The sequence below is a fragment of the Panthera pardus genome, unplaced genomic scaffold (assembly GCF_024362965.1).
Source record: "Panthera pardus isolate Hobbes unplaced genomic scaffold, ASM2436296v1 HiC_scaffold_11, whole genome shotgun sequence".
In the NCBI taxonomy this organism is placed as follows: domain Eukaryota; kingdom Metazoa; phylum Chordata; class Mammalia; order Carnivora; family Felidae; genus Panthera; species Panthera pardus.
In genome coordinates this window covers 546,903-691,081 of record NW_026526666.1, presented here as the reverse complement: position 1 = coordinate 691,081, position 144,179 = coordinate 546,903, and the positions used below count along the sequence as shown (strand labels likewise).

At 41.6% G+C, this 144,179-nt stretch overlaps 1 protein-coding gene and 1 long non-coding RNA gene across 2 annotated transcripts; one reads left to right on the top strand and one right to left on the bottom strand.

The window, feature by feature from the left end:
* Positions 1-52,072: 52,072 nt before the first annotated feature.
* FLG (filaggrin) lies at positions 52,073-100,946 on the bottom strand. Its single transcript, XM_053889304.1, has 5 exons — positions 100,842-100,946; positions 98,118-98,276; positions 88,357-97,517; positions 57,661-57,808; positions 52,073-55,958 (listed from the first exon to the last, which is right to left on the bottom strand). The coding sequence occupies exons 2-5, from the start codon at positions 98,253-98,255 to the stop codon at positions 52,152-52,154; spliced, it is 13,254 nt and encodes a 4,417-aa protein (XP_053745279.1). The 5' UTR covers positions 98,256-98,276; positions 100,842-100,946; the 3' UTR covers positions 52,073-52,151.
* A 5,719-nt stretch (positions 100,947-106,665) lies between these two features.
* Positions 106,666-114,241, top strand: LOC128773015 (uncharacterized). Its single transcript, XR_008417199.1, has 2 exons — positions 106,666-112,233; positions 112,309-114,241. It is a non-coding gene; the product is annotated as an uncharacterized LOC128773015 (long non-coding RNA).
* Positions 114,242-144,179: the final 29,938 nt, after the last annotated feature.

Here is a 144,179-nt window from a genome sequence, read left to right as displayed (position 1 = left end):
CTTTAGCTCTCCCCCCACAGTGGGACCCACCCAGACAGCACCCCCTGTCCCTTGGCTCCCTCTTGTAATGCCTCACACCCGGCTGTGTGCCCCAACCAGACTCAGCTGTGTTACCACACCCCTTTGCCATGGGTGTTCTGCCTACTCATCCCCTTTAATCCCTAACCTCTTTATTGTGGTCACAAATGCTCCACGTGGCCCCAGAACCCTGCAGGGAAGAAATCATTAGTTTCTTGCAGCATCCAGAAACAGTAGCATTGCACTATTTGTTGAAAGGAGCAGAGGGGAGGGATTAGGGAGGAAAAGTGGCAGCAGAGGGATAGGCCCAGGCAGGATTTTGTCGTGACATGTTGCCCAGGCTGATCAGAGTCGGGAGGAGCCTGGCTTCCTATCTGAGCCTCTCACCTCCAAGCATCTGTGCAGAGTGCCAGCCTTCTCTTGCTAGTCTATAAGAGAAGAGGCTGGCAGTCCCCTCCGCAGGGTGTCCAGAGCCTGCCTCTGTCATGGGAGGTGGGCTGGTGAAGGTGAGTGCAGGGCATCCTCTGCTCTCTGGAAGGACCGAAGCCCCTGTACTGTGGGTGTCTCAGGTTCCATAGAACAGGGAGTTTCAAGTGCCCAGAGCCTTCCCGCTTTTGAAAAGGGAAAAATCAAGGTCCCTGGAGAGAGGATGTGCATTTTACAAGGTCACACAAGAAGTCAATAATTAGCTGTAGTTAGAACCCAAATGGTCAAACACAGGTGTATGGCACAGGGTCTTTCTTGTCTTGACACTACATTCCATTCTTCTCTCTGCTCACATTTACTAGTCCCCACACCAGGCAGGAAGAACCAGGGTCCGAGGGTCAGGCAGGTCTGTGTGGGAATCCCAGCTCTGCTCAGGCTTGCTCTCTCCCCCAGCACCTGGCACAGGGGAGGGTGAGGTCAGCACACTCTGCTTCCCTACCTAGGGGCCCAGCCATCATTTCCTCTCTGGAAACTTGCTGCACAGCAGAGGTCCTGACCTCCTTGAGCACGGTGCTCAGTATATGTAGGCCTCTGTTTACAGAATGTGTCAGGAGCTCAAGTACTTTATGGGTAGAGATTAATTACTGTCACGATTTATTCTACTGGCCACCCACAGTGGTGAGATGCTGGTCTGAACCATCCTATCTGAGAAGCAGTGGAGGGACTTTCTGAAACTAATAAGGTCTGTGCTATCAACTTAGTCTTGAGGATATGGACTGTGGGAAGTAGACCAGTTAAAAATTTTTTTTTATTGTTTATTATTTTTGAAAGAGAGAGAGACAGAGAACAAGCAGGGAAGGGGCAGAGAGAGAGAGGGAGACACAGAATTGGAAGCAAGCTCCACGCTCTGAGCTATCAGCACAGAACCTGATGCGGGGCTGGAACTCACGAACCATGAGATCATGACCTGAGCTGTAGTCGGCCGCCCAACTGACCGAACCACCCAGGCACCCCTGAAGTAGACTGTTTAGAGACTCTGTTCCACGCTATATTGTCACCTTTGCCACAACTTGGTTCTCCGCAGTGCATTCCCACAGCCACCTGGCATCCCCTGTCAGGCTCTCATCAGATGTAGCCTAGAGGGCCACACATCCTTTTTTTATATTATATTTTACTTTATTTTATTTATTTTAAAAATTTGTTTATTTTTGAGCAAGAGAGAGACAGCGTGAGTGGGGGAGGGGCAGAGAGAGAGACACACACACAGAATCTGAAACAGGCTCCAGGCTCCGGGCTGTCAGCACAGAGCCTGATATGGGGTTTGAACTCATGAGCCATGAGATCATAACATGAACCAAAAGTTGGATGCCCAACTGACTGAGTCACCCGTGTGCCCTGAGCCACATGTCCTGAAGAAGAGGAGGTGGTTGTTTTCCATGTGGAAGGATCACGAATGATGGATGGGGGAACAGAGGGAAGTGAGGGCAGATCATTGTCCATTCGTTCAGTGATGATTATGATTTTGAGAACCATCTCTTCAGTCCAGAAAGCAGGTAGGAAAGGTACATGGAATTCATTTACAGGCACATGCAAAGTAATACATTTAGGGAAAAGTACTTAGAGTGGGAAGTGCATGAACTGCACTGTAGGGGACGAAGGTCGACTTGGAGTCAGAGGAACTGACCCACATTCCTTGGTCTGTGAACAACCGGTTGTCTGGCACCAGTAAACTGGAAAGATTCCTTCTGAGAAGGGACAGATGCATGTGCTGGAGCCACGGTGTGCTGAGTGTGTTCTGACTCCGAGAGCTGCATGTACTGATTCAGATGTGACCTCGCCATGAGCTGTCTCTGCTTGGGTGCCCAGGCCCAGACACTGGATGAAGGGAGCTTTATGCCATTGGCAGCCTCTGCTTCATGTGGAGTCTTTTCTTTGAAAAGTAAGCTTTTGCTTGATTTTGTTATGAAACCCTGGCCCATGTCAATGTTCCTCTGCCTCAGTCTTCCCAGAATCCATGGAGTCTTGTCCAAAATGGCAGCCAGGATTTTTGTTCCAGGCTTATCTCAAGTCAACACCATTTCTTTGCCTATCACTCAAGCAGATGCCCATCTTTAGATTACGAACGTCCAAATGCTAGACTTTGTAATGTTACTTATTCCTTCCCATCAGAGTGTGGGATTGTAGTGAAGACAAAGTGCTTAGGACTCTGCTGGCGGGTGGTTGGCCCTCAAGAAACATTAGCTACTTTCGATATGATTTGTCTATCTGTAAAAAGCTCAGCATGATACTTGGCACATGATCAATTTAACGCCAGCCCAAACTGTCCACAGGGAGTGATGGGCTCTGAGCTGTCCACATGATGCAGGAAGGGGGTCCCGGGTTCCTGCGCTGTGTATTGAGAACTTACCGCAGCCTGTCACATGACATGTATTCCGCAGCCTGTCACAACCTTCTGTGCTGAGCCGGCCTCTGCACCCAGCTGTGCTAGGCTTGCCTCCCCTTCATCTGTGGCTTACTTGTCTCCGTGTCCCTTGCTTGTGGCACAGTGCCTGGCACAGGGCACTTCCTCAGGATGAATAAATTTAAAAGGAGACCCAAAGTACGGACACCACTGAAATGTGTGCTACAAACAAGCCAGGAACACTCACTCTCAGCCTCCCTGGCTCCAGAGCCAGACGGCCTGGGGTTGTATGCTGGCTCTGGTGCTTACGAGCTGGGTACACTTGGCAGTCACTGGCATGTAGTAGGCACTTAGTAAATGTAAGCTGCAATTATGTTTATCCTCATTATTATTAAGAATTTAATGGACCAGGGCCTGAAACAGCAAGTACAATTTTGGTCTCCACACTGTGAGAAACAATTGGAAAATTTCAAAAAAAGGTAACCAAGAGATGACGATAAAGAACCTCCTACCTCAAGGCCTCTGTCCTTGCTGTTCCACTGAGGTTCCCACTTCCTGGAATGCTCTTCCTCAGATAGCCATGTGGCTTAATTCCTCATTGTTTTAAGGACTCTGCTCAAATGTCCACTTACTGGAGAAGCCTTCCCAGACACCCTGTAGAAAATAGCAAGTGGTCACCTAACTTTCTGTTCCCTTACTCTGCTTTATTTTTCTTCTTAGCACTTATGACTACCACCTGCTTTGGTGCATATTTGCTCATTTCTTTTCTCTCTCTTTCCCTAGAAAGTAAGTACTTTATAGCCCCTGTGCCTACAACAGTGCCAGGCACATGGTGTGTGCTGTAAATGCCTGTTGATGTGATTGAATGGCAAAATTAAGTCTCTTCATTTACAGAGGATGACAGCAGCGAAGACATTAAATGGAAAATTGTAAGGACAAGAAGGGTATATATTATATGCATATGGCCATGTCTACAAACACCTAACATAAAATAAGGGGGTCCTCCTTCCTTTAAGGCTTGAGAAAGGCTTGTCTTTAAGACAAAGAGAAGAAGTCTTACTCCATATAATTGGCCAGCAGTTGGGGGAACTCCTTGCTCCAAGAAATGGTGCTACCTGAAAAATAAGAATCTATTCACAGCTTTCCAGCAGCACTAGGCACCGTCTCTGGCCATCTAGCACTGGGTTTCCACAGCTTTTTTGCATAAGACTCAGATGCCTTTGTTAGGGGCAGACTCTTGGACAAATACACACAGGGCTGCTTCCCAGCTGGCCATTTCAGATGATTCTGTGTACCAGGGTAACAAGAGAGAGAAGTAACAGGGCAAAGGATAAGTGCTGTTGAGAGCAAAGAGGAGGGAAGAGAGAGTGGGGAATGACAGATTGCATTTCCCCTGGGTCTTCGTGAGTGGGAGACACAGGGAAGGAACCCTGGAGGAAGTCACGTTGAGAAGTTTGGGAGACCACCATAAACCTTGTTCATTTATTGAACAGATGCTTACTAACAACCTGCTATACACCAGTCACTGTTCTAGACACTAGGGTTACAGAAGTGACACCCTGGCCTCCTACAGCTTTACATTCTAAGATGGGGAGACTCATGATAAACTAGTAAATAACTTCGCAGCTTGTCAGTTGGTGCCAAGCACTATGGAGAGGAAGAGGCAGGGGAGGCGACAGGGTGTTTTGGGACCGTGGAACAGAGGCAGTGACTGGTGGGGATTTGTGATCTGCTGGCTGGGGGAGCTGCTCTGAGAAGATGATGTTTGATAATGGCCTGAAGGAGGTGAAGCTTTCTGTCTGGTCCCAACCAGAGGCCCAGACAGCTCTCAGTGGCCTATTTACATTTGACTGTCTGCTTCTGAGTCGTTTCCTTCCTCCGTGTGCCTGTGTTTCCTTCCCTGGCCTGGGGAATCTAGTTTACTCAGTAAACACTAAGCACTGGGGACATACTGTGAACAAGACAGATAGGATCCATGGAACTTTCAGGCTGAAAAAGGAAACAAGTAAATAGTCACTCAGCAGTGTGAGGGCTGCTGCCTTGGGCATTTTCAGGATGTGGGGGCAGCGTGGAGAAGGGTGCCATCCTTTCTAGAAGGTCTCACACTAGGCCTCCCGGCTGAGATGGGAGTCTGAGCCCAAGTTTGTCTTTTCTTCACTTCCAGCCCTCTCTCCTTGCCTCCTTCCATTCCTTCCCTTCTCGAATGTCTCCTGAATTTCGAGTTCTTTCCCATCTCACATTTCTTGTTGTCTTAGGCATCATGACTGATTCTTCCTTGGCTTTTCTTCCAGTTAAGTGAACATAATAGCTGTTGCCGCCCATATGCTCACAAGAATGCAGGAGTGTTACAGGGGATTAATGGTATTTTAGGATTAAGGACACGATGGTAATTTAAATCTTTTAGCTCCTCCTAAATTAGGGGAGCTGGCCGACACAATGCATTGCTAAGCCTCACAGATTTCCCTATGGCAATGCTTCTGCTTCTCTGTGGGCCCCACACTGACTACTGTTTGGGAAATCTGGGCATGACTGCTTTGAGTATCAAGTATGTGTCTCTTGGACCCCACCCCTGACCCCCTTTTAGGGCCTTGTGACCACAGAACTCAGGTATATGGTGCCTGATGAACTTGCAAGGGATGTGGCAGGCGTGAGGGAGGGTTGGTGAAGGTCACCCACAGCTGCAGTGGGACATGGTGTAGACCGCTCTGTAGATCCTGTCCTCTGCAAAGCAGACCTCACTGATCAGGGATGGGGGCACGGGCACCAGGGCCCTTCCATCAGGGTCTCTGTCAGGGTCTCCATAATCTGACCTGACTCCTGTTTCCAACTTCATCTCCCTTCCAGAACCTCTGCTCTAGTTAACATGTCATCTTTGCTGAGCCCCAGACCCACCTCTACACCTTTGTCCAGGTGCTAAGTCCTCTGAAATGTTTCATTTACCTCTCACTTTCTTGAAAATCTGCCTCCCTCCATGAAACACCCCTTGATCCCCCTTTGATCTCTTCCTGAACTAAGCTTCTTGGCACACCTTATCTAGCACAGCACTTTGGTTCAGAGCAACATCTACCACCATAGAGGATCCTCAAAGTAGCACCAAGAGGCACTTCATGGCTCTAACCCAGTGGTTTTCAAACTGTGTTCCTTAGAACCTGTCAGGAGCTGAGGTGAGGGGCCGGGAGGAAGGACTCAGCTGCTTATGCCCATTCAACTAACTGCTTTTGTCTTTCAAACATCCTACGCTTTGTTTTAAGGAATGGATTCTGGACTCAGACAGCTTGAAAACTACAGCAGCAGATTTGATTTGTTTATAACGTGGACGTGGAGGTCCACAGTGTACAGAACGGCACACAGCTAGTCAGTGCTGGGATCAGACGTCACCTCCCTGTTACCAGAAGGCATTACTGGAGTTGTGGCATGCCCTGCCATATGGTCTAAAGTGAATTATAACTTCTCTGAAATCATCAAAGTCTTATATCTCCTTGCTCCCTGGCACAACGCCCTGCTCATAGATGCTCAACTAACATTGGCCACCATCTCCAACGGTGGTGATAACAGTGACATAGTGGACACATCCAGTGAGCCCCTGAGAGGCCCCTGGCTAGCTTCCCTGGCTCTGCCTGACCGGTGGTGTGCCTGTGGCAGTGGTTAGGCCTTAAGTCCAGGCAAGGCATCTCAGAGGGATCCCAGTTGCTCCCCAAACTGTGTTTTTGGTTATCAGTAAGGTTAACATGAACCAACTCTGCCTTCCTCATCATTCAGTGTTGGCCTTAAAGCTGTCTCACCAAGAAACATGGAGGCTCCCAAACACTGCTGGCAAACCCAGCTCCCAGGCTGTGTCTTTGCTTTCCTGCACGCACTCACCTCACCTCCGCCTCTGCTTCACTCATGTCCTGTAACACCCACCTCTGCACAGAGCCTGTTCTGGTTCCCAGGCTCCCAGTAGTCTTCCTTTCTCTGATAACAGTGCTTTTAGCTTTATTATCTTTATTGAAGTGTAATTCACAAATAAAATTGTAGTGTATGAGGGCGCCTGAGTGGCTTAGTCAGTTAAGTATCCAACTTCAACTCAGGTCGTGATCTCACAGTTTGTGGGTTCGAGCCCCACGTCCAACTCTGTGCTGACAGCTCAGAGCCTGGAGCCTGCTTCGAATTCTGTGTCTCCCTCTCTCTCTGCCCCTCCCCTGCTCGCACTGTCTCTGTCTCTCTCTCTCAAAAATAAATAAACATTAAAAAATATAAAAAATTGTAGTGTATGGTGTACATTGTGAAGATTTGATATACGTACCCATTGCAAGAAGATTCCTCATATCTAGTTCATTAACATACCCAACACCTCACGTAAGTACCTTTTTTTTCCTAAAGAAAATTTTGGGGGGGATCAACTTATAATTTATATATATCTACATATTTAAGTTTTTATTTTAATTCCAGTTAGTTAACATACAGTGTAATATTAGTTTCAGGTGTACAATATAGTAACTCAATACTTCTGTACAACACTCAGTGTTCATCACAAGTGCACTCCTTAATTCCCATCACTTATTTTACTCATCCTCCACCATGTCCCCTCAGGTAACCATCAGTTTGTTCTCTATAGTTTGTTTCTTGGTTTGTCTCTTTCTCTCTTTTACCCCCCTTTGCTCCTTTATTTTGTTTCTTAAATTATACATGAGTGAGGTCATATGGTATTTATCTTTCTTTGACTGACTTATTTCACTTAGCATTATACTCTCTAGCTCCATCCATGTTGTTGCAGATGGCAAGATCTCATTCTTTTTTATGGCTAAATATGTATCCCATATTGTTAATAATGGTGCTACAAACAGAGGGGTATGTGTATCCCTTTGAATTAGTGTTTTTGTATACTTTGGGTAAATACCCAATAGTGCAATTACTAGATCATAGGTTAGTTCTATTTTTAACTTTTTTTTTTGTTTGTTTTTGTTTTTGTTTTTTTTTACTTTTTTTAATTTATTTTATTTTATTTATTTTTTTTAATATATGAAATTTACTGTCAAATTGGTTTCCATACAACACCCGGTGCTCATCCCAAAAGGTGCCCTCCTCAATACCCATCACCCACCCTGCCCTCCCTCCCACCCCCCATCAACCCTCAGTTTGTTCTCAGTTTTTAACAGTCTCTTATGCTTTGGCTCTCTCCCACTCTAACCTCTTTTTTTTTTTTTTTTTCCTTCCCCTCCCTCATGGGTTTCTGTTACGTTTCTCAGGATCCACATAAGAGTGAAACCATATGGTATCTGTCTTTCTCTGTATGGCTTATTTCACTTAGCATCACACTCTCCAGTTCCATCCACGTTGCTACAAAAGGCCATATTTCATTTTTTCTCATTGCCACGTAGTATTCCATTGTGTATATAAACCACAATTTCTTTATCTATTCATCAGTTGATGGACATTTATCCCTTGATGGAATGTATCCCTTGGATAAATTCCTAGCAGTGCTATTGCTGGGTCATAGGGTAGGTCTATTTTTAATTTTCTGAGGAACCTCCACACTGCTTTCCAGAGCGGCTGCACCAATTTGCATTCCCCCCAACAGTGCAAGAGAGTTCCTGTTTCTCCACATCCTCTCCAGCATCTATAGTCTCCTGATTTCTTCATTTTGGCCACTCTGACTGGCGTGAGGTGGTATCTGAGTGTGGTTTTGATTTGTATTTCCCTGATAAGGAGCGACGTTGAACATCTTTTCACGTGCCTGTTGGCCATCCGGATGTCTTCTTTAGAGAAGTGTCTATTCATGTTTTCTGCCCATTTCTTCACTGGGTTATTTGTTTTTTGGGTGTGGAGTTTGATGAGCTCTTTATAGATTTTGGATACTACCTTTGTCCAATGTGTCATTTGCAAATATCTTTTCCCATTCCGTTGGTTGCCTTTTAGTTTTGTTGGTTGTTTCCTTTGCTGTGCAGAAGCTTTTTATCTTCATAAGGTCCCAGTAATTCACTTTTGCTTTTAATTCCCTTGCCTTTGGGGATGTGCTGAGTAAGAGATTGCTACGGCTGAGGTCAGAGAGGTCTTTTCCTGCTTTCTCCTCTAAGGTTTTGATGGTTTCCTGTCTCACATTCAGGTCCTTCATCCATTTTGAGTTTATTTTTGTGAATGGTGTGAGAAAGTGGTCTAGTTTCAACCTTCTGCATGTTGCTGTCCAGTTCTCCCAGCACCATTTGTTAAAGAGACTGTCTTTTTTCCATTGGATGTTCTTTCCTGCTTTGTCAAAGATGAGTTGGCCATACGTTTGTGGGTCTAGTTCTGGGGTTTCTATTCTATTCCATTGGTCTATGTGTCTGTTTTTATGCCAATACCATGCTGTCTTGATGATGACAGCTTTGTAGTAGAGGCTAACGTCTGGGATTGTGATGCCTCCTGCTTTGGTCTTCTTCTTCAAAATTACTTTGGCTATTCGGGGCCTTTTGTGGTTCCATATGAATTTTAGGATTGCTTGTTCTAGTTTCGAGAAGAATGCTGGTGCAATTTTGATTGGGATTGCATTGAATATGCAGATAGCTTTGGGTAGTATTGACATTTTGACAATATTTATTCTTCCAATCCATGAGCAGGGAATGTCTTTCCATTTCTTTAAATCTTCTTCAATTACCTTCATAAGCTTTCTATAGTTTTCAGCATACAGATCTTTTACATCTTTGGTTAGATTTATTCCTAGGTATTTTATGCTTCTTGGTGCAATTGTGAATGGGATCAGTTTCTTTATTTGTCTTTCTGTTGCTTCATTGTTAGTGTATAAGAATGCAACTGATTTCTGTACATTGATTTTGTATCCTGCAACTTTGCTGAATTCATGTATCAGTTCTAGCAGACTTTTGGTGGAGTCTGTCGGATTTTCCATATATAATATCATGTCATCTGCAAAAAGCGAAAGCTTGACTTCATCTTTGCCAATTTGGATGCCTTTGATTTCCTTTTGTTGTCTGATTGCTGATGCTAGCACTTCCAGCACTATGTTAAACAACAGCGGTGAGAGTGGGCATCCCTGTCGTGTTCCTGATCTCAGGGAAAAAGCTCTCAGTTTTTCCCCGTTGAGGATGATGTTAGCTGTGGGCTTTTCATAAATGGCTTTTATGATCTTTAAGTATGTTCCTTCTATCCCGACTTTCTCCAGGGTTTCTATTAAGAAAGGGTGCTGGATTTTGTCAAAGGCCTTTTCTGCATCGATTGACAGGATCATATGGTTCTTCTCTTTTTTTTTGTTAATGTGATGTATCACGTTGATCGATTTGCGAATGTTGAACCAGCCCTGCATCCCAGGAATGAATCCCACTTGATCATGGTGAATAATTCTTTTTATATGCTGTTGAATTCGATTTGCTAGTATCTTATTGAGAATTTTTGCATCCATATTCATCAGAGATATTGGCCTGTAGTTCTCTTTTTTTACTGGGTCTCTGTCTGGTTTAGGAATCAAAGTAATACTGGCTTCATAGAATGAGTCTGGAAGTTTTCCTTCCCTTTCTATTTCTTGGAATAGCTTGAGAAGGATAGGTATTATCTCTGCTTTAAATGTCTGGTAGAACTCCCCTGGGAAGCCATCTGGTCCTGGACTCTTATTTGTTGGGAGATTTTTGATAACCGATTCAATTTCTTCGCTGGTTATGGGTCTGTTCAAGCTTTCTATTTCCTCCTGATTGAGTTTTGGAAGAGTGTGGGTGTTTAGGAATTTGTCCATTTCTTCCAGGTTGCCAATTTGTTGGCATATAATTTTTCATAGTATTCCCTGATAATTGTTTGTATCTCTGAGGGATTGGTTGTAATCATTCCATTTTCATTCATGATTTTATCTATTTGGGTCATCTCCCTTTTCTTTTTGAGAAGCCTGGCTAGAGGTTTGTCAATTTTGTTTATTTTTTCAAAAAACCAACTCTTGGTTTCGTTGATCTGCTCTACAGTTTTTTTAGATTCTATATTGTTTATTTCTGCTCTGATCTTTATTATTTCTCTTCTTCTGCTGGGTTTAGGCTGCCTTTGCTGTTCTGCTTCTATTTCCTTTAGGTGTGTTGTTAGATTTTGTATTTGGGATTTTTCTTGTTTCTGGAGATAGGCCTGGATTGCAATGTATTTTCCTCTCAGGACTGCCTTCGCTGCGTCCCAAAGCGTTTGGATTGTTGTATTTTCATTTTCGTTTGTTTCCATATATTTTTTATTTTCTTCTCTACTTGCCTGGTTGACCCACTCATTCGTTAGTAGGGTGTTCTTTAACCTCCATGCTTTTGGAGGTTTTCCAGACATTTTCCTGTGGTTGATTTCAAGCTTCATAGCATTGTGGTCTGAAAGTATGCATGGTATAATTTCAATTCTTGTAAACTTATGAAGGGCTGTTTTGTGACCCAGTATATGATCTATCTTGGAGAATGTTCCATGTGCACTCGAGAAGAAAGTATATTCTGTTGCTTTGGGATGCAGAGTTCTAAATATATCTGTCAAGTCCATCTGATCCAATGTATCATTCAGGGCCCTTGTTTCTTTATTGACCGTGTGTCTAGATGATCTATCCATTTCTGTAAGTGGGGTGTTAAAGTCCCCTGCAATGACCACATTCTTATCAATAAGGTTGCTTATGTTTATGAGTAATTGTTTTATATATCTGGGGGCTCGGGTATTTGGCGCATAGACATTTATAATAGTTAGCTCTTCCTGGTGGATAGACCCTGTGATTATTATATAATGCCCTTCTTCATCTCTTGTTACAGCCTTTAATTTAAAGTCTAGTTTGTCTGATATAAGTATGGCTACACCAGCTTTCTTTTGGCTTCCAGTAGCATGATAAATAGTTCTCCATCCCCTCACTCTCAATCTAAAGGTGTCCTCAGATCTAAAATGAGTCTCTTGTAGACAGCAAATAGATGGGTCTTGTTTTTTTACCCATTCTGATACCCTATGTCTTTTGGTTGGCGCATTTAATCCATTTACATTCAGTGTTATTATAGAAAGATACGGGTTTAGAGTCATTGTGATGTCTGTATGTTTTATGCTTGTAGTGATGTCTCTGGTACTTTGTCTCACAGGATCCCCCTTAGGATCTCTTGTAGGGCTGGTTTCGTGGTGACAAATTCCTTCAGTTTTTGTTTGTTTGGGAAGACCTTTATCTCTCCTTCTATTCTAAATGACAGACTTGCTGGATAAAGGATTCTCGGCTGCATATTTTTTCTGTTTAGCACACTGAAGCTATCGTGCCAAGCCTTTCTGGCCTGCCAAGTTTCAAAGGAGAGATCAGTCACGAGTCTTATAGGTCTCCCTTTATATGTGAGGGCACGTTTATCCCTTGCTGCTTTCAGAATTTTCTCTTTATCCTTGTATTTTGCCAGTTTCACTATGATATGTCGTGCAGAAGATCGATTCAAGTTACGTCTGAAGGGAGTTCTCTGTGCCTCTTGGATTTCAATGCCTTTTTCCTTCCCCAGTTCAGGGAAGTTCTCAGCTATAATTTGTTCAAGTACCCCTTCAGCACCTTTCCCTCTCTCTTCCTCCTCTGGGATACCAATTATGCGTATATTATTTCTTTTTAGTGTATCACTTAGTTCTCTAATTTTCCCCTCATACTCCTGGATTTTTTTATCTCTCTTTCTTTCAGCTTCCTCTTTCTCCATAACTTTATCTTCTAGTTCACCTATTCTCTCCTCTGCCTCTTCAATCCGAGCCGTCGTGGTTTCCATTTTGTTTTGCATTTCGTTTAAAGCGTTTTTCAACTCCTCGTGACTGTTCCTTAGTCCCTTGATCTCTGTGGCAAGAGATTCTCTGCTGTCCTGTATACTGTTTTCAAGCCCAGTGATTAATTTTATGACTATTATTCTAAATTCACTTTCTGTTATATTATTTAAATCCTTTTTGATCAGTTCATTAGCTGTTGTTATTTCCTGGAGATTCTTCTGAGGGGAATTCTTCCGTTTGGTCATTTTGGATAGTCCCTGGAGTGGTGAGGACCTGCAGGGCACTTCCCCTGTGCTGTGGTGTATAACTGGAGTTGGTGGGCGGGGCCGCAGTCCGACCTGATGTCTGCCCCCAGCCCACTGCTGGGGCCACAGTCAGACTGGTGTGTGCCTTCTCTTCCCCTCTCCTAGGGGCGGGATTCACTGTGGGGTGGCGTGGCCTGTCTGGGCTACTTGCACACTGCCAGGCTTGTGTTGCTGGGGATCTGGCGTATTAGCTGGGGTGGGTAGGCAAGGTGCACGGGGGCAGGAGGGGCAGGCTTAGCTCGCTTCTCCTTAGGTGATCCACTTCAGGAGGGGCCCTGTGGCAGCGGGAGGGAGTCAGATCCGCTGCCGGAGGTTTGGCTCCGCAGAAGCACAGAGTTGGGTGTTTGCGCGGAGTGAGCAAGTTCCCTGGCAGGAACTCGTTCTCTTTGGGATTTTGGCTGGGGGATGGGCGGGGGAGATGGCGCTGGCGAGCGCATTTGTTCCCCGCCAAGCTGAGCTCTGCCGTCCAGGGGCTCAGCAGCTCTCCCTCCCTTTGTCCTCCAGCCTTCCGGCTTTCTGAGCAGAGCTGTTAACTTCTGACCTCCCAGACGCTAAGTCGCGCTTGCTGTCGGAACACAGTCCCTCCGGCCCCTCCACTTTTGCCAGCCAGACTCGGGGGCTCTGCTTGACCGGTGAGCCGCCCCTCCATCCCGGCTCCCTCCCGCCAGTCCATGGAGCGCGCACCGCCTCGCCGCCCTTCCTACCCTCTTCCGTGGGCCTCTCGTCTGCGCTTGGCTCCAGAGACTCCGTTCTGCTAATCCTCTGGCGGTTTTCTGGGTTCTTTAGGCAGGTGTAGGTGGAATCTAAGTGATCAGCAGGACGCGCGGTGAGCCCAGCGTCCTCCTACGCCGCCATCTTCCGGAACTCTATTTTTAACTTTTTGAGGAAACTCCACGCCATCTTCCACAGTGACTATAACAGTTTGCATTCCCACCAACAGTACAAAAGTGTTCCCCTTCCTCCGTATCCTTGCCAGCACTTGTTGTTTCTTGTGTTGTTGATTTTAGCCATTCTGATAGATGTGAGGTGATATCTCATTGTAGTTTGATTTGAATTTCCCTGATCATAAGTGATGATGAACATATTTTCATGTGTCTGTTGGGCATCTGTATGTCTTTGAAGAAATGTCTGTTCATGTCTTCTCCCCATTTTTAAATTGGATTATTTGTTTTTTAGATGTTGAGTTGTATCAGTTCTTTATATTTTGAATATTAACCCTTTTATCAGATATGTCATTTGCAAATATCTCCTCTCATTCTGCCTTTAGTAAGTTGCCTTTAGTATTGTTGATTGTTTCATTCTCTCTGCAGCTTTTTATTTTGATGTAGTCCCAATAGTTCATTTTTGCTTTTGTTTCCGCTGCCTCAGGAGACATATCTACAAAAAAGTTGCTATGGCCAATGTTAGAGAAATTACTCCCTCTGCTCTTTTATAGGGTTTTTATGGTTTCTGGTCTCACATTTAGGTCTTTAATCCTTTTACATTCTTACCTTTTTTGTGTGTGTGAGAGCATTTAAGTTCTAGCCTCTTAGCAAACCTTGATTATACAACACAATGTTATCAACTAGTACTTCCTATTTATTGAGCTCTTTGAGCTCTGTGCCAAGTGCTTTACAACCATTATCTCATTTGATGCTCACAACAAGCTTGTGAAATAGATAATATTATTACTCTCACTTTATAGATAGGAAAGTAGAGCTAAAAGAGGTCAAATAATTTGTCTGAGATCCTAGAAGTAGTAAATAGCAGTGGCAAGAACTGAACCCAGGCATTGGGACTTCAGAAACTAGGGGTTAATGTTGCAACCATGCTGAGCTTCTATTAGGTTTAGAAACAGTCATATTATGTATCATTTACTGGCTGATTCCTTCACCAAATACTTATTAGGCACCAACTCTATTCAAGAGACCTTACTTAACGCCGTTAAAAGTATGTATTAAAATTGTCTCATCCTAGGAGCTCCTGGATGGCTCAGTTGGTTAAGTGTCCAACTCTTGATCTCAGCTCAGGTCTTAATCTCAGGGTCATGAGTTCAAGCCTCGTGTTAGGGCACCCAGCATGGGTGTAGCCTACTTAAAAACAAAACAAAACAAACAACTGGACTGCAGGACACTTGAGGGAAGCTCCTATGTTTCCTATCTCTTTTTTGTCCCCTGCTTTTCTTGCCCACTCACTCAAATGGCTAACAGACTGCTGGGCACAGATGCTCACCCAGCTGGTTAACGTGATTACATGACAGCACCCATAGCCTGTGACACATGCCACAGATTCCCATATTGGAGGGGAGGTTAGAAGTGACCTGGTCCATTTTCCTGACTCCAAGCAGCCCTAACTACAACTATACCATTCAAGAAAATACAGTCATCAAATTTAGGGGTTGACAAACTATGGCTGTGGGCCAAATCATGCCTGCCGACTGTTTTTGTAAGGCCCACAAATCAAGGATGATTTTTATGTTTTTAACTGAGTGAAAAGAATGGAAAAAAGAACACCATTTTGTGATGCATAAAAATCATATGAAATTCAAATTTTAGTACCCATAAATTGTTTTATTGGAACACAGCCATGCTTATTTGTTGCATATTGTCTCTGGCACCTTCACATTGCTGCTGACTGTGCTGTTAATTGCAGGTGCAGTCGTGACTTGACAGTGTTTCAAGGGCAAGCTGATCATTGTACTGTAACAACTCCTTTCATTTTCTATTACCAGTCACACCCATCATGTCAAAAAAAAAAAAAAAAGAAGAGAAAAGTAGACTTCAAATGTCCTTCTTTTAAGGCACAGTGGAACATAGTCTGTTGTCCTTCTCATCATGGAATTAGAGGACAAAGCATTACGTTTATTATGCAGTGATGCTGCTGCTGTGTTGAGATCATACAATCTGTGTTGATGTCATCAGACTAAGCACTCATCAAAGGTTTCCAAGTTGGGCGCCTGGGTGGCTCAGTTGGTTAAGCGTCTGTCTGACTTCAGCTCAGGTCATGATCTCATGGTTCGTGAGTTTGGGCCCTGCATCCAGGTCTGCTCTGGCAGCTCAGAGCCTGGAGCCTGCTTGGGATTCTGTGTCTCCCTCTGTCTCTGCCCCTCCTTTGCTCATGCTCTGTCTGTCTGTCTCTCTCTCAAAAATAAAAAAATAAAAACATTAAAAAAAAGTTTAAAAAAACAAAGTGCCCAACTCACAGGAAACAATGGTCAGAAAAATCAGCAAACTGAAATTGAGACATATCACAGCAGAATTTCTTTACAAAAAAATGTAAGCAAAACCACAACTAAGTAAGTTTCCGAGCAGCTCTTTTGTTAGCTAAGCAAGGAAAGCTTTTCTAGTGAGTCAATTAAATCATATTTGATTGCAGTGGCTGAAGAAATGTATCCAGAGAACACAAACTTGGTTAAGGTCACTAGCCTTTTGGTAAAGAGTGAGGACATTGGGAACATCAACCGTCAATAAAAAACAAGGCAAATAAATGGTTTTGAGTGATTTTCTTTGGTTTTTGATGAGTTGGCAGATGTTTCTGATACTGCTCAGTTGTTTATTTGGATAGTTAATACTGAGTTTGAAGTACCTGACAAATCTGAAGTACCTCTGCTATAGTCTGTGCAATACCTGCCTGCAAGCATGTTCTCAAAGTGCAGAAAATACTGATTTCCTGAAGTGGAATCTGCTACTATATGTCACAACTGATGGTAAAAACACAGTTGGAAAAGGGCTTAATTGGAAACATTTTCAAAGCTCATGAAACCGTAGTGTTTAAAGCCTATGATTAATGTTGTGTTATTTGTCAGCAGATACTTTGGACAAAATGTTGGAGTCTTTCATGTTTTTGAACCAATGGTGTCAATGGTGAACTTCACTTCCTCTTGTGCACTTAATCATCCTCAGTTCTGTGATTTTTTGGATCAGAAATAGAGGTTAAGTAGTCTCACTCGCTCTATTCCACAATAGTTTGAAGGTTTAGCAGTGGTCAAGTTTTTCTGTGATTTTTTGAGTTCAAGGCTAAGCTTGAAATTTTTATTGAATGAGAATTATCTTCATCCACTATTTTTTAATAGAGATGGCTTTGGAAGTTAGCTTTTGTGGCAGACTTGATAATGTTTCTTAATGAATTTAATTTAAATTTACAAGGCAAATGATCTCTTAAATGTGGAACTCCTACCGTGCTAAAGTTGTTTCTGAGATGACTAACACTGTCTAGATTACCAGTAATGTCGAAGTGTGCCTTCCTGTGTGTCAAAAGTTAGAATAAAAAGTGAAGCTGTACTGCCACACAAATTTGTAGCAGATGTATTTTCTGAGCTCAACTCTGTACTGGCAGCAGTTTTTTGTTTTTGTTTTTGTTTTTTTTTTTTTTTGGACCTTGATGCAGGTACAAAGGCAATTTCCGTTTCCATTTAACTATGCAATTGAAGATCTTTCCCCTTAACCTTCAATTGGAAGGACTTACACTCTTTAATGTAATACCATGTTAAAAGGCAAATATCAAGAGATGAATTTAGTAGAATTCTATAAGTATCTTCCAAGTGATGAAAATGCTGAATTAAAATCCTATCTATGGATTGACATCAGTATTTGGCAATATCTATGTGTGAAAACACATTTTTAAATATGGAATATCTAAGATCTTTTTACACATTAGCATCGGCAGATGAACATTTGCAGTCGATTTTGATGATAAGGAACAACTCTGAACCTCAATTAGACGAACTGTTACTCCTTAAAAAGAGAATTACATTTTTTTCTCATTGTAGACCTGTATTACAAAAAATTGTATTCAATTATTAATATCATATTTTGAATTTTGTCAATAAAAATTGTGGAAGTTTGTTTTCTCTCTCGTTAAATATAAGTATCAATGTAATATCCTTAGCCACAAATGCCAAAAATATTTATTATCTGACCCTTTACAGAGAGAGTTTGCCTACCCCTGATTTATCTATACTGGAAATGTCCAAGGGACAACCCAAACGAGCAGACAGACAGACAATCACCAAAGGATCCCATTTCTTTTATGCTTTGTTTCTTGTCAGAAAATACATTCTCAAATCTCATTCTTGGCCCTGAAGTTGAGCTGATTTCTTCTGGTATCTGGCATCTCATCAGTGAAGAGCAAGGTCAGCAGGTCATTGTGGAAATCTATTTTAATTTGCTCTGAGTCAGTTCTATGCAACAGAATAATGAAGCCTTTTACTTGCAGTAAAGAAACTTACGGGTCTAGCTGCCTGTATTTGCTAAGCTGGTTTTCATTTATGGAACTCTCTCCCTCTGAAGCCAGTAAATGCTGCTTGGGGTAGGAAGGGTGAAGTTGAGGACACCCTCTGGAGTACCTGAAGTGGTTGTGGAGGGGGACGAGTTCAAAGGCCTTTGGGCATGCCTGGGCTGGTGGAGAGAGAACTGAGGAAACTTCTATGCCAGTAGGAAAGACTGGGCTCTCAGTGGGGATTAGGCGTGGCTCAGTCCTCTCCCTGGGCCTGAGCTGCGTGCTTCTCCTTCTGTGTCCCCATATCCTTTCTCTGTCATTTTGTGTGTTTGTTCTCAAGAAGAGGGGGTAGTAACCCTATTTTATAGACGAGGAAATCGAAGTCCTGAGAAGCTAAGTAATTGACCTAGACAACATAGTCAGTGTGAGGTGGGACTGGGACTTAACCTCAGGACTTCTACCTTTCAGTCCTCTGCCCACACCCATGCGTAACACTGTGCCCACACCCCTCCGTAGCACTGCACTGGCCATAGTAGAGATTTTGAGCCCTTGTTGGTTGACTAACTGAAAAGTATCTGAGAAGACTTTCCCATTCAAATGCTACTGAGCTGCCAACCCACCATTAGACTTGCTCACACTTTACCAAGGCACTCGCTTTTTTTTTTTTTTAAAGTTTTTATTTAAATTTCATTTGGTTAACATACAGTGTGATATTAGTTTCAGGTATACACTGGGGTGATTCGGCAGTTCCATACAACATCTGGTGCTCATCACAAGTCCAGGCATCCTCTTTCAAAATGTGGACTGACATAGTAAGGCATTGACACTTGTAAATAAGTTCTTTTTTTCCATTACTCATACCCAAGCCAGGAAAGTTAGTGTTAGGAGTTTGGGGAGTAGAGTCAATAAAGGTTGTGAAAAGGTAAGTGAAGGATGTTGAAGTCAGATTTTTCCTCTCTTCCATTGCTTTGCTCAGGGCCCCTCAGGACTCGTATTGCACGGACACTTGTCCTTCTATTCTGGGGCATGAGAGACACAAATCGAAATCTTCCAGGTAATGTCAGTGGTTCCAGGTAACCTTTCAAAAGGTACACCCCATGGTGGTGACCAGCCTGTGCTTGGCCGTGCCCTCTAACGGAGGCGGCCCTCCCCAGGGGGCAGCCTGTGCCATTCCGGATAATGCTAGTCTTGGGGAACATACATCACTGGGAGATGCAATCTATGTCGGACCTCTGCTCCTTGGTTCCCATTCTACCTTCTGGAACAGTGTAAATCAAGGCTTATTGAATTCTTCCTCCATGTGGCATCACCAAACAATTGGCCAGGCCCCCTCTGACACCTCCTCTTCTCTGTCCCTATCAATTCTGTTCTTGTCACCTTTCTCATGTGATGAGGTCTCCAGAACATTCACAACCCTGGCCGTGCCATCTCCCGATATGCTATAGTTTGTCAGCTCCTCTCATAAAATGCGGCACCCTGGACTGGCTGGTGCCCATTCAGTTTTGTTTATGTAACAAATATTTATGTGAGCTTGCTCTGTGCCAAACCCTGGGCAAGTGTCTGAGGGCTCCTAATTTTGTGGAACTTGGTTAATACTCAAATAGCCATGTCCTAAAACAACAACAAACTGCAGTACATGATGTGAAGGAGTGTACCATATCTGGAGAGATTCCTGACTGCTGAAGTCAGCATTCAGGTGGTCCTCCTGCTACTGGCCTGTGTGGACAGACCCCGGACATGACTCAAGATGGTAAGTCCTGGGCTTTCATAGAGGGCCTGAGGCACACTTTGACTACCGCCTTCCACAGAGGGAGGAGCCACTTAGGCACCTTCAGACCTGATGTTCTGTAGCCTCCAGTCTCTCTGCCTCACCCCCTTTTCTTCTATTTTGGGGAAGACACAGGCAGAGATACCAAAGTTGCATAAAATAGTCTTGGGAAAGGCTCTGGTGGAGTTTTGAGATGTGGCTCCCAGGGCTCAGTTCAGCCAGCTTGCAAAAATGCTTTGTCTGTGTGGCTTTCATTAAAAAATTTTTTTTTTAGATGTTTATGTATTTTTGAGAGAGAGAGAGAGGGAGAGAGAGGGAGAGAGCACGAGTGGGGGAGGGGCAGAGAGAGAGGGAGACACAGATTCTGAAGCAGGCTCCAGGCTCCAAGCTGTCAGTACAGGGCCTGATGCGTGGCTCAAACCCACGAACCATGAGATCATGACCTGAGCCGAAGTCGGATGCTTAACCCACTGAGCCACCCAGGCGCCCTGCATTTTTCTTTTATTTTTTTAAAATTTATTTATTTTTGAAGGAGAGAGAGAGAGAGAGATAGAGCATGAGTGGGGGAGGGGCAGAGAGAGAGAGGGAGACACAGAATTTGAAGCAGACTCCAGGCCCTGAGCTGTCAGCACAGAACCCAATGCAGGGCTCGAACTCACAAACTGTGAGATCATGACCTGAGCCGAAGTCGGCTGCTTAACCGACTGAGCCACCCAGGCACCCCTGGGCACCCTGCATTTTTAATAGACTTAAAGGGCTGCCCCTCAGCATGATGTGATGTTCAGTCATGAAAGAATTCTTGAGATATCTTCGGTGCCAAAGGTGCTTTTATTAGAGCACAGGGATGGGAACCATGGGCAAGAAGAGATGCACTGGGGTTGTGATGAGTGATTGGTTACATACTTTTAAGTTGGAGGGAGGGGTAGAGATAAAGGAAGTTTCCAAAAGGATCTTTGTACGTTAGAGAAGACTTACAGGATCCTTGAGGTCTGGCTATTGTCACTCTAAGGTTGCTTTTTTCTCTAGCAAAGCATTAATGTTGATGCTGTTGTGAATTCCTCAAGGAATGTCCTACTCTGTCCATCTCAGGGATTTATTAGTAGGCTGAAAATTGTAAGGAAATTTAATTGTATCTACATTTATTTTGCCTTTGTTCTCCTCATTAAGCAGAGAGAGAGCTTTTGTTTCCTCCCTGGTCTTACCCGGCTCCAGAATGCCAGTTTAGGCCGAGGTCGGAGCAATTGTCCCAGGATGGGCCGCTGGCTGAGTCTGTGCACACCGTGGCTGGAAAAGTGTGGAGGTCAGTGTGGCACCTCCCATGAGGGCACAGACTGCATGGCACACAGTTATGAAGTGAGGTCCTGCTCTGCAGAAAGCTGGGCTCCTCACCTTGACTCACAAATGACAAGAAAACATCCAGTGACTTCTAATATCATCACTCTTGTTGCCCACGTTATCATTATTATCGCTGTTACTATGCAATGACCGTGGCAAAATCTAAAAAAGAGTTTTATCTCACCCTGGTGTCTCATAGCTCCCTGGGGTCAGAAATAGCCAGAAGGCATAACTGGAAGGGCCTGCCATGGAGAATAAGGCCTCCCTCAGATGACAGCACTGGAGCTGGCCCCTGTGGCCGGGTTCTGACCATGCAGAGGGTGAGGCCCATGGGGGTGAGAGAGCTGAATGGTTTCAGGCATAGGCTAGGCTTGAAAGGAGTTTAATCTCAGCACATGTAGTGGGTCAGAGGGCAAGGGGCCCACTCTCAATATTCTGTCTTGCCCTAAGTACTGAAGACCTGGATTTGGGGTGGGACCTAGTTATTAGAATGGAAGAGGGTTATAAAGTCCAAAGAGCTGAAGACAAAACAGAGGCAGAAGGTCTGGAAGAGAACATGAAGGCCACGTCAGGCCTCTTTGGGGTTAACCTGAAGTCACAAGTTACGGGGCAAGGTCAGCTGCTTGTTCCACCAAAAGCTTTCCTGGAAGGAATTTATTCAGCTCTGCTGTGGGGACAGTTGAGCAAGTTTACAGTGCCTCTGTAAGGAAGCACCTGGAAACAACCACCCTGAAGTGAAATCAATGCAGATTATTCTGTGGGCTTGGGAATTATCTCATAAGAAGTTGTGAGCCTGGTGCTGAGGGATGTTGGAGTAACAAAGGCCAACAAAGAGGTTACTATGCTGTTTAAACAACAACAAAAAAGCAGAGTGGAAGAAGTTTGAATTATTAGATTTCCTTTACCAGTATTCTGGGAAAAAGCATTCTGTTTATTTAATTTAAAATTCCTCTCGGGGTGCCTGGGTGGCTCAGTCGGTTAAGCATCTGACTCAGTTTCAGCTCAGGTCATGATCTCACAGTTTGTGAGTTCGAGCCCCTCATCAGGCTCTGCACTGACAGTACAGAGCCTGCTTGGGATTCTATCTGTCCCTTTCTGTCTGCCCCTCCCCTGCTCTCTCTCTCTCTCTCTCTCTCTCTCTCTCTCTCTCTCTCAAAAATAAATAAATAAAAACTTAAAATCCATCTCAAGGTGAAAATATTTTCTGTCCTGACTCCCTGTCTCCTGTAAACTTGTGATATGTGGTATCAGACTCCTTAGTGGTCTTGTACACATGATAAACATGTCCCGGTGCCTGGCCTGAGGATAAGGCCTGGTGTCTCATCAATATACATGACTATTGTCATTTGGCTCCTCAGTCAGGTAATCTGCATGTGGTCCATGTGGATCAGACTCCTGGCACCTTGAGACTCCAGGGTGCACCCATGAGCTGGCTCCTTAGCCATCGGCCTCCCAGTGGAGTGCACTTCAGATGATTCCCCAGGGGTGGCTGCTACTTTGCATGTTAGCTTTGCAGCTTTCTGGCTGGCCTGACCCCAGCTGAGAGCTGCCACAAGTTCACCATTAGATTTGAATTTGTAGTTTCTTGTTATGGAAACAGGCTTTTAATAAGAGTCAGAAAAACTGGGCTCACATCCTGACTCTTTCATCAATGAGCTGTGGGGCTTTGGCTAGTCACTTTGCGTATGTGTTCCTTAGTTATTTCATGTGCAAAACAGCTGAGAGTGGGAAGGAATAAGGAGTGCATTGGTCCTGTTCGGCTGTCAGTCCTGGCTCTAAGATGTGACCAACATGGTCTTGGCAGTGCATCCGGAGTCTGGGAGGGGTACCCATTCCTCCACACTAATCAGCAGCATGAACTCATGGAGTTGCTCTGGAATCTGGCATTTCCAACATGCCTCCCTCTGGACCACAACCCTGTGGTCTTCCTTTTCTGCCAGTTTTCATCTCCTACAATTATGACCAGAAATGAAACGAAATCAATGAAAGCTCAGTTTCTCACCAGGTCCCAAGAGACCATTTGTAGGGAGTGCATGGGATGAGAGTAGATCTCAGATCAAGGTCCAAGCTATGAGGGGGTGGAGGAGATAGAGCTCCTGGGTAGGGGTGAGGTGGCACTGAGCTGGCACAGTTGGCACCAGGTTAATTGGATCCCTAGTTGGGATAGGATGTGTGTCAGTTCTCCTAGCATAGAGCATGGTCCAGCACCTTACTCAGGGCTTAGTGGAAAAGTGCTGAGTTGGGATCAGGACAGCAGAACCGCAAGACTGAGTACTCCTGGATGTGAGCCTGCCTTGGGCTTGGATGCTTGCTTCTTCTTGACTGGTGGTGAAGCAGCCATACTGCCACTGATCCCTGGGTGTGGAGTAGGCATGTCCTGGGCTCCTACAGTGGGCCTGATGGTCCTCTGAGTGCTCTCTATAAGAATTGGGGGACTCCAGCTAGTGGACTGGCCTGCACGTGGCAGGGTGGGCTCTCATAGATCAGCTCTATTCGGAGGGTTTAGTGAAAGAAAGCCAGCACCTGGGCAGGGGCAGGGGGGCGGCAAGTGACTGATTGAACAACATATACAGGGAATGCTAGATGGGGGTATAGGAAGTAGTAAAGGGTTTTCTATTGGAGTCCTCCCTGGTGCAGAACACTTTAGGACAGGTGACTCCAAATGCCCCTGCATTTGAGCTGTACTTGAGCTGCCATTGAGCTGGTCATTGGAGGCCCTCTAGTCAGGGATCTGAGTCTTAGGAATGGAGCTCTGATATTGTTTCTGCAATGCAGGGAGGTGGAAAAGGAGAGGAAATGAAAAAGGATGGCAAGAATAGAGAGATGAGGAGACAGAAGGAGGGGAGAGAAGAAGTGAGAAAGGCAGCTCGTCATCCCTGGGGCAGCTGTAGAGAGTCAGGGGCACCTAGGCCATGGAGGGTCTGTGTGCCTGTGACCACTGGCCTACTCAGATTTGCCCAGCCGGCGCCTCATCCCATGTCATGCTGCCATATCAGACATCATGCCACCCATATGGGTCTCCAAACAGAACCACTGTTGCTGTTGGGGAGATGTCTGCCATTTTCCAGAGAAGCCATTCCTTAGGGTAGAGAGGCAATCATCCCACATGGACATAAAATCCCACATCTAGAATTCACACAAATCTCTCAAGTTTGTCAGCATTTGGGACCAATTCAACAAACATTCACTGAACATCATCACTACATGTAAGTTACCTTGCGTGGTGCTGGGAATAATAGAAAGCCAAGGAACTTAGGATCTGGTGGTGGTGGTGGTGGTGTATTTGTATAAACAGGACAAACACATAAAATAGATGTGGTGAAGCTGGAACATGCTAGATGGCTACAATGGCCCCTGAGCTACAGATATGAAGGGTTTACAGAGGAAAACAGTATATATCTACCTCTAGGTTTGTCAACAGCTAGAACTGACGGGAAAGAGAGATAGAAGTTTGTAGTGGGGGACCCCTGCTCCACACTGAACAATGCTAATGTGCTCCTGGGCTCACAGGAGACAGACAAACGCAAGCTGGACATTTCAGTGCTGACATGAAGGTATCTGAAGGCACAGCCAAGAATAACTTCTCAGCTGTGAGAAGTGTCAGAGCCTGGGCTAGAGGCTCAGGAAAACAGAGGGGGCATTTATTTATTTATTTATTTGTAATATGAAATTTATTGTCAAATTGGTTTCCATACAACACCTAGTGCTCATCCCAACAGGTGTCCTCTTCAATGCCCATCACCGGCTTTCCCCTCCCTCCCACCCCCCATCAACCCTCAGTTTATTCTCAGTTTTTAAGAGTCTCTCATGGTTTGCCTCCTTCCCTCTCTGTAACTTTTTTTTCCCCTTCCCCTCCCCCATGGTCTTCTGTTAAGTTTCTCAGGATCCACGTAAGAGTGAAAACATATGGTATCTGTCTTTCTCTGTATGACTTCTTTCACTTAGCATAACACTACAGTTCTATCCACGTTGCTACAAAAGGCCATATTTCATTCTTTCTCATTGCCAAGTAGTATTCCATTGTGTATATAAACCACAACTTCTTTATTCATCAGTTGATGGACATTTAGGCTCTTTCTATAATTTGGGTATTGTTCAAAGTGCTGCTATAAACAGAGGGGCGATTTAAATCTCTTTTCTGGTAGACTTTGGTTGGGATGACTTAAGTATTATTCTGTGGAGAGATAGAGGGATATGTGATTTGATTGAATCATATGATTCTTTCTTTGCAATCTGTTTCTCCTTCCTAGCCCTGGAACACTTTGGAACTGGGGCCAAAGCACTATCCAGCTACCCAAACCTAGGCTCTAGGGCAGAGCCCACAATGGACAAACCTTGTGTCCTTGGGTTAGTTACTTGCTCTCTGTTCCTACATCCACATTTGTTGACCCTGGAGCCAAACAGGGAAAGTGTGAGTGTCTGTAGACACCTGGTGGCAGTTTGAAGGCATTAAAGTCAGTATTATCAGAGCAAAGCCCTGTAGGTTGCTCAGGTGTGTCTCAGGTGCCCCCAAACACTTCCTGGGTTTGAAGTCTAAGTTATTCAATTTGAGGGGTTCATCCTGGGAAGATGGGACTATTTTCTAAGTCAAGTTTGTCTAGAAATCCATCCTTGTTACGAGCACAAATGTTCAGATTTGGTTTAATTTTTACTATTCCTACAATCTGCAATGATTTCCTTTCTTAGTTCCATAGATTTAATTCCAGAGGTAAAATGCTTGTGGATCTAGGACTAACAAAGAGTGTAAAAGGTAGCTGAAGTTTTATCATGCTTACCAAGTGTCTTTCACAGTCCCACTATTATCCCCTTTATAGATGAAAAAACTGAGGCAGAGAGAAGTGATATAACTTACCCAACCAAGTCACAGAGCTAGGGAAAGAGACAGGGTTTGAACCCAGACTGTCTTAACTTCACAATCTCTACTTAAAAGAATTTTTTTGAGTTTATTTATTTTTGAGAGAGAGAGAGATTGAGAGAGCATGAGCTGGGGAGGGGCAGAAAGAGAGAGAGGGAGACACAGAATCTGAAGCAGGCTCCAGACTCTGAGCTGTCAGCACAGATCCTGACATGGCTCGAACCCACGAACCATGAGATCATGACCTGAGCCAAAGTCGTACATTCAACCAACTGAGCCACCCAGGTGCCCCCATAATCTCTACTTTTAACTTTTAATAAACAATTGTTGACTGAATGATATATATGTTTATTACTTGAGGAACTCTGGGGGTAGAGTTGTATATTTACTATCAAGTACTGCCCTTTGTCAGGGTTTCTTATAGTGATTTTTTGGAATGTTTTAAAATTATTAAAATTTTTTTTAACGTTTTATTTATATTTGAGGGAGACAGAGCATGAGCGGGGAAGGGACAGAGAGAGATGGAGATACAATCCGAAGCAGGCTCCAGACTCCGGGCTGTCAGCACAGAACCCAATGCGGGGCTCGAACTCGCAAACTGTGAGATCATGACCTGAGCTGAAGTCGGATGCTTAACTGACTGAGCCACCCAGGCGCCCCTAAAATCACCTTTTTTATTCAAGTGTAATTAACATAGTGTTATATTACTCTCAGGTGAACAGTATATATTTTTCAACAATTCTGTACGTTACTCAGTGCTAATCACAGAAAGTGTACTCTTAATCCCCTTTATCAATGTTACCCATTCCCCACCGACCTCCCCTCTGGCAACCATACGTTTGTTTTCTGTATATGGGTCTGTTTTTTTGTTTGTCTCTTTTTTTTTCTTTGTTCATTTGTTTCCCAAATTCCACATGTAAGTGAAATCATGATATTTGTCTTCCGCTGACTGACTTATGTCACTTAGCATTGTACTCTCTAGCTCTATCCATGTTGTTGCGAAAAGCATGATCTCGTTCTAAGGTTGAATAATATTCCATTGTAGATATACACCACATCTTCTTTATCCATTCATCTATGGATGGATACTTAGGTTTGTTCCATATTTTGGCTATTGTAAATAATGCTACAATAAATATTGGGGTGCATATATCTTTACAAATTAGTGTCTTCATTTTCTTTAACTTTTTTGAGGAATCTCCATACTGTTTTCTAAAGTGGCTGCACCAGCTTGCATTCTCACCAACAATGCACATTGTTGTGATTCCTTCGCATCCTTGCCAACATTTGTTATTTCTTGCGCTTTTGACTGTATCCATTCTGACAGGTATAAAGTGATATCTCATTGTGGTTTTGCATTTCTCTGATGTGGAACATCTTTTCATGTATCTGTTGGCCATCTGTATGTCTTCGTTGGAAAAAAGTCTATTCAGGTCCTCTGTCCGTTTTTTACTTGGATTTTCTTTTTTTTGGTGTAGAGTTGCTTAAGTCCTTTATATATTTTGGATATTAACCTCTTACCAGATATATCATTTGCAAACATCTTCTTCCATTTAGTAGCTTGCCTTCTTGGTTTTTTGATGGTTTCCTTCACTGTGCAGAAGCTTTTTATTTTGGTGTAGTCCCAGTAGTTTAATTTTGCTTTTGTTTCCCTTGCCTTAGGAGACATATGTAGAAAAATATTTCTATGGTCGATGTCAAAGAAACTACTGCCTATGTTTTCTTCTGGGATTTTTATGGTTTCAGGCCTCACATTTAGGTTAATAACCCATTTGAGTTTAGTTTTGTGCATGGTGTAAGAAAGTGGTCCAGTTTCATTCTTTTGCATGTTGCTGTCCAGTTTTCCCAACACCATTTGTTGAAGAGACTGTCTTTTCTGCATTGTATATTGTTTTTGTAGTTCTTTTAAAGGTGTAGACAACCTATGAAGGGTTACAGTAACTCACTGATGTGAATTTATTCATTAGATGTTTTCACTGCTTAGTGAATGGAGGTTCTAGAAGGGGCTAAGAGGAATTGTTTGGTTCTTCAAAGGCATTTCAATAAAGAGTGTTCCCCCCGCCCCCGCTCTTGTTCTGAACAGGATTAAAAATTAAACCTTAAACCAAAAATACAGTAGTGAAAATGCCACCTTTTTTTCTGATAGTGGTTAGATTATAGGCAGTGGCTCTAGGTCTGCTAGCTAGGGCTCGCTCATACTAGACCTCAGAATTAGTCATATTTGCCACCCAGTGGCAACCTTGGGGTGGGGCACACATCCCTGCACAAGTATAGGTCCTGTTATGGCCTGGAGCACCTGTAGTTCCCAAACAGAAGCAGGGCAGACATGAGCCAATTGTTCTTACAAAAATTTTCCAACCAGTCCCTCTACCGTCTCAGGGGTAAAGAGAAAAAAAGGGTGGAAAGAGACCAGGAGTGGGGAAAAGGTGCTCACATCCAGAAGAAACCTTAAATATCAGATTGCACAGATACATTGCATCATTGTACAGGTGCCACAGAATTCCAGGGAGGGGAAAGGATTTTGATAAGTGACTGTTGCAAGCTTGTGAGGGAGATGAGCCAGGACACCAGACATCCTGACTTGGGTCCAGAGCTCCATGTACATCTCACTATGCTGTTCTCCTCCAGAAAGAGGGAGCAGTGGGAGTAGGAAGGGGAAGGAGGACAGTAGCAGTGAAGCCAGAGTAGGTGGGCCCAGTAAACAGAGCATGGGGTGACCCCTTTAGCACTTTGGAGCATCAGTTGTTGGAGTCAAGCCCTCTCTGTCCTGCTGATCTCCTTACATCCTTCACATCTCACCAAGAGTCAGAGCAAGAAGGACTATTTGAGATCACCCACTTTAATACTAGGGTTCTCCAGAGAAACAACAGAAATACACTATGTATAGTGTATATATTTTTTATATGGGACTGGCTCATATGATTATGGCAAGTTCAAAATCTGCATTGTGAACCAGCAGGCAGGAGACCCATGGGAGCCAATAGTGGAGATGGAGTCTAAAGGCAATCTGGTGGAGAATTCCCTCTTGTTCAGGGCAGTGGGTCTTTTTCTTCTGTTCAGACCTTCAACTGATTGGATGAGATGCACCTCACTCAGTTCATTCATTTAAATATTAATTTCATCCAGGGAGCCTGAGTGACTCTTAAGTCTCTGACTTTGGCTCAGGTCACGATCTCACTGCTTGTGAGTTCAAGCCCAGTGTCCTGATCTGTGCCATCAGCTCAGAGCCTGGAGCCTGCTTCAGATTCTGTGTCTCTGTCTCTCTGCTCCTCTCCCACTCCCACTCTGTCTCTCTCTCTCAAAAATAAACATTAAAAATTTTTAAAAATATTAATTTCATCCAAAAACACCCTGTAAGTTGACACATAACAGTAATTATTACACGTATTCCCTTGATTGTCCTTGTTGGGCCGGTCATTTTCCCTGATATTAGTTATTTGAGTATCCCTTTCATGATTTTTTGCAATATCTCTGTATTATTTATTTAATATTTTCTTTAAAACAATGTTTACTCCCTTTTTATAACATGGATGGAGCTAGAGAACATAATGCTAAGTGAAATATGTCAGTCAGAGAAAGACAAATACTATATTATTTCACTCATGTGGAATTTAAGAAACAAACAAGTAAGGGGAAAAAAATAAGAGAGAGACAAAGCAAGAAACAGACTTAATAGAGAACAAAGTGATGGTTACCAGAGGGGATGGGGAGGGGGTGGAGGGATGGGGGAACTAGGTGATGAGGCTTAAGGAGTGCACTTGTGATGAGCACTGGGTGATGTATGGAAATGTGGAATCACTAATTTACACCTGAAGCTAATATAACATTGTTAACTAATGAATTAAAATAAACACTTAAAAAAATAAAGCTACTAAGCAGGACCGTTCCATTGCCAGAGGTAGTACGTACCCCTTTATTTATGCCTGGATTTATTTCATCTCTAAGATCATAAAAATAAAATCAGATTTTGTAAACACACACACACACACAAACATACACACATCTTAGCCTTATACTAAAATTCTATTTGAGACAAATGGTGTTAGTTGCACTAGTTGCAGTTTTTTCTAGCACGGGTAAGAATAACTCAAACACTATTAAAAGTGCACGTAGCACCTACAAGCCCCCCATTTTGCATACGTCTTTTGGGAAGGAGCATACCAACCAGGGCTTCAGGGAAGGCGCCGAGGCTCCCACCGGCCACCAGGAGGCGCCAGCGCCCGCCGTCCCAGAGGCCCCAGGTGCTCGACCGCAAGCGGAGGCGCGCGGCCGGGCTGGGAAAGGCGGGGGCGTCACCCGCGGTGGCGGGGGGAGGGGGTGGTGCTGCCGGGGGCCCGAGCCGAGTCCCTGCCCGCGGAGGTAAGGGCGGGGCTGCACGAGGGCCCTCCGGGAGGCGCGTGGGGGTGGCGCCCGGAGCCGGCCGGGCGCGGGTCCTGGCCGGGGCGCGCGGGGGGTCGAGGGCTGCGCTTCCGGGCAAGAACGGTCTGTCTTCCGCCCCCTCAGTCGGGAAGGGCGGTGGGAGCGCAGGGGCCTGGGAGGCGGTCCCGGGGCAGCGGCCTCGGGTTCTTAGCTGCTTAGAACGAAGTGGAGACCCCCGGCCGGCTTGGGGAGCACCATCGGGTTGCTGCGGACCCTCACATTTTGTGGGTGCTCCGTGGTGCTGTCACGCTGTCCAGCGCGTGTGCGCGAACGCTCCCAAAGCCTCCTGTGCGCACCTTGTCCTGATGTCACCTATTAATATTCTAATGTGAATGGCTTCGCTGATTTACTTAATTGGAAGCATTTGTTTATTTTAAAAAAATGACTTTATTTTTATCTATATTCTTTTTCTAGACAGAATGAGCCAGTGTGCCAGAAGGGCAGGGGCAGATGAAGAGAGAGAGAGAATCCCAAGCAGGCTCCACAGACTCTTGGCTCGATCCTATGACCCTGGGACCATGACGAGCAGAAATCAAGTCAGGTGCCCCTATTTGTTTATTTTTATTTTTTTAGGTGTTTATTTTTGAGAGAGCATGCAAGCAGAGAGGGGCAGAGGGAGAGAGAGAGGGAGACACAGGATCAAAGCAGTCTCCAGGCTCTGTATATGGGGCTAGAACCCACAAACTGTGAGATCATGACCTGGGTGGAGGTCAGATGCCTGACTGTACCACCCAGGCGCTCCTGTTTATGTTTATGTTTATTTTTAAATTTATTTGTTTTAAATAGGCTCCACATCCAGTGTGGGGCTTGAGCTCACAACCCTGAGGTCAAGAGTCCCAGGCTCTATGTGTGGACTGAGGCAGCTGGGCGCCTCTTGAAAACATTTATTTTGAAAGGAAACTTTCTTTATGTATAGAATGGTGACAACCATGCCAGCATCAAAAGATTGATTAATGAAATAATGCCAGAAGTGCATGGTGTTACTGTTATTACTGTAGGTGGAAAAGGAGTTCTAGGAAACACTGTTACATGTTCAGAGACGATTTTAATTCTCTTCCAGGAGCTTTGGGAAACTCCTTGACTTCCACTCTATTCTTCCTCCTGTTTATGTGTAGTGTGTCAGTCCTCACTTCTGAAGGGAGAGGTTCCCGGCAATTCCATTCACCAATAAATAGAGTTGCCAGCAGGTGGCCCCAGAGCACCATGGGTGTATTTGCACTTTTAGGTCCTAACATCTGCCTCACACTCTGGTACAGGATGTGGGGGTGGGGGTATAGGGTTGAATGAAGGTATGGGTAGGAGCCCCTGGCTTAAGGGAGAATATAAATGATTTATTATTCTGGTCTTTTTCTTTCACAAGGTTTTGGCCTGTATTAGATTCATTCATATAGTCATTCAACAGATATTTATTGAATGCCTACTCTGTTCCAAATGCTATTCAGAGACTTGATGTGCATCAGTGAATTAGAACAAAGGTCCTTGCCCTCACGGAGCTTACATTCTAGCCAGCAGCAATAAGGATAATGAGTAAATAAATTATATAGTTTGTTAGAAGCATTGTGAAAAAGAAAAGTATAAACCTGAGTGTGTGGGGATGTGGGGGTTGGGGTGGGCAGTTCGGAGGATGGCTAATAGGCCTCATTAGGAAAACAAAATTTGAGCAAAGTTTCAAAAGAAATGAAATTAGCCAAGCAAGAGCTGGGGAAAGAGTGTTCTAGAGACTATGAAAAATTTGCAGCAGTTACATTAGGTACCCTTTTATAGATGACGTAACTGAGGCTCAGAGAAGTGAAATGACTTGTTTAAGGTCTTATGGGAGGTTACCGGCAAAGTTGGCATAGCTTTACCACCTCATTCCTAGCCCCATGTTCATGTACTGGATCATGTTCCACTCTGTGTTTGCCAGGTGATGGCACCTTCTTGTAAAGCTGCCACTACACAGCCTGCTTAAGAGTGACTCAGGTGAGCTGGCGTATTTCCCCCGTTGGGTAATACTAACACTGCCCGTGGTCTTTTTTTTTTTTTTTTAACGTAACGAGTAAATATTTCTTTTGCTGAGTGCTGTGGAGGCAAGAAACGAGCATAGCCCCTGCACCTAAGGGACCAATAATCTATCCGTAAACATTTGGATCTTTGTTTCTTTGATCTACTTTCCCTACTTCCCCTAAACAAGTCCACTGATGATCTCTACCTACAGCTTGGAGTTGAATCAGTCCTCAAACTTGGTCACCCATCGTTGGTTTCTAGGTTCCTGGACTCTCCCTAGATTCGTTTTGCTGCCAGTTGGTACACAGTGCCCCTGTGTATCCCCAGGTCACTCCTTCTACTCTGTGTCGGACCCATCTATGAGACAAGGCTTATGCTTTGTCTCCTAGGCTTTGGTTAGATGCCCCACCTGGATCCATTCTTCATTCCCCTTAGAACCGTCTCTGTCACCTATATTCACAATTGTTGAGATCTCTCCACTTGATTGGACACTCTGTATCTTCCTCCTTGGAAACTGTGCTCCTTGGGCATTCTGCTTGGTCTCCTTTAGCTGCCTTTTTGTGCCAGTCACCTCTCTCAGCCTCTGGCCCTGAGAACTCAGGACATGTACTGAGTTGCCTTCCTGGCCACATTTGCTGAGAGGAGATTGTGGTACCTGGTGTTAAAGTCCTGGGTTATGGTGCCTGTGAAGCAGCAGAGAAGGACAGAAAGCTGTATTTAGGTAGTTGACAGCTATTATTTTAGAGGGGAGATGAACTTGGTAAGCTTGCAGTGGATAAGAATGAGGAAGCCTGGTGTTGAAGGATGGGTAGAATTAATAGGTGTAGGGGAGAGAACAGTGTGGGGGTGAACTTGGGGTGTTGTGGGATAATGCGAGATTAGCCTGAGTAGAACAGAGAGGGTGTGTTTGGGAGTGCTGTGGGAAGCTTGTAGATAGGCAGGGCGGGGTTGGAGCAGGGCCTGGAACACCAGGTCAAGAAGTTTGCATTACAGAATCTTAAACTGTTCTTAAATAAAGCTCCTGGGAAGCTGGCAGAAAGACATTAAGGACAACATGTCATTAGGACCTGTATATCCACCTGCCTATCTTTGAGCATCTCAAATTTACTACATTCCTGAATGCTCCATATAAAAGAGATTCCCTTGGTTATTTTGTCATAGTGTCCTGTTTCTTTTTTTTTTTTTTATTAAAAACATTTTTTTTAAACGTTTATTTATTTTTGAGAGGGGCAGGAAGAGAGAGACAGAGGATCTGAAGCAGGCTCTGCACTGTGAGCACAAAGCCCGATACGGGGCTCAAACTTACAAACCATGAGATCATGATTTGAGCCGAAATCAAGAGTCAGCAGCTTAACTGACTGAGCCACCCAGGTGCCCCCATGGTATCCTTTTTGTTTCTGTTTGCTTGTTTATTCTCAGTTTCCTCTAGAGTGTCCTAAAATTGCTGCCAAATGGCAAGGACTCCGTCTGGTTCTCTGTTGTATCCCTAGAATGCAACACAGTAGCTACTAAACGCTCTTGAAATATTTGTTGACTGAATGAACAGTGTAAACTAAATATCTGTTTCTCTGTGCTTTACCTTCTGGTTACTTGACTTCTGTTAGTGCTAACACCATGTGTCTGGCCTGCACAGTAGAGATCTTGGAGTCAACCTTGATGTGGACATGAACACAGAAACTGCTCCTGAAGTTTACATGGGCTGTACTCCCGCTGAGGCCTTGTTTTATACTCTGTTATGACAAGATAACACAACGTACCCTGTTGGGTTTTAGATGTGAAGGCTGAAAACATCGAATGTAAACATCGAGAGAAAAGGAGTTAGAAATCGTTGGGAAGCAGGGCTGCTGGCAAATTGCAAATTAGATATTTCTAACTATGATATTAACTATGCTGATCTTTTCCAAGGGGCAGAATTACATAGTGGTTAATAATAGTATTAATAATAGTATTAGTTGTTAATAATCATGTTAGATTGCCGGGCTCAGATCTTGGTTCTGCTGCTTACTAGCTGTGTGTCTTTGGGAAAGGGGCTTAAGCTCTCTCTGGCTCTGTTTTCTGATCTGCAAAATACAGGTAAGAATAATATCTCACAGAATTATTGTGACAAATTTCTTAGAGCAGTGCTAGCGTGTAGTAAATGATCAACAAGAGATAGGTACTATGAGCTATTATTATTCAATGGGCCATTGAGATAACTTATGTTCTATTGCTATTTTGAACTGTTGATCTGAAATAGGCAGCCACATTTCCTCAGGGAATGACCTTTGCAAAATGTGACCAAGGATGTAGTGAAGGGAGGTTGGGATTTGCTGAGGATGGAGTTTCTGCAGGAGAGGTGGTGGCCATAGAGAGAGGTACCAGGTCTGGATGCGATTGTTTCAGATAGAATGTGCACATGAACTCCCTGACACAATGAAGGATGTGCCACCACTCAGCTCTCTATGTGCGGAGCTGCACAGAAATCTAAAAGAACTCTGCTTCTCCTCTGGTTTTGCTTTGTAGGGGGAGAAGGCAGCCGTGTCTGAAGGCAGGCCGATGATGACCGTGGTGGTTGGTGCTTGCCCAAGCCCTCCTTTACACTCTTATCCTTCCTTCCTCACTGTGACTCTGTCTCTGCTCAGTCAGCACAACCGGAAGTTTCATTCCAGGAGCGCTGGTGGTGCAGAGGTAGGACCAGAGGGTTTTGAGATTTTACCAAACTTTTTTTTTTTTTGGAAATACAAAATTTTATTTTATATTATTATTTTTTAATATGAAATTTATTATCAAATTGGTTTCCATACAACACCCAGTACTCATCCCAACAGGTGCCCTCCTCAATGCCCATCACCGACTTTCGCCTCCCTCCCACCCCCCCATCAACCCTCAGTTTATTCTCAGTTTTTATGAGTCTCTTATGGTTTGGTTCCCTCCCTCTCTAACTTTTTTTTTCCCTTCCCCTCCCCCATGGTCTTCTGTTAAGTTTCTCAGGATCCACATAAGAGTGAAAACATATGGTATCTGTTTTTCTCTGTGTGACTTATTTCACTTAGCATAACACTTTCCAGTTCCATCCATGTTGCTACAAAAGGCCATATTTCATTCTTTCTCCTTGCCAAGTAGTATTCCATTGTGTATATAAACCAGAATTTACCAAACTTTTTTTACCCATAAAAAGTGCCTTTCTTCCCCTGTGCCCCACCATTTCAGGCACTTAGTATTCTCACCACCTCCCTCTGACAAACAGAGCAACAGTGGGTTTGATAATCAATTATTTTATACTTTAGAGTGATTTTTCTTTTACTGAATTTTGAGATACTGGGAAGTGAAACATTTTAGAGCTACAGAAGCAATGGTGGCAGATCTGTGCGGTATTGACGAAGTCTTTCCTGGACCTTCTGGGCTTCCCACAGGTGTCCCCTGGGGCCTGTCAGTCCAAACCAAGGGGCCAGCGGGTGCAGACGTTCATTCTTCCCTTCTAAATGCCAAAGGCAGCTAGCAGGTGTGAGACGATGGTATGGGACAGAACCTGTGTTTTCTTCTATCTCGCTTCTGTCTAGAATAGAAAAAAGATCACCTGAACACAAATGGAGGGGAGTTTGGAGAAGAAATAAAGAGTAGGATATAGTGTGTGAGACTTAGCTCTTCCTTTGCCCAGACTGAGTGTGAGGGATGGTGATTTTTTGTGTGTCAGAAAGGGATTGATGTATTTTCTGAATAAGGCCTTGATCAGCATGGCTGGCCGTCTTTATAGCACATTCTGTCTCTGTAAGTGAATGTTTCCAATATCAATGAACAGTCCACTTTGCAGGTGTGGGCACGCCAGAGCTGAGAGGACATGGGCCTCCCTGTCTTAGTGTCTCCACGGGAACTTTGTGCCCTATAGGGAGGCGCTCTGGTGCTATGAAGGCATGTCTTGGCATAAATATTGGAGAAACTCAGCCTCCCAAGTTTGCCTTAGCCTAAAAGTGGCCTGAGAGGGCATTTGTGGGAGTCTAGTGACCCCTGTCCCCTTCCTGGGTTCTTGCCTGTCTTCCTCTTCACCACCCTGGTCCAGTCACTTTTCCAATTCTATCTCCAGGAGGATTTAAGTCTTGCATATTGATTTTCCGCTGTTGTATGGGTCCATTCTGGACTCTAAATCACACGTTTCTTCTTAGGTGGGCCCCTGTCTCCATTCGTTCCTTAGCACTTCCCTAGAGCGGTTTTCAGGGTCATGGTTGTTTCCTAGTCTGTCAGCTCTTTACCTGCAGTGTTCTGGGATCGCTCTGCCTGCTCCCTCAGGTCCTTTCAGTCACTCAGCATTGACCCCATTTCCTGACTGAGCATCTGGGCTTCAACTTTGTGATGATTTCCTTCAGCGTCCCCTCCTCCTTGGTGTGCTCGGCAGCTTCATGTCTAACACACCACGTCTCCAGTTCTCTGCTTATTGGTTTGCTGGTAGGACCCACCACTCCTCTTTAATTGAAGCTAGAGTTTTGGATCATGGAATTATACCCTTAGAATTTCAGTGGGATTTGTGAGGTAACTATCTCCTCATCTGACTGAAACCGGGCTTTTCCTGAATGACCCTGGTGTCCAGCTGTTCCCGTGGGTGTACCCCTCTCTCTCCACTGTGCGTGGCCTGGGCTTTCTGCTCCTTGTGTGGCTTCTTTCAACAGCCACACCTCCACTCATACACATACACTCTGCCCTCTTACCATCCTCATTTTTGGCTCAAGTAATCTTCTTGCCCTATAACCATATTCAATGAGAATGTTGGCACCTCTCTCTTGCCTCCCTGGCTTTTGTCATCATTCTGGAAAACTTCCACATTGGTGACACATCTGAATCCTTTGTTTCTTGTACCCCATCGATTCCCACCTCCACTCAGCTTCAGCCACCCATTGAAATGGCCACACCTCAGACCTTGTCACCACCCATAATTGTTCCATCTCTGAAGCCATGAACCGTGAAGTTCCAATTATTGATCTCAAAGCACAGCTTTCTTTTTTAAAAACATTTATTTATTTGTTGTGAGAGAGAGCATGCATATGTGCGCACACACACACACACACACACACACAAATGCGGGAGGGGCAGAGAGAGACAATCCCAAGCAGGCCCTGCGCTGTCAGCACAGAGCCCAATGTGGGGCTCAGTTCTCACAAACTGTGAGATCGTGACCTGAGCTGAAATTGAGTCCGAGACTTAACTGACTGCGCCACCCAGATGCCCCTCACAGCACAGCTTTCTAGCTGTGACTCTCAGGTTCCCACTAAGCCTGTTCTTAAAAAGTGGTCTGTATTTTTATTTTGAGCAATTGCATGCTTGCCTCCTAGAATTGATACTAATAAGCATTATGTCATATTTGCTTCAAGTCTTATTCAATGAAAAAAACAATAAAGGTACATTTAAGTCTTTCCTGGGGATCTCCTCCCAGTTGTTTTTTTTTAAACATTTATTTATTTTTGAGACAGAGCACATGAACAGGGGAGGGTCAGAGAAAGAGGGAGACACAGAATCCGAAACAGGCTCCAGGCTCCGAGCTGTCAGCACAGAGCCCAATGCGGGGCTCGAACCCACGGACCGCGAGATCATGACCTGAGCCGAAGTCGGACGCCCAACCAACTGAGCCACCCAGGCGCCCCTCCTCCCAGCTTCTAATATGCCCTCCTCCTCAGAAACAACCATCTCATGAATTGAGTGAATGTGTGTGTATATGTATAAAATGTAATATTGTTTTTTGTTCCTGTACATAAGTCGCAACTTGATTTTCACTCAATGTTGTGTTTTTGAAAAATCTACAGATACATAACAAATAGTCCATTCCTTCTGAGTGTTCCATAGCATCCCAGTGTAAGAATAGAGTGCGATTTATTTGTCCATTTTCCAACTTCATCAGCACAAAGAGTGCTGCATTAACACCCTTGTAAATAGCTTCCTGCACAGGACAGTCAGTGCGGCGCTGTGGCTGTACGGGACCTCTGTGTGCATCTGAAAGGCTTCCTCTTTGCATGGACCTAGTCCTCTGAGCATACAGCTTGGAAAACAGAAGGGTCTGAGTGAAGAGAAGAGTTCTTGGGTGGATGTAGCTTTGTGTTCAGGATGCATGGATTGTTAAGGGTGTATGGATTGAGTTTCTTGGACTTGCTCCCTCTGGGCACCTCTGGACAGGGGACAGATCACATAGCCATCTTTGGTGCCATGAGTTAAGAACAAAAACTTTAGAGGGGTGCCTGGGTGGCTCAGTTAAGCATATGACTCTTGATTTTGGCTCAGGTCATGATCTCACAGTTCGTGGGTTTGAGCCCCATGTTGGGCTCTGCACTGACAGCATGGAGCCTGCTTGGGATTCTCCCTCTCTCTCTTTCAAAATAAATAAATAAACATTAAAGAAAAAGAACAGAAACTTTATAGAGTCACACTGTTCTGGTTTAGATGTTAGCTTTTGTAGATTCTCAGCACCTGGATCCTCAGCTGGTTAAGTGTACGACTCTTGTTTTTTGCTCAGGTCGTGATCTTGAGGTTCAGGAGTTCAAGCCCCACATTGGGCTCTGTGCTGACAGCACAGAGTCTGCTTGGGATTCTATTTCTTTCTTCCTGTCTTCTGCCTCTCCTGCACTCATGCACTCTCTCTCTCTCTTTCTCTCTCAAGATAAATAAATAAAAATGTGCTAGCTATTGTGACTGTAGCAAACTACTTAATCTCTGTGCTCATCAGTAAATTGGGAATATGGAATTCTTCTCTCGTGGGTTATATAGTAAGGGTTATCAAGAGGATTATATATAGTGGCTTTTAGCATATAGTAAGTTTTACATAAATGTTGGATATTCCTTTAAGGTATAACAGCAGGAATACAGCCGTTGGTTGGGAGGGTATGCACTTTTTAAATACACCTGTTCTTTATCCCGTCTCTATTTTTTAAATCTTTATTTTATATCTAGCCTGGATCCCTAATCACACTTTTGAGACTGTGGGCCTCTGTCATGTTATAGTGCATTGGGATTGTTCTTGGCAATGGGAAAACATCCCAAAGAGGAGCAGACAAGTCACCCAGGCCACTCCCCAAAGTGGGCAGAAGGAAAGGATTGGATTAAGGGTGCAGTAAGAGTGGCCCCCTCCTGCCAGGCATGACGACCCTCCTTATCTAGACAGGGCCCTTTGAGAGATGTCTCAGATAACAGTAGTGAGTGGGCTGAGCTCATTTTCTTCCTCTAAGTTCCTTCCACCCCCACCTCCTCATGCACACACTCCTTCAGCCAGCAGTCTGATACACATTTGTTATTAACAGCTATCAATTTGTTATTACCAGCTGCTTATTGCCTGTTACTTTATTCTTGCTGCTAATTTTCCCACATTATGCTTCTCTCATTTTCTTTAGTCTTGTTGCCAAAAAATACCCCTATATTCTTAATTCTTTCTTAGAATACTCCCTGCAACCCCTTGTTCTACCAGAACTCTGGTTTCCCTTTGATGATCCTGATTCCCTTCAGTCTACAAAGTGGAGCCTCTCTAGTCCTGGTGAGGTCAGTGTGGGCTAGCGGATGGATTGAGAGTGAGTTTTGCGGTCAGTCACACTTGAATTCAGACCTGAACTCCATCACAGGCAGACTGTGTGTCTTTGGCCTCATGATAATTTATAAAAATCTCAGTTTGCAAACCTTGGTTTAAGGATCTCTGCTCCAAAGAGTTGTGAGGTAAAAAAAGGGATACGTGACCTCACACTGATACATGGCTTCTAGTATATTCCATATTGTTATTTACTTTTACCCAAAAAGTTGGGGCTACTAGCAAGCCCATCTTTACTACAGTAATTGGAATGTGGAGGAAAATTTGGCTGTAACTTTATCCCTCTCGTCACACACATGCAGTTTGGGCTAAGGAGAGGTCCTGTACAGCTCTTTCCTTTCCTCCCATACCTGTAACCCTCACTAGGGATCATGAAGTGTCCGTGGTTAAAGCCTTCACTTTCCCTTGCACCTGCCCTGCCAGTTCCAGGCCCAGCGATTAATTTTATGACTATTATTCTAAATTCACTTTCTGTTATATTGTTTAAATCATTTTTGATCAGTTCGTTAGCTGTTGTTATTTCCTGGACGTTTTTCTGAGGGGAATTCTTCCGTTTTGTCATTTTGGATAGTCCCTGGAGTGGTGTGGGACTGCGGGGCACTTCCCCTGTGCTGTCTTGAATAACTTGCGTTGGTGGGCAGGGCCGCAGTCAGACCTGATGTCTGCCCCCAGCCCACCGCTGGGGCCACAGTCAGACTGGTGTGTGCCTTCTCTTCCCCTCTCCTAGGGGTGGGATTCACTGTGGGGTGGCGTGGCCCGTCTGGGCTGCTTGCACACTGCCAGGCTTGTGGTGCTGGGGATCTGGCGTATTAGCTGGGGTGGATCGGCAAGGTGCATGGGGGTGGGAGGGGCAGGCTCAGCTTGCTTTTCCTCCGGAGATCCGCTTCGGGAGGGGCCCCTCTTCTGTGGGCCTCTCGTCTGCACTTGGCTCCGGAGACTCCGTTCTGCTAGAACCGTCTTCTGGCGGTTTTCTGGGTTATTTAGGCAGGTGTAGGTGGAATCTAAGTGATCAGCAGGAGGCGCGGTGAGCCCAGCGTCCTCCTGCGCCGCCATCTTCCCAGGATCTCTCTGCCCTGACAGTTCCAAACCCGCAGTTAACCTAACTCCATTTTCTCTGCTGCTCCTGCCAGGCTATTGAGTGTCGGCAGGTATCATATACTATGGTGTGTTAGCTGCTGCTGCACATTTGTGATGTGCAGCCTTATCTAAGCTCTAAAAACTGCCCAGCAGTCTGTTTTCTGGTTCCTGGTTGGTGCCCTTTGTCAGACCCTCAACAGGTATTTCACACTGTTTCTGCTTTTTTCAAGTCTCCCTCCCTCCCCCATCTTCCTTTTAGATCACTTCACCTCTTCCTATGTTAAGGTGGTGGAGTAATTGAATAAACATTAGGAGTCCAGTCTGGAGAAGACTGTTTCCTTGAATAAATGACACTGCAGACATTGAAAGGAAAAAAAAAATCACAAATCACCAAGGCTATATTTAGTGTGTTTATGTGGAAAAAGAGTGGTTTCCCCACAGGATTTTCATGCTTGTAGATGTTAGCATTGCAGACATCAAGAAGTTTTTTTATGTTAGGGAGTTAGAAGTTTACAGGAAAGGGCCCCAGGCTTCATTGATTTTGAGAGACTAATTCTAGGTAGAATATTCTTCCTTATTTTTTGCTTATTTCAGGGTGTAAAGACCTTTTTTCCTCTCCATCTGAGGGACCTGGTCGGCTTAGTCATAATTGTGGCTGGTTAAGGAGTTGGTTTTCTTTCTCCATAGGGGCCAATGGATATGAATTCTAAATTCTACTCTTCTGAAAGGAAAGCAGTAGATCACAGACCATTCAAATGCAGTTTGCTGGGCCTCATCGCCTAGAAGTTTTGACTCCCTGGGTGTGGGGTGGAGTCCCAAGAATTTGCCTCAGCCAATTCTGATGCAGCTCATCCTAGGACCCCTTTTTAGAACATTGACATAGTTATGTCTTCACTTATTTTTATCTCCTTTTTGCCTCAGAAGTGTGAGGTGCCCTGTTCCTTTTCAAGACTGATTTCTCTGTATGTGCTTTTGATTCCATTTTGTCACTTCTCAGTCCTTGGGCCAGCAGTGAATCCTTCTCTCTGGTACTGACTGTCTCACAGTCTCCTTCCCCTTGGCTTATAGATATTATTCATCTAGTAAATTTTTATTTAGTTTCCAGCATATGGTTTAATTGCCTTCTTTGCTGCTTCTCTCCTCCTGTCTATTCTTCTCTTTACCACCCTACTTCTTCAGGGGATCTTTCTTTTCCACACTGATTTTTAATAATAATTACAACCACCATAACAATAAGTGGTAAATAAGAATAGCCACTAACATATGCTCATTGATTACTATGTACTGGACACTTTTCTCTCGGGTTTCTTTTTTTTAAGTTAATTTATTTATTTTGAGAGAGAGCACACACCTGCACGTGCACGTGTGTGGGTGAGAAGAAGAGAGAGAGAGAGAGAGAGAGAATCACAAGCAGGCTCTGTACTGCCAAGCATGGAGCCTGATACTGGGCTTGAACTCATGAACCATGGAGATTGTGACCTGAGCTGAAACCAAGAGTCAGATGCTTAACTGACTGAGCCACCCAGGTGCCGCTGGACCAGACACTGTTCTAATTGCTTTACATATATTGACTTTGTAGCTGATATTCCACATTTCAGTTAAAAAATATTAGGACCTGATTATGGACTGTTTATTCAGTTATATTGATCTGCATTATGTACTCTTCTACCAATACCCTATCATTTTATTTACTATAACTTTATTAACTACATTTTATGTTCATGCCCATTACTTACTGGAATTCTTTTTGGTTCTGGAACACCACTTTCTTCTGCTTCTCTCCCTGCTTTGATTCATCTTTATCAATGTGCTTCACTGGGTTTTCTTTTCTGCTTGCTTCAACTCCATTTATGCCCATTAGAGCTTGCCTCCAGCTTGCTTTTCCTGCTACAGTTCCCAATACTCTCTTTTTGCCCTACATGCGTGAGCCAGAGACACCTGCTCTTTGGTCCCCAGCATACTATTTCCTTGATAACTTTGCATGGAGTTCCCCTTCTCTGCTGTAAAGTCTGGCAGTATTGCAACAGTGGATTTGTCCCAGCTCTGTGCCTCAGAGTACCTGCTGATTTAAGACCTTCAACACTTGGAATGCTCAAGCTTTGTAGATAAGGACCAAGCAGCAGCCAGGAAAGCTGCTCTGGGATAGTTCATCTACGGGGTAGAACACACAGGGCGAAGGAATCAGAGAGCATAGGAGTAGGTAGGGGGACAGGGAATTCTGGGTGTTGGGGGCAGTCGCTGTAAGATCTTTGTCTTTTAAAGAGTGTAACACTGTGGGTGGTTGTTTCTAATTAGTCCACAGTGAACTTCAAATGAGGCATACACTAAGGAGGACAAGGTCAGAAATGCCACCCCCTGGAATGGAACTTAATGAGGACCATTAAATGTGATGAGATAAATAAATGTGAGGACATGAGTTATCTGCAGCAGGGAACCTCCCTTGGAAATTGTTTCTAAGTGTGTTGCTGATGAGTGAGGGTATTTCTCAAGTGTCCCTCAAGGACATTAAGTATCCTTGTATTGAGGGCAAGAAAAGGGGAGTCAGGATTATTATTAGTTGGTGTGTCTTCCACAGTGCCCAGAAGAGGGAGCTGTTCTGGTTTGAGGTATCTGTATGGTTGGACCTTGAACAACACAGGTTTGAACTGCACTGCTCCACTTATGTGTGCATTTTTTGGGATAAATGTAGTACAGTACTATTAAATATATTTTCTCTTTTTAATGATTTTCTTAACATTTTCTCTAGCTTACTTTATTGTAAGAATGTTGTTATATAATACATATACAAAATATGTGTTATTTGAATGTTTATGTTATTGGTAAGGCTTCCAGTCAACAGTAGGCTGTTAGTAATTAAATTTTTGGATGAGCCAGAAGTTATATGCATATTTTCAGCTGTGCTTATTGGGGGGAGGTCAGCGTGCCTAACCTGCTTGTGGTTCAGGGGTTAACTGTAGTTGTTTAAAGAGAAATATTACTAGTGTGGAAGATGTGTTTGTCAGACAGATCTGGGTCTCAAACCTGGCTCTACTAATGTAAGGAACTCACTTCACCTTTCCTTTTTAATAAAATGAATATAAAAAACCTCTAGTCATAAGGTTGTAATGAGAATGAAACTAAGCAATAAATAATATATTTAATAATACATATAAAACACATACTTTAATATTCCCAGCTCACATGGTACTCAATAAAGATGTTAATTTCGTACTCTTTTCCCTTTTAGGGAAAATTGTTAAAATCACCAGGTTACCATAACATGATAGGGCAACCTTTTGAGAATAAAACTCTTTTGCTCTTGAGCTCATTTAACAACCTCTGATAATCTCTTAAATGAATCTATCCAGTGGGAGGGGATATCCTGTGGTGGACAACTGTTTCCTGTTCACAATGCATGTGTATTTTGTAGTTAGTGAATTAGATCCTTAAGGCTTTGTTTAGTATGAATCTGTCTCTCAGAGCTTGATTACATCTGAGTGTACAGAAAAAAAAAATCAACTTTCTTCATCTTCAGAAGTGAGGTCTAGACTCTGGACAAGGTATTGAGACCCTATTAGATACTGCCTGAAACAATTACCTCACCCTTTTCTACCCTTTAGATTCTGTGGTTCTAACAAAGAGAAGAGAGACACATGAAAAATGGGCTTAGCTATACAACTAGGCATTTGCGTGAAATTTGTTTTCTCTTACTAGAATAATGTTTTTGCTCCTGAACTCTTGAAATTTGGAAGAGGCAAAGAATAAGGTTGGGCTGTTGCCTGGAAAAGGGGTCTGGGTTTGGCCATCATTCTTGTAGGCTCAGGTAGGATGCGCTCATGTTGCAGAGTTGATTAGACTCAGGAAAGCTGTTTCTTTGTAACTAAACTCACCAGGGACTGAAGTATGAAAACCAGAATGTCAAGAGGAAACCAGAAAGTCAGAAATGCACTGCCAGAAACACTAGGTGTCTATATTAGTGAATGGATTGTGAATGCTTTCTCTTTTTGGGAAAATTACAGGAAACCAAAATTTTCAGACAGCTCCCTGCTGAGTTTCAAGTTGAGCCAGAAAGTTGGTTGTATGATTCAGATGATGAATATCATCAGGCACTGATGTACTGATACATGTATTTCAACAGCTGGGACATGCTGGAGCAGATACGTCTGTGGACTAGCTTGTCAGAGTACTTTCTCTCTTGAGCAGTCCTTGATGGGCATTCTAACACTTATCTTTGGGCCCTCCTTTTTCTTGTGAAATAATTTGAGGTTTACAAGTTAAGTGTAGGGAGGGAATAATATAATTAACATTGTCTTGCTGAAGAAAACTTTTGGCTTTGTTATTCTTTTTTTTTAATTGAAAAGCAGTTAAGTTTTTTAAGTTGGAAGCAAGTTTTATTCTTTCTTTTTTTCTTTTTCTCTTTCTTTCAAGTTTCTATTTATTTATTTGTTTGATATAACTTATTGTCAAATTGTCTTACATACACCCAGTGCTCATCCCAACAAGTGCCCTCCTTAATGCCCATCACCCACTTTACCTTCTCCCCCACCCCCTATCAACCCTCAGTTTGTTCTCAAGTTTCTACTTAAATTCTAGTTAGTTGTCATATAGTGTAATATTGGTTGCAGGAGTAGAATTCAGTGATTCATCACTTACATACAACACCCAGTGCTCATCAGGAATGCCTTCCTCAACACCCATCACCCTTCTCTCCAGAGATAACCACTATCCTGAATTTGGTGTTTCACATTCCCAAAAGGATTTTTATATGTACCAATTATGTACTAACCACAAACAATATATGGGATTGTTATATATGTTGTAAAGCTAAGTAAATGGTATACTATACACATAGTTTTACAACTATTTCACTCAATATTCTACTTTGGGGACTTGTCCATGTTGATACATATATCAAGTAGAAGCAGAAAACTTTTCCCTTCTTCCCTTCTAGGTTCCTTGGCTGCCCTACTAACTAAATTGACAGAAGACAGAGTAAGGTGAGAAAGATTTAATTTCATATGTATGGGAGCCCCAAAAAAATATGAGACTCAAAAGCAGTCAGGCAGTTGAGGCTTATATACCTACCATCCTGAGCTAAGGAGCCGCAGGTCTGGGGCTTCAGCGGGGAGGAAGGCAATTCACAGGAAGATGAGAAGAACAAATATGCCGTGCAGATCAAGTCTTTTTGGTATAAGAAGTTATCTCTGGTAATAGCTGTCTCCTGGGACAGATTTCAGTTGGTAGTATGTAAGTATCTAGGAATTTATCCATTTTGTCCAGATTGTTCAGTGTTGGCATATAATTTTTCAGTATTCTCTTATAATTGTTTGTATTTCTGGGGTGTTGGTTGTGATCTCTCCTCTTTCATTCATACTTTTATCTGCTTGGTTCCTCTCTTTTCTTTTTGAGAGGTTTGGCTAGGGGTTTATCAATTTTGTTTATTCTTTCAAAAAACCAGCTTTTAGTTTCACTGGTCTGTTCTGTGTTTTTTTGTTTGTTTCTGTATTATTTATTTCTGCTCTAATTTTTATAATTTCCTTTCTTCTGCTTTGGGTTTTATTTGCTGCTCCTTTTCTAGCTCCTTTAGGTTGGAAAGTTTGGCTGTGTATTTAGGATCTTTCTTGCTTCTTGAGATAAGCCTGAATTGCAATGTGTTTTCCTCTTAGGATTGCCTTTGCTGCATCCGAAAGGGTTTGGATTGTTGTGTTTTCATTTTCATTTCCTTCCATGTATTTTTTAATTTGTTATTTAATTTCCTGGTTGACACATTCATTCTTTAGTAGGATGTTCTTTAACCTCCATGTTTTTGAGGGCTTTCCAAATTGTTTTCTTGCGGTTGATTTCAAGTTTCATAGGGTCGCGATCTGAAAATATGCATGGTATGATCTTGGTCTTTTTATAACTGTCGAGGGCTGATTTGTGACACAGTATGTGATCTGTTCTGGAGAATGTTCCATGTGCACTGGAGAAAATGTGTATTCTGCTGCTTTAGAATGAAATTTTCTGAATATATCTGTTAAGTACATTTGGACCAGTGTGTCATTCAAAACCATTGTTTTCTTGTTGATCTTCTGCTTAGATGATGATCTGTCCATTGTTGTAAGTGGGATATTAAAGTCTTCTATTATTATCAATTAATTTATTTGTGGTTAATTGATTTACATATTTGGGTGTTTTTCATGTTGGGGGTATAAATATTTACAAGTGTTAGGTTTTGATGTATAGACCCCTTAATTATGATATAATGCCCTTCTTTGTCTCTTGTTACAGATTTTGTTTTAAAATCTAGTTTGTCTGATATAAGTATGGCTACTCCAGCTTTCTTTTGACTTTGGTCTCCATTAGCACGATCAATGGTTCTCCATTCCCTTACTTTCAATATCAGTTACAGAATTTTTTTTTTAAAATTTTTTTTTTAACGTTTTATTTATTTTTGAGACAGAGACAGAGCATGAACGGGGAAGGGGCAGAGAGAGAGGGAGACACAGAATCTGAAACGGGCTCCAGGCTCTGAGCCGTCAGCCCAGAGCCTGACGCGGGGCTCGAACTCGCGGACCGCGAGATCATGACCTGAGCTGAAGTCGGCCGCTTAACCGACTGAGCCACCCAGGCGCCCCAGTTATAGAATTTTTAAAATTCATCCTGACTATAGGTCTATGATCTCTGCAGCTAGGGTTTGTCTGGTGTCTTCTATGCTTTTTTTCAAACCCAGCTAGTAGTCTCATGACTGCTGTTCTAAATTCTTGTTCAGATATATATCTGTTTGAGCAAGTCCCTGGCTGTGATTTCTTCTTGACCTCTCTTTTGGGGAGAATTCCTCTGTCTTGTCATTTGGCTATGTTTTTTTTTTGTTTGTTTGTTTTCTGTTTTTTTTTTGTTTTTGTTTTTGTTTTTGTCTTTGCATGTTTTAAAAGCTTGTTATGTGTCCTTCACCTGAGAGTACTACTATGTTAGAAAGGGGTCATACACTGTCTAGGGCCAACACTCCAGGAAGTGTTTCTGGTGTATGCTGTGTGTGCTCTGCTGTTATATTCTGGCTGCTCTTTCCCACTGGTCAGTCCTCTGCAGAGCTCCTCCTTATTTGCAGTGGTGAAATGTTTGGGACTTTAAGTAGGTGTGCTTTGATTTGTTTGTTGAAGTAATCCTGGGAAAAGAAAGAGGGAGTAGTTTGATTCCATTAGGAACAGGAACAGAAAAAAATCCAACAGGGAATCAAAAAACCATAAGGCTGATTCCAAGGAAAAATAAAGAAAAAAAAAAGAGGAAAAAAAAGCAGAAGGAAAAAAGAAAAGGATAAAAAAGCCTGATTCAAAAAGAAAAAAAAAAAAGGAAGGAAATGACAAAAACCTAATTAGAGACTATGAACCTGATTCCAAAAGAAAAAAAGAAAATGGTAAAAATGAAAAAAAGAAAAAAAAGAAAAAAGTTTTCTGTTGGTGCCTGGGGGTGGTGGTGGCTGTGCTGGCTCAGTGTCAGTCTTGCCCCAATAAATAAACAGTTGCCAGGCATGGTGGGGCAGGGTTTGGTGTAAGTGGGTCCTACTTTACTGGGGGCTGCTGTGTTGATCCCACTGTGTTGGTGTTGGGGAGAAATGGCTCCACCCCAATCTCTAGTCATCAGCTGGGGACCTCAACCCCTGCTGTTCAGGCAGCCCTCGAGGATTAGTGGGGGAAGTCACCTCGCCTGTGCCAAAACTGTCTTGCATTTCTCTTACATTTTTTCTTTGGTGCGTGTGTGGGATTAAAAACCTAAAATCTTAAGGACCCGGCACTTGGTGCGCAGCTGGGATTCAAAATCCAAAGTGATAAGTGACCGGCATGGCATGGATCCACTCCCCTCCTCTGGAGTAGAGTCTCTCTGTCCTGCTGATGAAAGGCCTTTGGCTGGCACCTGCAGGGTCTTTTGTCCTTGGGGAGGCAATAAATCCTCTTCTAAGAGGAAGGGGACTGTTTTCTCCCTGTGCATCCCAGAGATTGCTACACCACACTATGCACTCTGGGGCTAGCTCCCTCCTCCCCAGGAGTGCATGCCATGGCTCCACTCCAGAGAAAATTGCACACTTCCAAAGCTTCCAGGTTGGAGCTCCAAAATCTGTTTGCAAAAAAGAATTGGGACACTCAGTATTTCCAGCTCCCTGGTCCGTGGTCCAGAGAGGTTTTCCTCTTGTGCTAACTTGATGCTGCACTTTCTCAACCCCTCTCTTCTCTCCCTTTTGTGTCTCCACAGAAAGTGTTTCCTCCCCTCTACAGCTCCGGCATTTTCTCTTCCCCAATTCATGTCTATGCACTTTGCATCTGCCAAGCTGTCTCCCTCCAACTGTGGAGATCCTTCTGCTGCTCCGCAAATCTATTTTCTGTGTGTTCCAAGTAATCTGACCTCAATACAGCTGTGTTTGAGGAATGAGAAAAACCCAAGGTCCCCTTACTTCTCCTCCATCTTAACTCTTCCTCCTGTGTTTCTTGTTTAAGACTTCAATCTACTTTGAAGTCATAAAAATACTGTCCTGTATTTTCTTTATTGTTTAAAAATTTTTGGCTTATCACACTTTAGGTCTTTATTTGGAACTGATTTTGTGTATGGCATATGAAATGGAGATATAATTTTTTTTCACATGGAAAACCAATGATCTTGGCACTATTTGTTGAATGGTTTGTCTTTTCCCACCGAAATGCAGAATCATTACTAATATAAGTCAAGTATGCATGGGTCTGTTTCTGGATCTTCCACTGTTCTATGTGTCTGTTCTTAGAATAGTTCCACACTGTCCTGAATAATGTAACTTTGTAATATTTTGATATCTGATAAGATGACATTCCTTCTCCTTATTTAAAAATTGTCCTGGACATTTTTAATTCTTTGCTCTTCTATATAAATTTTAGAATTAGTCAAGTTTCACAAAAAGCCTTGTGGAGACTTTAAACAAAATCAACTTTATTGAGCTGTAGTTTTCATATTATAAAGTGCATATGTAATTTATGCACTGTGTAGAATAATTCCCATTACTTTTGGCTCCCTTGTGTTCCTCTTTCTAGCCAGTTATTAAGTTCATAAGTTCTCTCATTCTGAGTTAACCACTGACCTACGTTCTGTTTTTCTATTTGTCTTTAGTAACTTTCATATAAATGGAATCATATTGTATGTACTCTTTTGTGTTTAGCTTTTCTTTTTAAAGTTTTTATTTATTTTGAGAGAGTGCAAGCAGGGGATGGGCAGAGAGAGAGAGGGAGAGAGGGAATCCCAAGCAGGCTCATTGCTGTGAGTGTGAAGCCCATCGTGGGGCTCGATCCCACAAACCATGATATTGTGACCTGAGCCAAAACGCCAAAACGAAGATTTGGACGCTTAACTGATTGAGCCACCCAGGTGCCCCTGTGTGTAGCTTTTTTTGATCAATATAATGTTTTTGAGGTTAATCCATATCATGTTTGTTAATTCTTTTTTCCTTCCTAAATAATGTTTCATTATATGACAATACCACAGTTTGTTTATCTATTCATTCGTTGGTGGACATTTGGGTTGTTTCAAGTTTTGGGCTGTTATTAAAGCTGTTATGAACATTCATGTAAAAATCTTCATGTGGACATACGTTTTAATTCCACCTAAGATCTGAGTTGATGGGTGATATAGTCAGGTATATTTAACCTTGTAAGAAATCGCCACACTATTTTCCAAAGTGACTGTGTCATTTTATTTTTTCACTTGTTACATCTACACTTGGTGTTGCTAGTATTTTTAATTTTGGCCATTCTAATGGGTGTGCAATAGCATCTCATCATTCATTTGCTCATTCATTTTGAGAGAGAGAATGTGAGCAGGGGAAAGACAGAGAGAGAAGGAGAGAGAGGATCCCAAGAAGGCTGTGTTGTCAGGGAGCCTGACTCAGGGCTCAATCTCATGAACTGTGAGATCATGACCTGAGCTGAAATCAAGAGTTGGATTCTTAACCAGCTTAACAGGTATCCCTCGTGATGTTTTAAGATGTTGTTGACTAATAACATTGAACATATTTTTATGTGCTTATTGGCTATTTGTACATCTTTTTTTTTTTTTTGTGAAATGTCCATTCAGATCTTTTGCTCATTCTTAAATCGAGTTGTTAATCATTAAATTTTAAAATTCTTTGTCTATTCTGGGTTGTTTGTGAAGGACAGGACCTTGGAAAATAGCTATTTGAGTTAGTTTCTAGTTTGACTACCTGTGTGTGAGAAGTAAAACAAAGCAGGGATGAGACAGACTTTAGTATATGATCATCATAATTTGCTGTCAATTTTAATGATATCCAGTTATTTGAATCCAAAGACTTGAAACAAATATATTATAGTCAAATCAAGGAGCAATATAGCAGTGGCAGATAGTCTTCCTTTCCATCTGGGCATAAATGATGTTTTCCTACACAGAAAGACCAATGAACTACAAAAGTAGGTTGGAGACAGTATATTTCCATGCTATTGCTCTTCCTTTTTTAACATGGAGCAAATCCTTAGGAGGAGGGGGCAAGAGCTTTATTGCTGAAACCAAGTTAGAGTCCACATTTGTATCCTTTAATCATGAAAATATCCATCCCTGCTCTTTAAGAAAGAATGCTTTTATTCACTGGTGAGGGAGAAGCTCCTAGTGCCACTTTTTAATGCCATTTGTTAGCTTATTGATTAAAGATTTACCCAAGAATAGGGTCTTGGTGGTTTTGATGGGCAAAGAAACTACCAACGCTGTGCTTTTCCTTTTAGGATCTTCTCCATTCCATCACCATCCAATGTGGGGAGCTCCAAAAATTATGATCCATGTTTCTGTAAGAGAGGCTTTGGCTCCAGAACTGGTAATGCATTTCTAATACTTTGTTCTTTAGGGGTGAAAGTTTGGCTTTGGCATCTTAAAATGACTAATGAGCTCTTGAAATGATATCTCAACTAAACCCCGTGCTCCTCATATGCTTTGTATTATTCTTTCAAATGTAGTCCCACACATAATTTGTTCAACTCAGTATTTCCTAACAAAGTGCTCACATATCCTACATTCTCTGAGGAGGGAACCTTAATAACAAGGAATAGAGTACAGTTACGTGTTTAGAAGAAGAAACAGATACACCCACTTTTAAAAGAAGTTTTATAATGAATTGCTTATCTGTAACAGTGCTGTATTTCTTAAATGGCTACTTGAATGAATTTCACTTCTATTTATTATTTATCCTTAGAATTGGCACGCTGCTCTTGGATATATTCATAGAGTGGTGTGCTGCTGTGGAAATTATGGGAACTTGGGCCGGTACTTCCCCCTGCACAGTTATCTCCTCCTCTTTTATAACAGTAGTCACCTTGTCTGTTATCCTCCTTGCAAATTAACAATGTATTGGTAGTGTTGGATCTAGACTGTCCAAAAGAGGGTATCAGTTGTCCAGAGCTACAATTCGAGGAGCTTTCTACTTGTCTGTAACTGCTTCCTGATTGCCCTTCATTACAGTTTGATTCGATGAAGCCAGATTCCCATGGACCTTGGCTCCATCCTTGGCTTTGTTGCATACATGTTCTTGATTGTCCATGAATACTCTCATATACATCAGGCCCACTACCTGATAGGCTGTAACACCTACTTCTTTCTTTTTGGCCGCACCCTGACCATTCCTGGCTATTTCTTCTTGATTGATTAGGGATTGAGCCCATATGGGGTCTGTTGTATTCATTATGAGTTCCACTTGAACTTGACCTATATCTCCCTTGTTGCTCATAGCTAGAACACTGACCAGATCTAGAACCACATTGTCCAGAGGTAGATGAGTGACATGAGCCATACCTATATTGCTCAGAGCTAGAACACTGACCAGATCTAGAACCACACTGCTCAGAGCTAGATGAGTGACATGGGCCAGACCCATATTGTTCAGAACTAGAACATTGACCTGAGCTAGATCTGTGTCGTCTACAGCTAGAAGATTGACCTGATCCAGACCAATGTTGTCCAGAGCCAAAAGACTGACCTGATCCAGACCCATTCTGGCCATAGCTAGACGACTGACTAGATCCAGACCCATATTGCCCAAAGCCAGAAGACTGCCCTGACCCAGACTCATGGTAACCATATTGAGAGGACTGACCTGAGCCAGATCTATGTTGGCCATGGCTAGAAGACTGTCCTGATCCAGATGCATGTTGCCCGCAGCTTGATGACTGTCCTGAAGCAGAACCATATTGTCCATAGCTAGAGGATTGACTTGAGCCAGAACCATGTTGACCATGGCCATAAAACTGTCCTGATCCAGACCTGTGTTGACCATAGCTAGAAGATTGACCTGATTCATAGCCATGTTGCCCAAAGCCAGAAGACTGACCTGATCCAGACCCATGCTGGCCATAGCTAGAAGATTGACCTGATTCATAGCCATGTTGCCCAAAGCCAGAAGACTGACCTGATCCAGACCCATGCTGGCCATAGCTAGAAGACTGACCAGTTCTGGACCCATGTTGCCCAAAGCCAGAAGACTGACCTGATCCAGATGCGTGTTGACCACAGCTTGATGACTGTCCAGAAGCAAAACCATGTTGTCCATAGCTAGAGGATTGACCATATCCAGATTCATGCTGTGCAGAGCTTGATGACTGACCTAAGCCAGATCCATGCTCAGTGCCAGAAGACTCTCCTGAGCTATATTCATGTTGCCCAAAGCTAGAAGACTGACCTGATCTAGACCCATGATGCCCCAAACCAGAAGATTGGCCTGATCCAGACCCATGATAGCCATATCTAGAGGACTCACTTGAGCTAGATCTGCGTTGACCATAGCCAGAAGACTGTCCTGTTCCAGATGCATGTTGACCACATCTTGATGACTGTCCAGAAGCAGAACCATATTGTCCATAGCTAGAGGATTGACCTGATCCAGAACCATACTGACCATAGCCAGAAGACTGTCCTGATCCAGACTCATGATGACCAAGGCTAGAAGATTGACCTGATCCAGACTTGTGTTGCCCAAAGCCAGAAGACTGGCCTGATCCAAACCCATGTTGGCTGTGGCTAGAAGACTGACCTGATCCGGACCCATGGTGCCCAAAGCCAGAAGACTGACCTGATCTGGACTCATGATGACCATATCTAGAGGACTGACTTGAGCCAGATCTGTGTTGGCCATGGCTAGAAGACTGTCCTGATCCAGATGCATGTTGCCCACAGCTTGATGACTGTCCTGAAGCAGAACCATATTGTCCATAGCTAGAAGATTGACTTGAGCCAGAACCATGTTGACCATGGCCATAAAACTGTCCTGATCCAGACCTGTGTTGACCATAGCTAGAAGATTGACCTGATTCATAGCCATGTTGCCCAAAGCCAGAAGACTGACCTGATCCAGATGCGGGTTGACCACAGCTTGATGACTGTCCAGAAGCAGAACCATGTTGTCCATAGTTAGAGGATTGACCATATCCAGATTCATGCTGTCCAGAGCTTGATGACTGACCTAAACCAAATCCATGCTCAGTGCCAAAAGATTCTCCTGAGCTAGACTCATGTTGCCCAAAGCCAGAAGATTGACCTGATCCACACCCATGATGGCCATACCTAGAGGACTGACTTGAGCCAGATCTGTGTTGGCCATAGCCAGAAGACTGGCCTGATCTGTGTTGGCTGTGGCTAGAAGATCGACTTGAGCCAGACCTATGTCGTCCATAGCTAGTAGACTCTCTTGACCCAGACCCATGTCTACTGTGGCTAGAAGATCGACTTTGGCGAGACCTATGTCGTTCATAGCTAGAAGACTCTCCTGAACCAGACCTATGTCGGCTATGGCTAGAAGACTCACCTGAGCCATATCCATAGTGTCCACAGCTTGATAACTGTCCTGAAGTAGAACTATTTTGTCCATAACTAGAGGATTGACCTAAGCCAGACCCATGTTGCCCAAAGCCAGAAGACTGACCTGAGCCAGATCTATGTTCATAGCCAGAGGACTGACCTGATCCAGATGCATGTTGTCCACAGCTTGATGACTCACCTAAACTGGATCCTGAGCTAGACTCATGGTATTTCTGACTAGAAGATTGATTAGAACCAGATCCATATTTTCCATAATTAGAGGAATGGCCTGACCAAGACCCTTGATTTTGTCTTCCACAACTCCCTGGATAACCACCTGAGTTGGATTCATGGTATTTTTGCCTAGAAGAATAACTGGAGCCAGAACCATATTGTCCATAGCTAGAAGACTGTCCAGATCCATGTTCTTCGTGACTGTGGTTAGAAGACTGTCCTGAGCCAGACCCATGGTGACCAGAGGCAGAGGACTGAACCGAGCCAGACCCATGCTTTTGTCTTCCATACCCTCCTGACTGATAACTAGAGCTGCTGCTATGTTTTCTCTGAGTAGAGGACTCATAGGAGCTTGAATGAGTTTTGCCATTGCTTATGGACTGGCCTGATTCAAACCCATATCCCTCATAACTTGAAGACTCTCTTGATTCAGAACCCTGTTTCTGTTGTCTACCAAGTCCCGATTGACCACTTGAATTGGATCTGTGTTGCCTCTGACCAGAAGAATGACTCTCAGATCTCTCTTGCTGATGAGAGCCATGCTTGTTTTTCTTACTATCCTTGAAGTGGCCTGAACTTGACTCTCTCCTTTCCCCAGAGCTTTGCCTGTGCTCTGAACTAGATAAGCCTCCTTGATGACCCATTCTTCTGGAGCTGGACCCAGGCCTGTGTTTAATCCTTCTTCTGGAGCCCCCAGAATAGGAATTATTCTCTTCTGTACTTGACCCTGAATGACCTTGCCTTCTGTCCTCCTCTTCTGTTTCATTCTGTTCCTCTTGGTACTGGTGACTGTGGTCTGTCTGCTTTGACCCTGAAGCTTGGCAGTAATCTTGGCCGATGATTTTATTACAAGCCTGAGCCAATTTGAATATCATCAGAAGATACTCAGTAAAATCCACTTTCTTGTCATGATCTTGATCCAGATTTTGCATGATGATATCCACAGTGTCTGGATCATCTGGATTCTGTATAGGAGCAAGGTACAAGGGACAGCTATGTCACTGTGGACAACACACACCCAGTAATCCATTTGAAAGAAGACTGTAGAAATGTGAACGCTTGGTTTACTTAGGTGGAGCTCAACCACCTAGTCCTTTAGGCTGGAGTGTTCTATCCTGAGCCAAAAGAAAGAAAGAAAGAAAGAAAGAAAGAAAGAAAGAAAGAAAGAAAGAAAGAAAGAAAGAAAGGAAGGAAGGAAGGAAGGAAGGAAGGAATACATAATAAGCAATGAAGTGAGAATTTGCTAGAAGAGGATGCAACTGAAAGATGTTAGTGAACAAGGAAATTGATTATATTTTGTGAGCAATAGGTTAAATATGAATGATTAACATAATTATATATGACTTTTCTTTATTTGCCCAGTTATTCATTAACTCATTCAAAACAAAGATTTTTTTGCACCTACTATCTGCTTAGCATTGAGTTAGCTGCAGGGGATGAAGCAGTGAAAAAGTTTGTTTTCTGCCAAAATGGAAATTAAAGTTTAGTGGCTCAGACACACAAACTTAAAATTACAGTGTATTGTGATAATGTTTTAGAGAGTACACCAGAGGGGAACCAGTGGGGGTTTAAGGAAGGTTAATGAGAGGAAGTAATGTCTTTTGAAGTATTAGTTGGGCTTGGACAAATGAAGGGGTAGGAAAGAAAGGAGAGGGGACACGAGTTTTCCAGGCAGAGGGAACAACAGAGCTGGAGGTTAGAGGACACATGGCTCATACAAGGAAGAAATTATGGATTGTTAAATTTTGAGTCTCAATAGTCAAGAGATACTGCTAGAGAAACAAACAGGGATAAGATCATGCCTTTTAAGTTATGTGAAGGAACTTTAGACTTTATTTATTTTAAAAGCTGAAGGATTTTGAATTGTGCCGTAAAATGTTTAGATTTGCACTTAAGGTTGAGATTGGGAGTAGAAGGTGGCCTGAGCCAAAGGACTAGCAATAGTGATGGAGAGAAATGGGCAGTTTTGAGAGACTATTGATGAATTATATGGAGGGTAGAGGTGCTTGCTGAGACAATGAGTTATGAATGGAACCAGATTTCTGCCTTGGGCAGAAGAGGAGAAAGTTTAGAGGGAAAATGATGAGTTTCATATCTGACGTACTGAATTTAAGACACCCATAGGAATCCAAATAAGAAATATTTAGTAGGCAGTTGGATATAATGAATTGATGATCAGGAGCTAGATCTAAGCTCCCAAATATTTATTTTCAGAGCTGACATTTTAAGATGTTGGTCACCATGTTTTATGATTTAGGAGGAAGATGCTAACTTTCTGAACTCTGAGGCCTTATAGTGTCAGAATCTCAAAAATAGGCAGTCAGTCAGGTCAGTCAGGATGTTCTGGGATGAAGAAAGACAAAGGGAAGAAGATGCATTTCATCTACTTTTTCTGAGAACTATCTAATTTTTTTTATTCCATAAGAATCACATAGATAGGATATTATATAACCTATGGATTTTATCTGTTCAGTAGGATCACTTCCCTTGGTCCTGTTAATGGAAACAATTGTGGGTCAACTTTTGATCATATTTCAAGCCTTTACCAAACCCTAATCTCTATCACCAAGTAGAGAGTCCTGTAGGAATCTGACAGATGTGACAAAAAGGTGGGAAGGAGTGAAGAAGAGAATTGTAGCTGTTTTCAGTCCTGAACTGGGTTCTTACCTTCAGAATTTGTTGAAACTCATTTTCCAAAAGTTCTTTCAGTTCTGCCTTATTCAATGTGTCACATTCCCCATCCTGGGTGGCATATTGGTAGAAAAGATCAATGACAGTGACAATGCCGTGTAGGAGTTTAGGCATCTTTTTGTAAATTTAACCTAAAGGAAAAAAAAAAAGGTGAGAGACCCACCTCTTATTACTCCTTTTTCTTGCTTAAATACATAAATAGTTACAATCATTTGTAGTATTTGTTCAGAATTAATTGGGCATGATTAATTTTATCCTGTTGAAATCAAGAACCAATCCAGAGTTGACAGACTTGTTCAAGCCATGTAGCAAGAGAGTGATGAAATTAGGAACAGAATCTGTATCTCTTATTTTCATTCCTGAATGAATGTAGGAGTAATGGCTTTCTGTTTTGAGCTTCCTGCTTCTACCAAGGATAATTTTATGAACATTGCTCTGGAGCTATAGAAATCCTGGGCGTGCCGATCCACCTACTTCCTCAATTCCTCTCTAGGTGCCAGCCACCACTATGGAGGGACAGGTCCTTCATCCACATGGCATGCCTGATTCCACCCAAGGGACACCAGTGACTAAGATAGACCCTCAAGACTTGTAGGTCAGAGGAAGTAGACAAGGTGAGCAACCACAGGCCTAGGTGGTAAAGAGCTGGGGGCAGCTGCTATTGGGCCCACTTCTGTTTTCATTCTCCAAACAGGGACCGACCCTCAGGCTTTGCTGATTATATAGCAGAGAGAAAAATCTCAGTAGTCCGGGAGCAACCTGTCTAGTGGATAATTAAGCCCCATGATCTTTAAGGAAATGACCCTGAAGAAAGAAGGTGCTATAATTCCCAGTCATCTCTTCATTTTCCTTCTCAGTAAAGTTAAAATTATATCAAAGTCCCCAATGTACATTAGAAAGAAGGCTGGTGTCCAGTGCCTCTTTGTCTTAGAGCACATACTGGATTTATGGCCCAAAGTACTCCTGTTCACTTACCTAGTTCACCAGAGGAACAAGTCGGATGGAGACTGGAATGGCTTACAGGGTGCTGCTAATTGGGGATAGTGGCCTTTTTATAGAGGGGATAATGGTCCATCTTAGGGAGGAGCTGTCCTGAGATGTCCTGATTCACCACAAATAAGCCCAGCTCCACCTCCGCCTCCATCTCCACCTTCCTGGTGATTGCCCTCTTACTTCCTTACATGCTCACCTGTGATTGCACTAGCAGTTCCCAAATCTGGGCTAGTATCAGCCCCACCTGCCAGAGTCTCTGGGCGATGCAGAAAGACCTTTGTGTATTCAACAAAGTATCTAGCATAATGCATCGATAGCCAATTATGTGGACTTTAATTGGAGTGAATGGAATGTGTGCAGGGACATCATGGACTGAATGTCCAACAATCATGGGACCTGATATTTCAAAGGAACCTTAAGGATCATCCAGTCAAACTCCCATTTTGAGCTGAATTTTCTTATATGGATTTCCAACCAGAGTATCATCCAGGATATTATTACCCAGGATATAACCATTCCTCTTGAATCAATAATGACTGCACAGGCCTTCTTGTCTCTTTACCTAACCCTATTTACCAGACCTTAGTGGCCATTCTTAATATAGCTTTCGTTTTAACTACTGTTAACCTTAGGAAGAAATCCATGCTCTTTAGCAAGGTATCTCAGAAATAGCTACTGTTAATTATTTGGTGTATGTTCTTTCTGATGTATGCATGTGTGTGTACACACACGGACACATACCCTGATGTATGTGTTTATATCACTTCTAGATTATGAGCTCCTTGAGATCAGAGGATGGGCATTATTATCACCTGTGTCACCTGGAGACTCAGCACATTTCTTGGCACAAAGAAGTCCCCAATAAATGTTTGTCGAATTGAATTGAAAGAGGAGTGAGGGTCATGACTGTAGTGCTCTGCATTGATCAACTTCCACTTTTTCACAGGATTGGGGGCTGCCCTCTCTCTTGCTATCTTCACCTCAGAGGACATGATTTCACCTAAATATAAACTGAGTCCTAGGGCGCCTGAGTGGCTCAGTCGGTTGGGCGTCTGACTTTGGCGCAGGTCATGATCTCACGGTTCATGAGTTCAAGCCCCACATCCAGCTCTGGGCTGACAGCTCAGAGCCTGGACCCCACTTCAGATTCTATGTCTCCCTCTGTCTGCCCCTCTGCTGTTTGCACTCTGTCTCTCATATTGTCTCAAAAATAAATAAACATTAAAAAAAATTCAAACTGAGTCCTAGGATTGGGAATCAACACATGCTTTCTGCTTATCCCTGCGACCTTACTCTGCATTTCATCCTTTCTGAACTATGCGTATAACATGGATGTCACTGAAGCTGGGTGAAGTCACATGGACTTAAAACTTGTGCAATACAATCATCAGGATTTGGGAAAGAGTGGTAGCAACTGTTGGTAAATGATAAATTACGTGATTCCAAATTCAACCATTATGATGCTCTGTGTTTTCTTCTAGGAGCTACCCAGAGGGCTGCACGGTCAGGATCTATGCTGTGGCCGTGTTTCTTCTGGATGCCTGATTTGGGCCACGTTGTCATGATTCCATCAGAGGCGTGAGCCTTTTGCAGGTGTGACTAAGACTGTGGGGGTGCAGGAGAGGTGGAGTTTGCTGAGTGAAGACTAATTTTCTGCAGGAGCCAGTGTTTGCCACAGAGGGACGAGGGGGTTGCTGGTGGAGACTAATCCAGGTGGATTAGTCTGGTGGAGAGGTGAATCATGCTGTCAGTGCCAGTGTTCTCCTAAATGAGGGGTCAGCAAACTTTTCCCGTAAAGGGCCAGATAGTATATATTTTAGGCTGTGTGGGCCAGACAGTCTTTTGCAGCTACCCAGCTGTGCTCTGATAGTATGAAAGCATCCACAGATGATATTTAAATGAATGAGCATGCCTGTGTTTAGTAAAACTTATTTATTGACACTGACTTATTGACGATTTAAATTTCATAATTTCACAGGTCACAATTTTTTCCAGCCACTTAAAAATGTAGAAAACGTTTTTAGCTTGTGGCCCATACAAAAAGTTGGTGACACACTGCCTATGGCATTCCTGACCCTCGTTTATATTTGTTTGTCAGGAAGATTCCCCAGGAGAGGAGTCTCAGAGTGAAGAAGAGGGCTGGGAAGGGTGGGACATCAGAACCACGAGTTCCCTTGAGTGAGAAAAGTGTGCATGTCTGTTTGTGAATGTCAGCGTGTGTGGTGGTAGGGAAAGGGACCAGAACAGGGTACCGCTGGGTGCTAATAAAAGGGAGGTACCTTTTGAGTTGATGTAAGGAAGAAATTTTTAACATCTGCATTGACTAAAAGTGCAATGAGCTTTTTGCAATGTAACTTAATTCATTGCTAGGGGCATTAAAGGAATTGTCATGTATCATATAAGCAGTTTTAGTCCTTTTGGGGCTATATTTTCTGAATACCCTCCGACATCACCAACCAGAGTTATGTTGAGCTTTATTTCCTGGTTCGTGTGATGAAAACAAGAGGCATATTGAATGTGCATTTTGGCCTCTTTGCTCCCTTTTGAGCATTACTAATGTAAGAGTTGGACTAGGTTATCACAAACATCCTTTCCCACACAGAGAGTCATGATTTTACCAGAGCATGTGCTCCACAGTGAAAGGGTGGGCATGAAGATTTCCCCTCATGAATTTGGTTCATGGTTTTCCCTTTGGAGATGACAGGGTTCAGGAGAAGAGGTTTCTTATGGTATGTGTCACGTTTTAGGTTTTTCAGTACCTCCACATTTTGGCAGAAGAAAGAGAATTATGGTCCCCTTTATACCAAGCACAGTGCTTTGCATACTTACATTCATCATTTTATTAATCCCCACAACAAGTATATGATGTAGGTATTATTACCTCCATTTTGCAGATGAGAAAACAGGCTCAGAGAAAATATATAACTTGTTTTAAGTCACTTAGCTATTAAGTGGAGAAGACAGGATTCAAACTCAAATCTGCTTCTTCCTAGGAATAGCCAGGGAGTAGGGGACTATTTGTGTCTTAGAAAAGGAAGGGTTTGGAGGCATCTCCTGAGGAACGGAGTGTTTGACCTAAAACAAACCAACCAACCAACCAACCAACAAACAAACCCACAACAACCAACCCACCAACAAACAGATAAAACTGGTGAAGATCAGCAGGTGGAGTTCTCTTCCCATCCCAGTGCACTTGCGCTGCCCTTGTCCCTAGGCAGTGTTCTTTTTTTTTTTTTTTTTTTTTTTTCTCAACGTTTATTTATTTGTGGGACAGAGAGAGACAGAGCATGAACGGGGGAGGGACAGAGAGAGAGGGAGACACAGAATCGGAAAACGGCTCCAGGTTCTGAGCCATCAGCCCAGAGCCTGACGCGGGGCTCGAACTCACGGACCGTGAGATCGTGACCTGGCTGAAGTCGGACGCTTAACCGACTACGCCACCCAGGCGCCCCAAAGGCAGTGTTCTTATAGCACCATCTGCTGGGTCTTAGGAAAGTTCTGCAGAAGGTCTTTTCCTGCCTGCCCTTTCTTTCCTCTCCCATCACATCCCCTATGCAATTCCTGGTGATTCTTAATAGCTTAGTGTTTACGAAGGAGGAGACTATGCAAAAACCAGGGACATAACAAGCAGAGAATACTGATGCTCATGACTTTGGGTTAAGGGGAGTCAAAAGAAGTTGGCTATAAATTAATACTTGTCAATAGGTGTTCTTTCTAGGTACAAGAGTCATTTCCCTCTTATCTCAAAAAGTCAAAAATAAATGTGATATAATCTTATAGCTTAGCATCTATTCTCTAGGGAGTGGGGCCGGCACAGTGATCCATCTTACAGCTCCAGCCCCAGGCCCTGGAACATAGCCTGCTTGAGTATTGGTCTTCCTTTTCAGCTGTTTCTCTCTCCTGTTGGTATTTTCCCTTTTCTCCTCCAAGTTCCAGAAGATGCTCCAGATGCTGGGAATCCAGAGCTCATTCTTACTTGCACCCCCTTATTTATTCTGTCAATACCTTTCTCTAGTGTGTGTTCATCTCCTTAACTTTCTGTCTGATGCTTTTATTGGCATGACCATTCATAGCCTGTATCCCTTGTTGCTGCCTACCTGAGGCTTTCTGCATGCAGGCTTGGTTGATCATAGTAGGCAGATGGGGGAGAGTGATGGAAAGTGCTCCTTGGGGACCCTCCAAGTGTTACATGTAGGTGACACAAAACACCTGCTAGCATGGGGGACATTGGGGATGGGGGTACATCTGAGCTTCAGGTATGGGAAGGGAAGAGCCAAGACATAGATAGAGAGCCCTTGGGTGTTGGGAGTCAGATCCAGAGCCTTTGCCTGTGTGTGCATGCGTGTGTGTGTGTGTGTGTGTGTGTGTGTGTGTGTGTGTGTGTGTGAGTGTGAGAGACAGACAGAAGGAGAGGGAAGGATATATTTTTTAAAATTTTTACTCAAATTCAAGTTTGTGAACAGTGTTATATTAGTTTCAGGCGTACAATATAGTGATTCAACACTTCTGTACAACACCCTCTGCTCTTCATGACAGGTGCACTCTTGATCCTCATCACCTATTTCCCCTGTCTCCCCGTCCACCTCCCTTCTGGTAACCATCAGTCTGTTCTTTATGCCTCCACATTTTGGCAGAAGAAAGAAAATTATGGTCCCCTTTATGCCAAGCACAGTGCTTTGCATGCTTGCATTCATCACCTATTTCCTGGTTTCTCTCTCTGTCCCTCTCTCTTTTTCAAGAGGGAGGCATACTTTAGTGTGAATGTGATGAGTATGACACTGATCAGGCCCCTTTTTCTTCTCTGACTTTCCTCCAGCGCTCTTTCCTCATGGACTCTGATGAAGCCATACTGCTTCCTTGCTATTCTCTAAAACCTCCCAGGCATTCTCTTTCCTTAGGATTGCCATTAGGAATGCTTTCACCCCGAATATCCACTTGGTTTTATCCTTTATTTCCTTCAAGTGCTTGCTCAAGTGTTGCCTTCTAATAAGGCCTGCCTTGACCACTCCGTTTGGCACATGCTCCTAACATACTGTATGGTTGGCTTATTTATTATGCAGGGGTTTGAGCAGAGGAGAGACATGACCTGACTCACTGCTGTGATGATGCTTGACCGTGGGGAGCTGAGGTAGAACAAGGAAGATCAATCAGGTGAGAGGCAAGGGAATGGACGTAATCAGGGGTCTGGCTTGGATGACTGTGTGTATGGTGGTGTATGCACTAGGAAAAGCAATCAAGGAGAAAGAGGAGGCTTGAGATGAGGGGAGTGATGATGATTTCTCATCTAATTTATTCCCATCAGATCTTTCTACCTCTTCATAGCCTAACTCCATAGCGCTCCCTGTCCCTCACCTTTCATTTACTTGTCAACACTTTACAATCTGATTATTGCACCTCTTTCAGTCTTTCTTGAGGGCTCCTCTTCCTTGGCCAGTGCTTATATGTTTTTGCTCTCCAGAGCTCCATCATTAATTTCTCTGCATGTTTGGGTCAGTTTCCAGCCTTTCCACTTATTAAGTAGAGTAGTGGAGCATGAAAGAGGCAAGACATATTGTTCATAAATTTTTATTGGCTATTTTTTTTGCATTTGCATAGTCTGAAACCAGAAGCTTGGAAGTTCGATCTGTAAACTCAAAGGAATTGCAGTCACAGTGATGTGATGATGCTGTAACACCTAATACATCTCCTTAAAGGATCATGTATAATATAGAAATTTGCAGAAATGTTAGAACTTGAACTCTCACACTTAACACTCTAATGAACTCCACGTAACAAAATTTTTTATAATATTATTAAAATTTAAACTTATACTGCTAACATGCTGAAGAAGACATACACATTATCCTTCAAAAGAAGGTTAATATTAAGAAGGATTAAAGTAGATTTACATTTTTAAAGGATTTTTTAAAGTTTATTTATTGAGAGAGAGAGAGAGAGAGAGAGAAGCAGAGAGAGAGAGGCAGGGAGAGGGAGAGGGAGAGGGAGAGGGAGAGGGAGAGGGAGAGGGAGAGAGAGAGAGAGAGAGAGAGAGAGAGAGAGAGAGAGACTCCCAAGCAGGCTCCACACTGCCAGTGTGGATCCTAATACGGGGCTTGAATTCACAAACCCACGAGATCATTACCTGAGCCTAAATCAAGAGTTGGCCACTTAACTGACTGAGCCACCCGGGTGCCCCAAATAATTTACATTTTTAAAGAAAAGGGGAGAGACATAACTCTGTCCTCAAAAAGGAGTTTTTACAATAAATTCCTGTACTTTATATTTTTCTTTTCATGTCTTTGCTTAGTTCCTCTTCTGCTGGTGTCTTACTTAAGATAATGTTCCCTTTGTTCTATTTATAGGGTAGAGTGTTGGTACAAAATATAGTAACACCTTGTTTTTTTGCTTGCTTTCATTGTTACCTGTTGTCTCAGAGCTGCCATTTTGATAAATATCCTCATCCTGTCTGTACCTTCCACTGTCCCTCAGCTGACTATGGTAAGATTCCTGTCTATGCCTTACATTAAGCCCCTTGGTTTTGGTACTAAATGACTAGTAATAGTTCTACTCTCCTATTCTTTTTGGGCCTTTGCTGTTACCAGATAGGTAAGAACTGGAGACCCGAGCTCTGCTTTTGTGAACTTGATTGCCCTCTGTTCATACCAAGATCACCTGGAGAACTGGACATTATGATGCTGCTTTCTATTTACTAGAATTGAGCTGATTGTGGATATAGCTCACTTAAGTGGGTATTACTATGTTTCTATCTTCCAGTGTCATCGAGTTGAGTCCTGGTCCTTTATGGCCAGAAGTCATCTGTCCACTAGTTGATAAGTGCTTTCTATTTGAATATCCTGACTGAATTTCACAGTCACTAGAATGTCCATTGCTGGGTGCTTGTTTTCTAGTGGAAATGTATGATGGACCATGAGGGGAAGTAGATGTAGATTAAAAAAATGACAGGATTATGTGTCATTCAGGGGACTGGCTCTAAGTAGTTGGTGGTCTTCCGCCTATGTTAGATCTACACTGACCATTAGTGTCAAATTAAATTTATAGCTTATCCTTGAGTATCCAAAGTTAAATCTTTGCTCCAGACCTTGAATGATCAGAGGTATACCCTGACTGTTCAAGACTAAGCTTGTTTGTACTTCTATTCCCAGATTTCAGTGGACTGGAATCAAGGCTGAGTTCTGTTGTTTTCATATTATCCATAGTCCTATCCTGTGCTTTTGTAGTTGATGTGTTTGTAGCTATAAACCAATCCTTGCTTTTATTTACACTACTGTGTATATATTATTAGGCCGAAATTAATCTTGGGTCTGACTTGTTTGGCTTCTAAATGTGCTGTTTCTTGCCTGATTATAATTATGACTGATTTGTTCCTCTAGAGAACTTCCTGGATTCCGACTACTTATGGGTTGACGTTGTCCATTTATGACTAGACCCTGAATTTCTTGCATTGTCTTCAGAATATTCATGGATGGGTCCTTTTTGGCTTATCTTATTGAGTTCCAGTTGTCCATGGCCCTCCTCATACTGTCCATAGGTTGATATTGACTCTCTATTTGAGTCTTTGTCACTACCTTTAAACTGACAATAACTTATATCTACACTATCTATTTTTACTAGGATAAGGCTGTGTAGATGAAATTTGTCTGTAAGCTGACTTGCATGTCTGGATCTATTTTCTGATTGTTGGTGGCTTGACACACGTCTTCTGTTGTGCCAGACCTAAATTCCTCATGGGTAGACCCAAACTCCATTAGTGGGTGTCTGGTCATGATGAGATCCTGAATATCTATTATATTTTCCTGCCTGCTCCTAGTGGGAGGCTTGCCTTCTTGTTGGGTTGAATCCTGACTGTCCATGAGTGGCTCTCTGACCCCATTGCAATTCAGACTGTATGGTCCTATCTCCTTGTCTTCCTCTGTGCTGGACACATATTTCAAATGTCTGTATCTGGACCATCCATGAGTTAGTGCTGATGCTGTCCCTGAATCTTCTGCTTGTCCTTCACTCTCCCTGACCTGATGGGATACACAAAACTGAATCTTTGATGTCTGCTTGCCCTGTACCCAGATGATGATCATCTGTGTCCGGGCTGAGTCTCTAGAGCTGTGTCCTGTGTGTTTATGGAAAGATCTTTGTCTTCCTCTTATACTTGATCTTGATGGTCCACAGAATCAGACTCCCCACAAAGTCTCCTGACTTTCATGAGACCCTGAGTGTCAAGACTATTGCAATTAGTCTCCCTCTTTCCTCTTGCTTTGTCTCACAATCTGTGTCCACATAGCAATCAGCCTTTTAAATCAGCTTAAAAGAAATTTTAAATGTGCAAATCAAGAGTGTTACTTTCTTGCTTAAAACTCTCCAAGAACTTTCCATTGTACTTAGAATAGTAGACAAACTCCTTGCTATTATTCTCTTTGTGATTTGATCCTCATCAACCTTTTTGATTGTATTTTGTACCTTTATCCCCCTTGTTGATCATGCTTTAGACATACTCACTTCTCAGCTCAAAAGATTTTTCAGCCTGTATACTCCCAAGGACCTTGCCCTTTGATTTGATTGTTGGTTCTTTGTTTTCTGCATTGCTGGCTTCTTTTTTTTTTTAATTTTTTAATGTTTATTTATCTTAGAGAGAGAGACAGAAAGAGAGAGAGAGAGTGCATGAGCAGGGGAGGCACAGAGAGAGGGAGACACAGAATCTGAAGCAGGCTCCAGGCTCCGAGCTGTCAGCATAGAGCCTGAAGCAGGGCTCAAACTCACGAGCTGTGAGATCATGACCTGAGCCGAAGTTGGACACTCAACTGACTAAGCCACCCAGGTGCCCCTGCATTGCTGACTTCTGTTTGTAATTCTGTTCTCTGCTCAGATGATGCCTAATACAAGTAACTTTCCTTCCTACCTAGACACCCTGACACCTTTATTTTACTATAGTATTTATTACCGTTTGAAATTTGTTTAGTGTCTGTCTCCCCCTACAAAATGTATAAGCTGTCTGAGAGAGTGATTTTGTCTGTCTCGTTCTCTACTATAAACTCAGAAGCTAGAATAGAGCCTGGCTTATAACAGGTAGGCACTTATTAATATCTGTTGTATGAACAAATGAATATTTTTATCTATGTAGAGTCTTCTTCATTATTCCTTAGCACATTGTTTACATTGTTTCCTTTGCATGCTTAGCATATTGTTCTACATATAGGAGGTAATATACTAAATTGTAGTTGCCATTTATGGGATTATCTCATGTTATGAGTTATCATTTTGAAGGAAATTTATTTTTTTCTCTATCTCCACAGCTTTTTCATCTTTGTGTCTCTAGCATGTATCAAAGTACTTATTTAATGCTAGAACTCAATACATATTACCTGAATAAATGTAATCACTAAATTAGAATTAGATGAATCATTGGATTAGAATTTAGTCATTGCTTATCTAGATAATAGAGAATCATGGAATTGGTCTCCTTAGATCACCTCTCCTTAGATCTACCTCAGTGAAGACTTGTCTAAATTATCATATAGCCAAAAGGAGTAGAAGGACACAGAATTTCCTACATCTTTAGATTCAATAGCGCAGGAGGCAGTATGACTCATCTGTTCCACAGTAAGAACTATATGATATTTACATAAAACTCTCTGAAAATCGACAATGCTGAATCTCTTTTGGCCTGCCATGTCTTAGGGCTGTATAATGCAGCAATGCAAAGTGAGTGTAGAGCTATCTCAGAGAAGGCACATCTCTGTCCCCAATTTCCTCTCCATACAGGCTCTAATGACAACAGAGTAACAAAAATAATCAAAGCATGTATTGATGTTATGCCTTAGAGCACATTTCTAGATTTCTACCTTGGTTTATACTGAGTAGGAATAGTTGGATGGATTCCCTCTTACCTAGTTTACCAAAGATGTGAGTAAGATATGGACCAAAGTTGATGGCAGGATGCCGAAGGTGAAGAGAGTGACTTTAGCAAGCAGCTAAAGAGCCATGCTCAGGAGGAGCCATCTTTCATGAGATGGTCTGATTTATTCATAATCATATTCTGATTCACTGTATATCCACCTTTCTTTCTCTACTGTTTATTTCCCAGCGTTTTCAAGTATTCATTTCCCCTTGTGTTAGCAACTTCCAGATTTAGGTTGACATTAGTCCTGTGTAAAAGAAATTTCAGAGGAGGCTGTTTCTTCGTGTACATCTATCATCCCTTGAACTGTCTTGTGTCTTCCATATTGACCTAACAGATCCTTGATATATATTTGCTCAAGAACAGCAATCCTTGTCAGCATCTGTGCTGACAATGGATGGGCTTCTGAATCTTGATGATTCACGGGTTGCTAACAGTTTGCAGTGTGGTTAGCTAGCATCCTGAGGTGCTATTTCCTTGATTGTGTGGAGGTCACCATTTTAAACAGTGACTTGAACAACACTGTGAATAGATGGCAAACATGTATGTAAGATTCAAGATGCATGAAGATTGTATATGCCGGAATGAAATGGTGTGAAGCTTTAATAGAGGTCATTTGAATAGTGGTAGATGTTAAAAGCTGAATTTGGGAATAAAATAGCAATGTAAGCACAAGATAGAAAATATGTATTTTAGCAGAAATATGTATGAGACTGTGTGTGTGAGAGAGACAGAGAGATAGAGATTGTGAGTGGGGGAGGGGCAGAGAGAAGGAGACAGAGAATCTTAAGCAGGCTCTCCACAATCAATGCAGCGTGCATGGCTGGAACTCACAAACCATGAGATTCTGACCTGAGTCAAAAATCAAGAGTCGGATGCTTAATCGACTGAGCCACCCAGGTGCCCCTTTACTTAGATGTTTAAAAGACTGAATCCTGGAATAATGAACCCTGTCCCCACTGAGAACTTTTTCTCTTCCCATTGTGACCAGACAGAGTGGCACAGGTGTTTCTTAGTCATGTTGACTTGCACAGTGAAGCCAAGATTTAGTAAGGGGTGAAAGTGACCAAACTCCAAAGGCAGAGATCAGTGACAAATAATAATTTATATAATTTCAGACGGTTGTCCCATTAGCAATTCTGTAGTCTTCCTGCTCGATGAGCTGGAAAAGTAATATCCATTCTGTTTCTGTAAGGTCTCTCTGATGCTGATGTGGGCCAGTCATGGTTGGTCATGGGAAATGCCCTTTGAGATGTGTAACCATAATTGTAGGGCTGAAGAGGAGTTGCAGTTTTTGTTGAGTGGTTTCCAGAAGGAGGTATTTGTTACCACTTAAGGAGGAGTGATTTTGAAGTTGGTATTCCAGGTGAAATACTTTACTGTATTCCACAGCTGAAGCCAATAGTCCTGCACACCCATCAGGACTATTGGCTGCAGTGTCTGTTAAAAAATAACCCTGGTCAGGACTGTCTTAGTCTGGGCAGGATGATGGTCAGGCTGACCCCACACACATTTTGCAATTTGTCTCTGGTGTTCTTGCCCTCTGTGTTCACTACAATTGATTTGCTAGGTGATGCTCTGCTCTTAGAGGTGAAAGTGAGCCAGTTAGGGCAAGGAGAGTTTATAAGTTGGTAAAATACTCAACACATTCAATCTTTTTATTCACTGCTGCATCACTGGAGACATGGAAGGAGACATTCTTATCAGAAATGGTTGGAAAGACTGGAAGGTGAGTACTTTGGGAGGATGTCTCTATAGCTAAGTATCAGACACCTGCTTGTGGCTATTGAGGCAGGTGGGAAGAGCACAAAGAAGAGCTAGACCTCATGAAGGACTCTCCTGCCTCCCCCATAAACCCCAGGTGGAGCCATGTTCTGGAAGGATAAATATAGTTCTGTGTAATTGAGGGAAGTTCAAAAGAAGAATCTCAGTATCCTGAGGTCATCATTTCATTCACAAGCATTTTTTGAGGGCCTACCTCATGTAGGGCACCGAACTAGTCATTGGGTTATAAGTACAAAGAAGACATGGCATCTGCCCTCAAGTGGTTCATAATCTAATGCAGGGTGTAGACATGCAGCAACCGCCTGGAATATGAGGTAATGATTCTAATCCAAGTGTTTCCAAATTGCTGTGTAATGACAGATGAGGGAGTAACTTGTTCTTCTCAGAAAGATCATGGAATGTCTCCCAAGAGGTGCTGCAGAAGCAGACCCTTGCTTGCTAGATTCTTCCATTCCTCACTGTATTCTCAGTGCTTTGCAGAATGCTGGACATGTAGAAGTACTCAATAATTACCTGTTGATCATGCATTCTAGGCAGGGGGAGCATCCTGAGGAGGGCAGTGATTCTCACAGTGTTGGTAACTATTGGTAGCCCAGTGTAGCTAGTTGATGGTGTGGGAAAGAATACGGGAAATGTGTAGGTAAGGAAGGCCACATGAGAAAGGTCTCATTTGGAGTACCTCATAGAGTGAAACAGGTCTTGAAATATTTTTGAATTAAATTAAGCTAAAATTTTTTGAATAGATAATATATACAAAAGGCATAAAAGGATATACAAAGATGAATTTCATTCCTACCCCTGCCTGTCACTGCTGAGTTTTACTTACCTAGAGGCAATCAGTGATACTATTTTATCTGTAACTTTCCAGACATAGTCTGTGTACATCCAAGCAAATACTTGCATGTAAATATTTTTCCATTTCCCCCTGTAAATGATGGCATATATACTTTCCTGGAACTTAACTTTTCTCACTTGATAATACCTTTTGGAAATTGTACTGGCACATAAGGAATGTCTTCATTTCTTTTTACGCTGGTTAGTATTCCATCCTGTGGGTGTACCCTGTTGTCTGAGGTGACTGGGGGTGTGTAGGGGGTGTCCTTTCATTTTGTTCTGCTTTCATTGCCACCCTCCCCCTTCCCCCCCCCCCCACCCCCAGCCTATCTTTCCTTGTAAGAATCTTCACACTTGGAATCATGGTTTTCTGGTGACCTCTTGCTTGCCTCTTGGTAGTTTACCATTTTCTTATCCTTCATCCTGATCGTGGACATCATTGATCTGGCTTTGCTAGGACTCTGTCTTTGCCACGCTGTTCTCCCCCAGGTTTGATAGGATTAGTCAGGAGGCCTGAAATAGGTGGAGAGAGGAGGATTGTGCAGACTCACCAGCATAGGATTTGTTTTTTTCCAGCCCACATATAGCTTGGAGGAGAGTATTCAGGAGATAATGACAATAGTATCCTAAAGTATCCCGAGCTGTGAATCGCTCTACAGCCAGAGTACTCACTGAGGTGGGGTTCTGGAAGTCCTTCAAGGATGGCCTCACGTCAACAACAGTGCATGTTTGGGCTGAGGCTGTCAATTCCTTAAGGAGTGCAGGTCTTGTTGGGGGGAAGCCTGGCTCAGTCTCTCCACAGCATTTTCTAATTCTCTTATCAGCCTCTCTTTGTAGTGAGCTGCTTGCACAGTGTCCTGTCATTTCCTAGGGATTCCTCTCTATTTTAGGGGGTCTTCTCTATTTTAGGGTGTCCTAAGCAACCTGGGAAAAATCTCTTGAGTCAGGAGCTGACATTTTTAGTGGTGGGCTCTGTGGCGGGAAGCATACCAGGGCAATGGTGTGGGACCCAGGGCCTTTGACTCTTGACTGCTTGAGGGTGAATTCCCTTCCCTCCTGGGGTACACCTCAAGGGAGTTGGGATGGTCTTTGCTTCCTCCCTTTGTTCAAAATGTTTGATTCACATTCCCTGGAACCCAGCTCTGCTCCCACTTTTTTCTCATCCTTTCTCTCTTGGACCTATTAGTGCTCATGCACAGTATATTTCTGTCACCCAAAATAATTTTTGCTGAATTACACATAATTTGTATATAGTGTGGCTATGTTTTATTGAATATTTTGATTTCCCTTATGCAGTTCCTGTTCTTTTTTTTAAATTTTTTTTTTTAACGTTTATTTATTTTTGAGACAGAGAGAGACAGAGCATGAATGGGGGAGGGGCAGAGAGAGAGGGAGACACAGAATCGGAAGCAGGCTCCAGGCTCTGAGCCATCAGCCCAGAGCCCGACGCAGGGCTCGAACTCACGGACTATGAGATTGTGACCTGAGTTGAAGTCGGACGCTTAACCGACTGAGCCACCCAGGCGCCCCTGCAGTTCCTGTTCTTAAGAAGCCTTTTGAGGGAAGTTTGTATGATGGGGTTGACTTAACATACCTATCGCTACATTGGTGCCCTTCTTGTGTAGACCAGGCCACAAGCCAGCCTGGAACCATGCCAGCTGCAAAGGTTCTAGAGTTGGCTCACCTGAGTGCCTCCCAGCTTTTTCCTTCACTTCTCTGTGACCTCAGGCAGCTACTTAGCCTCTCTGTTTCCTCATCATTAATATGAGGATAAAGTGCCTGTTTTAAAGGGCTGTTGAAAGTATTAAATAAACTAATCATGTCAGTTATCTGGCACATTACCTAACGTTTTAGTTATATTAAAACTCATAGATATTATTGTTCTATAATTATCAGAGTTTAGTTGCCAACCTAATGTTCGCTGTTTTAATTGTGTGAATGTAGGTACTCGTATGTGTTTCCAGTAAGAGGGGATCTGAGAATGTAAATGCCTTTTTCAAGGACTTTTCCCTTTGAAGGTTATTTTCCTGGAGGCCCCATGAAGAATGGCTCAGGGGGCACAGTGTGATCTGAGTCCTACCCCGTCCCATATCTAAACTTCAGAAATCACCATAGGTCTCTGTCTCTCGGAGCACAGCTTCAGGGGAATTGTGGTTTCTGACTGAGTTCCTCCAACTAGTGCTTTTTGCTTTTAATCTGATTTCCTCTGTATTTCCAGAGGAATGAATGAAGAAGCCCTTACTGGAAAAACATAGCAAAAGAGCCAAGAATGTAGTGAGGAGAAATAGTAGTAGAGAAATGAGATTAGGGTGGGGATCCCACTCAGAATTTGCATTTGTTCCTTCTTTTTGTCCCTGACTTCAGATGTCCTGTGTTATGTGTTCTCTTCCCTCCAAATGAAAGATGATCTGCTATCTAAAGTCACATTATATGCAGTCAGCGAGACTTCATTTGGGGGGACACAGTTAAGTACCTGGCTGGGGTTTTGTGGGCCTGTGTGTAGGAACTTTTTAGCAGGAGAATGTGTGTCTGTAGGCCCTGGCCGCTCTGAGTCCCGCTCTAGCCTGCACCTGCAGCTCTGCTCCGTGAGCGCTAATCTTCCTTTCTTTCTGATTTCAGTCTCTGGTTATTTCTCTCCTTCTCTATCAAGACCCTCAGAGGTCAGCGTCCCCAAACTTAATTCCCAGGTGCTTTTTGTCTCCCTTTAAGCTTTCCCACCATCCTAGAGTGTTCTCCCTCACTCCTAAGATTATTTCATGATAATTTTGTGCTTCAAACCTTTTGGCATCTTGAGGTTCTCAGCATTCAGGGCACTGAAATCTAATCTTGCCATGTGGGATTGAAGGCAGAATTAGAAAGTAATTATCAGGGAGTTCTCAAATGACTAGAGGATGTCTAGGAGAGGGAAGCATAGGGGAGGAATACAAGTTACCTTTGGTGGGAGGGATAGGAAGAGCAGGGAAGATGAGCAAGGGATTCTACTTCTTCACATGCTCTCTGCATCCTAATCTATTTTTTTCTGTGAGCCTTTTATTGAAGCATAATATATATACACAAAGATACACAAATCAGTAAGTGTATAAATTGATGAGTTTTCTCAAAGTGAACTCTCCATGTAACCAACACCCAGATTAAGAAACAGAACACTACCAGGGCCCCTGGGTGGCTCAATTGGTTAAGCGTTGGACTTCAGCTCAGGTCATGATCTCGCGCTCCGTGAGTTCAAGCCCCACATAGGGCTCTGTGCTGACAGCTCAGAGCCTGAAGCCTGCTTCAGATTCTGTGTCTCTCTCTCTCCCCTCCCCAACTCATGCTCACTCTCTCTCTCTCAAAAATAAATGTTTAAAAAATTTTTTTAAATTAAAAATAAAGAAACAGAACATTACCAGCACCCCCAGAAAGCCCACAATTGTATCCCCTTCCAGGTACTCCTGACTCCCCAGAAGACTGTTATGCTAACTTCTAACACTGTAGATTAATTTTGCCTATTTTTGTACATAGCCATGGTTATTAATTTTCATTGTTCTACTTTATTGCATTATATGAATGCATTACAAATTACATATTTTTTCTACACTTGGATATTTGGGTAGTTTCCAGTTTTTGACTATTATAAATGGTGATACTATCTATGTACATTTTTGTACATGTGTTTTGCTTATGTAAGTATGCAAGTCTGTTCTCTTCATAGTTTGCTGAGAGTTTTTAACCAGAGTGGGTATTGAATTTTGCCATAACAGTAAATGATTATTTGGTTATTGGCAAGTGACCTGTTATGTTTCCAAAAGAATATGTGGAAAGTATGAGGCTAAGGCAGAGAACCAGTAAGTCACAGCATTCACCATTGATTGTTTAATTTGGATATTTTTGCAGTCTACTCATTTGAACTCATGGGCCCATAGGACATGTCAGTGAGTTCAAGAGCCTCTGAGTCCTAAAGGCCAGACAATGATTGTAGACAATCTTTATTCCTGACCCAACTCCTGAGTTGTGTAGGGATGCAGTATTCCACATTGCCAGGAATAGAAGTCTTGGAGTTTTACTGCCAGGGATTAAAATCTAGTCCCAGCCTTACTTCCTGTATGTCCTTGGGCAAGTCAGTTACCTTACTTATTATGTTCTAATTGTCTCATCTCTGAAAAATGGATAATAACAGTACCTACCCCAAGGTTATTATGAAGATTAAATGAGTTAATCCAAGTATAATCTCCAGCAGAATGCTTGGCATATAACAAGCAGCCAACATATCATACAACTCTGTAATGGAATGTGCTACAAGATGTTACAGGTGCAGCTTTGGACTCCAGAATCAGAAATCTAGGCCTGTAGTTTTAACTCCTTGGAGAATTGTGACCGGCTTTTACAAGATTAATTTATAACACCTCAAAAAGTCAGAAACTTTAGCTTGGAGATTAGAGAGATTTTTGGTTGAATCTCAAATGAAATAAGTGTCTTCAGGGGCACTGGCTAGCTTAGTCAGTAGAGCGTGTGAGTTTAATCTCTACATTGGGTGTAGAGATTACTTAAAGTTAAATAAAATTACTTAAAAATTAAAAAGAGTGGTATGATTCAGCTGTTCAGAAAGTAGATGCCAAGAGAAATGAGTGTCTCAACTCTCTGTCCAGTGCTTGGCAAATGGTAGGCAGGCAAATTTTGGTTTTACCACAGTTTTTCTCCCATTTTTTCCACTGTTTTCACCCAAGAAGCTCAGGTACTTATAGAATACCTAAACCCTAAGAATAAAATTACATTTTAGAAAGGCTAACCAAAATTCTCTTTGGAAATAACTAGAGTTTACATAAATAAAATACTTGTTTATGAACTAAAAACAGAGTTAGTTTCACCTCCTTTTCATTCTGCTAGAATCATCAGAACGAATGGTTTGGTTTTTTTTTTTTTTTTCTATGAAACCTTTCTTTTTTAACTCAGGATTGGAGACAGTCTTCCTGCATGCATACTCTGTTGAGAGTGCCAACTTAAACTGGATTCCTTTTGTTTCTAGTTAGGAGAATATGGAAATGAATTAATGAGAAAGGCTACAGTTGAGAATTTTATTTGCCAGTAGGCTTATGTTGATCAAAGCTTGGTGACTGAGTACTCCTCTCTTATTTTAATTTTATTTTCGTCCTCTATAAATCCTGGATCACCATCTCTTTCCCTTTATTTCTATTACTGTGGAGAATGGTTGGTAGTCACCAGTGAATGATTGGAGATAGATTAAACTCTCTGTCTTCAACATCCCTGACTGAGGAAAGTTTGACTCATGTCCTTTGATGTCCAGTCGGTCACTAGAGTTCTTATCTTCTCCACGCCCAGAAGCAAGACAGCCAGTTCTATGCTCTTCTTTGCTAAATCGCCTGAAGGAACAAGGATTTAACTTTCAACAAGCTGCACTAAACTTGGTTTCACTCACTCTTTCTGTTCCATGAGTGACCTGGGCTTGACCTATGCTGTTCCTTACCTGATCCCTCTATGTTCCTTTGAGTGACCCCACTGTCTCCATTCCTCCTCTTCTGCACTCTCCTCACCAAGAGGGGGCTAACTCCTATGATTTTCATTCCTTTTCTCTTGTTACTAATGAATAATACTTAGCTTTGACCTTGATGCTGATGGTACAGCTTTCTGTTACCAGTGTTGGACTTGTCACTGATGGTCCTGAATTCCTGTGTACCATTCTAAAACAGTTGCTCCGTTTTGTCCAGTCTTAGCATGGACTCCTAGTAATGGTAGTTGTAATCTTTGCTTGGGTCTCTCAATGAGCATTCAGGGAACTTTAATGTTTAACACTGTTCAGCTACATCTCTAGAAAATTTTCCTTTTCCCTATCTACTCCTCCCCCTTCCCCACCATATCCTAGCTGGTTTAGAGCCTTTCTGTGCTTTTAAAAAATGTACAAATATGCTGTTTTTATTTTTAGAGAGGAATAATGATTTGCCTATTTACTTATTAAGAAGGATATTACAAAATGTTCAAGCACTGAAGAAACTATAAAAAAGAAATTAATACATTACCTCACATCCCACTACATAGAAATAACTAGTGTTATCATTCTAGGCATATTTCTTTGTTTATATACAAATGGATGGATTGATGGATAATAGACAAATAGACATATAGGCAGATAGAGAAAAATGGCATCTTATATTTCATACTATTTAAAATAAAGTTATTAAATTCAATTTTATATAAATTTCCAGAAGAAAAAGAAAATGAAGTGAAAGTGGAGTATTTTCTGGCCTTCAGATAAATATTTCTTTATCACAAGGGATCACAGTTTTTTGAATAATAACCTACTGTTAAGAAAAAGAATTATGAAAAACCTTGAGATGTGGTAGTTTATGTTTTAAAAACCTAAATGTTTCAAGTTTTGACTGTATTAATTGGCTTGGTTAATTGTGAGCAATTTTCTACTTCCTGTCACCTGCCTCTCTCCTCTTTCCTATTCTTTCCAATGAAAGGGCGAGGTAATGTCTACAGATTTGGATCATAGCATGTGTGTATATACACATCTATGTTGTTTTGTTATATATGCTGTTATCTGAATCTGTACACATTATTCTTTTTCTATTTTTATGTATAATTATGTTATGTGTTAAGATTTTTTAATATTTACATTCTATTGGCAAATATAATTCTCATAATTGTTAGCCTTTTTTGAACTCTTTTGAGTTCATATTTTAGGTTTATATGTTTGAGTGATAGCTTCACGGATGCCATATTCTCTAAAGTCTGTGACATTTGAGACCATCTGCTGCTTGAAGGACCCTGGCGAGGCACTATGTTCTTGATCACACTTTCCTTCAAATGCTGCTGTTGCTGTCAGCTGGCCTTGAATTTTGGGTAGCAAAACTTGAATCTGACTTTGTGCCTTGAGAAAATATCCTTTTTCTTCTTCAAGGTTTGGAAAATTCTTTAACTCTTAAGTTTAGTCATTTCTTTCAAGTTTATTTATTTATTTTGAGAGAGAGCAAAAACGGGAGGGGCAGGGAGAGAGGGGGAGGGAGAGGGAGACAGAGAGAGAGAGCGAGAGAGAGAGAGAGAGAGAGAGAGAGAGAATCCCAAGCAGGCTCTGCAGGGTCAGCGCAGAGCTGGACATGGGGCTTGAACTCACGAAACTGTGAGATCATGACCTGAGCCAAAATCGAAAGTCGGACGCTTAACTGACTTAGCCACCCAGACGCCCCTAAGTTTAGTGATTTAGTTGAGATATGTCATTTTATATTGATTTTTTTCTGGTTATATGATGGACCCTTTCTTGGTATCTAGCTAGTTTTTAATTCTGGGGAGTTTTCTTTGTTGTATATCTCTGAACACCTTCTCTAGTCCATTTATTTGTTTCTCGCCAAAGGTTTATCAACTATCTTCCTACCTTTAAACTTCTCGTTAGTAACTTTAATCTTTCTATCACTTTTCTGCACTTTCAGTAGGATTATTTTAAGTCTTTTCACCCAGTTAGTAACTTGATTTTGAGCTGTTTCTTCATGTTTGTAATTTATGTGTTAGATTTGCAAAAGGATTGTTACTAGGGATGTTTGTCTGACTTCCTACAAATCTAACTTAAAGCAGGCTGGCTTTCTGGGTGGTTTATTGTAGATAAGGGGTTGGTTTCCTGGTCAGGTTTCTGCAGTTTGTGGGTCAGAGTTCTATTATTTTTTTATTTTGAGAGACAGAGAGTGAGTGAGTGAGACAGAGAGAGAAAGAGAGAGAGCCAGAGTGCATGAGTGGGGGAGAGGGGCAGAGGGAAAGAGAGAATCTTAAGCAGACTCCATGCTCAGGATAGAGCCTGACATGGGGCTCAATCCCATGACCCCGAGATCATGACCTAAGCAGAAACCAAGAGTTGGATGCTCAACCGACTGAGCCACCCAGGCACCCCCAGAGTTCTGTTTTTATAGATGGTCTGGCCATTGTCTGGATGAAGGTAGAAACTGCCAGTCTTTTTAAAGACTAGGCCTAGAAATGGCATAAGTCACTTCCACTTTAACTCTGTTGGCCTGAGCAGTCACAGGACAGCCCAGACCAAGAATAGGGGAAATAGACTTCACCTGTTGATACCAGGAGTGTTAAAGAGTTTGTAGCCATTTCAGATCTGCCACAGGGTGCGTGTATTTTACCCCTGGAAATATAGTTCTCTTCTTATTCTTTAGAATTCTTCATGAAGGATTTAATGTGAAAATTGACTTATCTCTCATAGCTGACACATTATGAACTCTGTTCCAGGAAGATAGATACCCAAGGATACACACAAGAGAAATGCATACTCCTCAAGGTTCAGCCTCATATCCTGTCTGCTGTCTTATCCAGATGACCTCTGTGACCAGGGAGAACTTCATGAATTTCTTTTAGCCATTTAGTTTGAGACCTGGAAGAGTGGCTAGTCCAGCAGCTTGTTTTAGGTTTCCTGCTTCCAATCCCACTCTGATTCCCTCTTGGCATTTTATACTACCAGACATCTCAGAATGTATGAGAGATCCAGTGATAAAAAGAGAATTTTAAGCCTTTTTATACCATCACGGAAAGGCCCACCTCCTGTTCCTTTTGGTACCAGTTTTTTCTTGAATGATTTCAGGTTTACCTGTGACTGTGGAGTGAAATGGGGGTTGGTAGTGGTAAGGGGAGCTTCACTGTACTTTAGGCATCAGGGGCGCCTAAAGGGATCAGGTCAGAGATGGAGTTAGGCAGGTAGATGATCTAAATAAGTGAGGCCGCCTTCAGTTAGAGGGTATGAGGGCTGGTATCAGTCTAGCCAGTGGGTGGCAATCTTACTTCTCAAGTATTGCTGATTGTTACCAGAAGATGCTAATCCACAGATGCCTTAACTTAGAATTTTGAAGAGAAGTCCTTTCTTTGAAGCTGTCTGTGTTTTTATGTGGAATCACCTAAAACAAACTCAGATTCAGAATACTTGGGTTAACATGGTGCAAGCCAAGTAAAACTCATCTGTAGGCTAGATATGGCCCTCAGGTGATTAGTGTATCATCTCTGGTTGGCATGTGATTCAATGGTAAAATTCTTAGATAGTGCATTCATTTATAAAAGCATTGCGTTTCCACCTCAGACATGCTCTGTTTACTTAGAAGTCCAATCCAGAAATCTGGCAGATTACCCAAGACTCTTTCCACCTGCACGATCACCACCTTCTATCTGTCCCTGCATCATATCCATGTTATCTGTCATGTCTTTGACACTCCACACTGCTTTGCTCTTACTGATTTGATATTGCAGCAGTCTCCCAGCTAGTCATCTTGCCACAAATGTCACCCCCTTCCTGTCTTGCCACCAAAATGACCTCTTAAAATACAGATCTAGGGGCGCCTTGGTGGCTCGGCCGGTTAAACATCTGACTTTGGCTCAGGTCATGATCTTGTGGTTTGTGAGCTTGGGCCCTGCATAGGGCTCTGTGCTGACAGCTCAGTGTGTCACTCTGCCCCTCCCCCACCTGCTCACGTGCGCACTCTCTCTGTCAAAAATAAATAAACATTAAAAAAAAATAAAATGCAGATCTAATTATGTGACTTCTCTGTTTAAAACCCTTTGTTGGTTCTTCCTGTCAGAAGATAAGAGGAGTTAAGGTGGCAGAGTGGTAGGGAGATCTTACGCTTGCCTCATCCCTCGAGACAGCTAGATAAATATCAAATCATTCTGAACAGCCAAGAAATTGATCTTAGGACTGAGAGAGCAAAACTGCACATCTAGAGGTATAAAAATGGTCACATTAGGGAAGGTAGGAGCTGCGGAGATGTGATTTGGGGGAGAAAAGAATCTCGGATGCTGCGGAGAGCAGGGAGCCCTGATCACAGAGAGGGGTGTAGAGAAAGAGCAGCACACAGGAGACTGCACAAGAGAAACACTTCCCCAGAATCATTGACTGGGAGAGTGAGAGGGGCTGATTATTGTGAGTTTTTACAACCAGTGGAGCTCAAAGGCTGGGGTTTTAGAAGTCCATGTCATGGAGGGTGTGGAACCCAGCAGGCACAGTGGTGCTCCCATGGAGGAGGGCGGAGGCCCTGGAGCACACAGCATGGTCTGAGGAACCTCTGAGTTGCACTGGGAGAGAAGGTTCCTCTTCTTGGAGTGCATTTGGGAGAGGTGGCACTGCCTCTCAGGGACAGAAGAGCCAGGGGATGCCATTGTGCTGTCCTGTTCATTAGCATAGGGGCAGAGACACCTGCTGAGGGCTGCTAACCTGGACGCTGGTGCTTTGCTGTGTTTTACTCTAAATTCCAAGCCCCTGTGTGTTTGTGCAACTGCCCTTCTGGGACAAATGGGCACCAGCCACAGCCCAGTGAGACCCTTCTCATGAGGATCATCGAGGGTCCATGGTGCACTGGATACCTAAAATTTGGAGTTTCGAAACTCAGCTGGTGTACCTGAGAGAAAACACAGGTGCACTGTGCTGCAGGGCAAGCAGACGGCCCCATCACAGACAGGATTGAGGCAGGGATATGAGGGAGGCCAGCACAGACAGGATCAAGGCAGGGATATGAGGGAGGCCAGTGCAGACAGGATCGAGGCAGGGGTATGAGGGAGGCCAGCACAGACAGGATCGAGGCAGAGATATGAGGGATGCCAGCATAGATAGGATCGAGGCAGAGATATGAGGGAGGCCAGCGCAGACAGGATCGAGGCAGGGGTATGAGGGAGGCCAGCGCAGACAGGATCAAGGCAGGGGTATGAGGGAGGCCAGCACAGACAGGATCGAGGCAGGGATATGAGGGAGGCCTGGGACAATGAGAGGAGATTGTTCACTCTCGTGTGAGAGCCTCCCAGACAGTAGTAGTTGTGAACTCCCCTCTCTATAGATGAGGAGGTGCTGGTGCCACTTTTCCCTCCCTCCCAGACTAACTTTTGTGAGCAGCATGGGGCCCACAGTGGAGGCTTGAGCCTCTTACATCAAGGTCCCCTCTCCTGCACTCTGCAGATACTAATGAACTAGGGCAGGTGTGTCTGAGAGCCAGAGAGGCAGTGAGTCCCTCCCTCAGAAGGCCAGCATGGACCACACACACCAAGTCTACTGACCAGAGAGTGCTAAAAAACTTCAGTTCTAGTGAAAATAAGATCAGGCCTCTTTTAACAAGCAGACCAGAGCACACCTAGTTAAAACTCACCACACACTAGACAAAGTCCAAACATTCTCCACGACAGGCAAAGAGAAGCTCTGCAGAGGACTGACCTGAGGGAAAGAACAGCCAAAACACAGCAGCAGAGTGCACACAGCACACACCAAAAACATTTCCTGAAGCACCGGCACTCTCAGGAGCAGGAAACATAGCTACTGTCGAAAGAACAGAAGATAACAAATGTGGGTGAGGATGTGGAGAAATTGGGACCTTTGTGCACTATTGGTGGGAATGTAAAATCATACAGCTGCTGTGGAAAATAGTATTGTGGTTCCTTAGAAAATTAAAAATAAAATTGCTATATGATCTAGCAATTCTACTTCTAGATATATAGCCCAAAGAATCAAATCAGGATCTGACAGAGGTATTTGCACACCCATGTTCATAGCAGCATTATTGTAAATAGTCAAAAGGTAGAAGGGAACTAAATATCCATAGAGGAATGAATAAACAAAATGTGGTATATACAAAGAATGGAGTATTATTTAGCCTTAAAAAGGGAGGAGATTCTGACACATGCTACAATATGGATGAACCTTGAGGACAGTGTGATAAGTGAAATGAGCCAGTCACAAAAAGACAAATACTCTATGATTCTATATGAGGTATCTTAAATAGTTAAATTAATAAAAACAGAAGGTAGATTGGTGATTGCTAGGTGCCAGGGGGAGGGGGAAATAGGGAGTTATTGTTTAATGAGTATAAAGCTTCAGTTTTGCAAGATGAAAAAGTCCTGGAGATTGGTTGCACAACAATGTGAATACACTGTATACTACTGAACTGTGTCCTCAGAAATGGATAAAATGATAAATTTTATGTGTTTTTACTATAATTAAAAAACATCAGTCTTCTTACTGTGACTTCCAAGATGCTACATGATCTGATCCCTGCTTAATTCTCAAAAATTATCTCTTGCAAACTGTTTTCCCAACCTCCACCCCTGCAACCCCTACACCCCAGGGCACTTAGGGTTGGGAAAAACTTAAGGGATTTGGTTAGAAAATAATTTTTGGCTTTCTTATAGGAGTAGTGAGGCTAGTTCATTACTTCAAACTTCCTTTTTTATATCTAATTCCTTAAAAACCATTTACACCTAAGCCTTCCAACAGAGTTTGTATCATCACCTCGCTATAGCTGTTTCCAAGTCAAATGTCAAGTTACTAATTCAGTGAACATATTTCATTCCTCATTTTATTTGACCATTCTAGGGTACTTGAACTGTTGAAATGTTGATAACACTCTCTCCTTTACATTGAAAAGTACATAGAAATCAGAATCAGGTTTCATATCTTGCTTCTGCTGCCTATTTGTATGTGACTGTGGGTGGCTAATGGTAGGTTTTCTCGATATTCTATCCTTGGTTCTCACTCTTCACCCTCCCATTTCAATCATTCCTATAGCCTCATCCATAATGGCAAACATTTATTGAATGCTTATTATGAGCTAGGCACCATCTTAAGTATTATTCATGTATCACCTCAATTTTCACAACCATGTTAAGGTAGGTACTTTATTATCTATAATTTTTAGGTGAGGATACCAAGGCATAGAGATCTTGAGTAGTTGCTCAAAGTGCACAGAATATTAATGACAAAGCTGAGACTCTCCCTAGACAGCATTTGGCTCCAAAGTCTGTATTTTAACCAGTTCAGTAAACTACTTCTGTGTGAATTGCTCTGATATGAGCTCTTGTTTGATGTATAGACACACATATCCATTTGTTCAGGAAAGCTCTGCCTGACTCTCTCTTGGGACTCTCAAGCTCACAGTGTCCAAAATGGATCTTACCGTTTTTCCTTCTCTAATCTTACTCTTTACCTCATTGAATGACCTCATCCTTCATCCAGTTGCTGAAGGTAGAATCCTAGGAATAACCTTAGATTCCTTCCCCTTCTCTACCTCCAGATTCAATTGATGACCAAATTCGGTTGACTTCATTGTTCGTATGTTACTGTCATGAAGAGTGGTTCACACTCCTGTATTTCTCCCTTGCACCATTGCCCTCTCACAGACAGGCCTCTTTACCTCTTGTCTTCTCTAGGATAGAGAAGGTCCATACCATTTGATGTAGACATTTGATTAAGGAATTTCTCTGCTCACAATTCTTCTGTAGCTTATCTACTGGGTAAAATCTAAATAACCATTTGTAGTGAGAATTATAGAACAGTGTTTTTAAAACTATTTAGGTGTGAAAGATCAGGATTTACCTTTCTTAAGGGACTGAGACTTTCTTAAAATAAAAATGGTCATTATTGACAATAGCTGAGATATGGGAGCAGCCCAAGTATCCATTGATAGATGAATGGATAAAAAAGATGTGACACATACATACACATATATATATACACACACACATATACATACACACACATACCTACAATGGAATATAACTTAGCCATGAAAAAGAATGAGATCTCACCATTTGTAACAACATAGATGGACCTAGAGGGTATAGTGTTAAGTGAAATGAGTCTAACAGAGAAAAACAAATACCCTAAGGTTTCACTCCCATGTGTATTTAAGGAACAAATGACAAGGAAAAAAAGATACCAAAAAAATTGCCCTTAAATACAGAGAATCTAAAAACACAAAACTTGTAGATATAGAGAACAGAATGGTGGTTGCCAAGGGGAGGGGTGTTGAGAGTAGGTAAAATGGATGAAGGGGCTCAAGAGGTATGAATTTCTAGTTATAGAATAAATAAGTCATGGGGATGTAATGTACAGCATGGTGACATAGTCAGTATTGTAGTGCATACTGAAAGTTGCCAAAAGAGTAAATCTTTAAATAAAGTTTTCATTGTAGGGGCACTTGGGTGGCTCAGTTGGTTAAACTTCTGACTTTGGCTCAGGTCACGATCTCATGGTTTGTGAGTTCAAGCCCTGCATCAGGCTCTCTGCTGTCAGCACAGAACCTGCTTCAGATCCTCTGTCCCCTTCTTTCTCTGGCCCTCCCCACTGGTTCTCTCTCTGTCTCTAATAAATAAACTTAAAAAATGTTCTCATTGTCATAAGGAAAAAAAATTATAACTTTGTATGGTGACAGATGGTACTAGATTTATTGTAGTGATCATTTCATGGTGTACACAAATATCAAATCATTATGTTGTGCATCTGAAATGAGTATAATGTTATATGTCTAGTAGACAACTAAAAAAATTAAGGAGAAAAAAATAAAATGTTTCCAGAAAGTCATCACTTAAAAAAAAAACAGAAAAAAAAATACAGAGGACAAACTAGTAGTTGCCAGAGAGGAGGTGGGTAGGGGATTGAGTGAAATACATATGGGAGATTGAGGGTACACTTATCTCAATGAGCAGTGAGAAATATGTAGAATTGTTGAACCATTATAGTGTACACCTGAAAGTAATATAAGACCACAAGTTTATTCTTCAATAAAAAAATAAAAGTGGTCAAACCTTGAATATTGCACCACTGCTAAATTGTTATAAAAAGTTTCTAAATTTTCACCCTTAATTTCTGTGCTTACCTTGCTCTGCACCAAGAACAGTGTGCAGACCAACAATGGAAGGCAGGCCCATACTTTATTTTTTATTTATTTATTTATTTTTCAACGTTTTTAATTTATTTTTGGGACAGAGAGAGACAGAGCATGAACGGGGGAGGGGCAGAGAGAGAGGGAGACACAGAATCGGAAACAGGCTCCAGGCTCCGAGCCATCAGCCCAGAGCCTGACGCGGGGCTCGAACTCACGGACCGCGAGATCGTGACCTGGCTGAAGTCGGACGCTTAACCGACTGCGCCATCCAGGCGCCCCAACAGGCCCATACTTTAAGACTTGTCACATGAGACTGGGTGTGAAGTCTGATTGTGAATAATACGCCTATGTTGGTGTCTTTCACTTCCCTATTCTACTACTCTGTATCCCTCTGTCCATCAGATAAACTTGCCATGGATTGGTATACTTTGGAGGAAGTTTATGTGCAGGTAAGAGCGAGCTAGGAAAATGTCTGCACCTTAAGAGTGTCCCAGTGAAAGAAAAACTCAGACATTTAGTTATTTTGCATGAAGATCGTTGATTCACATGTGAGGGATTTGGCTGATTGAGTTAAGGAACAGTCAAAAACACGTTTCATAAGGGAAAGAGAGGACAGAAAATTGTAACTGGGATTTGCCCAGTGAATCTTGCTTGTATCTTTTTGGCTAAACCATTTTCTCTCAGCTAGCAAAGAGGAGTGTCTGGTGATTCCCTTGTTGAGTGGACAGAGATATGAAAGAAAACAATTTCAGTTGTCTATGGGTTCTTCTGAAAGTGCTGAGAGTTATACATACCTGGCTATCTCTGTTGTAATGACTGTCCATCATTCCATCAGTACCTCCACCTTAGTTATGCTAGGTCTGCACTGTTTCCCTCATTGTAATTTCTAGTTCTTCAGCCTGCTAGTTAGGCCTGACTCCTCTAGGGAAGGGCCTCAGAAGCTGAACTAGCTGGTTATGACACTGGAGGCAAGGTGGCAAATTGTGCCACAGAAATGGAGAGAGGAATTGTTTTCACATTCCTGATGGTGCAATTCAGTGAGGCCTGCACAGCTGGTACCTTCTATAGGTTTTGCAGCTTTGGTAGGGGTACCTGGGGACAGCACTTCAAACAGGGAAGGAGGAAGCCGGTAGGGGGTAGTGCCCCCTTCGAGTGGCTTGTGGAGAGCAAGCATAGACAGAATAATGTTTGAGAACACTTAGAAAAAAATGAGCTTGTTTGTTGCTTTTCATTAAATACCTGTCCACATTGGGGATCATTTAAACCTTGGCCGTTAATTTCACTTTATCTTGATCTGTTCAAGTAAAGGTGAAGGAGAGATAGCTTTTGTAAGTACTTTTATAAAACTCAGAATTAGGAGACTTGAGGACTAATTGCTGTTTTGGTATGGATTATTTGTGTGACACATGCATCTGCAGAATGGGAGCATTGGCCTAGATATTCTCTAATGTGCATTCTGGTCTGATGTTATGGAGAGGGAAAACTTGGGTATGGTTCTCACAGAGGGATATTGCTTCTAATGGTAGAACTTGTACACATTTGTACTGTTCTTTCTTTATTTCTTCACCTGCCAGCATCAACTCTTTGTGTTTTCTTTCCAGGGCAGAGAGGGCATTTTCTTTGTTGCTTTTCCTTTGTCAAAATATTTCAGCAAAAAAGTCTCTGCTTTCATTAATCTCCATTGGAAAACAGCTCCTAGTGTCTTTGGAAGAAGGACCTGTGGTTAGTAATTTCTGTGTACTAATCTTGGTTTGACTTGGCTAATACCCACTTGGGTTGATGTTTGGGTAATAATTATGGTGTGATTCATGATTAAGCTAAGCCTTTTTTCAACCTGAAGGTGATTGTGTGGGACAATGATTATGTTCTTTTTTCCTTGGGCTCTTTATTACTTTTGCATGGTGTATAATTGCCATTTGGTCATATATCTTTCTAGTGATATAAGAAAAAGATGTAATTTTGGCTATGGGGAAGTAAGTTTTCTGGGATCTATGACAAATAAGCATAGAAGAGACACATTATGACATATGCCCAATTGTTTATTTTGAATCTTTATGCAATTCACTTTTTTGATTTTAATGAAGCCAGAATAATATAGAATTCCATTACAAGGATAGTCCAGAAAGATGTACTGAGCCCTGATAATAACATTGGAGGTTAGGCCACTAGAACAGTGATTTTATAATTTTTGCCACTAGAACAGTGATTTTATAATATTTTTCACAAAGATCAGTACACAAATCTACAAAGGTCCTAAAATTTAAACTCACAAAAGAAAAATGCTTACTTCAACCCCAACACCCAAAATACTGTGTTTTCTAAATTTAGGTCTAAATAACATTGTTTATTCCCATTCACCATTTCCAAACAAAGGCATAAATCTTCTAGAGAATAAACTAAACTATGCCCAAGGGAAGAAATTGTGTAACTTATTCAAAATAAAATGGTAACGTAAACCCTTTGGAAGTATAATGAGAAGTTTCTTGATGCAAAGTTATGTCTTGTTTCACTTACCTACTCTCAGTATTAATTATTTTTCTATTGGGTTCTCACTCATAATAATAATATCTTTCTAACTGACCAAATCCCAACTGTTTTGAATTATCACTTGAATGACCGTATGTTCGTGACTGCATATTACTGTCTGATATATTGGATGTTATAAATTCATCTCCAGAGTGAGGTCTGTTCCTGAATGGCATATTGGTGTAATCATAACTTACACGACCATACTGAGACTGTCCAAAATCTGAATCAGACTTCCTGCAATTTTCTCTCTGCCCTGGAAGAGACACTGATTTCTGGTAGAAATAAAACCCTGAGTTTTCAGAACTGCCATGTACATTGTCATGTTGTCTTCTTTGACTGGAACTGGACCGTTCCTGGACTGACCCTGACTGAGTATCTGAGTCTTCTGATTGTCCTTCACTGTCACTGGCCTGACCGGTTCTGGATCCCTGGTGTCTGCTGTTACCAGATGCAGAAGAGCTTTGTCCACGTCCAGCACCCGAATGTCTGGAGCTGTCGTCTAACTGCCGAAGGTGACGCCCTTGCGTTTCCCTGGTGGTGGATCCTGACTCTAGGTGGGCAGAGTCTGACTGCCCACGAGAGGCCGTCTGCCCTTGACGGGACCCTGAGTGCCCGGATCTGTCTCCTGACTGCTGGTGGTGGCGCCCTTGCCTTTCCCTGGTGTTGGATTCTGGCTCTCGGTGGGCAGAGTCTGATCTCCCATGGGAGGCTGTCTGCCCTTGATGGGACCCTGAGTGCCCAGATCTGTCTCCTGACTGCTGGTGGTGGTGCCCTTGCCTTTCCTTGGTGGTGGATCCTAACTCTCGGTGGGCAGAGTCTGACCTCCCACGGGAGGCCGTCTGCCCTTGACGGGTCCCTGAGTGCCCAGACCTGTCTCCTGACTGCTGGTGGTGGCGCCCTTGCCTTTCCCTGGTGGTGGATCCTGACTCTCGGTGGGCAGAGTCTGACCTCCCACGGGAGGCCGCCTGCCCTTGACGGGTCCCTGAGTGCCCAGACCTGTCTCCTGACTGCCCATGGCTAGACCCATGTTCCTTCCTCAAAGTGGACCCAGACCTTCCGAGGGTGTTTGAAGATTCTCTACCTGCACCTTCTGAATGTCCTTCGCTGTCGCTGGCCTGACTCACACTGGATCCCCGCTGTCTGCTGGCCCCGTATCCAGAGGACGATTGTCCATGTCCAGTGGTTGAGCGTCTGGAGGTGTCTGCTGACCGGTAATGCTGGGATTCTTGTTGTGCTCTTGTGCCGGATCTTGACTGCCCACGGGAGGAGTCAGTGTGTCCCCGAGAGGATGTCTCTCCGTGATGAGACCCTGATTGTGTGTAGCTGTCCACAGAGTGTCCATGACTAGATCCTTGTCCTCTTGTGGTACCAGAGTCTGACTGTCCATGGGCAGAATCAGAGTGCCCATGATTGTCTCCCTGCCTTTGTTGAGAGTGAGAGAGTCTAGAGCCGTCTCTCGCATGGCCATGGGCAGACCCACGTTGGTTTCCTGAACCAGACCCATACCGTCTGTCCAAATCTTCTGAGTGTCCTTCACTGTCGCTGTCCTGACTGACACTGGACCCTCGGTTTCTCACTGGCCTGGATTCAGATGAGGATTGTCGATGCTCAGGGTGTGAGTGTCTAGAGCCGTGTGCCTGAGTGGATGACAGATGGTGACGAGATCCTTGGTCCGAGTGTCCACCATCGGCTGCCTGACCCTCAAGGGATCCTGCCTGTCTAGAGCTGTCACGTGCCTGCTCAGGGAGGGATCCTTGTCTCCGTCTGGTGCTGGATTGAGACTGCCCGTGGGCAGAATTCAAGTGTTCTTGGGAGGGTATCTGGTAGAAATAAGCCCCTGAGTGCTCAGAACTGCCACGTACATTGTCATGTTGTCTCCTTTGACTGGACCTGGACCGTTCCAAGACTGACCCTGACTGAGTATCTGAGTCTTCTGATTGTCCTTCACTGTCACTGGCCTGACTGGTTCTGGATCCCCGGTGTCTGCTGTTACCAGATCCAGAAGAGCTTTGTCCACGTCCGGCACCCGAATGTCTGGAGCTGTCGTCTGACTGCCGAAGGTGGCGCCCTTGCGTTTCCCTGGTGGTGGATCCTGACTCTCGGTGGGCAGAGTCTGAGTGCCCACGGGAGGCTGTCTGCCCTTGACGGGACCCTGAGTGCCCGGATCTGTCTCCTAACTGCTGATGGTGGCTCCCTTGCCTTTCCCTGGTAGTGGATCCTGATTCTCGGTGGGCGGAGCCTGATCCCCCAAGGGAGGCTGTCTGCCCGTGAAGGGATCCTGAGTGCCCAGATCTGTCTCCTGACTGCTGGTGGTGGCGCCCTTGCCTTTCCCTGGTGGTGGATCCTGACTCTCGGTGGGCAGAGTCTGACCTCCCACGGGAGGCCGCCTGCCCTTGACGGGTCCCTGAGTGCCCAGACCTGTCTCCTGACTGCCCATGGCTAGACCCATGTTCCTTCCTCAAAGTGGACCCAGACCTTCCGAGGGTGTTTGAAGATTCTCTACCTGCACCTTCTGAATGTCCTTCGCTGTCGCTGGCCTGACTCACACTGGATCCCCGCTGTCTGCTGGCCCCGTATCCAGAGGACGATTGTCCATGTCCAGTGGTTGAGCGTCTGGAGGTGTCTGCTGACCGGTAATGCTGGGATTCTTGTTGTGCTCTTGTGCCGGATCTTGACTGCCCACGGGAGGAGTCAGTGTGTCCCCGAGAGGATGTCTCTCCGTGATGAGACCCTGATTGTGTGTAGCTGTCCACAGAGTGTCCATGACTAGATCCTTGTCCTCTTGTGGTACCAGAGTCTGACTGTCCATGGGCAGAATCAGAGTGCCCATGATTGTCTCCCTGCCTTTGTTGAGAGTGAGAGAGTCTAGAGCCGTCTCTCGCATGGCCATGGGCAGACCCACGTTGGTTTCCTGAACCAGACCCATACCGTCTGTCCAAATCTTCTGAGTGTCCTTCACTGTCGCTGTCCTGACTGACACTGGACCCTCGGTTTCTCACTGGCCTGGATTCAGATGAGGATTGTCGATGCTCAGGGTGTGAGTGTCTAGAGCCGTGTGCCTGAGTGGATGACAGATGGTGACGAGATCCTTGGTCCGAGTGTCCACCATCGGCTGCCTGACCCTCAAGGGATCCTGCCTGTCTAGAGCTGTCACGTGCCTGCTCAGGGAGGGATCCTTGTCTCCGTCTGGTGCTGGATTGAGACTGCCCGTGGGCAGAATTCAAGTGTTCTTGGGAGGGTATCTGGTAGAAATAAGCCCCTGAGTGCTCAGAACTGCCACGTACATTGTCATGTTGTCTCCTTTGACTGGACCTGGACCGTTCCAAGACTGACCCTGACTGAGTATCTGAGTCTTCTGATTGTCCTTCACTGTCACTGGCCTGACTGGTTCTGGATCCCCGGTGTCTGCTGTTACCAGATCCAGAAGAGCTTTGTCCACGTCCGGCACCCGAATGTCTGGAGCTGTCGTCTGACTGCCGAAGGTGGCGCCCTTGCGTTTCCCTGGTGGTGGATCCTGACTCTCGGTGGGCAGAGTCTGAGTGCCCACGGGAGGCTGTCTGCCCTTGACGGGACCCTGAGTGCCCGGATCTGTCTCCTAACTGCTGATGGTGGCTTCCTTGCCTTTCCCTGGTAGTGGATCCTGATTCTCGGTGGGCGGAGCCTGATCCCCCAAGGGAGGCTGTCTGCCCGTGAAGGGATCCTGAGTGCCCAGATCTGTCTCCTGACTGCTGGTGGTGGCGCCCTTGCCTTTCCCTGGTGGTGGATCCTGACTCTCGGTGGGCAGAGTCTGACCTCCCACGGGAGGCCGCCTGCCCTTGACGGGTCCCTGAGTGCCCAGACCTGTCTCCTGACTGCCCATGGCTAGACCCATGTTCCTTCCTCAAAGTGGACCCAGACCTTCCGAGGGTGTTTGAAGATTCTCTACCTGCACCTTCTGAATGTCCTTCGCTGTCGCTGGCCTGACTCACACTGGATCCCCGCTGTCTGCTGGCCCCGTATCCAGAGGACGATTGTCCATGTCCAGTGGTTGAGCGTCTGGAGGTGTCTGCTGACCGGTAATGCTGGGATTCTTGTTGTGCTCTTGTGCCGGATCTTGACTGCCCACGGGAGGAGTCAGTGTGTCCCCGAGAGGATGTCTCTCCGTGATGAGACCCTGATTGTGTGTAGCTGTCCACAGAGTGTCCATGACTAGATCCTTGTCCTCTTGTGGTACCAGAGTCTGACTGTCCATGGGCAGAATCAGAGTGCCCATGATTGTCTCCCTGCCTTTGTTGAGAGTGAGAGAGTCTAGAGCCGTCTCTCGCATGGCCATGGGCAGACCCACGTTGGTTTCCTGAACCAGACCCATACCGTCTGTCCAAATCTTCTGAGTGTCCTTCACTGTCGCTGTCCTGACTGACACTGGACCCTCGGTTTCTCACTGGCCTGGATTCAGATGAGGATTGTCGATGCTCAGGGTGTGAGTGTCTAGAGCCGTGTGCCTGAGTGGATGACAGATGGTGACGAGATCCTTGGTCCGAGTGTCCACCATCGGCTGCCTGACCCTCAAGGGATCCTGCCTGTCTAGAGCTGTCACGTGCCTGCTCAGGGAGGGATCCTTGTCTCCGTCTGGTGCTGGATTGAGACTGCCCGTGGGCAGAATTCAAGTGTTCTTGGGAGGGTATCTGGTAGAAATAAGCCCCTGAGTGCTCAGAACTGCCACGTACATTGTCATGTTGTCTCCTTTGACTGGACCTGGACCGTTCCAAGACTGACCCTGACTGAGTATCTGAGTCTTCTGATTGTCCTTCACTGTCACTGGCCTGACTGGTTCTGGATCCCCGGTGTCTGCTGTTACCAGATCCAGAAGAGCTTTGTCCACGTCCGGCACCCGAATGTCTGGAGCTGTCGTCTGACTGCCGAAGGTGGCGCCCTTGCGTTTCCCTGGTGGTGGATCCTGACTCTCGGTGGGCAGAGTCTGAGTGCCCACGGGAGGCTGTCTGCCCTTGACGGGACCCTGAGTGCCCGGATCTGTCTCCTAACTGCTGATGGTGGCTCCCTTGCCTTTCCCTGGTAGTGGATCCTGATTCTCGGTGGGCGGAGCCTGATCCCCCAAGGGAGGCTGTCTGCCCGTGAAGGGATCCTGAGTGCCCAGATCTGTCTCCTGACTGCTGGTGGTGGCGCCCTTGCCTTTCCCTGGTGGTGGATCCTGACTCTCGGTGGGCAGAGTCTGACCTCCCACGGGAGGCCGCCTGCCCTTGACGGGTCCCTGAGTGCCCAGACCTGTCTCCTGACTGCCCATGGCTAGACCCATGTTCCTTCCTCAAAGTGGACCCAGACCTTCCGAGGGTGTTTGAAGATTCTCTACCTGCACCTTCTGAATGTCCTTCGCTGTCGCTGGCCTGACTCACACTGGATCCCCGCTGTCTGCTGGCCCCGTATCCAGAGGACGATTGTCCATGTCCAGTGGTTGAGCGTCTGGAGGTGTCTGCTGACCGGTAATGCTGGGATTCTTGTTGTGCTCTTGTGCCGGATCTTGACTGCCCACGGGAGGAGTCAGTGTGTCCCCGAGAGGATGTCTCTCCGTGATGAGACCCTGATTGTGTGTAGCTGTCCACAGAGTGTCCATGACTAGATCCTTGTCCTCTTGTGGTACCAGAGTCTGACTGTCCATGGGCAGAATCAGAGTGCCCATGATTGTCTCCCTGCCTTTGTTGAGAGTGAGAGAGTCTAGAGCCGTCTCTCGCATGGCCATGGGCAGACCCACGTTGGTTTCCTGAACCAGACCCATACCGTCTGTCCAAATCTTCTGAGTGTCCTTCACTGTCGCTGTCCTGACTGACACTGGACCCTCGGTTTCTCACTGGCCTGGATTCAGATGAGGATTGTCGATGCTCAGGGTGTGAGTGTCTAGAGCCGTGTGCCTGAGTGGATGACAGATGGTGACGAGATCCTTGGTCCGAGTGTCCACCATCGGCTGCCTGACCCTCAAGGGATCCTGCCTGTCTAGAGCTGTCACGTGCCTGCTCAGGGAGGGATCCTTGTCTCCGTCTGGTGCTGGATTGAGACTGCCCGTGGGCAGAATTCAAGTGTTCTTGGGAGGGTATCTGGTAGAAATAAGCCCCTGAGTGCTCAGAACTGCCACGTACATTGTCATGTTGTCTCCTTTGACTGGACCTGGACCGTTCCAAGACTGACCCTGACTGAGTATCTGAGTCTTCTGATTGTCCTTCACTGTCACTGGCCTGACTGGTTCTGGATCCCCGGTGTCTGCTGTTACCAGATCCAGAAGAGCTTTGTCCACGTCCGGCACCCGAATGTCTGGAGCTGTCGTCTGACTGCCGAAGGTGGCGCCCTTGCGTTTCCCTGGTGGTGGATCCTGACTCTCGGTGGGCAGAGTCTGAGTGCCCACGGGAGGCTGTCTGCCCTTGACGGGACCCTGAGTGCCCGGATCTGTCTCCTAACTGCTGATGGTGGCTCCCTTGCCTTTCCCTGGTAGTGGATCCTGATTCTCGGTGGGCGGAGCCTGATCCCCCAAGGGAGGCTGTCTGCCCGTGAAGGGATCCTGAGTGCCCAGATCTGTCTCCTGACTGCTGGTGGTGGCGCCCTTGCCTTTCCCTGGTGGTGGATCCTGACTCTCGGTGGGCAGAGTCTGACCTCCCACGGGAGGCCGCCTGCCCTTGACGGGTCCCTGAGTGCCCAGACCTGTCTCCTGACTGCCCATGGCTAGACCCATGTTCCTTCCTCAAAGTGGACCCAGACCTTCCGAGGGTGTTTGAAGATTCTCTACCTGCACCTTCTGAATGTCCTTCGCTGTCGCTGGCCTGACTCACACTGGATCCCCGCTGTCTGCTGGCCCCGTATCCAGAGGACGATTGTCCATGTCCAGTGGTTGAGCGTCTGGAGGTGTCTGCTGACCGGTAATGCTGGGATTCTTGTTGTGCTCTTGTGCCGGATCTTGACTGCCCACGGGAGGAGTCAGTGTGTCCCCGAGAGGATGTCTCTCCGTGATGAGACCCTGATTGTGTGTAGCTGTCCACAGAGTGTCCATGACTAGATCCTTGTCCTCTTGTGGTACCAGAGTCTGACTGTCCATGGGCAGAATCAGAGTGCCCATGATTGTCTCCCTGCCTTTGTTGAGAGTGAGAGAGTCTAGAGCCGTCTCTCGCATGGCCATGGGCAGACCCACGTTGGTTTCCTGAACCAGACCCATACCGTCTGTCCAAATCTTCTGAGTGTCCTTCACTGTCGCTGTCCTGACTGACACTGGACCCTCGGTTTCTCACTGGCCTGGATTCAGATGAGGATTGTCGATGCTCAGGGTGTGAGTGTCTAGAGCCGTGTGCCTGAGTGGATGACAGATGGTGACGAGATCCTTGGTCCGAGTGTCCACCATCGGCTGCCTGACCCTCAAGGGATCCTGCCTGTCTAGAGCTGTCACGTGCCTGCTCAGGGAGGGATCCTTGTCTCCGTCTGGTGCTGGATTGAGACTGCCCGTGGGCAGAATTCAAGTGTTCTTGGGAGGGTATCTGGTAGAAATAAGCCCCTGAGTGCTCAGAACTGCCACGTACATTGTCATGTTGTCTCCTTTGACTGGACCTGGACCGTTCCAAGACTGACCCTGACTGAGTATCTGAGTCTTCTGATTGTCCTTCACTGTCACTGGCCTGACTGGTTCTGGATCCCCGGTGTCTGCTGTTACCAGATCCAGAAGAGCTTTGTCCACGTCCGGCACCCGAATGTCTGGAGCTGTCGTCTGACTGCCGAAGGTGGCGCCCTTGCGTTTCCCTGGTGGTGGATCCTGACTCTCGGTGGGCAGAGTCTGAGTGCCCACGGGAGGCTGTCTGCCCTTGACGGGACCCTGAGTGCCCGGATCTGTCTCCTAACTGCTGATGGTGGCTCCCTTGCCTTTCCCTGGTAGTGGATCCTGATTCTCGGTGGGCGGAGCCTGATCCCCCAAGGGAGGCTGTCTGCCCGTGAAGGGATCCTGAGTGCCCAGATCTGTCTCCTGACTGCTGGTGGTGGCGCCCTTGCCTTTCCCTGGTGGTGGATCCTGACTCTCGGTGGGCAGAGTCTGACCTCCCACGGGAGGCCGCCTGCCCTTGACGGGTCCCTGAGTGCCCAGACCTGTCTCCTGACTGCCCATGGCTAGACCCATGTTCCTTCCTCAAAGTGGACCCAGACCTTCCGAGGGTGTTTGAAGATTCTCTACCTGCACCTTCTGAATGTCCTTCGCTGTCGCTGGCCTGACTCACACTGGATCCCCGCTGTCTGCTGGCCCCGTATCCAGAGGACGATTGTCCATGTCCAGTGGTTGAGCGTCTGGAGGTGTCTGCTGACCGGTAATGCTGGGATTCTTGTTGTGCTCTTGTGCCGGATCTTGACTGCCCGCGGGAGGAGTCAGTGTGTCCCCGAGAGGATGTCTCTCCGTGATGAGACCCTGATTGTGTGTAGCTGTCCACAGAGTGTCCATGACTAGATCCTTGTCCTCTTGTGGTACCAGAGTCTGACTGTCCATGGGCAGAATCAGAGTGCCCATGATTGTCTCCCTGCCTTTGTTGAGAGTGAGAGAGTCTAGAGCCGTCTCTCGCATGGCCATGGGCAGACCCACGTTGGTTTCCTGAACCAGACCCATACCGTCTGTCCAAATCTTCTGAGTGTCCTTCACTGTCGCTGTCCTGACTGACACTGGACCCTCGGTTTCTCACTGGCCTGGATTCAGATGAGGATTGTCGATACTCAGGGTGTGAGTGTCTAGAGCCGTGTGCCTGAGTGGATGACTGATGGTGACGAGATCCTAGCTCCGAGTGTCCACCATCGGCCTCTTCACCCTCAAGGGATCCTGCCTGTCTAGAATTGTCACGTCCTTGCTCGTGTCTATTTTTCCCTTTTCCTTTATGTCCTTTGGATCTTGTCTCCTTCCTTTTTTCATGGGTTTTTCCTGATTGTGTGGATTTTCTCAGTTTTTCTTCTTTTTCTTCTTGTACTTTGTCTTCATCTAAATCATCGTCTTCATCTCTTGTATGGTGTGCATGGTGGTTTTGGTTTTGCTCTGTTGCTTGGAAGTTCTGTCTTCTGTTTGACTCATAGTATGCTGTAGCCAACTTGAATACCATTAGAAAGTACTCAGTGAAGTTGATTTTCTTGTCATGGTCTAGATCAAGAATATGCATGAAGACATCAGCAGTGTCTGGGTCATCTGGATTCTGTACATATGGAAGATACAGGGAGATTACATGAGTGTGATTCACATGGTCAGTTGAATAATCCAACCAACTGGTGATTCTGATTTTTGGTAAGGAAATGTGGGACCATATGTGGTTTTGCATCTTTGCTAATGTTCAGTTTATGATTAGTTACAGGAAAGTGTAGATAATGTACCTAAAAACATATGTTAAATAGTAGTTGTGAAAAGTAATAATTTGGATGGGTCATATTCCTGTTTTTTCTTTTTAATATACATATGTTATGAAATCTATCAGTGCATTGTCTTTTTAGTGGAGCTTGTTAGCATTCTTGAGATTAGGAAACATAATATGAAGAAGTAATTTTTGGTGTTCAGTTTTTGTCATTAAATATTTATATTTCTTTCATAGAAGATGAATGTGTGTTTGTGTTGTGCACATTTTTGTGTGCACATAGTATATCAAATGTGTAAAGAGAGGAAAATAATACTTGTTTTGAATTAAGATGAAGTCTCTTTTCTTTTCCAAAAGTAATAATTTACAAAGACTTCACAGATATTGTCACCATGCTGCTGCAAAACAAACATGATACACCCTTGGATCCTGGCTGATATCCCTTACCTTCAGGACTGGCCGAAACTCTCTTTCCAGGAGCTCCTTCAGTTCTTCCCTGCTCAGTGTGTCAGTCTCCTTGTCTGTTGTTGAGTACTCATGGAATAGGTCGATGATGGCATTGATGTTTTCCAGGAGAGTAGACATCTTTTGGTAGTAAAGGTGAACCTGGAAGGAAGAAATAAAAATGTACTTTTGTGTGTCTTTTCTTCTTATTCTTCTTTAAAAAAAAAAAAAAAAGATTATTTAGTTGAGAGAGAGAGAGTGCGAGCAGGGGAGGGGTGAGAGATACAGAATCCAAAGCAGGTTCCAAACTCTGAGCTGTCAGCACAGAGCCTGATGTGGGGCTTGAACCCGGGAACTGTGAGATCATGACCTGAGCTGAAGTGGATGCTTAACTGACATAGCCACCCTACTGCCTCTGTCTTTTATTTTTCTAAGGTTTTATCAATTATTAGATTGAATTTCCACCTTTGTTTAAAATTAACATTTCATGATGTATACAGTATTTTTAATTGGATAGGGTGGCTTTAATAGCTTCTCAATATTATACATTTTTTTTGTTGTTGTTGACTGGCTTTCATTTTGCCACTTAATGAAGAGCATTTAAGGCATGCTCAATTTATGTAATTGGTGAACAAAGAAATTACTAAGCAGGTCAATAAATCTAAGTAAGCATTTATTTTATAAAAGCATTGTAATGACATCTAAATAAGCATTTATTTTATAAAAGCATTGTAATGACTACTTTAGAAGTTATAAAACCAGACGAAACTAATATGATATAGGAAACAATAATGTGAAAGACATGACTGAAATCAAGCTAAAGTATGTATGGACCTTGGATTATTTTATGAGAGGAAATAGGTGTTAATTCTTGACATTGTTAAACCTGTATTTTGATAAGTTTATGAGTAACCACTAAAATAGTGCAGTTTATAACTTCTCAACCATAGAGAGGAAAAATAAAAATTAAAAAAAAATAAGCTTCAATCAATGCATTGGAAACCAGGAAAGAAGAAAATAAGAAGCATAGATAAGGGAGAGTAAACAGAAAGTGTAAAATAAAAGTAGGATTACATATAATTTTATCATGAATTATGTATGTGAATTGATCAGACTGGTTGGCTAAAAGACAGTTTGTAAAGATTGAATTAAAAAATACATTTGTATGCTTTTTACAAAAAGAAATTAAGATTTTTTTCAGGCACTGTCATTTATGTTGATATTCCAGACCTTGAACTTATGTGTAATTGTGCTGTCCCCAAAAGTCTGCATCTCAAGGATTGCACTTTCTGACCTCCTCTTATACTCTGATTTCAATAATTCTGTGGCCTCATTGTTTATTTCTGCTTTATGTATTCACTTCCCTCTTTACTCTGGTTAGACATTTGGTTAATCTCTGTCATTGCTTCTAGCATGTACCCCGTCTTTCTTGTACTTACTGGCAAAAGCTCAACAGTGACTTTTTGTACTTTATCTCACAAGAAGTCCTTGAGTTTTATTTCATTGAGAGCTTGGAAGCCAATGAAAAGAATTTCCTCACTTTGCCAATTTCTGATCTTCCAGCCTCGTGCATCTGTGTCCACAGACTTTAACCAGCAGTGATGTTGTGTATGTGTACAGTCTGTGCTCCTGTCCTCTGTTTTGGCACTGGAACCCCTTTGCCTACTCAAACAGTTTGCTTTTGCAATTGTCGTCCTTCTCTACTGGATATATTCATATATCCATACTGATGTGGCTCTTTTAAAAATTTTTTAATGTTTATTTACTTGAGAGAGAGAGAGCGAGAGAGTGATAGAGCGAGAGCGAGCAGGGCAGGGGCAGAGAGAGAGGGAGACACGGAATCTGAAGCAGGCTCCAGGCTCTGAGCTGTCAGTACAGAGCCCGATTTGGGGCTCAAACTCATAGACTATGAGATCATGACCTGAGCTGAAGTCAGACGCTTAACTAACTCAGCCCCCAGAATGATCTTTTAAAAACATGCATTAGATTATCTCATTCTTTATGCTGAATACTCTCCAATTACTTCTGATGTAGTTAAAGTAATGTACAAATTCTACTATGCCTCTCTTTACATGGTTTACTCCATCTAGCTCTCTGATGTCACCACACACCACTGTTTTTTTGTTAAATATGCTCTAGGCATACTAGCTTCTTTTTATTCTTTGAAACAAATTGACTCCTATTTAGAATCTTGCCCTTTGCTTTGGCTGGTTCCTTTTGTCATTAAGATCTCAGTTTAAAGGAGAATTCCCCAGAGAGCTCTTCCCCGGCCTTCTAATCTAAAATTCTCTCCTCCCATCACTTTATTACACCACTCTCTTATTTTCTTCATTGTTCTTAGCACTATTTGAAATTCTTGTTCATTTATTGTTTACTGGATGTCTTCTTCTACTAAATGCAAACTCCTTAGAGTAGGGAGTTTATATTGTCACTGCTGCATAATCAGCCAAGTGCAGCACTTGGCAAATAGAAGGCAGTTTGTATATATTTATTGAATGAATGAATAAATGGAAACTCCAGCAATACAGAGAGTATTGAGTAGCTTCATAGGAAACACATTTATGCTTCATTTTCCTTTTATATCAAAATAAGGTTTTAGTAACAGTTCCACTAAAAATGAAGATCCTCAAACATCCAGAACATTTCCCTCAGAGCACACATGCCTCCCGTATTTCCACCTTGCTTAATACCAAGTAGGCAAAGTTAGATGTATTCCCTTTTACTTACGTTCTTCACCAGAAGAATAAGTAGAATGTAGCCTGAAGGAGCTTTGCTGGGTGCTGAAGTCTGGGATAGTGGCCCTTTTATAGCAAGTCCATCCAGGGAGGAGCCATTCTCTGTAGGATGGTCTGAATCACTCCTAACCAAACCCAGATCCACCCGTATCTCCACCTGTATTTCTCTAGCAGTGTGTTTACCTCCCAACTTCCTCACGTACTCGTCTGTACTTATTTTACCAAGTTCCAAATTTAGTTTTACATAAACCCCATGTACTGGATGTTTTGAGGAAGGTTTTCTTTGGTGTGCAGGGTCCACACCTTCTACTTTTTTTTTTTTATAACCCCCACTTTGACTTGGTAGGTGCTTGATAAATATCTATTGATAAATATACTTTCTTAACTGTGTCTTTAGAGAAGTAAAATACACATTTTGAGATCCTCAAATTGAGTTTGGGGTAGAAAAACATCACAGGTACCCACTGCATGTCCCTTTTTGTCTATGAATTCTATGTGTGGATACTGGGAGAACTTGGCATGAAATGAATATTGGTTTTCTAGAAGTTATGGTAAACAGAGGAGAGATAGGCAAATTTAATTTTGATTTTTCAAAAGGAAGCAAGAAAATGAGCTCTTAAGTTAAAAGCAGTGATCACCAGAAGCTAGCATGACTTTATTAGACAAGAACCATTAATCTAATTTTACATTGTTTTCAAGGTTATTACCTTGGGATATCAGAGATATGTTCTACCTACTCTTTCTATAGGTTAAACTGTGGGTTTTCTCACTTATTCTCATAAATATACAGGAGGCTTCTTTTCTTGGCCTCTCCTTTGATTTCCAGACTTTTATGTTGAACAGACTATGGCTCCATTCAGATGTCCCCTGGTTACTTCTGCCCATGCTATTCAAAACTGAGCTCATTGTCATGGCTTGCACCAAAGTGTACTGTCTTCTAGAAGTCCACATATTGGTTACTGACATCCCTATCCACTGAGTGTCTCAAGCTATTCCCAGTCACTTTTCATTTCTCCCTCTCATTTACCCCTCATATGCTGCCACATCCTGCCAGTTCTCTGTAGATTACCTTCCTGCACATGTAGGCCTGTTCTCTAGAGCTGCAGTTTTAGTTCTGAACTTCATCATCTTTCACATGGCTGTTTGTAAAAAGTGTCATAACGAGCCCCTCTGCTACAGGCTGCCTGATTCATCTTCTAATTTTATCACATCATTCCCTCTTGTAGAATTCCAACGTTTTTCTAGACCTAGACGCTCCTTCACAATAGACATAAATCTGTATCTTTCCAGCTGCCTCTCTTACTGTTTGTATTCTATGGGAAAGTCACTCTAGACTGATCGACATTTCTTGGATGATCCTTTAATGGTCTACCACTATTTAAAATCTCTACATGCTGTCCTTACTACCTGGAGTGTCTCTCAGTCGTAGCTTCTCCTCATCCTTTAAAACTATCTGGGATCATCCCCTCCTTCATAAAGCTTAACTGAAATCTCCATATAGATCACAGTTTCCTCATATGCTCTATATTTATCTTTCTTGTGGCATTGGTGATATTTTATTGTAATTATTTACTTATGTGTCTGCACCCCCTCCTTTCCCATTTTGTGTTTCTTCTCACCCTGGTATTTACTGGGTCTGAGTCATCTTTTGTATCTTATGAGTTTCTGGAGAATGATAAAAATAAGATGTGTAAGGAGGTGGCCAATCTTATTTAGGGCCAATGAGATAGAAATATGTATGAGTTTTAAAAACTGGGTTTAATGCTCTTATTTCCAACGAAACCATCAGTTCTTTCATTTGTGGAACATTAGTTAACATCTACAAGACACAGGGCTTCATTTTTCTCTCCTTTTCTTCTTGGGTTTAATTGTCTTTCTGGGCCAGTAGTTACTGTGTTTTTGTCTTTCTCACCATGCTATAATAATAAAAATAACCTGTATTGCTTAGATTATGTGCTGAGGATGGGCTAAGATTTTGCACGTATCACTTCTAACCCCCAGAACAACCCTGTGAGGTCATTACTATTATCCCTATATTTGAGATGAGGGAACTGATAGTGGTAGGATACCCGCAGTTACCCAGTGAGTAAGTTACAGCACCAGGATTCAATCCCAGGTCATTGTGAATCCAACTCCCACATTATTTCCACTGTCCCACACAACTCTGGGTGTGAACTTTTCTCCTTTTTTGTTAGGTTTATTTATCTTTTTAGTGTATTAAACAGCGGTTTCTCTGAAATTACCCTAAGTCCTGGGTGAACTTACTTGCGGAGACCATTGTAGGGGCAGCAGAAAGACTCGGCTGTGGCATATGAGCTCGGAAAGGTGGAGTCCAGAGAGTGGCAAGGATGAGGCAAGCTGGGATCTGATGTTTTAATGGCAGAAGACCAAAATATTAGATTCATATAAATATGGAAGACAGTCTGTTGGTCTGCTCCAGGACTATTTTCTTGGCCACGATCATAATCATTACATCTTCATCAGTCACTTGGATGAAAATATGGGCACCTGACAAATAATTTTAGGATAGACTGAAGCTCCAAGAAGATTTTAGCATGTCACAACACAGCTCAGACATAATAGTAAATCCTCCTGAAAGAAAAGTAGAATTCTGACTTTGGGTCTAAATTAACCTTTGCAAGGACAGGGTAGAAGACATAAGTAAAAGCAGGGATACTGTGATGGCAGCAGTGTGATGTAGTATCCAGAAGGTAATGCTGATTTAGGCTGCATGAAAGAAGCACATTAGCTAGAACAGAGTAAGTGGTGCTGGTCTTCACTTGGCATTTGCCAGATTGTTTCTGTAGGTTTTTGTTCAGTTATATATGGTCACTTTTCAGTAAAGATGTGGACAACTTGTTATGGGTTCCGAGTAAAGTAAACAGGATGATTGGCCAGATGGGTGGTAAAGGGAACTGAGTGAGAAGTAGATGGATGGGAGATAAGTGTCTGTCTTCAATTATATGAGTGGCTGTTACATAGAATTAGGATTATACATAGGTTATATAAAAAAGTCAGATAAGTGGGTAGAAACTGCAGGGAAGCATATTTGACTCTGTATAGGGAAGAACTTTTTACTAGTCAGAATTATCCAAACATGAGAAGAATTATCTTTGGAGATAGTGAGTTCCCTATCACAGCCTAGAAAATTTTGAATCATTTGAGAAGTTGGTAGTCAAGTAGTCTAGCCTCATCATATTGTAGTTGATGACCAGCAGGTCCAATGTAGTGTTGCTGATGAATCAGAAAGTCAGGACCCAGGCCTCCAACTCAGGACTTTTCACTGTAAATCCCCTTTGCTTTGCATCAGGTTATATCAGCTATCAGAGATGAGCATGAGACCAGGGATATTTTGGAGGGGGATTATTAAGTAGAGGAACATTGGACAAATGTCTGATAAATTCCTCTTTCAACCTGAGAGCTATGATTCTGTTATTCAAGTAAGTTTCTTTGCCTGACTTGATTCAGATGACGATTTGATCAGTGCAGTTTAATAACTGCAGGGTGACAGGACTATCAGTTCCATTTTATAGCATGAACTGGAAGATAGCACTTGGCTTTCTGTACCCCACTTCCTGCCAACACAGCTGATCCTTTTGCATATTAGTTTTTTACCCTTAGAATACCAAGTAGTTTTTCCCTCTAAACATTTTAAATTACTGCCATGGAACAGTGACCTCTGAGATATGGGGCATCTTCTCTATCCTCAGAACTTATTCTTTGTTTCATTGTTACTAGATGATGAAATGGTTTCAGAAGCATTGTAGGTGTCCAGTTACATATTGTGGCTGCCAGAGTGTGTTGGGGGTAAAGAAAACTCCCCAAAAGTTAGCAGTTATTGACAAATCCCAAATTACAGGATTTCAATTACAATCATTCAAGTGGTTGTCCCTCCCTTTTCCTATCCAATGGGCTGGAAAGGCCTTATGTTGCCATTTGGCCTTGGGGCTGCTGATGTGGGTCAGATTGTCACGATTCAAGGGACCAGCCCTTTGAGATGGGTGACAGGCTGTGGGAGTGAAGGGGAGTTGGAATTTGTGGTTAAATGATTTCCTACAGGAGTTGTAGTCATCTCCTGGGAGGTGCTATTTTGGGTTGGCACCTTTCCATGTTGGATATCCACTTGGATTCCTTGGCATGGTAGTCGCCATGTACCTGCTTAGCCCTACAGAGTGGAGCACAATCTGGCAAGAACACCTGTATTCGCAGCTTGTATTTGCCAGGACAGAGGTGAAAGAGAAAAAAAATTTCAATTTGTCTTCAGTGACCTCAGAGTCTGCTTTCATTAGCCTCTTCTCTGTGTGTGTGTATGTGTGTGGAGAGAGAGAGACAGAGACAGAGAGACAGAGACAGAGAGATGGAAAGACAGATTGAGAGATGGAGAGATGGAGAGAATGAGGGAAGGGACACTAGAGTGGAGGGAATACAAGTGAGAAAGAGCTTTTTCCAGATAAAGCCATTAAAATTTTTTTAATTCCCCTCCCCAAATTTAATTCCAGTGTAGTTAATATACAATGTTATATTCATTTCAGATATATAATATCGGGATTCAACAGTTCTGTACATTACTCAGTGCTCATCAAGATAAGTGTACTCTTAATATAAACAAGCCATTTTATGCCAGTCTGGATTGCCTTGCAGTTTTTTCCATGCCCAACACAGTTGTTCCCAGGCACTCACTGACAGTTTCTATGAGGTATGGAGAAGACATACTGTGTGTGTGTGTGTGTTTGTGTTTGTGTTTGTGTGTGTGTGTGTGTGTGTGTGTGTGTGTGATTTCTGCATCTGCAGTAGCTGGAATACCATGTATTACACTTGCCCAGTGAGAATATGTGTGAGAGACAGTCACAGAGAAAGCAATGATCAAAGGCAGGTCTTTTGAACAGTGGAGACATATTCTTCAGGAAGCGCTTATATCAGTAAATGTTATTTTTCTAAAAATCATGATGGACATTTAGGCTTTTCCCACAATTTGGCTATTGTTGAGAGTGCTGCTATAAACACTGGGGTACAAGTGCCCCTATGCATCAGTACTCCTGTATCCCTTGGGTAAATTCCTAGCAGTGCTACTGCTGGGTCATAGGGTAGGTCTATTTTTAATTTTTTGAGGACCTCCACACTGTTTTTCAGAGTGGCTGTACCAGTTTGCATTCCCACCAACAGTGTGAGAGGGTTCCTGTTTCTCCACATCCTCTCCAGCATCTATAGTCTCCTGATTTGTTCATTTTGCCCACTCTGACTGGCGTGAGGTGATATCTGAGTGTGGTTTTGATTTGTATTTCCCTGATGAGGAGTGATGTTGAGCATCTTTTCATGTGCCTGTTGGCCATCTGGATGTCTTCTTTAGAGAAGTGTCTATTCATGTTTTCTGCCCATTTCTTCACTGGATTCTCTGTTTTTTGGGTGTGGAGTTTGGTGAGCTCTTTATAGATTTTGGATACTAGCCCTTTGTCTGATACGTCATTTGCAAATATCTTTTCCCATTCCGTTGGTTGCCTTTTAGTTTTGTTGATTGTTTCCTTTGCTGTGAAGAAATAAGATACCATATGTTTTCACTCTTATGTGGATCCTGAGAAACTTAACAGAAACCCATGGGGGAGGGGAAGGAAAAAAAAAGAGGTTAGAGTGGGAGAGAGCCAAAGCATAAGAGACTCTTAAAAACTGAGAACAAACTGAGGGTTGATGGGGGGTGGGAGGGAGGGGAGGATAGGTGATGGGCATTGAAGAGGGAATGTTTTGGGATGAGCACTGGGTGTTGTATGGAAACGAATTTGACAATAAATTTCATATATTAAATAAAATAAAATAAAATAAAATAAAATAAAATAAAAATCATGATGGTTCATTAAACCATCTATACAACTGCAGAGATTGCCAGAGGCATTGCATTCTAGGGTGTGATGGATGTATCTATGCAGTTGCTATGTTATATTTATGAAAGTTGTTCTTAACAATTAATGATAAAAGTAAGAACAGAAAAAATGATAGAAGGAATAATAGAAAAGCAACAGATCACCCCATGTAGTTAAGGGAAAAGTTTTTCTGACTTAACTTTTGAATGGTTATGAGAAAGGACAGTATGAGATCTTTAGAGTGGCCATGTCAGCAGTGCCTAGTATCAGCAGTAAAGGAGGGGCCATCACCATTCCTTGTCCCATAGAAACATTGAACTGTGGTGACAGTGGTGCAGCACTGGGAAAACTGGAAAAGAAGGACCGAGGAGCAAGCCAGGACAGAGACATGATAGCCGTTCTGACCAGATTTCACCAGTGTCTTCTGTTCACACAGGATCTAGAATAGGCCAGCAATTACAGATCAATGTGGAAGATTAGGAGGGCTAGAATTGAAATAAGTGCCCACTCCCCTTTCCTCCCTGCTCACTGTATATGTAGGGATATTGTAGACAGGTGGATAGACTAGAGTGTATTCTAGAGGGGGAAACAGGTGTCAGAGGGAAGTTCAGGTTAAGAGACAGGTCACAGTGTTCAGGGATCATTCATTCATTCAACAAACATTTGTTACTAGCTGACTGCTCCCTAGTCACGATGCTTGTCATAGGCCTATCAGTGAAGTCATGCTCCCTGGCCTCAAGGAGTTCATAATCTAATGAAGAAACAATGTGACATGTGTTATAATAAAGGTATTTACAAATTACTGCAGAAAGATGAGGAAGCAACTCATTCTCTTCTATTTTTTAAAATTTCCCCCAACTTTATTGAGGAATTATTGGAACATGATAGTTGTATATATTTAAAGTGTATATGTGATGATTTAAACATGGAATGATTATCAAGATAATTAACACATCCATCACCTCACATGTTTTCTCTTGTTTGTGTATGTGTGGTGAGAATACTTACAATGTGTTCTCAGCAACTGTTAAGTATATGATGTTGTATTACTAACTATAGTCATCATGTTTACAAGAGATACCCAGAACTTATTCTTTTTATAACTAAGTTTGTACCCTTTGACCTATGTCTCCCATTCCCTGACCACCACCCCTGCCCAGCTCCTGGTAACCACAATTATTGTTCTTTGTGTCTATGAAATTGATGTTTTTTTTGTTTGTTTGTTTTTAGATTCCACATATAAGTGATACCATACAGTACTTGTCTTTCTTTCTCTGTCTGACTTACGATACTTAGCATAATGTTCTCCAGGTTCATCTATGTTGTTGCAAATGGCAGGATTTCCTTCCTTTTTTTTTATGGCTGAATAATGTTCCATTGTATGTATATACCACATTTTCTTTATCTGTTCATCTGCTGAAGGACATTTAGGTTGTTTCCATATCTTGGCTATTATTAGTAATGCTTCATTGAACATGAAAGTGCAGATATCTCTTAGAGATACTGATTTCAGTTCCCAGGAATTGGGTGGGGTTTCTTGATCATATAGTAGTTTTATTTTTATTTTTTTGAGGAACTGCCATATTGTTTTCCATAGTGGCTATACTAATTTACATTCATATGAACAGTATATAAGGGTTCCCTTTTTTCCACATCCCCACTAACATTTGTTATCTCTTTTCTTTTTGACAATAGCTATCCTAAAAGGTGTGAGATTGTGGTTTGTTGTGGTTTTGATTTGCATTTCTCTGATAATTAGTGATATTGAACATCTTTCCATGTACCTGTTGAGCATTTGTATGTCTGTTTTGGAAAAATGCCTCTTTAGATATTTTGCCCATTTTAAAATTGGATTATTTTCTTTTTTTTTTTTCCTTTTAACTTGTTTGAATTGTTTTTTTTTTCTTCCAAGATTTTATTTAAATTCAAGTTAGTTAACATATAGTGTAGTATTGGTTTTAAGAGTAGAATTTAGTGATTCATCACTTAGATATAGCACCCAGTACTCATCATAACAAGTAAACTCCTTAATGCCCATCACCCATTTAGTCCATCCTCCCACCCGCCTCCTCTCCATCAACCCTTCCTTTGTTCTCTATAGTTAAGTCTCTTATGGTTTGCTTCTCACTTTTTTTCACTTCCCCCATGCTCATCTGTTTTGTTTCTTAAATTCCACATATAAGTAAAATCATAGGGTATTTGTCTTTCTCTGACTGACTTATTTCATTTAGGATAAGTTTGCTATTAACCTCTTATCAGATATATGGTTTGCAAACATTTTCTCCCATTCTGTAGGTTGCCTTTCAGTTTATTGCTTGTTTCTTGTGCTGTGCAGATGCTCTCTAGTTTGATGTAGTCCCATTTGTTTATTTTAGCTGATTCCCTTTTAGAAGATCCAGACAAGGTGATATTTGAGCTCATCTTTAAAGAATGAGCCTTTGGATTGTGTGGGAGAAAACAGGGCAGTGGACCTGGAAGACTATATGGAAAGGCCTCAAAAGCCATGCTAAGTGATGGGGATGTTATCATATTTACATTGGATAGCAACTGAAGAGTTTTTGTTATTATTTAAATTTTATTTAGTTAACATACAGTGCATTATTGGTTTCAGGAGTAGGATCCAGTGATTCATCACTTACATATAACACCCAGTGCTCATCACAAGTGCCCTCTGTAATGCCCATCATCCATCTAGCCCATCTCCTACCCACCTCCCCTCATCAACCCTCAGTTTGTTTCCTATCATTAAGAGTCTCTTGTGGTGAAGAGTTTTAAAAAAATGTTTTTTTAAGTTTATTTATTTGTTTTCAGAGAGGGAGCGAGAGAAAGAGAAAGGAGATAAAGTGCAATTGTGAGCAAGGGGAGGGGCAGAGAGAGAGGAGAGAGAGAATTCCAAGAAGGCTCGCAGTGCTGTCAGCACAAAATTCAGTGTGGAGCTCGACCTGAGCTGAATTCAAGAGTTGGATGCTTAACTGACTGAACCACTCAGGCTCCCTGTGGTGCAGAGTTTTTAAGTAGAAAAGTGACAGGACCAGATTTTTACTTAGTAAAAATAATTCTGCTAAGAATATGAATGGTGAATAGAGTTTGACACTGGCAAGGATGCAGACAACTTGAAAAAGGGAGGGGGGATAATGAGGTTTCATACTAAAGTGTTAGCAGTGGTATTGAAGGGAAGAGGTATTCAGAAGTAGAGCTTGACAGTGCATTAGATGTGGAGGCTGAGGGAGAGCAAAGCACAAGGGGCAATAGGTCAGAGTCTTGGGAAGACAGGTTAGGAAGGGACAATCTCAATAAAGTAGAACTGAATGACGAAGAAGCCAAGTATAGTCGCTCTCCCTCTCGCTCTCCCTCTCGAGAGGAAGAGAGAGAGGGAGAGTGAGCGAGACAGATTTAGAAGCGCATGTGATGGGCAGCTGGTACCAACAGGACCTTAGGGTTCATCTTTCAGGCCAGGATTTTAATTTTGGAAGTAGGGAAGACCAAAAAATAAAAGAGATTCTAACGTGAGACACTCAAAGACAAAGAACCAGGCAGAGACCTTGTTACTGTAACTGATAGGCATCAAAGCTAAATTATCAGCACAGATGATCTGATACTGATTCCTGAGTTCTGAGGAATGTCCATCCTTAAATTCCTCCTGCTGAAGGTCAGTATTTGTTCTGGGTGCTGGGAAATCTGAACTCCTGGTACCTGAAGACCCTTCCATCTACTCTTCACCCACTTTTTATCAGCTTGGACTTTAGTCCCCTGCTTGCAAGTCTCTTGTTTATTCATCCATCATAATTTCCTGCCTACACCCTGTAGATTAGGCAGATGCTTGATTGATAACCCCCATGATTATTGGTATAGCTAGCTCCAGACTCTGACTACACCACACCTCTGTCACCCGGGCGCAGCCAGGGGAGGACCCAGAGTAGTGTACGTGGCTTAGCTGCAGGGCCAGCAGTGTTGCATGGTCGAATCACCTGGGAGTTGATGGGTTCAGAAGGTGAACATCAGAACCACTCTGAAGTTATACTGGCATATTATTTACAACTTGTGCTTACAGCAAAAGTTAAAAACAGTCATGCAGGACTCTAAAGTACCATATGTCCCCAATAGTCACTGAGACCCAAGCCTCCAAAGTCTTTAAAGTGTGACTGTAAGATGAATGAGATTCTTCTTGTTACTTTTCTAGATTTTCACATCACTGGTGATCTTGTTGAAGTAGAGATGAACTCTTGCCCCACCAACATGTCTCCCTTTTTGTCAGCATTGCCTGAAATATGACCATATTTTTCCAATTTCTTAGAGCATTCATTTCAGGGGATATCCAGATAACTTGGGGCAAAGTCCCCTGGGCTGGATCAGACAACTTTTTTGGCATCCCATATTGCCTATTATTGAATGGGTGTGTCAGTCTGGAGCCCATATCTTTTGTCTGCAGTTTTTTCCAGGATGACTTCTCTGCTCTTCTGTGGCAGTTCTTGAGAAATTGAGGTAGTTTTTGCCCTCAGTTTTTATTTAATAATTTTAATCCATATTTCCCTGATTCTACCTCTTTAACTCATTCTTTCATTTTTCCAACCAGAACCTCAGTTACTCTTGCAAAGTGTACTGTGGCAGTAAATATATATTTATGTTTAAGAGCAATTCACGAAAACTATTTTCAGTTCTTTTTACAGTACAGATTTAGTAATTCAGGCAATTGGTTTTTTTTTCCATGAAATTCCAAATTATAAGAATTTTTTAGATGAGGTACATGAAATGATTGGATTCAAATAACACTGTGGTCACAGTATCAGAGCTTTAGTAAGTGCCACAATCACAAAATCCATGGTACAGTTTTGAGAGCACTGTGTTGCAAGCTGCACAGACTTGCCTCTGATTGTTGGCTACTCCAGTTACTGGGTCTGTGACTGAGCAAATTTCCTAATCTCCCCGAACCTGTTACCTCATCTTTAAAGTAAGGATGATAATGTACACTTTGCATGGTTGTCACAGTTATTAAATGAATTACATACAATGGTTTGACACTGTGCCTGATATTAATAGCAGGTGTCCAATAAATGGTAATTACTAATATTATGTAATTCTGAAATCTTATGGAATTAGAACCCAGTATAAGGCATTCTTTTTTTAACGCATTTTTATTTTGATTTATTTTTTACATGTGTATGGTTTCCATCAAGAGAGAAGAGCAGAAAATATGTATCTTTTTCTTTTCTTTTTCAAGGACTTTTCCTTCAAGAGTTGACCCTGTCTCCCTGAGATTATGAAACTTATTGGAGGTCCTATAGGAGCAGTGTGATCTGCTGGATTCCTTTACTAAATTTAGGAGATAAGGGAGATGGTTTTCATTTGTTTCAGGAAGAGAGTAGCTTTAGATGAATAGTGAATGATAAACGTAAATACTAAAAACTTGGTGAAAATTACTCTAGGTACATTTATTGTTTGCCTCCCTTGCATACATTCTACCTTCCACAACAACAACAGTCCCTGATTTTCACGGGGTCATTCCCTCAATGCCCACTCTTACTCAATGTGGTTGTGGTGTGATGTATTACTAACTATAGTCATCATGTTTACAAGAGATACCCAGAGGAGGGTTTACATGTTTACAAGAGACCCAGTAGGAGGGTCTACTTTTGACTTGGAAGGTGAAGAATGCTACTTGGTTATTAGTGGGCAGTGGTGTGTGGGCATGTAACCTGGGTTAACTAAGGCAGAGTGGATCTCAGGACTGCCGGCAAGGAGATATCATTCCATGCTCCTCCACCCCCTATACCTTGAGATTTGAGCCTGGAAGCTTGTAGGCTGAGCTGCTGCAGCCATCTTGTGACTGTATGCCAACAGTCTGCCTGAAAATGGAGTCAGCAGAGAGAAAAGTAGACCTGAGAGACTGAGAGATTCACTCAACCATGATGATACCCTTTGAGCCTACAAGATCCATCCAAGACTTTTCAATTACACAAACCAATACATTCTCCTTTTCATTTATCAAAGTTTTAGTTGAGTTTTGCTGATTGCTTTTGACTATGTTCCGCATTTATAATAAATATAAAAAACAAGATAACTAGGGCATATTAGGGAAAGAGTGGTAATAGTGAAAAGGGAGGAGGAATGAACAAACCCTCCTGCCCATTCTTTCGTGGCTCACCTTTCCCTCCAAAGAAAAGACTGAGCCAATATCAGTCACATAATAGTTTATTTTTAAAGGGTATATTCTTTTGGGAGCAAGAGCAGGGGGCCCATCTGAGGATGTTGGGGACCTGCTTCTAGGAACTTCTGCAGAAGTAGATGTGTGAGTCCGTGGCCCCAGCGCTGTTCAACTTTGGGAACTACCTGACTATCCTGCTTTAGAAAATGATTTAACTGCCCCCTTGTCTAACTTTCCTTTTATCTTCTCAAGTCAGAGATCCAGACTCCAGATCCATTTGTTCTTAGGTCTTCTAATCTCTCCTAGGCCTTCACCCTTCCCAAGGATGTTCATCCCTTCTCACATTCCATTTTATGATCTTATACAGTTAACCATTCATAGAATTTAGCCCTAGACTTTTTGCTGATTTGAGACTATCAGCACCTAGGATACCGAGGTCTATTTTTAAATTCCAGTTGTAGAGATTTGAGTCAACTGTATTCCTCACTTCATGGCATATGTCAGTATTGGTCTATGCAGATTCTTTTTTGGAATGGTTGATTGATTGATGAACTCTTATTTCCATTTTTCACTCTCATTCCTCCCTATACTTCCCCCAACTGACAGTTGCTCTAATGAGTTTACTTTGTATCTCTTAATTTGTATGGTTCCTTAAGAATATGCATTGTTATATTTGTGTGCATAGTTTTCTTTTATATACATGCTCCTATGTGGTAGATCTCATTCTGTTTCTTACCTTTTTTCACTTTGTCCATTTTGCTTTATGTATATTTAGTCCATCACCTGTTACTGTGCCACTGTTGTGCACTATGCACTCCCCCCAGTGATGGATGCTCAGATTGCTTCTAGTTACCCAGTGCCAAAAACAATGCCATGATGAATATCCTCTTATATACATCCATTATGGGTCTATGAGAAGTGTTTTCTGGAGGCTGTAAACACAGAAGTAGAGTTGCTGAGTGGTAGCATGTGTGTATGCTTGATTTGACTGAACACTGAGATCACCCTTTGGAACAGTTGTATGCTTTGCTTTCCTCCCAGAAGTGCCTGAGGTTTCCTAAACCCACGTTCATCTCTTGACGCTTAGTATTATCTAGTCTATTTCACTGTTATGTCAGCTTGTGTTTCTCTAATTAATAAGTTTGAGTACCCCAATGTATATTTCTAAACTATTTTGATTTCCTGTTCTGTTAATTGCCTCTTCAAATACTTTTACCATTTTCCAGTTATTTTATTTTATTTATTTTTTACTTGAAGGAGTTCCTTGTATGTTCTAGATACTAGTTCATTGTTAGATTTAGACATTGCGAATAATTCTCAGTCTGTCATCTGTTAACTTTATTCATGGTACCTTTCACTGATCAGAAATCATTATGATGTAATAAAAGGTAATCGCTATTTTTGTTTTATGTTGTATGCATGTAAAGTTCTATCTACAATGTCCTTTCCTACAATGTCCTTCACAATGGAATATTATTCAGCCATCAAAAAGAATGAAATCTTGGTATTTGCAACAACATGGATGGAGCTAGAGAGTATATGTTAAGTGAAATAAGGTGATCAAAGACTAATACCATATGATTTCACAATGGGGAATGTAAGAAACAAATAAGCAAAGAATAAGGGAAATACATAGGTATTTTCCTATATTTTCTTCTATTTACGTTATTGTTTTAAGTTTTGCATTTAGACGTTTATTGTATTTGGAGCCTATCTTTGATGTAGTTTTAGGCACAGATCCAGTTTTATTTTAATCTATAGCATTAGCTAGATTTGCAACTCCATCTATTAAATGATCTATTCTTTTCCCATTGATATGTGGTGCCCACATTACTGTATATTCAATTCCCTTGTAATGGTTATATTTCTAAACTCTTCATTTATATTTCATTGATCTATTTGTTACTGCAATAATATACCCTTTTATATTTTTATTATGGTTGTGTAGTATTTCCTAATACCTAGTAGGGCAAATTCCTCCTCTTTGCCCTTCTTTTGAAATGTTGACTTAACCTATTCATGGATCTTTATTCTTCCATAAAAATTTTAGATTAAGGTTAATCTAAATTTTAGATTAAGAGTGTCTCAGTTGGTTAAGTGTCTGACTCTTGATTTCAGCTCAGGTCACAATCTTATGGTTGTGAGATTGAGTCCCATGTGGGGCTCTGCACTGGGCATGGAGCCTGCTCAAGATTCTCTTTTTCCCTCTTCCTTTGCCCCTTCCCCCCAACCCCTGGTCTCTTTCAAAAAAAATTTTAGATTAAGGTTATCACCTTTCTCAAAAAATTCAACAAAACATTTTGAAGTATTTGTGATTGTATTCAATTTATGGATTAATTTGATCAACTAATTTGGGATAAATGGATATAGTTATAATATTAAGTTATCCCAACCAAGAGCTGAAATGTCTCTCGATTTATTCAGAAAATTTTCTGTATTATTTATTAGATCCCCAAATTTCCTCCATGAAGAGGTAATGTATTGTCATTAATTTCTAGTTACTTTATGTTTTTATTGCTACTCTGCATATATTTATTTAAAAATTTTTTTAATGTTGGTTTATTTTTAAGAGACAGAGTGCTAATGGGGGAGGGGCAGAGAAAGGAAGACTCAGAATCTCAAGCATGCTCCAAACTCTGAGCTGTCAGCCCAGAACCCGATGGAGGGCTCAAACTCACAAACTGTGAGATCATGATCATGAGCTGAATTCTGACACCCAACTGACTAAGCCACCCAGGTGCCCCTGAATATATATTTTTTAAAATCTTCTGCATAGCAAAGGAAGCAATCAACAAAACTAAAAGGCAACCTATAGAATGGGAGAAGATAATTGCAAGCAACATATCTGATAAAGGGTTAATATCCAAAATATATGAAGAACTTCTAAAATCCAACACTCAAAAAACAATAATCCAATTTAAAATGGGTGGAAGATATGAATAGACAGTTTTCCAAAGAACACATCCAGATGGCCAATAAGACACATGAAAAGATGCTCAACATCACTCATCATCAGGAAAATACAAATCAAAACCATGATGAGATATCACCTCACAGAATGGCTAAAATCAACAACACATGAAACAACAGGTTTTGGTGAGGATGTGAAGAAAGGAGAACGCTCTTGTACTGTTGGTGGATATGCAAATTGGTGAAGCCACTCTGAAAAACAGTATGGAGGTTCCTCAAAAGTTAAAAATTAGAACTACTTTATGATCCAGCAACATACCAATTCAAAGGGATATATGCACCCTGATGTTTATAGCAACATTGTCTACAATAGCAAAATTATGGAAAGAACTCAAATGTCCATCAACTGATGAATGGATAAAGAAGATGTAGTGTATACACAATGGAATATTATTCAGCCATCAAAAAGAATGAAATCTTGCTATTTGCAACAACATGGATGGAGCTAGAGAGTATATGTTAAGTGAAATAAGGTGATCAGAGAAAGACTAATACCATATGATTTCACCATGGGGAATGTAAGAAACAATAAGCAAAGAATAAAAAGGAGAAAGAGAGGCAGAAGCAGAGTTAAGAGTTAAAACAGATTCTTAACTACAGAGAATAAACTGATGGTTATCAGAGGAGAGGTGTTAGTGGAGGGATGACTTTTAATTCTTTTACGTTGACCTTACCAAATTATCTTATTGTAATGATTGGTTGATTGTGTTTTATTTTGTTTTTATTTTTAAGCTGGAGGATCATACCATCTACAAATAGTGACAGTCTTTTCTCTCCTTTTTCTCCCCCAATCAGTATACTTCTTATTTCTTTTTTTTTTCCTTTGTATCATTGGGCAGGATACCTCATTCTTTGTTAAATACTAACAGTGATATTATCCCTGGCTATTTATTTATTTATTTATTATTTTTTTAATATGAAATTTATTTTCAAATTGGTTTCCATACAATACCCAGTGCTCATCCCAACAGGTGCCCTCCTCAAATGCCCATCACCCATCCTCTCCTCTCTCCCACCCCCCATCAACCCTCAGATTGTTCTTAGTTTTTAAGAGTCTCTTATGCTTTGGCTCCCTCCCTCTCTAACTTTTTTTTTTCCTTCCCCTCCCCCATGGTCTTCTATTAAGTTTCTCAGGATCCACATAAGAGTGAAAACATATGGTATCTGTCTTTCTCTGTGTGACTTATTTCACTTAGCATAACACTCTCCAGTTCCATCCATGTTGCTTCCAAAGGCCATATTTCATTCTTTCTGCCTTTGTTTCTAAAGGGAATGCCTCTAAAGTTTCTTCATTAATTATGAGGTATATTATAAATTTTGATGTATAACTTTTACCACGTTAGTAAACTGCCTATTTCTAGTTTGAGTTTTTATTTCTGATGCACATTAAGATTTGTCAAATACTTTTCTGCTTTGAGAGAAATATACTCTTTTTTCTCTTTTAGCATATTAATGTGGCAGATTACAAACCTGGGTTATCTGATTTGGAATCATTTTTGGATTCTTGGTATAAACCTGGGTGGATAATGATATATTTTTAAACACTTTGTTGGATATAGCTAGGTAATATTTTATTTAGGATTTTTGAATATGCTTTCATAAATTAAATGAGACTGTAATTTTATTGTATTGTTCATTCATATCTAGTTTTAGAATCAAGGTTACTCTATTTTATAAAATTTGTTGGGGAGGTATCACTTTATTCTTTTATTCCTTCTTGCTGTTCTCCTGTGCCTTCATTTGAATGTTTAGCACATTTATTTTTACCCTCTTTTCCCCTAATAAGTGTATTTAATGCCATAAATTTCCCTCTAAGAACTGTTTTATGTCTGTTTCACAAATTTTTACGTGTAATATTTTCATCATAATTTAGTTTTAAGTGCTTTTAAGTTCTCTTTATTATTTATTTTTAACCCAAAGACTAGTTGGTTTCCAAAAATATGACTTTTTATGACTTTTTTTGATATCCATTTGTTATTAATTATTTATTGTATTACAGTCAGAGACTATAGGCCATATGATATTGATCTTCAGGAATTTATTCTTTTATTGCTTGAATGGTCTGTTTTTCAGACTATATCATCTGAAGAATACATACTCTCAGTTTGGGGGATGGAATTCTGTATGTTTGTAATAGCTTGAGCTTTTACTCTATTTTTAGTTTTTTAAAAACAGCTTTATTGGTGTATAATTGATGTATAGGTAACTGCACATATTTAGTGAATACAAGTTGATGAGTTTCCCCATATGCAAACACCCTTGATCCCTTTACCACAGTGAAGGTAATAGGCATATCCAACACATGCCAAAATTTCCTTATGTCCTCCCTCCACCCCCCTTTTTCATGGTAAGAACCCTTAACATGAGATCTACCCTCTTTTTTCTTTCTAATTTGAGTATAGTTGACATACAGTGTTACTTCAGTTACAGGTGTATGAGATAATGATTGAATTATGATCTCTTAACAAATTTTGAAGTGCACAATACTATATTATTAAATATAGGCCATCTGTTGTAGAGCAGATATTTAGAACCTATTTTTCTAGCTTAACAAACTTTTTACCCATTGAACAGCAACTCCCTATTTCCCCCTTCCTCCAGCCCCTGACAACTATATTGTATTCTCTATTTTCATGAGTTTTACTATTTTAGATACCTCCTGTAAATGGAATCATGCAATATTTGTCCTGTAACTGGCTTATTTCATTTAGCATAATGACCTCCAGATTCTTCTATGTTGTTGCAAATGGTAGGATTTCTTTTTTTTTTTTTTCTTAAAGCCTAAATAATATTCCACTTTAAGTGTAAACAACATTTTTCTTAAATTTTTTTTAATGTTTTTATTTTATTTTTGAGAGAGAGAGAGAGAGAGAGAGAGAGAGAGAGAGAAAGCACAAGCAGGGAAGGAGCAGAGAAAGAGGGAGACACAGAATCTGAAGCAGGCTCCAGGCTCTGAGCTGTCAGCACAGATCTCAGTGTGGGACTGGAACCCACGAACTGTGAGATCATGACCTGAGCTGAAGTCAGATGCTTAACTGACAGAGGCACCCAGGTGCCCCTACAGCATTGTTTTATTTATTTGTTAATGGACACTTGGGTGGTTATAAAATTTTGTAGATATTTGACATCTCTGCTTACTTTTTGCCTGCTTGGGCTATCAGTTTCTGAGAGTGCATGTTAGACTTTTAAAATCATATTTATTGATTTGTCTATTTCTCCTGCAATTCTGTTAGTTGTCTGTTATATTTTGAGCCTGAACATTAGCTGCACATATATTTTGATAGTTGTATCTTTTTTGTTCCCTATGTTTTCCAAGATTTTTTTCAGGTACTAAGAGCTCTTCTCCAGCTACGTTTGGTTCATATTTGTCTGATTTATTTTTTCATCCTCTTATTTGCAACTATTCTATGCCTTTTGTGGCAATCGTGTCTCTTGTAGATAGCATTTTGTTGAATCTTTTTTGTTGTTATCAAATCTGAAAGTTCCTGTCATTTCATTGGTTAGTTTAGTCCATTTACATTTGTGAAATTATGGTAATATTGACTTATTTCTGCTATCTTATTTCTTACTTACCAAGGGCTGTAGGTTTTCTTTTTGTGATAAGCTGAACTGCTATTGTTTTGTATTAACAGATATAAACTCAGATTGGATAAATAAATAACCCACATTTTTCCATATATTTTTTATTAGAGACGTACCTACAATAAACCTACAATGAAAGGATGAAAAGAGAGGAATGGAACAGATATGCCAGGAGAACACTAATAAAATTAATATCAGAAAGAATTTTTAAAAATTTTATTTTAAATTTTTAAAATTTTTAAAAATGTTTATTTATTTTAGAGAGAGACAGAGTGTGAGTGGGGGAGGAGCAGAGAGAGAGGAAGATACAGAATCTGAGCTGTCAGCACAGAGCCTGATATGTAGCTGGAACCCATGAACTGTGAGATCATGACATGAGCTGAAGTCAAATGCTCAACTGACTAAGCCACCCAGGCACCTCCAGATAGAATTAAAGGTAAAACATATTAGTAATTAAAAGCATACCATATTGCTAAAAGGAAGAATTCACAAAGAAATATCTCTTAACCCTAACACTTTTAAGCACCTAATATTTTTTTGAGGTTTATATATAAAGTAAGAACTAATTGCAATAAAGAAAAAATGCACAAATCTATAATTATAGTAGGCAACCTTTACACTTTTGTTAAAAGTCAAAATCATTAAAAGATATAGAAGACTTGAGTAATATAGCTAACAAGCATTCATAATTTGATAGCTATGTAGTTGGTCCTCACGTAACACACAGAGTTGGGGCACTGACTCCTGCAGAGTCAAAAATCTGCCTATAACTTTTGACTTCCCCAAAACTTAACTACAAATATGCTACTGTTAACTGGAAGCCTTACTGATAATATAAACAGTTGATTAACACACACTTTCTATATTATATGTACTATATACTATATTCTTACCATTAAGTAAGCTAGAAAAAAGAAAATGTTATTAAGGAAATCATAAGGAAGAGAAAATACATTTACAGTACCATGCTGTATTTATAAAAAAATGCATAAAAATGGACCTGTGCAGTTCAAACCTGTGTTGTTCAAGGCTGAACTATATATCTAATTCTGCTTTCAACAGAGAATATGCATTCTTTTCAATAGCACATGCAAAGTGAATAAAAATTGACCATATATTAGGCTACAAAGGAAGTGTTAACAAGGTGCAAAAATTGGATATCAGACATACCACAGTAATTAACTAAAATGAAAAAAATAGAAGTCAAAAATGAAGGATAGGTAAAACAAAATCCAAGTAATCCATATATCTTGAAATGTTAATTTCACACATATCAAAAACACACCTCTAGGTAATTCATGAGACACAGACGAAATAAAAATGGATATGCAAAATATCTGGAATCAAATGACAACTAAAGCAATATATTTAAAATCCATGAGATACAGATAAAGCACTCAGAAAAGAACTTACAAGCTTATATACACTTATTAACTACAAAGAAAAATGGGGAAAAAATTAAGCTTTCAGGTAGAAAAGGAATGGCAAAACAAACCTAAAAGAAATAGAATGGGGAAGATAATAATGATAAAAGCAGAAATTGATGGTGAAAACTTCTATGTCTTTCACAAAACCATGAACATCTTTTTAAAAGAATAATAGCATAAATAAGAGAAGAGCAAACAAAAATGACTTTAAAGAACAATAAAAAAAAACCTAACAGGAATAGCTACAGGTAAAATAGTAATTTCAAAATAAGTACTATGAGCAACTAAATACTAATCAAGTCCAATGGATTCTTTTTTCAGAATATATAAACCACCAAAATTTGCCCAGGAAATCTATATTTCTGTTTCTTTTTGGCTATTTCAAGTATGAAAGATTGACTGTTTCATGTGGATGGAGCTAGAGAGTATTATGCTAAGTGAAATAAGTCAGAGAAAGACAAATACTGTATGATTTCACTCATATGTGGAATTTAAGAAAAACAAACAAACAAACAGCAAAGGGGAATAAAAAGAGAGAGGCCATCCAAAAACAAACTCTTAACTATAGAGAACAAACTGATGGTTTCCAGAGGGGCAGTGGGTGTGGGGATGGGTTAATTAGGTGATGGGGATTAAGGAGTGAATTGTGATGAGCACTGGGTGTTGTATGGAAGTGTTGTAGCACTATATTGTACACCTGAAACTAACATTACACTGTATGTCAACTAATTGGAATTTGAATAAAAACTTTAAAAAATAATTTAAAAAATTAGATCAATTTTACTATGAATACAGAGGTGCAGATATCCTTTATTTTTTATTTTTATTTGTTCATTCATTCATTCATTCATTCATTATTTAGAGAGACAGCATGAGCTGGGGAGAGGGGCAGAGAGAAAGAGAGAACCTTAAGCAGGTTCCATTCTCAGTGCAGAGCCTGAGGTGGGGCTTGATCTCATGACCGTGAGATCATGACCTGAGCCAAAATCAAGAGTCAGACACTTAACCAACTGAGCCACCCAGGCACTCGAATTTTTTTTTTTATTTTAAAGATTTTTTTCCAGAGATGCAAATACCCTAATAAAATATTAGCATATAAAATCTAGGAGAGTATCAAATATATTTCACAAGGACTAAATAAAGTTTACCAGATGATTGCCAGATCAGTTCAACCTTTGAAAATCAATTAATGTAATTCATAAAATATGTTGGAAAAAAAAAAGGAGACCATCCCTCTAATTCTCTCAATGGATTGAAAAAAACACATGGTAAAATTCAAAACTCACTTGTGGTAAAAATTCTCAGTAAACTATGACTAGAAGGAGACTTCTTTGATCTGATACAGGTTATTTAACACAGAAACAAAAAATTGTAGCAAACATTATGAAGCATTGTAGAAAGATAACATTGATAAGACAAGGATACTTGCTATCACTAGTATTTCATAGCCCTAGCCAGTAAGAAATGAAGTAGCAGTTCTGCTTCTGGGTAGGTACCCAGAAGAATAAAAAACAGGATCTTAAAGAGATAATTGCATACCTGTATTCATAGCAGCATTTTTCACAATAGCTGAAAATGTAGAAAGAACTCAAATATCCAAAGACAGATGAATTAATAAACAAAATATGGTTTATACATACAGTGGAACCTTATTCAGCCTCAGAAAGGAATGACATTCTGATACATACATATGGGTTCCTGGATGAACCTTGAAAACACACTGTATGAACAAACTAAGCTGGACACAAATGACAAATATTGTATCATTCCACTTACTTGAGGTCTAGAGCAGCTAAATTCATAGCGACAGAAAATAGAATTAGTTGCTAGGAACTGGGGGTAAGGAGAATGGGTAGTTATTGTTTCATGGATAGAGGTTCAGTTTAGGAGAATGAAAAAGTTCTGGGGATGGATGGTGGTGATGGCTACACAACAATGTGAATGTGCTATTGCCACTGAGCTGTATAACAAAAGATAACTAAAATGGTAAATTTTATGTTTGTGTATTTCACTACAAAAAAAGAAGTGAGAGATATATATGGAAAAGGAAGATAATTTATGTATCAGTTTCAGACAAAATGTACCGAAGAAAATTGATATTCAAAGAAAATAAGAAGGTACAAGATAGCCAAATACACAATTAGCATAAACAAATTAGTAACTTTCTATATAATAGAAATTGTCAATTCAAAAATTAAATAGAAAAATCCCATGTACATTAACAACTAAAATAGAAAGCGTCCTCAAGTAAGGCTAATGAAAAAGCACAATATCTTTCTAGGAAAAAAATTTAAAAAATTTACAGAAGGACATAAAAGAACCCTTGAATAAATTGAGAAATATAGCATGTTAAGATGGCAGTTAGTCTCCATATTAGTTTAAACATTTTAATGCAATTCCTTTTACCATCCTTGAGAGAATTTCTATAGAATCTGATAAAATTCTATAGTTCATGTAGAAGCATACATATATAAGAAAAGTCACCGTTTCTTTGGAATACAAAAACAAAGTGGGTAGAAATTGGCCCCCAGTGATCTACACATTTATTAAGTTTTAATTAAAACATGGTGTGGAGGGGCACCTGGGTGGCTCAATTGGTTGAGTGTCTCTGCCTTTGGCTCAGGTCATGATCTCACGGTTCATGAGTTTGAGCCTGGCATCGGGCTTGCTGCTGTCTGCTCAGAGCCTGCTTTGGAGCCTCTGTCCCCCTCTCTCTTTGCCCCTCCTCTGTCCATGTGTTCTCTCTCAAAAATGAATACACATTTAAAAAAAATTTAAAGAATAAAACATGGTCTGGACAATGGACTAGAGGAAAAGACCAGGAACAGACTTATCTATAAATGGGATTTTGGGATATGCTAGAGGTAGTGTTTCAAATACATGGAGAGATTATTATTGAAAATGGCATGGGGGGGGCGCCTGGGTGGCTCAGTTGGTTAAGTGGCCGACTTCGGCTCAGGTCATGATCTCATGGTCTGTGAGTTCGAGCCCCGCATCAGGCTCTGTGCTGACAGCTCAGAGCCTGGAGCCTGTTTCAGATTCTGTGTCTCCCTCTCTCTGACCCTCCCCCATTCATGCTCTGTCTCTTTTGGTCTCAAAAATAAATAAACGTTAAAAAAAAAAGAAAAAAAAAAAGAAAATGGCATGGGACAATTTTCTGATGATAAAACCAAATAGATAACTCTATAGAGAAAATCAGATCATGCCTCATGCAAAAATGAATTCCAGATGGATAAAAGACACACCCAAACAAAGTAAAAAAGGCTCTTAAGTTATTTGAAGAAGATAAAGGAGAATGAAAAATAAATTTTTTATTTCTAGTAGAAGATGCATTCTTGAATATGTCCCTAGAAACTGAATTCATATAGAAAAAGGTAGATACACTTAATGACATAAAAATTTTAAATTTTAAATTTCTTGTTTGACAAAAGGCACTATATGGTAAAAGAGAACTGTTGAATCAGAAAATATTAGTAATATATTTAAAGCAAAGACTTGATATTTGAACTACATAAAGAGATAAGATATCTAGATGCAATAACCAAATAAAAGGATCAAGGATTAAAATAAACATTTCTTAGAAAACCATTTTTACATCTTTTTATCCTGTATATTGCTTAACTAATTATTATAATCATAGTTATTTTTACTACTTTTGTCTTTTAACCTGAATACTAGCTTTATAAATGATTAATCCACTACCTTTACTATATATATGTACTTTTTTTAAAATATGAAATTTATTGTCAAATTGGTTTCCATACAACACCCAGTGCTCATCCCAACAGGTGTATATGTACTTTTTAAAAATGTTTATTTTTGAGAGAGAGAGAGAGAGAGAGAGAGAGAGAGAGGGAGAGTGTGCATGAGCCAGGGAGGGACAGAGAGAGAGGGAGACACAGAATCCAAAGCAGGCTCCAGGAGCTGAGCTGTCAGCACAGAGCCTGATGTGGGGCTCGAACTCACGAGCTATGAGATCATGACCTGAGCTGAGGTCAGATGCTTAACTGACTGAGACCCCCAGGCACCCTATATATAGGTACTTGTACAGTGGCTTTCTTTGATATATTTTCTTATTACTAATTAGTACCCTTTCTTTTCATCTTCTTTAGAAGTCTCAACATTTCTTAGAAGGCTGGTTTAGTGGTGATTAGCTCTTACTTTTGCTCTGGAAAATTCTCTCTCCTTTGATTCATAATGATAACTTTTCCCTGGTAGAGTATTCTTGGTTAGAAGTCTTTTTCTTTCAGCACTTTAAATATGTTATGGTATTCCTTTTTGGCCTGCAAAGTTTCTGCTGCAAATCTGCTCGTAGTCTTATGGGGGATTCTCTTGTATGTAGCAAGTTATTTTTCTCTTGATGCTTTTATGATTCTCTCCTTTAACTTTTGACATTTTAATTATAATGTGTCTTGGTATGGGTGTCTTTGTGTTCCTCTCATTTGGAACTCTCCAGGCTTCTTGGAGATCAGTATATGTTTTCTTCTCAAGGTTAGGGAAGTTTTCAGCCATTATTTCTTCCAATAATATTCCTGCCACATTTCACATCTTGTAAAATGTGACATCAAAAACATAAAACATGACAGGGGAGAGTAAAAATATTGTTTTAGTATGAGATTAAACTTCGGTTGTTATCAAATTAAAATAGGCTGCTACTGATATAACATATCTGTATGTAAGCCTTATGGTAACCACAAAGCAAAACCTTCTGTAAATACACAAAAGAGAAAGAGAAAGAAATATAAACATACTACTAAAGAAAGTCAATAAACCACAAAGGAAGAGAGAAAGAGAAGAAAGGAACAGAGAGGATCTATAAAAACAACCAGAAAACAGTTAACAAAATGGCAGTAAGTACATACCTGTCAATAATTGCTTTAAATGTAAATGGACTAAATTCTACCATCAAAAGACATAGTGGCTGAATGGATAAAAAAACCCATCTTTATCTGCCTACAAAAGGCTCATTATTTCTTCTTCTCCTTGTCCTTCTCCTCCTCCTCCTTATTATTTATTATTATTATTATTAGAAAGCACACAAATGGTGGAGAAGGGCAGAGGGAGAGAGAGAGAGAGGGAGAATCTCAAGCAGGATCCACACTCAGCACGGAGCCTAATGTGTGGCTTGATCCTATGACCCTGGGATCATGACCTGAGCTGAAATCGAGAGTCAGAAACTCAACTGACTTAGCCACCCAGGCACCCCCAAAAGACTCATTTTAGATGTGAGGACATATAATGACTGAAAGTGAAGGGATGGAAAAAGATATTCCATGCAAATGGAAACCAAAAGAAACCTGGAGTAGCTATATTACATCAGACAAAATAGACTTTAAAATAATGACTATAGTAACAGACAAAGAAGGGCAGTATTTAATGATAAAGGGATCAATCCAGCAAGAGAATACAACATTTGTAAGTAGTTATGCACCCAACATAGGAGAACTTAAATGTGTAAAGCGAATATTAACAGGCCTAAAGGAAGAAATAGACAGCAATTCAATAATAGTAGGGGACTTTAGTATTCCACTTACATCAATGGATAGATCATCCGGTCAGAAAATCAATAAGGACACATTGTTTTAAATGACACATTAGACCAGATTGACCTAACATATTTACAGAATAGTCCATCCAAAAGCAACAGAATATACATTCTTCACAGGTGTGCATGGAACATTCTCCAGGATAGATCATATGTTAGGCCACAAAACAAGTCTTAATAAATTTAAGAGGATTGAAATCATATCAAGCATCTTTTCCAGCCACAATGGTATGAAACTGGAAATTAATTACACGAAAAAAAATTTCACAGATATTTGGAGATTAAACAACATTTAAACAACTGAACAATAAGTAGGTGAAGGAAGAAACCAAAAGATAAATAAAAAATATCTTGAGACAAACAGCAGTGGAAATATACTAAAATTTATGGGATGCAACAAAATCAGTTCTAAGAGGGAAGTTCATAGCAATAAATTCCTACCTCAAAAAATAAGAAAAATCTCAAACAAACAACCTAACTTTACACCTCAAAGAACTAGAAAAATGACAAATAAAACCTAAAGTTAGTAAAAGGAAGAAAATAAAGATTAGAGCAGACATTATTGAAATAGAAACTTAGAAGAGATCAATGAAACTAAGAGCTAGTTCTCTGAAAAAATAAACAAAATTGACAAACCTTTAGCTAAGCTCATTAAGAAAAAAAGAGAGAGGACTCAAATAAGATCAGAAATGAAAGAGAGGTTACAACTGATACCACAGAAATACAAAAGATTATATGAATAATCATATGCCAACAAATTGGACAACCTAGGAGAAATGGATAAATTCCTAGAAACATACAACATACCAAGACTGACTCATAATGAAACAAAGTCTGAATGGACTTACTACAAAAGGAGATTGAATAAATAATAAATCTCCCAACCAACGAAAGTATAGGGCAAGATAGCTTCACTACCAAACATTCAAAAAAAGACTTAATACGAGTCTTTCTCAAACTCTTCCAGAAAATAGAAGACTCTTCCAAATTCATTCTATGAGGCCAGCATTACTCTGGTACCAAAACCAGACAATGACACTACTAGAAAAGAGAATTACAAGGCAATATTCCTGATGAACATAGATGCAAAAATCCTCAAGAAAATATTAGGAAGCTGAATTCAGCAATATGTTAAAAGGATCATTTACCATGACCAAGTGGGATTTAAGATAAAGGAGCCAAGAAAATATTTTGGTGAAAGGATAGTTTATAAAATGGTACTGGAAAAATTGGACAGCCACATGCAAAAGAATGAAACTGAATCATTATCGTACACCTTACATAGAAATTAAATCAAAATGGATTAAAGATTTGAGCACAAGATCTGAAACCATAAAACTCCTAGAAAAAAACATAGGCAGTAAGCTCCTTTACATAGATCTTGGTGATGATGTTTCGAATCTTACACTAAACACAAAAGCAACAAAAGTGAACATAAACAAGTGGGACTACATCATGCTAAAAACCTGCACAGCAAAGGAATCCATCAACAGAATGAAAAGGCAACCTACAGAATGGGAGTAAATATTTGCAAATCATATATTTGACAAGGAGTTAATGTCTACAATATGTAAGTAACTCATACAACTCAATAGCAATATAACAGTTGATTAGGAAATGGGCAGAAGATCTGAATAGCCATTTTTCCAAAGACATACAGATAGAAAACAGACACATGAAAATATGCTCTACATCAGTAATCATCAGACAATGAGAGATCACCTCACATCTGTTAGAATGGCAATGATCAAAAAGATAAGAAATAACAAGTATTGGCAAAGATGTGGAGAAAAGGGAGCGCTTGTGCACTGTTGGTGGAAATGTAAATTGGTACAGCCACAATGGAAAATTTAAAGTAGAATTACTGTATGATACAGCAATTTCACTTCTGGGTATTTATCCAAAATGAAAACACAGGCTTGAAAAGACATAGGCACTCACATGTTCATTGCAGCATTATTCACAATAGCCAAGATACAGAAAAACCTAAGTGTCCACTGGATGAATGGGTAGAGAAAATGTGGTAGATATATACAATGGGATATCATTCAGCCATAAAAAAAGAATGAGGGGAGCTAAGATGGCAGCATAGTAGGAGGACAGAGGCTTGCTTCATCCCTTGAACACAGCTAGATAACCATTAAATCATTCTGAATACCCATGAAATCAACCTGAGGACTGACAGAACAAACTTCACAACCAGAGGTAGAGGAGAGGACACATTGAGGAAGGTAGGAAGTGAGGAGACATGGTTTGGGGGAGAAATGGATTGCAGGTGCTTCAGAGGGGAGGGAGCCCTTGTTGTAGAGAAAGGTGAGAGGGTGAGAGAGAGAGAGAGAGAGAGAGAGAGAGAGAGAGAGATAGAGAAAGAGTGGGGGGGGCAGGCACACAGTGGAATGCACAAGAACACTTTCCAAAAGCCACTAGCTGGGAAAAGGAGAGGGTCTGATTTTGTGAGTTTTTGCAACAAGTGGAGCTCAAAGACTGGAGTTTTAGTGGTCTGCAGGCCTGGCTGGGATAGAGCCCTGAGGGCACTGCCCTACTCCTGAAGTGAAGGCAGGCAAGCAACCCATGGGAAGATGGCACAATCTGAGGAATGCTAAGGTGAATGAGGAGAGACTGCTCTTCTTGGAGCACATCTGTAGGAGATCATGTTCACAGAGTTGCCTCTCAGGGACAAAAGATCCAGTGGGCACAATTTGCCTCCCTGCCCCCCAGCATGGGCTCAGAGATACCTGCTGAGTGTGGCTAAATTAGATGCTGTTTATCTTGCTTTACTCCAGATCCCATGGTCCTATGCTCTGGCATGAGTGCCCTTCTCAGTCAAACCTCCATCAATCCCAGTGCATTGAGACCCTCCCCCAGAAGACAGAAGACCAGTACAGGCCCCCACCACACCAGGTCCCTAAAGTTTGGACCTTTAAAAAGTCAGCAGGTATGGCTAGGATAGAGCCTGAAGTGCACTGTGCTGCTCCAGGCAGGCAGACAACCCAAGACAGCGTGAAAACAGTGATCTGAAAAATGCCTGGGATGTGTGAGGAGAAATTATTTGCTCTTCTGGGAGTGCTTCCTTGAGAACAGTAAGCAGTGAGTCCTGTCTCTGGGAAAAAAAGGAAGTTTCTGGTGTCATTTGTCTCCCCCACACCTCAGGATAAACTAATTTCAGTAAACATCACAGTGCCAACACAGGCTGCTTAACCTGCTTACACTGAGCCCCACCCCCCTGAGTTCTGCTGGTACTGCTTTTCTTGGGCAAGTGTTCCTATGCACGAGGGCAGCAGGCCCCTTCCCCAGAAAACCAGCAGAAACCTCTGCATGCACCATGTCTATTGACCATAGCATTCTGCAAGACTTCAGTTCTAGTGGAATTAGTATCAGGTCTCACTTAACAAACAGACCAGAGCACGTCTGTTCAAACTCACTACACTCTGGCCAAGGTCCAAATACTGCCCACTGTAAGCAAGGAGAACCTCTACAGATGACTCACCTGAGGGGTAGAGCAACCAAAACACAGCAGCAGAGTACACACAGCACATACCAGAGACACTCACTGAAGTGCTATGCCCTGGACAGTAAGTGACCTCTTCATGAAACCATTACTCTCAGGAACGGGAAACATAACAGGCTTTCCTAATACACAGAAGAAGACAGAGATCTAGACAAAATGCCAAGATGGAGGAATTCACTCAAAAAGAAAGAAAAGAAAAGCTTGTGGTGAGAAATATAATCAAAACAGATATAAGTAATTTGCCTGCTGGAGAATTTAAAGCAATAATCATAAGGATACTCACTGGGCTTAAGAAAAGCATGGAAGACATCAGGGAGACCCTGATGGTAAAAGAGCTAAAAAACAATCAGGTAGAATAACTGAGATTCAAAACCGACTGGATGTAATGACCACAAGGATAGAAGCAGCAGAGGAACAAATAAGTGATAAAGAAGATAGAATTATGGACAATAATGAAGCTAAACAAAACAGAGAAGGAAAAATTATGGATCACAAGAGTACAGTTAGGAACTCAGTGACTGCATCAGACCTAATAACATTCTTATAATAGGAGTCCCAGAAGAAGAAGAGAAAGAAAAGGGGGAAAAAGGTTTATTTGAGGAAATAATGGCTAAAAACTTCCTTAACCTGGGGAAAGAAATAGACATCCAAATCCAGGAGGCACATAAAATTCCCATCAAAGTTAAAAAAAAAAAAAGCAGACCAATACCAAGACACATTGTAGTTAAATTTGTAAAATATAGTGATAAAGAAAAAATCCTAAAAGCAGCAAGGCAAAAGAAGTCCCTAATTTACAAGGGAAGAACCATACAGCTAGCTGCACATCTCTCCACAGAAATTTGACAAGCCAGAAGGGAGGGGCATGAAATATTGAACATGCTGAATGGAAAAAATATGCAGCCAAGAATACTTTATCCATCAATGCTATCATCATTATAGAAGGAGAGTTAAAGAGTTTCCCAGACAAACAAAAACTAAAGGAGTTCATGACACTGAATCAGCCCTGCAAGAAATACTAAAGAGGATTCTGAGGGAGAAGGAAAGTACAAAAGTGACAAAAACTGGAAAGGAGCAGAGAAAATCTCCAGAAACAATGACAAAACAAGTAATACAATGGCATTAAATTCATATCTATCAATAATCACTCTGAATATAATTGGACTAAATGTTCCAAAAGACATAGACTATAAGAATGGATTAAAAAAAACCCAAAACCTCTCTATATGCTGCCTACAAGAGACTCATTTTAGGCCTAAAGACACCTGCAGATTGAAAGCGAGGGGACAGAGAAACATTTATTATGCAAATGGATGTCAAAAGAAAGCCAGAGTAGCCATACTTAAATAGACAAGCTAGACTTTAAACCAAGATATAATAAGGGTTGAAGAAGGGCACTCTATCATAATAAAGGGCACTATCCAATAAGAAGATCTAACAATTGTAAATATGTATGCCCTCTACTTGGAAGCACCCAAATACATAAAACAATTAATAACAAACATAAAGGAACTCATTGATAATAATACCATAATAATGGGGGACTTTAAAACCCCATTTACATCAATGGACAGATCATCTAAGCAGAAAACCAACATGGAGACAATGGCTTTGAATGACACACTGGACCACGTGGATTTTTTTGTTTGTTTTTGAGAGATTGGGGGAGAGAGAGGCAGAGGGAGAAGGGGGTGGGGAGAGAATCTCAGAATCTTGAGAATCTTGATGTGGGGCTCAGTCTCACAATCGTGAGATCATGACCTGAGCCAAAATCAAGAGTCAGACACTTAACTGACTGAGCTACCGAGGTGCTCCTATGGACCAGATGAACTTAACAGATATTCAGAACATTTCATCCTAAAGCAGCAGATTACACGTTACTTTTGAGTGCACATGGGACTTTCTCCAGAATAAACCACATACTAGGTCACAAATCAGGCTTCAACAAGTACAAAAAGATTGATATTATACCATGCATATTTTCTGGCCGCAATGCTATGAAACATGAAGTCAACCAAGAGAAAAATTTAGAAAGACCATTTATGGTCTATAAATACATGGAGGTTAAACAATATGCTACTAAAGAATGAATGGGTCAACCAGGAAATTAAAGAAGCAAATACATGGAAAGAAATGAAAAGGAAAACATGGTGGTTCAAAACCTTTGGGATGAAGCAAAAGTGATCATAAGAGGGAAGTATATCGCAATATAGGTCTACCTCAAGAAGCAAGGAAAGTCTCAAATACAAAACCTAACCTTACCTAAAGGAGCTAGAGAAAGGACAACAAAGCCTTAAGCTAGCAGAAGAAGGGAAATAATAAAGATTAGAGCAGAAATAAATGATACAGAAACCAGAAAAACCAAACATACAAAACAAACAAACAAAAACCCACAGTAGAGCATATCAATGAAACCAGGAGCTGGTTCTTTGAAAGAATTAATAAAATTGGTAACCCCCTAGCCAGACTTATCAAAAAGAAGAGAAAGGACCCAAATAATAGAATCAGAAATGAGAGAGGAGAGATCACAACCAATACCACAGAAATACAATTATAATAGAATATTATGAAAAATTATATGCCAACAAATTGGGCAATCTGGATGGAATGGATAAATTCCTAGAAACGTATAAACTACCCAAACTGAAACAGGAACAAATAGGAAATTTGGACAGACCAATAATCAGCAAAGAAATTGAATCAGTAATAAAAAATCTACCAACAAACAAAAGTCCAGGGCCAAATGGTTCCCAGGGGAATTCTACCAGACATTTAAAGAAGAGTTATAATACCTATTCTTCTCAAACTGTTCCAAAAAGTAGAAATGGAAGGAAAACTTCCAAACCCATTCTCTGAGGCTGGCATTACCTTGATTCCAAAACCAGACAAAGATCCCACTAAAGAGGACAATTACAGGCCAATATCCCTGATAAAAATGGATGCAGAAATTCTCAACAAGATACTAACAAATCAAATTCAGCACTACATTAAAAGAATTATTCACCATGATCAAGTGGGATTTATTCCTGGGCTGCAGGGCTGGCTTAATACTTGCAAATCAATCAACATGATACACCACATTAATAAAAGAAAGGATAAGAACCATATGATCTTCCCAATAGATGCAGAAAAAGCATTTGACAAAATACACCAGCAATTCTTGATAAAAACCTTCAATAAAGTATGGATAGAGGGAATATACCTAAACATCATAAAGACCATATATCAAAGACCCACAGCTAATGTCATCCTCAATGGGGAAAAGCTGAGAGTTTTTCCTGTACAGGGATGTCCACTCTCACTACTGTTATTTAATGTAGTGTTGGAAGTCCTAGTCTCAGCAATCAGACAACAAAAAGAAATAAAAGGCATCCAAATCAGCAGGGAAGAAGTCAAACTTCTCACTATTTGCAGATGACCTGATACTCTATAAAGAAAACCAGAAGACTCCACCAAAAAATAGAACTGGTATATAAATTTGATAAGTTCTGATATGTGTACACACACACACACACACACACACACACACACACACACACACACCATGTAATATTATTCAGCCATCAAAAAGAATGAAATCTTGCCATTTGCAATGATGTGGATGAAACTAGAGCATATTATGCTAAGCCAAATAAGTCAGAAAAAGACAAATACCATATGATTTTACTCATATGTGGAATTTAAGAAATAAAACATGAACATGGGGCAAAAAAAGGAGGCAACCAAGAAACAGACTCTTAACGATAGAGACCAATGAGGGTTCTTGGAGGGGAGGTGCCATGAGGGGATGGTTATTAAAGAAGGTACTTGTTATGATGAGCACCAGGTGTTGTATATAAGTGATGAGTTGCTAAATTCTACACCTGAAACTAATATTACACTGTATGGTGACTAACTGGAATTTAAATAAAAATTTGAGAAAGAGAGGGACCTGTGTGACTCAGTTGGCTAAGCATCTAGTTCTTGATTTTGGCTCAGGTTGTGATCCTGCTGTCGTGAGATTGAGCCCTGCATTGGGCTTGTGCTGAGCATGGAGCCTGCTTGGGGTTCTCTCTGTCCGTCTGTCTCTGCCCCTCCCCTGCCCGTTCTCTCTCTTTCTCTCAAAATACATAAATAAACATTTAAAAACCCAAACAAACAAAAAACAAAACTTCAGAAAGAAAAAAGGAGTGAAATTGTACCATTTTGACAACATGGAGGGAACCTAGAGGCATTATGCTAAGTGAAATAAGTCATATAGAGAAAGACAAATGCTATGTGTAGATATAAATGAATGAATGAATGAATGAATGAATGCCAAGCTCATAGACACAAAGAGCATATTGGTGGTTGCCAGAAGTGGGAGCTGGGCGTGGGTGGTGGAAGAAATTGGTGAAGTGTTAAATAAATGTTCATCTATGGTCAAGCTTTGTGAATAGTAACTATTCAGTACTTCCCTATGTTTAGGATGACTTATTTCCTTTATTTATACCTAACAGTTGATGGTAATGGCAAAGAAAAAACCTAACAACACAATAAAATTTAGAAAAGGCACTAACTCACTGGTATTCAGGAAAATGCAAATTAAAATGATGATAGATGCTATTATTTACCTAAAATATTGATAAAACTTCCAAAGTTGATAATATAAAGTTTTGGCCCAGAGTTGGGAAAAGGGAACCTCTAATAGGAATGTAAATTGGTAGTTACTTAGAGGTTGATTTGGCAATATCTATTAAATTTTAAATTCAATTGCATACACCCTTTGTGCAAGTAATTTCATTTCTAGGACTCCACCCTAAGGAATACACAAGCGTGGACAAGGAGACAAGGGCAAGATATTTATTGCAGCATTGTTTGTAATACTAAAAAACTCCAAACAACTTAGATGCCCACCAATAGATGAATGGCTAAATTAAAATTTAGCATATCCATATCATGGAATTCTATTTGACAAGTTAAAAGAACAAACTAGATTTATATAAATCAACATCTCCAAATATTCAGTGAAAAATGTATAATGAAAAATAATAAATACAGTGTAACATCTTTTATATAAAACACACACACTAAATGTTATATATTTTCTTTTTGTCTCTGTTTATGTGTGTAAAAATATTTTAAGGTATCTGGAGGGAATCAAATTCAGCTTTCCGGTGGTTATCCCTGGGGAGGGGAGGGAAGGGGTTGATCTGAGATGAAGGTCAGGGGAGACTAGGTTTATGCACAAGTATTCTAATTTTTAAAAGGAAAAATGTATTTTTTATTATTTCATAATTAAAATTAATTTTAAAAATAGTTGCTATTATTCTGTGGTATATTTGTGTTGAAACAATGCAATGTATGTACTGATGGTTTGCACAGTAGTTTTTATGCTTATGTGTTGGTGTGAGTTTTATTTATGATAGTAAATTGACTCATTGTACTAGCAGGCTTGCATGTTTATGTAATATGCAGATATATGAAAAGAAAAAAATATTGAGACTACTTAAAAATCTGGACTCCCATGTTGAATTCTCTTTTAACTTCAGTCAATACCTACAAAAATTCATTTTTCTTTGGTCTATTTCCAAAAAGAAAGACTATGGTAGAAAAAGCCCTGGGCTGGGATATGGTCTGCACTTTGTTCTGATTAAACAGTTGATACTTATTAGTTGTATGAGATTGGGATTTACTTTCCCCAAACAAAAAACAAAGGAATTATCATGGGGTCTCTAACTTGGCAATATCTAGGAATGGACTTTTCAGGGTCCCTGAAATTACAGGAAACAATGATGTGTAGGTAGGGATGTGCATGTTTTTTGATGGGGACGGCATTTGAGAGAGAGAGTCTTAAATGGTTCTGGAACAACAAAAACAGCAGAAGGTTTAGAGCCATTGATCCAGCTGATCTTCATTGTCCTTTTCAGCTATGAAATTCTGTTGAAGGTAGTCACTGAGTCTCTTTTATACTGTCCTTTTCTCTTTCCACTCATCAAACTCCTAAAACAGAGACAAAACAGTTTAAAAGTTTCATCAATTATAAAATAAAGACTAATAATACTTAATTCTCAAGGTCAACGTGATTATTAAATGGAATAATCTATGTAAAGCCCTTTACCACCATCTGCACATAGTAAGCTAACAACAAACAGATCTTTTAAAGAATTGTAATGGAATTTGTTAGTGTTAAAACAGCAGCCTTGATTCCTTACACCAATAAATAAGCTAGTCCTGTGGATTTTTCACTCTTTGGAAAATTGTGAAGCAATTAATGTTTAGGGCTGGAAAGCTCTGAAAGGTGAGCTCTGAGATTAAGAAAATCAGCTGAAACCCAATAAAATGAGAGTTTTAGCTTTTCCTAAACCTGGAAAATGATAGGCAGTCAATATTAGTTTTGTCCAGAGTTTGGCTTTGTATTCCAAAATTTCCTCACTTTTCTTACCTAGAGGATCCAAGGCCTAGAAAGCTTATTCAAAACCTATCAACCAAGAATAAAATTCCGTGTTTTCAAGTGCTTGCTAAAATTTTCTATGGTGGCAGTTCGCAAAATGCCTTGGGGTACGTGTGAAGTCACAGTGTATTCTTTTCATCCTAATATCAAGACATTATTTGTCTTTTTTTTTCATTGCCATTCTTTCACAAGTGTATAGTAGAGTTTTCCAGAAGCAGAATATAACAAACAAAAATTATTAAAAAGCAATTCTAATACCTGCTAGGTCTCTTAAAGTACGTTAAGGGGTTAAATTATGAGTCCACCATAACGCTTCTTAAAAATTCCTTCTGTGTTCCATTTCTCTCTTATTCTATAGTTGGCTCCAAACTTTTCTGTGTATACTTTGTACTTTTGTAAGTGTAAATATGAGTTGTTTTAGATGTTATTTTTAATCGATATTTTATTTAAAAAGACATATACATATCATTTATAAAAGTCAAGCAACACAGGGGCACTGGGTGGCTCAGTCGGTTAAGCATCCGACTTCGGCTCAGGTCATGATCTCGCGGTAACCCCTCTTATGCACACCAGGTAACCTCTGTCATCTTTTACCTGGATTATCATAGTAGTTTCCAGATTGATCCTCACATTTCCAGTCTTGCTTCTCTGCCACAAAAAAAATTTTTTCTGAAATGAATATATGATCATGTGATTTTTTAAAAAGGCCTTTGATGATTCTTCATTGCTTATACATGAAGACAAAAATTCTTACCAAGGCTTATAAGGTTCATTGTGATCCAGCCTCTGCTTATCCTTCTAGCATCATTTCTTGCTGTGTTGCCATGTACAACCTGTGTATTAACTATGTGGAATTATTTTCACATTTCCTAAGCTCACCATGATCTTTTTTATTTTAGATCTTCCACAGACTTCATATTTATATATGCCTGGATTAGTCTTCCCAAGCAATCCTGAGTAACTCCTGGCCCTTTCTGGAGACCCACTGCAAAGTTCTCCTTTTAAGATTTCTTTGAATCCTTTTTCTTCACTTTTAATCAGCTTATCACTTCACTGCAAACACAGTCCCTTGGTAAGTCATTTATAGCACTTGCTACAATACTCATGTCTATTGCTTTCTCATGTATTAGTCTCCTCAGTGAACATGTAAACTCCTAAAGGACAGGGACAGTGTCTTTCTCATATTTGTAACTTTAGTACCAAGTATAGTGTCTGTCAACTAAGTAGTTATTAACTTCCTTCCAATGAATGAATGAATGAACGAGTGACCCTGGTGTTGCATTGACAACACCCACATTATCTGGATCATCTGGATTCTGCCACCAAACTAATCAGAGAGGGATTGCTGATCAGCCTATCCCACATTCTCGGATTACTTGTTGAAGGAGTGCTGTAGAAATGTGAGTATTTTGTCACACATAGGTGGAGCTAAAACATTTATTCCCACAGGCTTGGCTAGCTGAGCCTGACAAAACTTGTTGGAAAGGTGTTAGGAGAAGTGAGGAAGGATTTGGAAGAAAAGAGCAGTAGGAACTAGACAGTAACATTGCTGGAAAATAAAGCTCTCAGGTATTCCCCTACTCCAAATATTCAAAACTGGAGTTTATGTGGTGTGCTTTGAGAGGCAACATTAACCCTGATCCAGCCAATGGAATTGCACCAATTGGAAACAATTACAGGCTGTAATGAATGTTTTATTGCTACTTGGAATAAATTAATTTGAATGAAATGCGATTTTGTTTATTGGTTGATTGGCTTTTAAGACATCCAGCCAGAGAAGCAGTTCAACAACATCAGAGCTGATAAAAGTCATCTTGAGAATATGAGGAAGAAGGGTTGAATGGTTTTATTAAAGCCCTCTTGACAAAAGGGAAAGACACTGCTAAGTGAGGTATTGAGAAGATGTTAACATTTAAAAAATTCAATAATCTCTCTCTTATCTCTATCTATCTATCTATCTATCTATCACTTATCATCTGCCTGCCTACCTACATATCTACCTATCTACCCACCTACCTATGTTTATCTAAAAGAAGAGACATGAACTGACTTTTAGAGGAAAGAAGGTAAGGGAAACCAGCATTGGATGTGTGCTCTCTGGGTGTCAGAATTTTGTATTGTGTAGCCTGAGGGATAGACGACACCTGGGCTTTTGTGTTTGTGGGGTCTGATTTCAATGCTGCTTTGCTGCTTACCAGTTGTGTGGATTTGACTAAGTTTTTTTTTTTTTTTTTTTAATTTCTCTGACCCTCAATTTTGTATTTAAAGTATGGATAATTTTTTATGTGCAAGATTGTTATAGGGAAAGTGAAACATAGAAAGTAGGCATTCAATAAATTTTAGGGGTTTTTCCCCTTTGATCCACAATAGAATAAATAACGCAAATATTGAATGTTTTGTAGTAAGTAATAGCAGCAGACTAGAACTCAGTTTTTTGATCCCCAGCCCTAGAGGAATCTTGAAGTAATGATTTTAAGCTGGTGGTAGTCTGCCTATACTGTTATATGAGTTCTTGAGCTCCTTAGGTCCTGTTTTTGTTTTTGTTTTTGTTTTTCAGCCCAAGCAGATCATCTCATTTGTATATTTCAGTCTCTCTATATTTCCTCTTTTCTTTTTTTTTAATTTTTTTTTTAACGTTTATTTATTTTTGAGACAGAGAGAGACAGAGCATGAACGGGGGAGGGTCAGAGAGAGGGAGACACAGAATCTGAAACAGGCTCCAGGCTCTGAGCTGTCAGCACAGAGCCTGACGCGGGGCTCGAACTCACGGACCGCGAGATCATGACCTGAGCCGAAGTCGGCCGCTTAACCGACTGAGCCACCCAGGCGCCCCTATATTTCCTCTTTTCTAATAGCTGTACTATGGAAAATTGCTTCTCTTACCTTTCATGTCTATGTTCTAATGAAGGACTGATAGCCAGTCAACCCTTAAAGCTTTAATCCTAAAGAAAGGAGGAGGTAAAGCCAGAGACACATCTAAGTGATTTGGAGTGACAGGATGACTCTCCACTCTATTCTCTTCCTAATTGCTGTACTTTATGGTAGGCAGTCAGGAGGACACAAGATTTTTATCAATGTACATCATGAAGAAATGGAAAAATCAGCAATAGAAGAGATATTTTAAGATATCTAAATAATCTTTTAAAAAGGGACTCATTTCCCTTGCAAATTCCATATTTCCTTGTGCTAGATGGCTTTATAATACAAGATAATACTTCTAAACTTCTATGGATAACTCTATGTGCTTGTAAGCAGAGCTTCACTCACTTTCACTTACCATGCTTCCCAAAGATTAGGTAAGATGTTGCTTAAGATAACTTTGAGAGTTTGCGTTAGTGGCCTTTTAATAATGCCATATTATTTATTATCACAGAGGGAGCTGTCCTCTGTTTACTGGCTTGGTTTATTTCCAGTTGAATCCAGAATTGTCTCAATTTTCATCCTTTCTCTTGCTCATTGCTCCTGAAGCTTATACCCTCATGTTTAATTGCATTAGATTGTTCAACACAGGTTGCACTCAGTTTGAGGTATTCTATTAGAAGGTCCTTTCTGGTTATGAAAACTCTTATAACACAGGGCACCAGGACTTATATTCCAAAAAAAGCAATTGTGGATGTAGTATCTCTGGTACACACTGACATCCAATTTCCCACATCCAAATGTTTCTTTACCTAGAAAGCTTGGAAGAAGAATAGTTTTGCCTTGTTTCTTCTAATTTGGCCACTCAAAGTCCCCCTCTTGTTTTGGAATACTTTTGGTGTAACTTATAAGGTACAACTTATAAGTTACAATTGGATTAAAACAAATTATTGAATGTTTTAGTGATCTGGAATATAAATTTTTTTGCATTACATATAAACTTCAAATGAATGCAGTCAAAGGATTATAGGAATCATTTGTAAATATTTGATCTATATATTTATACATACACATATATACACAGAAACACATACAGTAGCGGCAAATTAAATTGATTCAGGAAACTGGTAAAATTTCAGACACTTCTAAATTTATACTCAGAGATTAAAGAATGTAACATTACAGATGTATGGACAGAACCCCTAGCAGAGTAGAAAGAGGCTTGAGAATCAGAAATGTATACCCTGGTGATAGCAGCTAGCATGATATAGACAGGTTAATCTCTCTGTCATATATTTTACCTACAATAGGAATTGTTTGGATGACATTAAACATAATATTTAAATTTCTTTTTTCCTTCATTTTTTTGTTACAAGTTTTTATTTAAAAATTTTTAAATTTTTTAATGTTTTTTATTTATTCTTGAGAGAGAGACACACACACAGAGTGTGAATGGGGGAGGGGCAGAGAGAGAGGGAGACACAGAATCTGAAGCAGGCTCCAGGCTCTGGGCTGTCAGCACAGAGCCCGATGCAGGAGTTGAACTCACGAACTGTGAGATCATGACCTGAGCTGAAGTCGGACGCTTTACTGACTGAGCCACCCAGGTGCCCCTACAAGTTTTTATTTAAATGCGAGTTAACACATGATGTAATATTAGTTTCAGGAGTAGATTTTAGTGATTCATTACTTATATTAACACCTAGTGAGCATCACAACAAGTGCTCTTCTTAATACCCATCACCCATTTAACCCATCCCCTGCTCACCTCCCCTCCATCAACCCTCAGTTTGTTCTCTATTGTTAAGAGTCTCTTATGGTTTGTTTCCCTCTGGTTTTTCCTTCCCCTATGTTCATCTATTTTGTTTCTTAAATTCCACTATGAGTGAAATCATATGGTATTTGTCTTTCTCTGACTTATTTCTCTTAGCATAATACACTCTAGCTCCATCCACATCATTGCAAATGGCAAGATTTCATTCTTTTTGATGGCTGAGTAATATTTCATTACACATATATACCACAACTTCTTTACTCATTCATCAGTTGATGGACATTTGGGCTCTTTCCATAATTTGGTATTGTTGATAGTGCTGCTATAAAAATTGGGGTGCATGTGTCCCTTTGAATCACTATTTTGGTATCCTTTAGGTAAATCCCTACTAGTGCAGGTGCTGGGTCATAGGGTAGTTCTATTTTTGTAGTTGTTGTTGTTGTTGTTGTTGTTGTTGTTGTTGTTGTTTTAATTCAAATTTTATTAGCTAACATACAGGACAATATCAGTTTCAGGAGTAGAATTCAGTGATTCATCACTTACATACAACACCCAGTACTCATTACAGCAAGTGCCCTCCCTAAATACACGTCACCTATCTAGCCCATCTCCCATCTACCTCCCTTCATCAACCCTCAGTTTGTTCTCTGTTTTAAGTCTCTTGTGGTTTGTACCCCTCTCTCCTTTTTGCCCCCTCCCATATGTTTTATTTCTTAAATTCCACATGAGTGAAATCTTATGGTGTTTGTCTTTCTCTGACTTCTTTCACTTAGCATAATACATTCTAACTCCATTGACATCATTGGAAATGGGAAGATTTAATCCTTTTTGACAGCTGAGTAATATTACATTATATTATACATGAAATTATACATATCCATTCATCTTTATCCATTCATCAATTGATGAACATTTGGGCTCTCTCTAGTTTGGCTATTGTTGATAATGCTGCTATAAACATTGGGATGCATGTACTCTTCTATATTTTTTATTCTTTGTGTATATTCTTAATAGTGAAATTGCTGGGTTGTAGGGTAGTTCTATTTTTAGTTTTTTGAGGAACCTCCATACTGTTTTCCAGAGTGCTGCACCAGTTTGTATTCCCACCAACAGTATAAGAGAGGTCCTTTTTATCTGCATCCTTGCCAATACCCATTGTTTCTCATGTTGCTAATTTTAGCCCTTCTGACAGGTGTGAAGTGAACCCCTTCTGACAGGGGTTGTATTCCCCTGATGATGAATGATGTTGAGCACCTTTTCATGTATCTGTTAGCCATCTGGATGTCTTCTTTGGAAAGTGTCTATTCATGTCTTTTACCCGTTTCTTAACTGGATTGTTTGATTTTTGGGTGTTGAGTTTGATGAGTTCTTTAATTTTGGATACTAACCCTTTCTCAGATATGTCATTTGCAAATATCTTATCCTATTCCATACGCTGCCCTTTTAGTTTTGTTGATTGTTTCATTCACTGTGCAGCCTTTTTATCTTGAGGAAGTACCAATACTTCATGTTTGCTTTTGTTTCCCTTGCCTTCAGTGGCATATCTAGTAAGTTGCTCTGGCCAAGGTCAAAGAGGTTGCTGCCTGTGTTTTCCTCCAGGATTGTGATGGCTTCCTATCTCACATTTAGGTCTTTCATCCATTTTCGATTTATTTTTGTGTATGGTATAAGAGATGGTCCAGTTTAATTCTTTTACTTGTTGCTGTCCAGTTTTCCAAACACCATTTGTTGAAGAGACTTTTTTCCATTGGATATTCTTTCCTGCTTTGTCAAACATGGGTTGACTATATAGTTGTGTGTCCATTTCTGGGTTTTCTGTTCTGTTCCCTTGATCTGTGTGTCTGTGTTTGTGTCAGTACCATACTGTCTTGATGACTACAACTTTGTAATATAGCTTGAAGTCTGGAATCATGATGCCTCCAGCATTGCTTTTCTTTTTCAGGACTGCTTTGGTTATTTGGAATCTTTTGTAATTCCATACAAATTTTAAGATTGCTTGTTTTTCTCTGTGAAAAATGCTGTTGTTATATTTTGATAGGGATTGCATTAAATATATAGTTTGCTTTGGGTACTATAACATTTTAACAATGTTTGTTTTCCAATCCATGAACATGGAATGCTTTTCCATTTCTTTGTGTCCTCTTCAATTTGTTTCATGAGTGTTCTATACTTTTCAGAGTACAGATATTTTACCTCTTTAGTTAGATTTATTCAAAGATACCTTATTGTTTTTGGCGCATTTGCACGTAGAATTGATTCCTTGATTTCTTTTTTTGTTGCTTCGTTATCGGTGTATAGAAATGCAGCAGATTTTTGCACGTTGATTTTATATCCTACACCCTTGCTGAATTCATGTGTTCTAGCAATTTTTTGGTGGACTCTTTTGGGTTTTCTACATAGAAAACCTTTCTTGCCCTTGCACCTCTGCACATGCACAGAGCAGAAGCAGTATGTGGCTGGGGCGGATAGCAACCTCCAGGGGAATTGGCCGGTGGTATACTGCACCAGAGCAAAACAATGGATATGACTGGCTGCTGCTGCTGGGGCTGGCTGAGGGGAGAGAGAAATCTCTGACTTGCAGAATCAGAGAGGGGATGAATAGGGCGGGAGGGAGGAAAACCACAGAGCACACAGGCTACTGGCAGTGACAGGTCTGAATGCCTGGGGTGAATAGGCAGGAAAGGGCTTCCATGGATGGAGAGGCCAAGGCATTGCCTGATTCATTTCTGTGGATGTCGGTCAAAAATGGCAGTGAGTGCACAAATGTCATTTGCAAATGGTGAAAGTTTGACTTCTTTCTTGCCAACTTGGATGGCTTTTATTTCTTTTTGTTGTCTGATTGCTGAGGCTAAGACTTCCAGTACTATGTTAAGTAGCAATGGTGAGAGTGCACATCCCTGTCTTGTTCCTAACCATGGAGGAAAAACTCTCAGTTTTTTCCCATTGAGAATGATATTAGCTATGGGTCTTTGATATATGGCCTTTATGATGTTGAGGTATGTTCCTTCCATCCCTACTTTGTTGAAGGTTTTTATCAAGAATCGATGCTGTATTTTGTCAAATGCTTTTTCTGTATCTATTGGGAGGATCATATGGTTCTTATCCTTTCTTTTATTAATGTGGTGTATCACGTTGATTGATTTGTGAATATTGAACTATCCCTGCAGCCCAGGAATAAATCCCACTTGATCATGGTGAATAATTTTTTAAATGTACTGTTGAATTCGATTTACTAGTATTTTGTTAAGAAGTTTTGCATCCA

Bases quoted from the DNA above. Each gene is read 5' to 3' on its own strand.
- FLG (XM_053889304.1), bottom strand. From the start codon at position 98,255: ATGTCTACTCTCCTGGAAAACATCAATGCCATCATCGACCTATTCCAT. The intron at 97,518-98,117 runs GTAAGGGATATC...CCATATGTACAG, and splicing joins AGTTTCGGCCAGTCCTGAAG to AATCCAGATGACCCAGACAC. The intron at 57,809-88,356 runs GTGAGAACCCAA...TTTAGGTTAAAT, and splicing joins GAAAGATATTATTATTATGA to TTACAAAAAGATGCCTAAAC.